At 50.7% G+C, this 138,481-nt stretch overlaps 7 protein-coding genes and 1 long non-coding RNA gene across 15 annotated transcripts; 5 read left to right on the top strand and 3 right to left on the bottom strand.

Moving 5' to 3' along the window:
- Positions 1–23,849: 23,849 nt before the first annotated feature.
- Positions 23,850–30,691, bottom strand: YPEL4 (yippee like 4). 2 transcript variants are annotated; one of them, XM_019485805.2, is made up of 5 exons: positions 30,639–30,691; positions 29,421–29,746; positions 28,793–28,836; positions 25,408–25,516; positions 23,850–25,118 (listed from the first exon to the last, which is right to left on the bottom strand). In XM_019485805.2, the coding sequence occupies exons 2-5, from the start codon at positions 29,559–29,561 to the stop codon at positions 25,029–25,031; spliced, it is 384 nt and encodes a 127-aa protein (XP_019341350.1). In that variant the 5' UTR covers positions 29,562–29,746; positions 30,639–30,691; the 3' UTR covers positions 23,850–25,028. The 2 variants fall into 2 exon arrangements, with proteins under 2 accessions (XP_019341350.1, XP_006260406.1); XM_006260344.4 differs by lacking the exon at positions 30,639–30,691 and adding an exon at positions 30,077–30,240.
- A 131-nt stretch (positions 30,692–30,822) lies between these two features.
- On the top strand, positions 30,823–33,621 carry CLP1 (cleavage factor polyribonucleotide kinase subunit 1). Of its 2 annotated transcripts, none has more exons than XM_059722434.1 (3): positions 30,823–30,888; positions 31,330–31,953; positions 32,525–33,621. In XM_059722434.1, exons 2-3 carry the CDS (start codon positions 31,348–31,350, stop codon positions 33,194–33,196), a joined length of 1,278 nt encoding a protein of 425 aa, XP_059578417.1. In that variant the 5' UTR covers positions 30,823–30,888; positions 31,330–31,347; the 3' UTR covers positions 33,197–33,621. The 2 variants fall into 2 exon arrangements, with proteins under 2 accessions (XP_059578417.1, XP_006260407.1); XM_006260345.4 differs by having other exon boundaries at positions 30,879–30,943.
- A 6,035-nt stretch (positions 33,622–39,656) lies between these two features.
- On the top strand, positions 39,657–73,715 carry ZDHHC5 (zinc finger DHHC-type palmitoyltransferase 5). 2 transcript variants are annotated; one of them, XM_006260347.4, is made up of 13 exons: positions 39,657–39,816; positions 46,902–48,097; positions 48,216–48,367; positions 62,761–62,882; positions 63,389–63,546; positions 63,990–64,162; positions 64,356–64,458; positions 64,550–64,641; positions 65,070–65,202; positions 65,617–65,740; positions 67,711–67,823; positions 68,303–69,192; positions 70,071–73,715. In XM_006260347.4, the coding sequence occupies exons 3-13, from the start codon at positions 48,264–48,266 to the stop codon at positions 70,234–70,236; spliced, it is 2,178 nt and encodes a 725-aa protein (XP_006260409.1). In that variant the 5' UTR covers positions 39,657–39,816; positions 46,902–48,097; positions 48,216–48,263; the 3' UTR covers positions 70,237–73,715. The 2 variants fall into 2 exon arrangements, with proteins under 2 accessions (XP_006260409.1, XP_006260408.1); XM_006260346.4 differs by having other exon boundaries at positions 46,902–48,367.
- A 9,550-nt stretch (positions 73,716–83,265) lies between these two features.
- On the bottom strand, positions 83,266–86,144 carry MED19 (mediator complex subunit 19). Its single transcript, XM_006260348.4, has 5 exons — positions 85,841–86,144; positions 85,168–85,424; positions 84,937–85,033; positions 84,702–84,796; positions 83,266–83,664 (listed from the first exon to the last, which is right to left on the bottom strand). Exons 1-5 carry the CDS (start codon positions 86,073–86,075, stop codon positions 83,596–83,598), a joined length of 753 nt encoding a protein of 250 aa, XP_006260410.3. The 5' UTR covers positions 86,076–86,144; the 3' UTR covers positions 83,266–83,595.
- A 271-nt stretch (positions 86,145–86,415) lies between these two features.
- On the top strand, positions 86,416–94,185 carry TMX2 (thioredoxin related transmembrane protein 2). Its single transcript, XM_006260349.4, has 8 exons — positions 86,416–86,633; positions 87,466–87,526; positions 88,721–88,834; positions 89,767–89,843; positions 90,901–91,007; positions 91,219–91,284; positions 91,631–91,760; positions 92,657–94,185. The coding sequence occupies exons 1-8, from the start codon at positions 86,445–86,447 to the stop codon at positions 92,816–92,818; spliced, it is 906 nt and encodes a 301-aa protein (XP_006260411.1). The 5' UTR covers positions 86,416–86,444; the 3' UTR covers positions 92,819–94,185.
- Positions 94,186–94,218: 33 nt separating this feature from the next.
- On the top strand, positions 94,219–97,456 carry SELENOH (selenoprotein H). Of its 3 annotated transcripts, none has more exons than XM_019485812.2 (5): positions 94,219–94,326; positions 95,094–95,252; positions 95,569–95,714; positions 96,032–96,160; positions 97,234–97,456. In XM_019485812.2, the coding sequence occupies exons 1-4, from the start codon at positions 94,277–94,279 to the stop codon at positions 96,130–96,132; spliced, it is 456 nt and encodes a 151-aa protein (XP_019341357.2). In that variant the 5' UTR covers positions 94,219–94,276; the 3' UTR covers positions 96,133–96,160; positions 97,234–97,456. The 3 variants fall into 3 exon arrangements, with proteins under 3 accessions (XP_019341357.2, XP_019341358.1, XP_006260412.2); XM_019485813.2 differs by lacking the exon at positions 94,219–94,326 and adding an exon at positions 94,403–94,476; XM_006260350.4 differs by lacking the exon at positions 94,219–94,326 and adding an exon at positions 94,574–94,715.
- A 196-nt stretch (positions 97,457–97,652) lies between these two features.
- On the bottom strand, positions 97,653–108,127 carry BTBD18 (BTB domain containing 18). 3 transcript variants are annotated; one of them, XM_059722433.1, is made up of 5 exons: positions 107,994–108,127; positions 107,579–107,699; positions 103,916–104,086; positions 99,470–101,650; positions 97,653–98,560 (listed from the first exon to the last, which is right to left on the bottom strand). In XM_059722433.1, exons 3-4 carry the CDS (start codon positions 104,043–104,045, stop codon positions 99,492–99,494), a joined length of 2,289 nt encoding a protein of 762 aa, XP_059578416.1. In that variant the 5' UTR covers positions 104,046–104,086; positions 107,579–107,699; positions 107,994–108,127; the 3' UTR covers positions 97,653–98,560; positions 99,470–99,491. The 3 variants fall into 3 exon arrangements, with proteins under 3 accessions (XP_059578416.1, XP_019341353.1, XP_019341351.1); XM_019485808.2 differs by having other exon boundaries at positions 97,653–101,650; XM_019485806.2 differs by having other exon boundaries at positions 97,653–101,650; positions 108,022–108,127.
- A 62-nt stretch (positions 108,128–108,189) lies between these two features.
- LOC132248655 (uncharacterized) lies at positions 108,190–132,940 on the top strand. The gene is made up of 5 exons (XR_009459973.1): positions 108,190–108,300; positions 112,379–114,037; positions 115,725–115,981; positions 120,575–120,785; positions 131,679–132,940. It is a non-coding gene; the product is annotated as an uncharacterized LOC132248655 (long non-coding RNA).
- Positions 132,941–138,481: the final 5,541 nt, after the last annotated feature.

Genomic DNA, 138,481 nt, shown 5'->3' with positions numbered 1-138,481 from the left:
CAAAGGATCTGTCCGCCCCTTCCCGGATGTGCAGAAGCACAGGAGGAACTGGAAATGTCTCCAATCCCAGCCCCCACCACCCAGTCTGGCCCACAGGCTCGTGCTCCCTCTGAGCTACATTGGTGCCTTGCACTCCTGACCCATGGCCCTGCTTATCCAAGCCTGGGCTCCCCCTCAGCCTTGCCACTGACCCTCAGCCCCGACTTACAGCTCCCTGCCCCACCAACCTGTGGCTGCAGATCCACCACCTCCTGCCAGCACAACCAGTACCCAGGTAGTTTTGTGGAGCTCTGTCCCAGGCATTCCCTCTGAAATGCTCCCTTGACCTTCTCCATGCCCAGGTGCACAGGTAACAGACATACCACAGGACTGGAGGGCCTCATACTTCCATGCAGGAAGCCCCAGAGCCCAGGATCCTTGGCTGCCTTTAATCCACAGCTAGGGCTCAGCACATGCACCATTTAAGGCAGGGTGAGGGATGCCCTGTTCTCCCACCCCCACCTTCCCCTACTGACACCACCAGGAATTGGCTCTGGGGAGCTCTGTTTTCATCCCAGGTCCCCCACCCCTCCCTCCCCCCCCACCCCATCTCCTCTGCCCCACCAGAGCCTCATACTCTCGCATTTTCTCAAAGCATTTTGGAAGCCTTGTAGGGAACAGCACAGAAGGGCCATGGGGGCATGGCTGGGGGATGGGTCATAGCTTGGGGCACTGGGCTCAGACTGGCCCTGCCTCCCAGCAGGCTGGCTAGACATAGCAGTGCTGACAGGACAGAGGGACTCATTCTGCCTGGCTAGCTGCTATCCTCTGCCCCTTCATCCTCACTGCCCCACATGTAAGGTGCATCCCTCCAGGCTGAGCTGGGGGCACATCCAGGCCCTTAAGCCCTTCTTCCCCATGGTTGCAGTGCCCACAAGGGGTGCACAGCAGGACCTGGCTCCAGCCTGCCTGCCCTGACAAGGGTACTGCTGGTGTTAATATGGTCTGAGTATGCTGGGAGCAGGTGATGTTGTGATTGTATCATAACCCAGCCTATTTGGACTGGTGCCTCTCCTTCCACAGTAGTTGGTGAGGAGCGGGAAGGCTCAGGCAGGGGCTAACCTGCTGAGTTTGGCAAGTGTGCCTCAGGTTGTTTGGACAAGAGGAATTTGGCTCCAGCAGGAGCTTCGTGTTGCCAGAGCTCATTCTCTTTAAGGATTCTCCACTAGGTTTTATGTTATAACTGGAGACATGGTCTGTTTGTGAACAGTCTGGAAAACGCAGGCACCCTTGAATGCTTGCAGTGGATACTTCCACAGGAACTATGGTCCAAATCAGTCTCCATCTGCTCCCTGTGCTAAAGAACTCACCCTGCACCCAGCAGTGCTGGAGTGGGGAGAGGGCTTTCCACCAGGGCACAGCTAAAGAGGGATCCCTGACTCAAGGTCTAACCTTCAGTACTGTCCTTGCTCCTGACCTGCAAACTGCTGTTACCCAAGCCCTGGGCTCTCCAGCTCTGCTGGTGCCCCTCACTCCTACTCTGCACCCCCTGCCCACCCCTCCACCCCCAATCCAATTCTGGGCTTCCCTATATCTTTGCACACTACGCCAATTCTGGGCTCCCCACAGCTCCCTGCCAGCCCAATTCACAGATCCAGCTTTCTCTGAGCCTAACCCAACCCAAGGTAGTTACTCAAAGTAGGACATGAACGGAGGATGTGAGGGCATACGTGGGCAGCAGGGACTGCCTTCTTTACTGGGTTACACAGAGGCAGTGACTTCACTCTCACTGTAACCACTCTTGCCAGAGATCCTTGCTGAGCTCAGGCAAGAGCACCCCCTCAAGAGACAATGAGGAGTGTGCTAGCTCCCCACTACCCATGGTACCCAGGTATCCCTTCTGTGGGCACTTGCTCCCTCCTGCCCATGGCTTCCATCTCCCTTTGGGCTCATCCCCCAGCTCAGGGCTCCCTTGACTTTTGGAGATCCAAACTAAAGTCCCTTTCCAGCCCAGGGCCCATTGGACTAGCCAGGTCCTATAGCCAAGGAGACATAGAGTAGGGGTATGGCTGGCATCCTGCCATGACTCCCCTTCCCCCTGCACCCATGTCCCGGTGCCCTGTTCCAGGTGGGCCAATACAAGGCAGAGCAGGACTCACATCCATCCTATAGCACAATGTCCCTCTCCTTCTGCCCCCCATAGCCTCCTCTCACCACACAGCTGCAGATCTGGGAGCCTAACAGTCCTTTGCAAGTGTTTCACCAGCTGTGTCTCCACTAGGGGCAGAAGGGGGCTTAGGACATACAGGCAGTCCTTCGACTTATGACACAATTGGTTCTTGAAAACTGTGTCTTAAGTTGAAACATAACTTGAAACCAATTTTCCCATAGGCAACCATATTATAAATGGGGGATTGGTTGCTAAACCAAGGCCCAATACCCTATTTTCACCAAAAATAACTCAGAATTTTGTAGTCAATATCAATTATAGATGAGTAATATAGCTACATTAATGTATTTATATTGTAAATAGCAACCATATTGATTTGGAAGGACTTCTTTGAAGTGACTTTGCTAGACTTTTTGAAGGGGTCTTGGTTGGACTTTTTGAAGGGTTCTTGGCTGGAGTCTTCTCAGGAGCCTTGGCTGCACGTTTTTCTGGAGTCTTGTCTGCTTTCTTAAAGAAAGTGTCCAAGGAAGTTTGGACAAATGTTCTCCAGGGAGATGGATGACACCGCAAACTTTTTCGCTGGTGTGGCATTGAGTCGGATCAAGCGTCGTAAAGTCGAAACTGATGTCAGAAAGTAGAAACAGGGTATCAATTTATGAACGTTGTAAGTCTGAAACATTGTAACTCAAAACTTTGTAAGTCGAGGACTGCCTGTAGTGTCAAGAGAGTCAAATCCTCATGTGGATGCCTGTTGGCAGGTTTAATTGAACTCCCAAGTAGATCCACAAACCTGTCTCGATCAGTCAATGCGTGGCAGAATGTCTGGCACCTCAATTATGCTGGGACCTGAGCACACATGTGAATAAATAAGAACCATGATAAACCCTGGCCATGGCAGGGCACTTTGCATCTCTAGAGCCCAAAACACTTTTTGTAGGGGTGGGTGTTTTACAGCTGGGGAAACTGAGGCACAGTTGGTGGAAATGGCAGGGAGGAGGTGAATTGTACAATATCACCCAGGAAGCCATTGGCAGAACTGGTAGAACTCGCATCTCTGGTCTCTTGGTCCAGTGTCATAGCCACTAGACAACACTGCCTCTTGGGATGGGGTGGGGGATGCTGCCTTTTTTGGTCTGGATTTTACCACCTTTGGTACCAGGAAAAGGTATTACCAGGCATTGCCATGCTAACAGTAACACAGTGGCTTACACATGTGCCAAACCAACCTGGTCCAACCTACTGTGGAAAGAATGCCTAGACCAGCATTCATGGCAGCTGATTTAACTCTGGTTACCTGGCTAGGGCCTACCTGCCACACCACAATACCTCATTCGTGTTCCAAGCCAGGGGGAAAGATTTCACCCATATGGTGGCAGCTGGAGAACTAGTGTTGACAGACGGAAAGGGGCTTTAGTAAATTCCCCTCTCTGGGCAGGACCTCATGCCCTAGCAGAACTGGAACACATTTGTCTCAGTATGACTAAGTTCACACATGAAAGGGGATTGTACTGTTTTGCCTGGAAGAAGATAGCTGGCCTGGGCTAGTCTTTGTGTCTGATTGTACCATATTCTAAGAACAGCTATATAGCAGGATGTAGCAGGCTGCTGGAGCCAGAGGCTACAGCCCAGCTGTGGGAAGTAATGCTAAATACAAACTGCTCAGGAGGACTAGGCCAGCTAAGGGATATAATTACCTGCCATAGGAAGTTGAAAGTTTCCCAGGGAGGGGAAGCCAGGGGTTAGACAGAAAGTGAGAGAGAGTGGCCAGGCCAGCAGCTACAATATTGGATCAGGGGCTCTCAGTGTTTGGGGAGAGTCCCAGGGGGTGTAAGACTGGGAGCAGCAGCACCATGGGAGGCAGCTGAGTCACAGCCAGCCTCAGAGGAAAGATTGCAGTGAGGAAGGAGTAGCAGTAAGCCACTTCTCAGACCTCTGAATTAACTCCTTATGGACTGTGTTTATGCTACTGTTGGAGGATTGACTGATGTAGGAGGGTGCCTGTGGGAAAGGCATGTCCTGAAAATAAAGGACTGTATCATGTTTAAAGGCTTTATGAGCTAAACAATAACCTGGAACCTGCTACAGGCTGTTTCCCAACATACAGATGTTTACAGTATCTCCTAGAATTCCAGCCTAAGGATGGGATGGGGAGGGCAGGTTTGTGGAGTGCCCAGTCAGGACCAAATGTAGTTTGGATCAAGCCTGCGGCATCCAGAGGAAGCAGGCTCTGTCCAGTTGTCTGTCTGCAATTGAGCTGAGCTGACCATGTACCCCAGGGTGATGATTTCTCCAGGAGATGCACCTGAGAGGCAAAGGGTATGTTGGAATTTTAGGTCTCCTCTGCTCTTCTCAATCAGGCAGCGAAGGTTAAATTATACCAAATGATGCTGTATTTCTCAGGCTCTCTCTACCCCTTATCCCCAAACAAGTCCCTTTAGTGAGCCAGGATCAGCAGACAGCTGTGCCTACAGATCCTGGGCCAGTCTTTATACCAAAAGGCTCCAGCCTGCCATGCCCACCCATGTTCACAAGGCCCTTTGCTAAACACACCCAGAGGAAGGCACTCTGCCAGAGGGGAGCCTGGGCTCTTGAGCTTAGGCTGGGTGTGGAAGCCAGGAGATCAGATTCAGTTCCTAGCTCTATGTAACTTCCCGTGCCTTTCTCCCGAGTGCCACGCATTTGGGTTCTTTAAGAATCTCACTGTGGCTTCTTGGGCTGTACAGTCAGGCTAGTGGGAGTGGCCTCAGGTCAGATCCCCAGGGGTCTCATCTGCCACATCTTTGATGATAAGTAGTTTCAATTTGAGAGGACGATGTCTGGTCCTGCCCCCCCTGGTCCTTTCCCTTGGCCGTCCGTGACTGCCTCTTCTTGGGGTTCCACCTCCCCTACACCCCGCCTAATGCCAACTGTGATGTTGGTTGTCAGGGCCGATGTTCGGGCTCTTCCTGACGCTTGGTCTCTTGGGGCTGCGGTTGTTGGCCACTGGTGTAGCTAGTGCCGAGCGCTCTCCGTGGCCCCTCTCTACTCTTTGGTTTACGTGGAGCCGGATTCTACCCAGGCTCCAACATCCATTGATGCGTGGTTGGCCCCCCAAGTTCGGTACCTGTTGCCAGTCATTTGGGTCAGGGTCCCGTCCTTGTTGCATTTGCCATCATTCCAGTTGCTGAGGGCTACTGGCTCTGGTCCACGTTGAGTCTGCTAGCAGCTCCTTGGGCCCACACTGGCCCAGCATTTTCTTCATGCTCTCTTCCTGTGGGAGCCACCAAGCCTTCTCCTCCAGTCGTCCAGCTGCTCTGACCCCTTTGGGCCAGCTGGGGATGCTCTTTCCAGTCCCCCTGGCTTCCTTCTGGCTGGGTCTTTTCTGCCATCTTTGGCTGCCCGCCCGGCCAATCGCCTTTGGCACACTTTTATAAAGCATGCCTAGGCAGACACGGGAGCATTTCCCAGCTTCTCCTGGCTCCGCCACGGGTTTTTCCTTTGATCTTTGCCGCAATTGGCTGTTGGCGCGGCATCCCGCTGCCTCTCTCCTGGTTCTGGTAAGTTTTCCTCATACTCTGCCATTGCGGGACTTCAGGGAAGATATGTCTCGGTCCATAAGTGTCTCACTTTCCCCATCTCACTGGACTTTCCTAAAAAGTGACATTACATGTAGCCATCCCTAGGGCACTCAGACCTGGAAGATGGATATCCTCCCAAGTAAAACCAGGAATGCTCCCCAGCATATGATCAGCCAGTCACCCTCTCCCCTTGGTGGTTGGACCTTGCCTATGGGAAGGACAAAGCAGGGGCCTGCAGTGGCTTCATGTGTTGTCATGTGAGCCCCCAACCATACCTTTGCTTTCTGTAACCTGCTGTAGTTACACTGCTGTTCCTAGGTAGAGATTGGGGCTCTGTGTTGCTTGGCACTGCATGGCATAAGAAGCAGCCTTGGCCCTAAGCACTCACAGCTTGTGCCAGCTTGTGCCTGGAGCAGACCAAAGGGGAAGGGAGCCAGAGCTGGGCCTGAGGGGCTGTGGCCCTGTGGGCTGTGGTGCAGAAGCTTCAGGTGGGATTCCTAATTGTGACACCGATTGCTTATGACTCTTTGGCCAACTCATTTTATGGCTTTGTGCCTCATGTCCCCTCTGTAAACAGGATGATGGCTAGGGCTGTGCAAAGCTTCGATGGTGATTCGATTTGGAGGAGATTTGACCCAATTCAGTGGCCAAATCTCCGAATCCGAATTGAATCAGGGGATCAATTTAAAGGTTCAAATCGATTCAAAGCTCTCCAAAGCTTTGGCAAAGATTCAGAGAGCTTTGATGATTCGGGCAGTCCCCGGTGACTCCAAGCTGGTAAGTACTAGGGGCAGGGAAGAGGGGGCTGGGGGAGGAGGGAGGGGACCGTGGGGGGACCCCTGCCAGCCCCCACAATGCCCCCACTCCCCCAACCCCCTCTGACTCCCGCCCACTTCCCCAGCCCTGCCATGGCTGCCCCTGCCTGCCCCAGCTCATCATTTTAAAGAAAAGCCTCGGTGCTCACCTGGTGCTGCTGGGCAAGGAGCAATCCGCACTGCACTGGTCGAGGGGGCTCATGCATTAGAGGCCTTTGACATTGCTCCAACTCAGCTACTGTGCCATAGCCCATAATGATGGGAGGGTGCAAACTAGGAATCAGGAAATGCAGGTGCTAGTCCAGGGGCAGGCAATTATTTTGGGTGGAGGGCCACTTACCGAGTTTTGGCAAGTTATTGAGGGCTGCATGGGTAGCCCCGCTCCTTGACAGGTGCCCTACCCCCTGGTTGCTATCTTGTGACTGGAAGTCCCACCCTCTATTCCCTGACCTTTGCCACCAGAACTTCCTCCCCTTGCCTCCTGAAGTACTCCTTTCAGCAAGGGGTTTTGCCATTTTGGAACCAGAAAAATACCAAATTATATTCTAAAAATTGAACGTCTACAACATTCATTCATTTGATTTCAAAAAGTATTTTGTCCTGATTTACATGTGATTGTGTAGTGTACATAGAGGTGACTGCACAATAGCATAAAATGAAGTTTTACTCTTGTATATTGTGAGGGGTCATAAGGGGTGGGTATAGGTTTGTGGGGGACTGTAGGTGTGTGGGTATGTGGGGTGTGGAGGAGGGTGTGGGTGTGCCATTGGGGGGGTGGGTAGGTGTGGGTTTGTGGGACGAGGGAGCATGTGGGTGTGTGTGTGGACATGTTGGGTGTAGGTGGTGTGGCAGGACACCGTTTGTGCCTGCCACTTTAAGATCAGAGCCAAGCAGCCAGCAGGTGCTTGATTGTGGCAGCCATTTTAGATCCCTGGCTGCCTATATAAATAGATCAGTTCTCTGCTAGCAGGCCAGGCAGCAACATTGCTGGGCTGTGAGTCTTCTTGGAACATGCTGGAGGTAAGGGAGGAGCTGTAGGGGACGGCTAGGAGGCTCCTGGTCCTGAGCATGACCTAAAACTGTGTCCTGCCAGGAGTGAATGGCCTGGTGGAGCTCTCAGTGGCATGGGAGCCCCCAGGAAATGCCAGGCCAGTTACCACCCCAGTGAATGGTGGGTCACCCGCTAGTAAGGTCCAGAGGGCAGATGCCAGAAAGAGAATGGGGCTAGAGGCTCAGAGACCTGATATAGAATACCCTGAACTGGTCAATGCTGGGGCCAGGACCAGACCGGTCAAAAGGGCCAGGGGCCCACTGCGAGGGACGCCCAGAGCTAGGAGGGCCTGGGGTTTCTGACTGGCTTTGGAGGTGAGGCCAGGGCCTGTATGGCCAAAGGTCTGGGGGGACCACACCCAAGAGGGGAAATAGTTTCAGGGAGCTAGATAGCCTGAATGAAGGTGGGGTAGGCCACCTGAATGGAGGGATCTTAGAGGGGTCCTGATTGGAGAATTCTGGGGCCCAGCATGGGGCCAGTGACTGTAAGAACTATGGATGCCATCTGTGAAGCATGGGCTGTGGTGTAGGGGAGGTGTGGTGCCGCGGATAGCGCCCCCTGGTACCGGGGCAAGAAAATGGCCAGCCTCCTGCCTAATTAAGATCATTAATTAGATAATAATAAGGCATGGCAGGAAAGAAAGTGAGCGGTTGGCCCAAAAACAGGTGGGCAGGCCAAAGGTAAAATCAGCCCCGAGAAGGCCCCCTGTTACAGTGGGCATGGGGATTGTGGGGGGCTGTGTGTGGGGGTGAGGGTCTACGTGTATGACAGTGCAAGGGGGTTGTGGGTGCATGTATATGGTGGGGGGTGTGTACGGGACTCACCCTATGAACATACAAACCACACACTCTGCCCCTCTCTGCACACACACGCACACCTTCCCACTCCTGGCCCCAGGGTACTGGCATGGCCCTGTGCTCCCTCGATGCAGCTGGGAGCCAGGTGGTGCTGGAGCAGTGCTGGGGCAGGAAGACAGGGAAATGGATGGGGGTGGGGTGGGGCTGGGCTGCTTCAACCTGCTGCTGGCTCCCCCTGGGTCCTACTGCCCTTGGCTCCTGTCATCTTTGACAAGCAGCCAGGAGCAAATCAATATTCATTTACTAAATTTTTTAGGGGCCCTGTGGGCCGTACAGAATGGCCTGGTGGGCTGCATCCAGCCTGCAGGCTTTATTTTGCCTGCCCCTGTGTTAATCCCTGCTCCGCTACTGGCGCACTCTGTAAATTTCCATAAGTTACTTGTCCACTCTGCCTCAGTTACTTCTCCTGTCCTTGGCCCAGACATTTCAGTAGGGCTCATCATAAATGTTCTGTGACTTGCTTTTTTTGATGGAAAATTGAGTTTAACTGAATGTGGGTTTTTTGTTTGGCTTTTTTTTTTTTAGAAAAACTCAAAGGGGAGGGGGAAGGAGGCACAGTACTTCTCATGAAAAATGTATCCTCTTTAGTTTTTCCCTCCATTTTCAAGAAACCTTTTTTCAGGATGGCCAGGTCAGGGAGTGCCTGTGGTGTGAGCAGTGCCTCCTGGTGATGTCTCTCAAGGAACAGGCAAGAGAACTAAGGGAGGAGGTGGCAAGGCTCTGAAGCATCATCTGCCGTGAGGCGTTCATCAGTTTAATGCTTGAGGAGACCTCCAGGACTGTGGAGGAACAAATGCTAGACACAGTGCCAGAGAAGAGAGAGGACATAGACTCACAAGAGGGTGGAAGTTGGAGCCTTGTGACTTCTGGCAGCCAGCAGAGAACTTCACCTCCACCTGCAGTCATTCATCTGGAGAATAGGTATCCAATCCTAGCAGCATAGAGGGAAGAGCACACTCCATTGATGGAGGAAGACGGATCAGGCCTCACCAAGGTGGGTAGGATCAAGACGACGACCACCAAGAAGAATTGACAGTGGTGGTGGCTGGAGACTCCCTTCTGCAGGGGACAGAGGGAGGCATCTGCCGGCCTGACCTATTGTCCAGGAGGCCTGTTGCTTGCCTGGAGCCCAGATCCAAGATGTCACAGAGGGGTTACTGAGGATCATCTAGCCCTTTGCCCACTACCCCAAGAACTCATCCATGTGGGCATCAATGATACTGTCAGGGGAGACCCTGAGCATATCAAAAGTGACTACAGGGTTCTGGGTGCAAGGGTGAAGGGGTCTGGGCTCAGGTTGTGTTCGCATTGATCCTTCCAGTCAAGGGAAAGGGCCCAGGCAGAAGCAGGTGCATCCTGCAGATCAATACCTGGCTGTGCAGCTGATGTCACCAGCAGGGATTTGGCTGCTTTGACCATGGGATGTTCTTTCAAGAAGATGGGTTGCTGGGAAGAGATGGGATCCACCTGATAAAGAAAGGGAAGAGTGTCTTCACAGACAAGCTTGCTAACCTAGTGAGGAGGGCTTTAAACTAGGTTTGCCGGGGGATGGAGACCAAAGCCCTGAGGTAAGTGGGGAAGCGGGAGACCTGGAGGAAGAGCAAGCAGGAGGGGGCAAGAGGGGAGGTGCTGTCATACTTCCTGAGAAATCAGGGCAATCAACTAGTTACCTCAGGTTCCTGTACACAAATGCACAGAGCCTGGGGAGTAAGCAGGAAGAACTGGAAGTCCTTGTAGTCACGGCACTATGACATGATTGGAATAACAGAGACTTGGTGGGATAGCTCACATGACTGGAGCATTGTCATGGATGGGTATATACTGTTCAGGAAGAACAGGCAGGAGAAGAGGAGGAGTTTCACTTTATGTAAAAGAGCCATATGATTGCTCAGAGCTCCAGTATGAAACTGGAAATAGGTTTGTTGAAAGTCTCTGGGTTAAGGTTAGAGGGGAAAGCAACAAGGGTGATGTCATGGTGGGGGTCTTCTATAGACCACCAGACCAGGAGGAAGTGGTAGATGAGGCTTTCTTTCTTCAAACATCTAGTGGAAGTTTCCCAATCACAGGCCCTGGTTCTCATTGAGGACTTCAATCATTCTGACATCCACTGGCAGGGCAATACAGCAGTGCATAGGCAATCTAGGACATTTTTGAAGAGTACTGGGGACAACTTCCTGGTTCAAGTGCTGGAGCAGCCAACTAGGGGCCATGCTTTTCTTGACCTGGTGTTCACAAACAGGGAAGAATTGGTGGGGAATATAGTAGCAGATGACAACTTGGGCAGCAGTGACCACGAGATGATTGAGTTCAGGATCGTGAGGAAAGGAAGGATGGAGAGCAGCAGAGTAAGGACCCTGGACTTCGGAAAAGCAGACTTCAACTCACTCAGGGAACTCATGGGCAGGATCCCCTGGGAAACCAGACAGAAGGGGAGAGGAGTCCAGGTGAGCTGGTTGTACTTTAAGGAAGCCTTACTGAGAGTGCAGAAACAAACCATCCCAATGTGCAGGAAAACTAGCAAGTATAGCAGAAAACCACTTTGGCTGAGCAAGGAACTCTTCAGTAAACTAAATCACAAAAAGGCAGCTTATAAGAAGTGGAGACTTGAAGAAATAACTAGGGAAGAATAGAAAAGCATTGCTTGGACATGCAGGGATGAAGTCAGGAAGGCCAAAGTGCCATTGGAGTTGCACCTAGCAAGGGATGTGAAGGGTAACAAGAAGGGTTTCTACAAATGTGTTGGTAGCAAGAGAAGGATCAGGCTTAGTGTGGGTCCCTTACTGAATGGGGGACGCAACCTTGTGACAGAGGATGTAAAAAAGGCTGAACTGCTCAATACCTTCTTTGCCTCTGTCTTCATAGGCAAAGGCAACTCCCAGGCTACTGCACTGGACAGCACAGTTTGGAGTGGAGGTAAGCAGCCCTCAGTGGTGAAAGAACAGGTTAGGGACTACTTAGAAAAGTTGAATGTGTACAAGTCCATGGGGCTAGATGGGATGTACCCAAGGGTGCTGAGGGAGTTGGCTGAGGTGATTTCAGAGCCATTGGCCATCATCTTTGAAAACCCATGGCAATCAGGAGAGGTCCTGGATGACTGGAAAGGGGCAAACATAGTGTCCATATTTAAGGAAGAGAAAAAGGAAGATCCAGAGAACTACAAACCAGTCAGCCTCACCTCAGTCCCTGGAAAAATCCTCAAGGAATCCATTTCTAAGCACTTGGAGGAGAAAAAGTGATTTAGGAACAGTCAACATGGATTCACCAGGGGCAAGTCATGCCTGACCAACCTGATTGCCTTCTATGATGAGATGACTGGCTGTGTGATGCAGGGAGAATGGTGGATGTAGTGTACCTTGATTTTTAGCAAGGCTTTTGATACAATCTCTCACAACATTCTCACCGGCAAGCTAAGGAAGTATGGACTGGATGAATGGACTGTAAGGTGGCTAGAAAACTGTCTGGAGCATCAGGCTCAGAGAGTAGTCATCAATGGCTCAGTGTCTAGTTGGCAGCCGGTATCAAGTGGAATCCCCCAGGTGTCAGTCCTGGACCCAGTTTTGTTCAATGTCTTCATCAATGACCTGGCGGATGGGATGGAGTGCACCCTCAGCAAGTTTGCAGATGACACCAAGCTGAAGGGAGTTGTACATATGCTGGAGGGTAGGGCTAGGATTCAGAGTGACCTAGACAAGTTGGAGGATTGGGCCAAAAGGAATCTCAGGTATGTTGCCAGTAGGTCAAGGGAAGTGATTATTCTTCTCTATTTAGCACTGGTGAAGCCACATCTGGAGTACTGTGTTCCTTTTTGGGCCCCCACTATAAAAAGGATGTGGACAAATTGGAGAGAGTCCAGCAGAGGGCGACAAAAATGGTGAGGGGGCTGGGGGACGTGACTTATGAGGAAAGGCTAGGGGAACTGGGCTTATTTAGTCTAGAGTAGAATTTCCCAAGCACTGGGCTGTGGCCCTGTACCAGGCTGTAGCGGGTTGGCTGCTGGGTTGTGGCTTCCACTGCCGGTAGTCACATGCGGGGTTAAAGCTGGGTGGCGGGGCAGCCCCAGGAGAGAGGCAGCTGGCTCCATGTTCCCTGTCCCGCTCCCGCCACCATGGCCACGCCTGGTGAGGCACTGCTCGTGCAGCAGGTACCAGGGCCTGCGCCAAACCAGGCAGGACTCCCCAGCCCTGCCCACGGCTGGGAGCAGGGGAATGCAGGCAAGGAATTGCCTGGGGCAGAGGATGGGGAGGCAGCTCTGCTGCTTGTTTCTAGGAAAGGCAACAGAGCTCCTTCTTCCCAGGCAGCACCAGCTGGGTCCCATGGCTACTGCCTGCGCAGCCTCCTCCCCTTCAAGGTCCCCAGGTGCCCACAGCTGGAGTATCCCAATCCAATCCAATCCTTGCAACCCCCTCCCCCCCATTAAATTAAAGTACGCAAATTGAAATGAAGTATGTAAATCAAGTACATATATGTAAATTAGATAGTTTGCCGGTCCACAATATTAAAAAGTTGGTCTAGAGAAGAGGAGACTGAGGGTAGACTTAATAGAAATCTTCAAATATGTGAAGTGAGGTTTGAAAAAGGATGGAGCTGGACTGTTCTCAGTGGTGGCAGATGACAAAACAAGGAGCAATGGTCTCAAGTTGTAGCGAAGAAAGTTTTAGGTTAGATACTAGGAAGAACTTTCTCACTAGGAGGGTAATAAAACACTGGAACAGGTTACCCAGAGAGGTGATGGAAGCTCCATCCTTGGAGGTTTTCAAAACCTGGCTAGACAAAGCTTTGGCTGGTATGACGTAGTTGGGGCTGGTCCTGCTTTGAGCAGGGGGTTGGACTAGATGACCTCCTGAGGTCCCCTCAACCCAAATTTTCTATGATGCTCATGGCCTGCCAGGCTTGCCTGCCTCTATTGCGGAGGATAAATTAGGAAAAAATATTTTTTTGAAATAAAATTTAAATATGTTATAGCAGATGTTTGACTTTTAACATATGCTTTGGATTTTTTCAAGTTCCAAGATGGCAAGCCTCTCCCTGCCACAAAGAAGTACTCCTGGGGGCAAGGGGAAGGACTTTCAGTGGAAGAAGTCAGGGATTAGGGGGAGGGCTTCCAGTGCTAAAATGGCCGCCAGGGGGTGGGGCACCTGTCAATGGGTGGGGCTACTGTTGCAGCCCTGGACAGTTCACCAAAACTCATTAAGCAGCCCTCCAATCAAAATAATTCCCCTACCTCTGACCTAGATGCTGACTGGGGAAGCTGAAGGGCAGCTGGAAATATATGGGGCAATGCAGGTATTGAGAGGTGGGTGTCAGGTCCAGGCTGGCACTCAAAAACTGAGCATCGGGTCAAGCAGGGACCTGTCCAGGCTTCTTCTGGAGTCCCTGGGTGGTGGAGAGGAGGTGTTTTGAGATGATCCAAAAAGGGTTTTTCCTCATAATCCCAGCCCGAAGTCAGCTCCTTATTCACAGGAACGTACATAGCAGACAAGTCTGGGGGTCTGTCAGTTCTCAGGCTGGCACATAAAAATGGGACAGGCAGTGCCCTGCCCATACTTCTCCGAGAGAGTCCCCTGGTGGCAGAGACATGTGGTTTGGGGTGATCCAAACAGGATTGTCACAAGGGTTACCATATTTCCAGTTTCAGAAAGGAGGACACCTGTCTGGGGTGGAAGATAATATGATTGGGGGGGAGGCAGTGATATGCCCATGCCCTGCCCCTCACTCCCAAGCCACATCCCCCCCCACCCCAGCTCTGCTGCTGCCCCTCACTCCTGACCCACAGTACCCCACCCCCCAGACCATGCTGGTGCCCTCACTCCCAACCCACAGCTGCCCCCATCCCTGCTGGCATCCCTCACTTCTGACCAACAGCCTCATGTCACTGCCTATGCCCTATGCTCCCAACCCACAGTCCCCACCCCTGCTGATGCCCCTCACTCCCAAGCCACAACCTCCCAGCCCTGCTGGTGCCCCTCACTCCTGATCTGCAGCCCCTTGCACCCCTTTAGCTCTGCTGCCCATGCAGCTCCCTGCTGCCAGAGAAGAACCTCCCCACCTCCCTCCCCCACTGGAGGGGCAGGTACCTCCTTTGCCTCCCTGCCCTGTTGCAGCCCCAGGGCCCAGACAGCTTAGGCACCTGCCCCCCTTGCACACCCATCCACCCACAGGTACACACAGACACTCATACATACAGACACACAGACATGCACGGACACAGAGACAGATAGGCAGACAGTCTCCAGCTCTGCCCCTGCAACCCCACCCTCCACAGACGTAGCTGCCAGGCAGTGCAGAGATGCACCTGATGGCCCTGCCTGCAATCCCCCTCTCCCTGTTCCTCCCAGCCTCAAGCAGCTCCTTGCTGGGGCAAGCCAGGAAGTGCTGGGAAAAAAACATTTATGCTGAGCAGAGGCAGAGAAAAATCCTGGACATTTCTTGATGTTTTAAAAAAACTCCTGGACAGAGTGAAAGGACCCCGAAAAAAAGACATGTCCGGGAAAACCCAGACATATGGTAACCCTTTTTTCACCCATAACCCTAGTCCCAAATAATTTCTTTTGGTGCTATAGACACCATGGGGTACCCTGGTGTTTGCATATGTGGGGGCAGCAGCATCCCTGCGGGGGGAGGTGGTGAGGCAGCAGGTTCCCCGCTCCCTGTGTGAGCACCCCAGCATTCGATCAGGAACCCAGCATCCACAGGCCAGGCTGAGCCCAGGGACCACCCTCACAGGCACAGCAAGGTGCAGCCCAGCCCAGGCGGGCCCAGGACAAGGGCACAGAGGGCACTGGTCTGGGAGCACTAGGACAGGGTGCTGAGGTGGGGGCTGGGCAGGCAATGGAGAGGCAGGTCCCGCTCACCAGGGCTAGTCAATAGAAATGCTGCCTGCACTCTCCATACAAGGGTCCCAAGTTTTCAAGATGGCGGCAGAAGGCACCAGGCCTGGGGGTGGGGCATAGTGCACAGCCAGGAGCAGTGCATGGGGCCCCATGCAGGTAATGGGGCAGTTGGGAGATGGGATCCATCCCATAGGTGGTAGAAGGGGCGCTACTGGGGCTCAGCCCCCACAAACGCAGGACAGCAGGTATGGCCACAGGGCAGCTAGGCTGCAGGCTGCTGTGGGGTGGGGGAGGGAGCAGGAAGGGGGGAGGAGTGCGCGCACACAGATACGTATGCGGCCAAGATTGCAGGCCTAGTGTGTGGCTGTCATGCCTACAGCATGGCACATAAGTTTTAATTTACTTTCTTTGTGAAGGGGAAGCAGCTTGTGCGGGAGACAGATCAAGAACCCCACAATGCGGGATGGAATGGGGCAGGGGCAGGAGTGAATAGGGTCCCAGCCAGGCCAGGTCGTGGTGGGACAATTGGACCCTGGCGGTGCATGCAGGGGTGCGGGGGGGTAGGGCAGTTCCCACCACTGCATGCACCATGGGGGAGCCAAGGGTGGGGGTACATGTCCCCCTGATCTGTGCGTGGGACGAGGGCAAGCTGCTGCTGTGGGCTGAGCTCTGCTCTGCCTCTGCGCCTTGCTGCCGCTGCTTCAAGAGCAGCACGAGTCCAACACCATTTGCGTCCCACTGCTGGCAGCCCACCCTCACTCCATGTGCAGATCTGGGGCGCACACCCCCATGCCTTCCTTGGCTTCTGCCACAGCACGCACTCTGCCACCCGCTCCCCATGCCGGGTGCCCCCTGGACGAGCCACTCGCAGCTCTGTTCCATGCCTGGCTGTGCAGGGTCTGCCCCTGCCCCAGCCTCACTTCCTTCACCACTGGGGGTAAGCGGGGGCAGCAGATTGAGGCCCCAGTGGTGAGGGAGGGAGGGAGTGCAGGAGCAGGGGCTGGGGTGAGTAGGGCCCCGGACAGGCTGGATGGTGTGATAAGTGGAGGCCTGGGGGGGCATGTGCCCCCACTGATCTGTGCACGGGGTGCTGCATGCTGTACTTTGCTCCCTGCTGCATCTACCCTGGGAGTGTCCGACACCATGTGCCTGCTGCCACTGGGCTGAGCCACGCCCTCTACCTCCCTGGTGGCAGGACGCATGTGGTGTGGCACAGATCTCAGGACAGCAGGGCTCGAAGCCCAGTGCACAGTGGCAGCCGGCTCTGCCCCATGCACAGATCTGCACCTCTCCGCCCTAGCATTCCAAGTAGTTCCCGCCCTGGTCCCGCAGCCAGGCAGGCGAGCGAGCAAAAGCAAGGCCAGTCCCTTCCTGAGCTTGAGGCAGCAATAGGGTTGCCAACTCTGTTTAAATCTATTCCGGGAGGCTTCATCACATGATGTAATGACATTAATGACTTTACGTCAGGAAGGCAAACGCACTTTACTATTACATTTTAAGAACCCACTGGACATCTGTATAAATCAGATTAAACATTTAATATTTATTTGAATGAATGCCCTATCATTTATCTCCTGAGTGACTCTCAGCAGATTTATCTCTACTTTCTAGAGACTCCAGGGCAATCCTGGAGGGCTGGCAACCCTAGGCAGCAAGAAAGGAGGGGAGGGGAGGTGAGACGAGTCCTGGCTCCTGGGGGCGGCTGCCTGGAGACAAGTGCATGGCAAGGGCGCCTTGGGCTTGGTCCCCAGGGACAGTCAGATTGGCTGCCTTCCCCAATAGCATTAAGAGACCTCAGGAGGGTTAGAAATGCCCACCTGAGAGCCCTGGCTGATCTGGGGCCAGGGGTTGGGGATGTGGGGAGAGCGTTTGGGATGGGATATGCCACGCCATGCCTGTCACATCCTGTGGGGGCTGTGAGGAGCAAAGGATGAGCTGGGGTAACCTTGAAGCTGCAGGAGCAAAGGCCTCTGGGCTTGAGAAGCCCCTGGGGTCAGGAGCCCCTCAACCTCTGCAGAGCTGGTCATCAGTGCTTCAGGCAGGGAAGCCCAGCCCTGCAGGACCAGAGGAACCACCAGGGTTGGGTCTGGCAGGGCTGAGAAACTCATGGGGAGTAGGGCTGGAGCATGGAAGCTGGCAGGGTGTATCCTCCAACCTGGCTGTGGCACACTCCCAGCCCGGGCGATTTGACGAGGCCTACCTGTGTAGCTGGAATCTCTGGAATCAGCTTGATGATTGATGCTTCTGCTGTGCAGCCTTTATGCAGCATTGTGTGGTTTCTTGGCCCTGACCATGACCAGACCCAGTAGTGTTAGGAGTTGTTGCTACATCTTTCCTCACTGCAGGAGAGATGCTGACTGGTGGTCCATGCCAGATGTGGGTAAGGAGCTAACAGCCGTGAGCCTCCATGTGAAAGTGGCCTGTGTCCATGTGGCTGCAAATAGGTGCAGAGTCAGCAGGTCATACATAGCATTGGCCTATAGAACCAGCACTGCTTGGGTACTTGAAAATGACCTCTGCACGGCTCTAAATGAACCTCACTGGCTTTCAGGGAAGGAGCCATGTCATGCTCCGTTCTGGTCCTAATATGCCAGATCTGGAGTCTTGGCTTGTTCCCTGTGTTTCCATCAGCTGATAGCTGGTGGGAATTGTTACTTCCACCAGCAGCATTTTGGGTGTCCTTGAATGCTCCTCCCTTAGACTTTCCAAACCCATGTCCTCCTTAGTTGTGCATAGGCACCATTTGCTCATGGAGCTGCCACCCAGAGGCAGAAGTGATTGTTTAGCCTTCTCTCTTCTTCTGTTTCAGCTTCTCAGTGCACAGATCTCTTGTAATGGCTTTCAGGCTAAGAATCTCATTAGAAAGATTGGTCGGGGACAATGGCACCAACCGTGAGCAGGTCATTGCAGTAAACTCCATGGAATTCCTTGCAATGTTCTGTTTTATTGCCATGTCCATTGGTCTAGTATCCAAGTGCCTAAAAAGAAAACAAAACAAAACAAAACAAAAAAAATTCTATTAAGATGGAGCTAAGGTTGAAAGTATTTACAGGCAGTCCTCGACAACATTTCAAGTTACAATGTTTTGCACTTACAATGTTTATAATTGACACTCTGTTTCAACTTTCTGATGTTAGTTTTGACTTTACAACACTTGATCCGACACAATGCCACATCAGCGAACAAGTTTGCCTCGCCCATCTCCCTGGAGAACATCTGTCCAAACTTCCTTGGATACTTTCTTTAAGAAAGCAGACACAACTCCAGAAAAACCTGCAGCCAAGACTCCTGAGAAGACTCCAGTCAAGAACCCTTCACAAAGTCCAGTCAGGAGCCTTTCAAAAAGTCCAGCAAAGTCACCTCAAAGAAGTCCTTCCAAATCAATATAATTGCTATTTACAATATAAATACATTAATGTAGCTATATTACTCGTCTATAATTGATTGAGTACAAAATTCTGGGGTATTTTTGGTGAAAATAGGGTATCAAGCCTTGGTTCAGGAACCAATCCCCCATTTATAACATTGTTTCCTATGGGAAAATTGGTTCCGAGTTACAACGTTTCAACTTACGTCTCAGTTTTCAGGAACCTATTGTGTCATAAATCCGAGGACTGTCTGTATTGGTAACACAAGGATCGACCAAACTTATGCACGTCTTTGGATGTTGTCATGATTTCTCAGAATAAGACAAAAGAATTTATGGTAAGGTGAAGCCTTGAAGAAACTTGTATTGCATACAAATTTGTACGTGGAAATATTTGTACATGGAAATATTTAGTTCAGCATGCCAGTAACCTTAACTCTGCCTGACGTGTGATCTGATGCAATAACTCTGTTGCGATAAATGTGTAAATACGTGTTTATCAGCAGAATCTCTTAGGGCACCTTTTATTCTAAAGTAAAATATTGGCTGTTTGTCTTAGTCACAGAAATCATAGAGAAGTAGGGCAGGAAGGGACCTCCAGAGATCATCTCATCCAACCCCCTGCCTGAGACAGGATTATCCCTATCCAAATGATCCCATACAACCATAATCTAAACTCTACATAAGACCAGCATTCCCTCTAAGCTGTGTGGTGTGCATAGCTGTGCAGGCGTGCCTGGCAGCCCAGCATGAGCACGCCTCTGCAGCCACGCACGCAGGAGAATTGGCACACTCTGGTTCAAATCCCAGTGCCTCTGGGAAGGCTTAAAAACACCCTGACACATATAGCAAAAATAGGGATGGGGATTGGGGGGAAGCAACCAGCAAAACCCAGAAGCATAGGAAATACCTATGGTAGAAAATTAGCTTAGCTATGTTTAAAACATCCTGGACTAGTGGCTTTCCATCCTTTTCTTGAACACTTCCAGTGATGGAGAGTCCACAACCTCCCTAGGCAGTCTATTCCACTGTCTCTCTACTTTAACAGTGAAAAAGCTTTCCCAGCTATTCAATCTAAATTTACTTTACTGCAACTTCAAGCCATTGGTAGGTGTCCTCTCTGCAGAAAGAGAGAAAAGGTGCTTTCCTTCTTCTTTCTGGAAGCCCTTCAAATATTTGAAGACATCTTCTCCCCTCTTAAACACCTTTTCCACAAGCTGAACACGCCAAGCTCTGTGGTAATTAGTGTGCTCCAGCAGCTTCCCGCTTGAGAATGGAGGCGAGGGTGTTTTAACTAAAGCTCATTCCACAAACTTTAGACAAAACACCCCCACTGCCATTTTGAAGCACGGGGATGCTGATACACAAGATGTTGCTGTGCTTTAATTAAAGCGGCTCTCAGAGCCACCCTAATTAAAGTGCCCCACCCCCAGGGCACTTGTGCTCAAAAGACCCAAATAACTGAAGAGCTAAATGCACCTTTTTGTGTGTAGTCTCAGAGGACTGGAACATTGTGGTTGATCCAAATAAATATTTCCCCCCCCCCCCCCCCCTTATTTCTCAGTGCAATTGCAGGTCTTTTTGCAATATGTTTTAAATGCTCTCCCTCTGCTTGTGTGAACCACACTCTCTGCCCAGTTCGCATGGGGACTGACACCCACAACTTCTGAATCGGAAAAGATGAGTTTCTGCATTCTGAGTTAAAAAAGCAGCTCTGTTAGTTCAGGAGCTGTAAACCCTTGTCTATGATCTTACCTGTCATAGAAACTCATGCCCAAGTAGGCAGTTACTCACAGCTATATTCCTTGAAAGCAAAGGCCAGACCATCCTTGGCAGTGAGCTGATAGCAGTGAAGCAATAGGGATTTGCGTCAGCCCAGGAACCAGTTCCAGAAACAGGATTGGTAAAAAAACACAAATGTCTTCTAAGAATATGATATGGCTTTGGATTCCATGTAAAAGAACATCCATTTGTCTTTATGTCTGTGTGTTTCAGGGAACAGGAAAAAAATCCTAGAAACTGAAGATGAAGCAGACCTGTAGCTATATTCAGTTTTATTTATGCATACTTGGGGGGGGGGGGGGGTGCGCGCGCACGTGTGTGTAACATCACTTGTGGGTGCAAAGTTCATCCCTATCAGTGGGTTGCTGACCTCCTGATGAGATCTACGGATATCCTGGCAGTGGCAGAGTCCAGGAGCCAAGTTCCACAAAGCCTCTCTTGAGGTGACAGGCAGCTGGTTAGGGGTAGGCAGGTAGTGGCAGGAGGGGCTGTGGTGCAGGTCCTTTTAGGCAAACCCAGCAGGGAGGTCACAGGTAGAAGTTCTAGCAGGACCCTTGGGGCCTGTTCCTCCTGCTCCCAGGAGGAGTGCCCAGGTAGGTCTGTCCTGGATATCATTTTGTCAGGACCCAGGTGACCTCACTCCCCAGGTTTGGATCGCTGGGTACTGAGACTGCCAAAGCAAGTGTCGAGGCCACACTGCAGTCCTTGGGCTGAGGGGGGAAGCTGCTTTCCATTGCTTCAACAGGAGCAATGACATGTCTTTTGGCTTGTGAGATGAGATGCGAGAGCACCCTGCTTGCATGTCCACCATGTCTAGCATGGAGCAGAGCAGCATCTGTGCTGGTTTGAAGCCCAGCTTCGTAGCTCCAGCCACAGGGTCACATTTGAACTTGAACCCTTGCCCATGTGAATGCCAGTGGGCCTGGGGAATGAGCTAGGTATGTGGCCCCAGGGCAGAGTCAGGCCAACCCCCCTGCTGTAAAGTAATGTAGATCTAATGACTCCAACAGGGCAATAGTTGATTTGAGCCAGCTGGGGATTTGGTGCAGGAGCATAAGTAAAATACAGAACTGCTCATGTAACAGCTTGGGGTAGGGGAGGGAGGAAGCAATGCCTATGTTCAGGGAGGACCAGCTTGGCAGCTTCACATCACTTCCTCACAGTGGTTGAGATGGGGGCTGAAACTGGAGGTGTAACTAGCCCAACAGCTCCCTTGTCCCAAATCCCTGCAGAGGGAAGGATTGTTCACTGCAGGAACTGTCTGGATGTTAACTACACTTAGAAAATCAGGTTTGGTCTCCAGGGCTAACATGCCAGCTAGCTGCACTTGGGAAGGACAGGGATCACCTCGTAAATGAAGCCATGTGAAATTTTGGGTGTTTGTGTGTAAGGGATCTGGGATGGTGTGGGTGTTTGTGCACCCATACCATTTTCTTTCTAGGTTTCCTTGTAACTTTAATATTCCAATGTATTTGCAGAAGGTTCCAGCTCCCTGGAAAACTTGTTACAGATCATGCTTAGCAACCTGTGAGAAAGCTGCACAACTTTAAAACAAGCTGTTGGACAGGTTTTTCAAAAACCTTTGGTGAAAAATGCAAACAGAAACTTAGAACAGAAAGAATGAGGGGCTTGTTTTTTAAATTAGTGGAAAACCTTTGATCCCCCCCCCTTTTTTTTAATGTAGAGAATCTTTTTCCACACAACAAACAAACCCAGACAAACAAAGCAGAATATGAAGAACTGAACATAGCAGCAGGGACTTTGCTACTAGGAAATGCTGGCAATCCAGGATGAGTTGTATTAGATGTGCCCAAATGGGGGAAGGAAAAGTTTGTTCTTGAGTCTAAAAATCTTAAAGTTTTTAATGCAGTGCTTTTAGGTTAAGCTATAACCACTTTGGGCACTGTTTTAATATACAAATTATAATACACAGGTAGTTTTTTTAGCTTCTCCAAATGAAACCAGAACTGGTTCTTGCTGTGGAAAAGGGCCTTTATTCTGAGGTTTCCTCTGCAATGTCAGGGCAGGGCCACTAGAGGAGCTAAGAGAGAAGCTGTTGCTGTGTGATCCTGTACCTTGCCAGTTGAGGAGGTTGGTGGGTCCACTGGGGTAGGAAGGGCAGTGTTCATCCTCCATGCCCAGAGGTGAGAGCAGCAGAGTTGAGATCCCATTCTACTTAGAATTAAAAAGAATCTCTCTCTGCTTGTGTTTGCCATCAGATATCTTCAGCTTTGAGGAATGAGTTATTCAGGGGGTGGGAAAAGGGACAGGGGCTTTTCTTTGTAGGGGCATCAGCTCTGCTTCAGGGGCATCTGGCTGGCTGGGGCAGCTGGGCAAGCTATGAGATGCAGGGCCTTTCCTTTCTGGGGGCTGCTGGTCTTGCATCAGAAAGAGGCTGACTGGGGGTTGGGTGTAGACACAAAGCCTCCCCCCACATCCCTGTCCACAGTTGCTAGCTGCAGCCTGGCTCCAGGGCATGGGAACCGGGCATGATGTGGCTGGCTGCGTGCTGTGAGGCTGATGATCCAGGCTGTTTTTTTTCTGCCAGATCTGGTTCCCAAGCTCGTCACAGAAGAGCACCAGCAAACTGATGAAGTCAGACTCCTTCCTCTGACTCATGCCTTCAGGTCTGCCGTACTGGCACAGCCCCATTTTGTCCTGAACCCCACCCCACAAAACCTCCTGCTCCTACCCACAGCCTCCCCATGTGTTACGGAGAGCTGTGGCAGAGCCCATCCCTGCCAGGCCCCTGTCCAAGGCTCTTTTCACATTGTACTACTGTATGAGCCCCTGCCAAGCAATGCAATGTAAAAAGGGCATTGGGTAGGTGGTCCCCACCATGCCCACCCAACACTTCCACAACTACAGGGGTGGGAAGGAGGCAGGAGGACAACCCCTCCCAGTATGGGGGTGGAAGGAATGCTGATGCCAGTGAGGGTTGTTCTCATCAGGGTATCACCCCACGCCAGCAGGGTGCTCATCTCTGTGCCAGCTGTAGTTCTCTTTGGCTTGGTCCTCAGTGTCTTTTAGCACAAGGGCTTAATGCTGCTTGCAGCCCCATCCCCCACACGCCCCCTCTACTCCTCACCCGATAGGATGCAAAGCTAAGGTGGGTGAAGCTGCCACATGGGAAGGACCCTGCTGAGCCATGGCAAACCCAGTGCCATCCAGCTGGGAGGAGCTGTAGCTGACCCACTGGTGCCTTCCAGTTGGGGTGGAGGAGAGTACTGTGGGTTTGTTTTCCCTTGGCATGAAGTGCCCCCAGTGGCCGACTACACACAGAATGAACAAGGCCAGGACTGCTGGAGGTGATAAGTGTTGGGGCAGCACAGGTAAGGGGGAAAAAGATGGAGCCTAAAGGGAGGGACATATGGACAGGAATTGTGCAGGGGATGGGGGAGGCCTCTACCTCTCCCCCTCCCCCCAGCCACAAAGACAGTGTTTTATAAAAAATGCCTTTATTGATCATACAAAAACCTCGTGCGCTGGTGATGGAGCCAAGGCATTGCCCCTGCCCACCTCTCCCCAGCAGGGCATCAGTGGGCAAGGTGGGGGGAGGCAGTCCCCAAGATCAACGGGACATGGTAACCCACAGAGCAGACAGGGTAGAGTGCATGTAGCGCCTGGGGAGGGGAGACACAGATGTGGGAAAAGTGGAATGGATGACACAGGGGATGGGAAAGGGGGGGGGGGGGGGGGCAGCCCTGATCTTTGTGAGTATCCCTGTTCTCTACTACCCTGAACCTACAGGCCGGGAAGACCAGCCCTGGCCTTCATGACATGCCCGTTCCCTCCCCCATATGCCAGGGGGACCAGCCCTGACCTCTGTAACATGCACCTGCTCCCTTTCCCCCTCCCATCCCCATACCATGGGGACCAGCCCTGACCCTCTCCACCAACCCCCATGCTTCATTCCACACCAAACCCCTTGCCATGGGGCTGTGGGTCAGCCTCTTACTTCCTGTACCAGGACTGAGGCCTGTTCAGGGCCTCACACCATTGCTACTAGTGCCCAGCCTCAACTTTTTTGCCCCAGGCCAGAAGGGGACAGGGAGAGCACTGATCCTCTTGGTCTCCTTACCCACAGTCCCATGAGCAGGCCTGGGCAACTTTCTTCTCATCATCATCCACCTGAGTCCTGTGCCAGGGCAGACCATCCTTGTGCTTTCCCTGCTCTCCTGCACCACAGGGCAGCCCCTGGTCAGCAGCGGGGGAAGATGCCCCACAGCCGGAAGGAGACTCGGACCCCATGCCCACATACAGAGTCAGGGGATGCCTCTGCCAGGCTCTGTGCTCCTTGGTGGGATCTGCACCTCAAGGTGCTTAGCAGGTGTTGCTGTCTGCAGGCTCTGAGCCCGCAGGATTGCCACCTCAGGGCCAGCCTTCTAGTCTGTGCCCAGCTCTGATGCCTTGGGGGGAGAAAGGAATTCCTTGTGTGCTAGTCATGTTTGGCAAGCTCTCCCAGCTAGGGTGGATAGGTTGAGGATCCTGTGCCCCCCACTCCCTAAGGGCAATGCTTGTGCAGAGGGCAGGACCACAAGGGTGTCGTGCTGGGATGGGTGGTGTGGCAGCGTGTATGGACAGGGCATGCGGCTGAGGGCATGGCTGCAGCCCACCCCCTCACTCCCAGCCATTGTCCTTCACCATGTGTGACATCTCGATGATGTACTTTCCCTCCTTGTACTTCTGGCTGGTCTCAAAGGCTTGTTCCTGGTGGAAAAGAAAGGGAAGAGTGAGCAGTCCAACTCCTCTCAGCTGCATCACACTACCCACAGACCCTGCCCAGCAGGAGATGTTGTAATGCCAGAGGGATTAGAGCCTGCAGTGCCCAGCCCCGTTTCCTCCACAGCTGGGTGCTGTGGCACCAGAAAGGGGGCAGAGCCCGCAGTGCCCAGCCCCACCCTCCCCAGCAGGGAACACTGAGACATAAGAGGGGTGCTGCCCTGGGCCCCAGAGGTAGAGCAGGGTGCAGGGCACAGCCGGCTGGCTCAGTACTCACATATTTCCACCCCAAGGTGGTCTTGCAGTTCTCACAGAAAATGTCAGCCACAGAGTGGAGCCCGGTGAGCAAGAGGCGCTGTTCTGCTGGCCCACAGCCCACGTTAACCCTGGGCCAGAAGAGAGGAGCAGCATGGGACAGGGTCATGCCAGGCCCCTGCACCCCCCAAGACCCCAGTCCTGCTTGGGGAAAGGGTAAGCAGTAGTGTCAGTGAGAGGGACAGCTGGGGCAGCAGCCTCAGCCATCATCTCTGTAGGGGGGCACAAAAAATAGGCAGGCACCATTGCAGTGGCAGCTGAACATACCATCACAATCCATATTGTGGCAGCTTGGTGCTGCCCCGTGTGTCACAGCTGCCCCAGATGCGGAGCTTCCCTATGCCTCTGGGGGTACCTATGGGAGGCCAGGAGTCAGCCTCCACGTTCTGTCTAGTGGAAGGGGAATCCTGAGAGTTACCCTCAGATCACAGCATGCAGGCCCAGACTCCTCAGCTTTGCCTGAAGCCCTTTTCCCACTGCTTCTGCATGATAGACATGCAGACAGGCTATTAACAGCAAGCTATAATAAGTCTGCCCCATCCAGAACCACATCTCCTTGCCCCGTGCCCCGAACCATCATGAGTTGGGTTTCAAAAAGATCAAGGGATTGGCTCATGCTCAGAAGAAATGCTTTTAAAAATTAATCATTGTCGGGGCCTTTTTAGCAGCTTGCTGATACAGGCGGCCACCTTGTCCAGCTTTTATCCCCAACCACAAAGGCTAGAAACGTACTTAGCAATAAATACATGTGAAATGAGGTTCTTAGAATCCCCCGACTCCTGGAGCTGGGGCTTAAAGAAAAAATACTAAATAGCTGTGAGGCTGGCTATGCTGGAGTGGGACATAAGGGCTCTGAGGATGTACCATGGCTCATAGCCTCCCCCAAACCTTCTGGCAGGGTTAAGGCATCCAGCTATTGCAGGGCCTCCATCTGGGTCCCTGCAGGAAGAGACCATCTCCCCAACCTTGGAACTGTGGCAGGTTCAGGCTGAGCCCTGCCAGAGTCTTTGCCTAGCTAAGGCAGGAGCCTAGTCTGACCAACTAGTGGGAGAGGGGAATACCACAGCCTTTCCTCTTCCTCATGCACTACTCCTGGGCGATAGGCAAATGTGATTAAAGCCAGCCCTGACCCAACGGGCATGGTGCCTCAGAGAGCATGAGGGCTTAGTGTAGACAGCCAAAACAAACGAACCAGAGGGAGAGTACCTAATGGCAGGAGAAGGTGACTCCTACCACCTGTTCTGGCTTGGTGCTGCCATACAGTTGATTTTAGTGGCCATATGGGTCCTGCATCACTGCTAGAAGGTGGGTTATGATGCATAGTAACAAAGTAGCCCTATAAAGACAGCACAGGGCAGAGCCCGACTGGGAGGTGGCCATGATCTGGACTAGTGATGCACCACCTTTTGGCCCCATAAACCAGACGAATGGCTTGAGGCACTTCTGTGGGCTGGATTGTGCCTCAGGGGTCCAGTACTGCTTCCTCATACCCCTCGTGGGCCAGGATTTGTTTTCTGGGGGTGTGGCACTACCCCACAAAGCAAAGTTGTCCCCCAGGGGCGTGGTGCTCCCCCTTCCCAGCCCTCTACACTGGAACTGCCCCCTTGGCTGCATAGCTCCCCCTGCCTGACCCTGCATGCTGGGATTGGGCATCGGATCCAGCACACAGGGTTTGGGGCTTCCCATGGGTCTGGATATTTGGGAGCAAAGGAGTGGTGCCATCACTCTCCTGCTGCCAAATTTCTGGACCTGTGGAGAGTCCCACAGGCCAGATGTCATGGTCCTGAGGGCCATATCTGGCCTGCAAGCCACAAGTTAAACACCCCTGATCTGGACAACCAAGGCAAAGAGAGGTGTGGGCCACCCTTGCCAATGCAAGGCTTAGAGAGTCATGCTTATAACAGGTTCAAAAGGATACCAAGATCTAATTCCCATGACAAAACACCATGTCCTGCTGCCTCAAGTGCTGTCCCCACAAGCAGCATCCCGTTAGGGGATGGTTCCCTCACCCAAAAAAAGACAAAGTTACTGTGGGAATCTCTCTTGAACCAGCCAAAGATGGAGCATTCCCTCCTGCCTGCAGCTAGTGGGCCAAACCCTCCCAACCCTGACCTCTATGAAAGTCCTTTGACAGACTTTGATGCAAGCAAACAGACATCCAGCACTGAGTGTGCCTGGTTCTACTACAGAGGAAGCACCCTGCCAACCATGGCCCTCACACCACCCAGTCCTACTGGCAAGGTCTGCCTGGTGCTCATCTCTCCCTCCTGTGGCATTTTTTACTCCTTTTGATCATGTAGTCTGACTTCATCCAGTCCACAAAACTCCCTGCTTTAATCCTGGCTGGACCAGATCAGGAATTGATTTCTATAAATACCTAATGCCAGATGTAAAGAACCCGCCTTGCCCCTTGGCTGCCTGGAATCATGGCTAATTTCTCTCACTGCTAAGCCTTGGGCCTCACCTCTCACCTGCACATGTCCACTTAACCTGTGCTGCTACTAAGTCTAGGAGATGGTATGGCCTGTGCCTCTGAAGCCTACTGCACTCAAGCCCCTTGGCTCTCATGGTGGCTTTGCTCTGATCCTCTCCCATTCACTAATCCCTGTCCTGAATGGCAGAGGCCAAAGCCAGGCCATGTGTTTCAGCACTGGGGTCAATACAGAGGAAACAATCTCTGTAGATAACATGCACCCCCAGAGTGGAGTGATTCCACTCATCAGCCCAAGGAGGGAGAAAGCAGCTATTTCCCTCGCAAAAACCAGGAATGGTCATAATCTCTATGAAAGTCCTTCACAGGTGGCCCTTTATGACTTCATCCTCTAGTCAGGACCTGCTTGGAAGGGACCAGTCCAAAAACCATGAGGAAACAACCAGCCAGTTCATGTGTGATGTCCCCAGCGACCCCAACACAAGGTCTAGCTGCTCTCTGTTGGGGGACTGCAACCAAGGCATGAGGGTAGGAGTGCTCCAGGAGTCCCGATGAGATGGAGGGGGTGAGAGATAGACTGTGTGTGTACACACATACATCATCATGACAACAGTAGCCATGCTACCATGGCGCTCTCCACCAAGGTGACCCCATCCCAAAAAGAAAGGGGACTTCCTGCCTTAGAACTTACCCTCCAGGGGTGGCAATGACCAGAGGCGTTTTGCTCAGGTATAGCGCCTGGCAGTGCCACATTCTGGTCCCCGCCTGGGGAATTCTGGGTGTAACCAGTAACTAGCTGTAAGGAAAATGAGCCTTGGTTTACTGCCTGCTCTCTTCTGCCTGCCTGAGACTCCATGCCCACACCCCTGCCTCCTGCCATGCTCTCAAAAGGAATGGTGGATCACAGGACACTCACACAGAATTGAACAGGTAGGCACGCCCATGGCTCCCCTGGAAGGACTGTGGAAACAAAGACAGCAGTTATACCCCACCCTCACATAAGTGACCCTGCCTTCCCCTCCACCTGCAAGCACTGCTATGGGAAAGCTCACAGCATTTTGGGTAGTGGCATTGGCAAGGTATTGCTGTAGTGAAGGTCCCAATGCCATGAGTGCTGGAGTGTAGGAAGGCGCAGATTGGGTAGGGCACTGCTATGAGGACGCTCACAGCTTTGAGATCTCACCTGGGAACTGCGGAGGAGAAGATCAAAGTGCCAAGGGTACTGGCAGGGTGCTGCTGCAAGGAAGTTCACAGTGTTGGGGTCCTGCCTGGCCACTGAATGGGCAGTGCTGGCAACTCACAAGATCCTGGCTGGGCACTGGTGTGGAAAAGGTCACAGCACTGGAGACACTGCTGTAGGGAAGCTCATAAACTTTGGGTCTTCAGCTGGGCACTCTCAGGGGAGCACTAGCAGGGCACGGCTGTGGGGAAACTGTCAGTTTTGCAGTCGCGGCTGGGCGCTCCTATGCAGAAGCTCCCAGCACTAAGGAAGGGCCCAGTGGCGGGTGGCAGGGGCCCCTGGCCAGCGGGAGCCGGGGGCATACCTTTGAGATGAGCTCGTCATGCTTGGCCAGGTGTGCCCGGCAATGGACGCAGCTGTAGGTGCGGTGGCACCGGGGCAGGTAGCTGCGGAAGGTCTTGGCGGGCAGGCAGGCGGCAGGTGGCACCGGCTCACAGCTGGGCATGACGGGTTGAAGAGCCACGCCCTGGCGGGGTGGAGGGGTGGGTGCCGTGCAGCCCCCACACAGACGGTCGCAGGTGAAGCAGCGAAGCAGGTTGGCTAGAGCCGTGATTCAGGAAGAGAGGAGTTTGGGGGGGCTGCGCAGCCAGGGCCCCCCCAAGATGAGAACCAGGCCGAAAGGGGGGTCACCTGCAAAGAGATAAGAAGGGCATGAGATGAGCAGCAGCTGCACCCGCCTCTCCCTGTCCTCCCCTCCCGCTGGCCCAGGGGAAGAGCATGGAGCCTGCCAGGCTGCAAGGGCAGACCGGAGCTGGGCCTGCACAGGCCACTCTGGCAGAAGCGTTATCCCCCGGCAGGGCCCGTGGGGCCCCGAGTTCGCCCACCCCCGTCGCCCCTCGGCAACACGGCGGGGCCCTGCCGCAGGCAGCTCCGCCGGGCCGGGGGCCGCAGCGGGACCCGGGAAGGCGACGGGGCGGCCCGGCCCGGAAAAAGCGGGCGGCGCCTGGCACTGCCCCTCACCTTGAGAGCGGGTCCCGGGACCCGGGGCGGCGGCCGTGCCGGGGGGCGGCGGGCGGAGCGGGCCGGGCTCGGGGCTCGCGTGCCGGGGGCTGCGCCGCGCGCGGTCTGGGGCTGGGTGTCGTGCAGCCGCATCACAACACTGCGAGTCACGCGCCCCACCCACGTCAGCGGCCCCAGGCGGGGCGGGGCCAGCGGCAGCCGCCCCGCCCCACCCGCTCCCCGCCCCCGCGGGTGCCCCCGGCCAGGCCCCGCCGCCGCCAGGGAGGGCCGCGCTGCGCCAGGCCGGGCCGAGGGAGTGGGAGGGCGTCAGGCTGCCCCGGGTCTGGACACTGCCCTCTTCGAAGAGGCTTCGGCCCGGCCCGGCCCGGCCCGGCTAAGGAACGCGCCCAGGGCCGCGCGGGCAGCCGTGGCAGGGCGCGGAGGGGCCTGTCCCTTCTCCATCCCGCCGGGCACCGGCAGCCCGAGCAGGCTGGAAACTCCCCGCGAGGATCACAGCCCGGCCCCGGGAAACCCGCGCACGGGGCTGGGGCTGGGGCTGGGGCTGCAGTGGCCCGGGCCCCACCTCCGCCTCCCAGCCCGGCTGCTCCGCTGAGTCATCAGGGAACTACACTTCCCATCAGCACTTGCGCGTAGTCGTCTTTCTACGGCCACTTCCGACACCATGGAACTACATTTCCCAGGAGGACTCATGCGCCTTTCTCCCCAGCTTCTGAGTGGTTCCTGCACGCGGGGACTACAGCCCCCAGCAGGCACCGCGGCCTCCCGCCGTTCACTGCCGAGGTTGACTCCTGCTGCTGCACTTCCGGCGCCAGGTCCGGAAGTGTGCTTGCATTCTGTTCTTTCCGCTGTATCGGGCGGGAGCAGTAGGTGGGTGGCTTTCCGTGGGGCGGCATTTGGCCCCTGTCACTCCCTGTCCTCTTCCGCTGTTTCCGTTGCCTCGTTGTCATGGTAACACTGCGTCCGCCCAACCCGCGCTCGCGGGCCCGGGAGGGGCCTGCCCAGCCCGTGGGTCGCCTGTCCCGGCCCTGAGCGGCCTCATCGTGCCGCGTTTCCTCCCCCCGGTCCTGCCCTGGTGGCGGTGCTGCCGCGCGGCCCGGCCTGGCAGACACTGGCCGGAGAGCGCGGCCTCCCGAATAGGGAGTGGGGGTGGGGCCCTCGGCCCGGCTGGTTCCGAATAGGACTTTGGAGCCGTGGAGAGCCTCGGCCCCAGGCCCTCCTTCCCCTGGCGTGGCATCTCTCTGTGTCTCTGATAGGCCCGCAAGGGGGAAGCGATGGCAGAGGAAACGGGGGATGAGAAGAAGCAGGTGGCCAAATTTGAGCTGGAGCGGGAGACAGAGCTCCGCTTCGAGGTGGAGGCCTCCCAAACTGTTCAGCTAGAGCTGCTGACGGGCATGGCAGAGATCTTTGGCACGGAGCTGACTCGGAACAAGAAGTTCACCTTTGATGCCGGCGCCAAGGTGGCGGTGTTCACCTGGCATGGTTGTACAGTGCAGCTGAGCGGCCGCACAGAAGTGGCCTACATTTCTAAGGACACCCCGATGCTGCTGTACCTCAACACCCACACGGCCCTGGAACAGATGCGCCGGCAGGCGGAGCGCGAGGATGAGCGAGGGCCCCGGGTCATGGTAGTGGGCCCTACAGATGTGGGCAAGTCAACTGTGTGCCGGCTACTGCTGAACTACGCTGTGCGGCTGGGACGCCGACCCACTTTCGTGGAGCTGGACGTGGGCCAAGGCTCGGTCTCTATTCCTGGCACCATGGGTGCACTGTACATTGAGCGGCCTGCAGATGTGGAGGAGGGCTTCTCCCTCCAGGCCCCCCTGGTTTATCACTTTGGATCCACCACGCCTGGCACCAACATCAAACTCTATAACAAGGTGAGCAGAAGCAGACTGGTAGTGGAGAGAATCTAAAGGTTCTTCCTTCCTTTCACTCAAGTTCTGTAGAACCCAAAAGGCATTTTATCCCTGGAGCATCTGGTTCTGAGGCTGGGGGAGACTCTGGAATGGTATACGTTGCAGGTGGGGTGGTTATTCGTGCTTAAATACTTGTCCTACTTTTTGCACAAACAGAGGCATTTTGGAAGGGATGTTCCAACAGGTTGCACACAAGTGACACCAGGAGATGGTTGAGGCATCTTCAGCCTTCTCTGTCTAATAGGACCATGTTAATCTGCACTAGCAAAAACGTTTCAGATTGTTCAGTCTACCCACTAGACAAGCAGACGTTTCCTTGTCCTTGTTAGGTATGCTTGAGTAGCTATTTGTATGTGGCCACAATTTCTTCCTGTGGTGGCTGCCAACAAAGGATATGAACCCAACCCTGAGAAAGGAAGGACAGAGTGGGAAGGATTATTTCAGATATCCACTTCTCTGCCTTCATAGGTCCAGCTGTCCAGCCCTCTCCCTTGATTGGGTTCCAGCTATTGATGTCTCTTTCTCTTCCCAGATCACATCTCGTCTGGCCGATGTCTTTAACCAGCGCTGTGAGGTCAACCGCCGAGCTTCAGTCAGTGGCTGCATCATCAACACGTGCGGCTGGGTGAAGGGCTCTGGGTACCAGGCACTGGTACATGCAGCCTCTGCCTTTGAGGTGGATGTGGTGGTAGTGCTGGACCAGGAGCGTCTCTACAATGAGCTGAAGAGGGATCTTCCTCACTTTGTGCGTACAGTGCTGCTTCCCAAGTCAGGCGGCGTGGTGGAACGCTCCAAGGACTTCAGGCGTGAATGCCGCGATGACCGTATCCGGGAGTACTTCTATGGCTTCCGGGGCTGCTTCTATCCTCATGCCTTTGATGTCAAGTTCTCTGATGTCAAGATATACAAGGTGGGTGCACCCACCATCCCTGACTCGTGCCTGCCCCTTGGCATGTCACAGGAAGACAATCAACTCAAACTGGTCCCAGTGACTCCCGGCCGTGATATGGTACACCATCTACTGAGTGTGAGCACAGCTGATAGCCCCGATGAAAACATCTCTGAGACTAGCGTGGCTGGCTTCATCGTGGTCACTGGTGTGGACTTGGAGCGCCAGGTCTTCACAGTCCTCTCACCAGCACCACGCCCCCTGCCCAAAAACTTCCTGCTCATTATGGACATCCGCTTCATGGACCTCAAATAGGGGCTCCACTGGTGGAGAAAAGTAAACTTCCCCAGTTTGTCTCCTTCATGGATACAATGATTAGGGACTAGAAGGGGAGGAGATACAGTCTTCTACGCAAGCTAAATCAGACTGAACCAGGATGGGAAAAGTGAGATGCTGCCTTCCAAATTAAACTATTGGGAGAAACCAGAGATGGTGGGATGAGAAGGTTCAGGGAATGACTCATAGGTAGATGTGCTTTGGAAAAGGTATGGTTAAATGCAATTGTAGATAAGGTCACTTGTTGTTTACATCCTTCTCTAAGTTTCCACCCTTTTCTTCCTAAAATCTCAGGCCTCTTACACCTTCTATACAGCAGCAGGTTGTTTAGTGACCTCCTGTAGGAGAGGACCTGCATTGTCTTTTATATTTTTTTGTAATTTTAATAAATGTTCTGGTCTTTTGCTGTTTGATAACATATGAATTTTATCCAACCTCTTTCAGCTCAGGTAAGAGAGGGAGGGAATTTCTAGGGCATGTATGAGGGGGCCTCTTGGCTTTGGAGTGAGGAATTTCCAGGCAATAGACACACATGGACTGAGGCCCTTCTGCACAGTGTTGATCGTAACTCCAAATGCCAGTAAATTCACTTCCTTCTGTCCTCTTGAGATGACTGAATATTAAACATGGCTTACCCACACAGCTAAGAGCCATTATGCTATCTTGTGTTCATACAGCTAGCTCCCTTTGTCTTTCAGTCCCCTCCCTAAAGTTAGCTTTCCAGAATGCCTACAACACATGCACTCCTGAGTGAGCAACTGTGGCCACTACTTGAAGTGCTCTGCTGCTGCTTCTGCACCAGCTGTTTTCTCTTAGATTGAATTTTCTCCCATCTGACATAGCCACCACGTCCATGGTTTCTGAGTACCTCACAATCTCTAATGTATCCTCTCAACACTTCTGTGAGGTAGAGCAATGATATTAGCCACATTTTACAGATGGCTATCAAATGATTAGGCCATGGTTACATATAGGGTCTATGGCAGAGTAGGGGATCGAATCCAAAGTCTCCTAATGCTAGATTGGTACCCTAATTAGCAGACCATCATCTGTCTTTTTATTATGTTTGTACAGAGCCTCATGCCCTGGAACCCCGATCAGTGGCAGCATGAGACTGATATAAATAACAAAACAATATTAGTTCTTGTTGCATGTGGAGTAGGGAGGTAAAAGGCTAAATAGTTAATTGGTTAACCCAGTCTTGTCCAACATACGGCCCGTGGCCTGCCAAGCCATTTTATCTGGCCCGCATCTGTGCTGCCGCCTCCACAGAGCACAAAGCCGTGGCGGCAGCGGCAGGGCTGCCGTGGAGCACAGAGCCACAGTGGTGGTGGCAGAGAGCAGCACTGTGGTGCCGCCGCGGAGCACAGAGCCCCAGCGACGGCGGTTTTGCAGAACCGCGGCAGCGGCGGTGGGGCAACCACGGAGCTGCTTACCCCCACAGGGCCCGGTTCATCAGTGAGCTGGGTCCTGCCGCAGCTGCACCAATTGGATGAGCTGGGGATGGGCTCCGCCCCTTGCCCCCAGCATGTGGCCAGGGGAGCTGCAGCATGGCCCGCACCCTGCCCGCATGTGTGATGGACAGAGGCACGAGGTAAGTTCCCACACGGAGTTGGGGGCACCTTGAGGCCATGCCGGGCAGGATGGAGGCACAGGGTAAGTTCCCGTGCGGAGCCGACCCATTTCATTGTCACTTCCTGCAACTGCATTGGTGTCAAAAGTCATGTGACATCACTTCCTGATGTGATGACACTTCCTGTGAGGTCTTTGAATATGGCTCACGGGCCCACTGGGTGATAAAAAGTTTGTGATCTGGCCCCACATTCAAAAAGGTTGGACACACCTAGTTTAACATAAGTGCAGTGATAACTGTTTAGCTTACTGGTTATCCTTTAGCTGGGGGGTGGGGAGGCGGAGAAGGGAAGCTGCCTGGTGCCCCAGCAAGAATCAGCAGGCAGGAGGGAGGTGGGGAGAAGCAAGGGGGACTAATACCCATAGCTTAAAAGGAAAGTGGCAAGCAACTCAATGACTCATCAGTTAAGCAATTCAGCGGTGCTTCAGGAGGGCAGTGTTGTCCGGCTGGGCTTGCCTCCTTCCCTCCTCCCCCTAGTCAAAGGGCCCCTGGAGAAGGTTCCTAGCAGCAGCTGTCTGAGCTGCTGTGTTATTGCTTAATTGTTTACTCCAGTATAATTAGAGGAGGTTAAACAAATATTTTTAAAACAATTACTTGCATCCTTAGTGTAGAGCCTGGAGTTGGAAAATGTAATGCAGGAGTCTGCATAGCGGAAGAGTGGGGATCTGATGTTAAGATCTGTGGGAGTCGCAGGAAGAAAAGGTTCTGAATTTTAAGCTGAGGGCTTCCAGTCTGTCTTTGTCATGCGCCCTCTTACTGGGACCTAGAGGTGTTGTTGATCAAAACCAGTTAACTTCTTACAGTGACTATCTATTTCAGCCATTGTAAAAGAGAGTGCTATGGGGAAGAAGGCATGAAACCAGGTTTCCCAGCTGAACTGATTACAGCACACAGCTCAGCTTGTCCATCACATACATGAATTCATGCTTTGACTTCTTCTGAAGATCAAAAGATTCTTCAAGAGCTCCAGATAAGGACCAGTTGCTTAGATTACCCAATCCCTAAAGCTATGTAGACCTCTTTTTTCACCCAGGAACAAGACCTGCTGAAAAAGTCTGTATAGGAAGCAGTTGTTATGCTGTGAGAACTAGAGAGACAGACTAGTCTCGCAGCATTTACAGGAGAACCTCCTGGTCTGGGCCTCTGAGCCTGTGTGCGAGTCAGAAGAAAACCACCTAAAACTAAGACTAAGATACTTACCTGGTATCACAAACACCAACCAGTTAGCTAGCTTTTATATTCCTGTCCATTGTGTTAACAGAATCATAGAAAAGTTAGACCTGAAGGGACCTCAGGTCATAACTAGTCCTGCTAAAGGCAGGATCACCCCTGACTAAACCATCACAGTCAAGTGTCTGTTGAACTTGTTCTTAAAAATCTCCAAGGATGGAGATTTCACACCTCTCTTGGGCAGTCTACCCCAATGCTTAATCGCCATCAGAGCAAGAAAGTTCTTCCTGATGTCCAGCCTAAATTTTGCCTGCTGCAATTTGAGACCATTATTGCTACTCCTGGCCCCTACAACCCAAGAAAAAAGTCTGTCACCATTCTTTTTACAGCTACCTTTCAGGTACTTGACGACTGTTATCAAGTCCTCACCTTAGTCTTCTCTTCTCCAGATTAAGTAATCTTGAGTTCTTTAAGCCTCTCCTTGTAAGTCATGTTTCCCAGGCCTCTAATCATTCTTGTTGCTTTCTACTGGACTCCTAATTTGTCCACATCTTTCTTGAAGTGCATGGTCCAAAATTGGATACAGTACTCGAGAGAAGTTCTGAAGGGAGTGGAAGGTTCACTTCCTTTCCTTTGCAAGTGACACTCCTGTTAATGCAGCCCAGTAGGCTGTTGGTCTCCAACCTTTTTTAGGAGATCACCTTTGGCATTTAAAAGCAACCCAAGATCTACCATGTGCTACCACCCCACCCAGCTGGTAGATCTGTGGGGATGGAAAGTGGGGGGCAGATGGAGGCAGAGGGAGAAAAAAATTGAGGGGGTGCACCTCCCCAGCAGGTAAGTCCCATCTGGCTCTGGAGCCCCACTCAACTTGCCCTTCTCCTGCAGCACTGTCCCTCACTGCGGGGGTCTCAATCTAGCCCCCACCTCTTCCCTCCCCCATGGACTGATCTGCTGGGCTGGGGCATATGAGTGCATGCACACAGGCACTCAGCCCCCCACCCCAGCCTTGGATAGACTCTAAGAGGCTCCAAGATCTATTGCAAGAGGCTCCAAGATCTATCGGTAAATCGAGATCCACTGGTTGGTGACCACTGCAGTAGGCCATTGGCCTTGATTGCTGATTTACAGATCGACAGTTGATTGACATTGACAGCCTTTAAGGAAACAGATGGCCCTATGGCAAGAATACTCTAATGGGACTTAACGGTCTTGACTTTAATCCTTGCCTGTTTCCTGTGTGACCACGGGCAATCTACTTAGCTTCTATGCCCTCAGTTCTGCATCTGTAAAAAGAAAATAATGATTTTTCTTAGTTCTGCATAATGAAGCTTTCTGTGGCAGGCACCATCTTTGCTTATGTGTACATGCAACACCAGGACATCCTCTCCACAGTTAGGATCTATAGGTGTTACTGTAATGTAAGAAGAGCTTAAGGCCTAAATCCTTCTTATTCATCCAGACTTTTGTAAGTGTGCTCACAGCCATCATGTTACCATACTAGATGCTCCTCCCTCTACTTCTAGATCTTTTTCTGAGGGCACTCCCTCAGGTATCATAACTTTACCTATGCCAGGACTGAAATCCACAATGTTTCCACACCTAGGCAAGGCCCTGGGCCATGGTCAGTTGCGTATCCACCCTACTCACTGAATTCAGCAGCAGCTGTACTTTCCTTCAGGAGTGTGTGGTCTGCTGCGTGTACAGTGCCCCAAGGCACCACTTGGTCCACCAAGGGATGTGCCACTTTGAGGCCCAGTGACTTGATACCGAGGCAGAACGGCAGTGGAAGAGGAAGGAGAAGGAGACCAACCCTGCAAATCCCACTCCCCCGCGCAAAACATGACCCCATTGCTGAAAAATGCGCGCATCTAGAATCGGGCTCCTCAGTCACCTGAGGACCTATCAAGCCTGACGGATCATCATCTTCAACTTCGAGGGACCGCCACCGCCAGTAACCCAAGAACACCCTGAGTCACTTTTAGTGGTAGAAACAGAGCACTGAGAGAAAATGGATTTTAAAATAATTATCATGTTTATCTTACCTGAAGGCAAACTGCCCTGCCCTCTAATAGGAGCCCAGGAAGAACTTGCTTCCCCAACCCCCACAGCAAGCAGTTGCTCTTAGTTTGATGGGGGGGTTTTTCAAAAGTATTTATTTAAATAAATAAATATAAACTCCACCTCCACTCTGCCAAGTGGCCCTTGTGGTTTACTTGGCAGCTTCAAGCACACTAAAAATCCATTACACAGTTTGCACTGCACCTATCCCTATACCAGTACCCCCACCCACTGCTCTCCTCACAGGGGCTAATCCTGAAAAAGTCTATGCCAGACCGCTCTCCACCAGATGAGGCCTGCCATTTCTTTCCGGTCGTCCTCTTCTTTCTGTAGTACCAGTACATTTCACTTAGTCCCATTTTAATACAGTCCTTGGCTGCGGGGTCCAAGTGCCTGTTTGTGAGCAGGTTCCTGGTTTTCCACAGTGCAGACCTGAACAGCTTTCTTTTCACTGAGAGTTCATCATTAAACTGCGGTATTCTGAATCCCCTCCATCCACTGGCGTCTTTCTATGCTAGCATTTTCCCTTTACAACCCTGACAGGTTTGTGGAGGAGTGAGTCATCCTTTTTACCCCTCCTCACCTGTTTTTTCCTCCTTTTAGGCCTCTATATTGAAACGAACCAACATCATTATGCAACACACACCCCAATAAGTAGGCCAACACGCAGCATTCAGACTTTCTTACACTGGTACTGTTGCAGCTCACCCCACAGCCATCTCCTGCTGCAGCCTTAGAGGCAATCGGTCCATGCTGCAGGGCGCTCCCTGCTACTGAGCCATCACCCTGTCCTGACACAGCTGCTTCGCAGTCGCGCTGTGTCCCCGGAGCTCGGGGTTGGCGACCTTTAGGGCTGAGGGCTGCTGCTGTGGGCTGCCAGTCCCCTCCGGGGCACCTTCCTCCGCAGTGCCCCAGCCCTCCCCACTCCAAGGCTGCCCTCTCTCGTGCCCCGCTGCTGCAGCTCCCGCTTGCCCTCGCCCGTGCTGGGCAGCGGGGGAAGCGCAGGGAGGCCGGGGGGTAGCACCTGCGGGCTGCTGCAGAAGTGACGGGGCAGGGAAGCGCCTCCGCCACTGCACGCTGGCACGTGGGGGGCTCCGGGGCCCGGTGCCTGCCTAGGAGCTTGTGTAACTCCATCCTCAGGTGCAGCAGAACCGAGAGCTTCATCGCCGAGCCAGCAGGACGCGCAAACAAGTAGGTGGACGCTAGGACCCGGAACCCTGCCTGAACAACCCGACTTCCGGGCGGGGGAGACCTTTAAAGCGGGTCTACCTGAGCAGCCAATACCAGCACACTTTTGTCATAGGAGTTCGGGGCGTGAGGGCTGATTGGTTACGCTTGCTATCAATCAGTTTTGAGCAATACCAAATGCGGCCTTCTGGCATAGGGGGGAAGACTTCAGATCTCCTCCACGTTTGGTCGCTGGGCGCATGCTCAGAGAGCGTCTCTTTCCCCCTCCCCCCTGCCCGTCTCTGACTTGGCGCAGGCGCAGACCTGAGGAATGGCGAAGCTGGGGAAACGTCCACCCCCTGCACCCGGCCCATAGCAGCCAATCAGCGCTCACGGGGGCGGTGCAGGCGCGGGCGCAGGCGCGGGGCGGCGTGCGCGGCCGCCACCAACCGGCGGCAGAGCAGAGCGGAGAGTGGTGCGGCGCGAGCCCGACCCCGAGCGCGCGGGTGGGGGCGCGCGGCTTCTTTGCTGCCTGGGCCGCGTGGTCGCACCGGGCCGGGGCCAGCGGGTAAGTGCGACCGGGCACGCCTCACCTCCGCCGGGGCCGCCCCACCCCCGGGACAGCGCTCGGGCCGGGGCCGGGAGCGGCCTGCGGAGAGCGAGGCCGGCGCCTGGCCCCCCACGGCGCCCGGTGACAGCCCTGGCCCGACCCGGCCCGGCCCGGCTGCTTGCTCCTGCACTGGGGACGGCCCCGCCCCGCCCCGCGGAGCCGCCGGCCAACAGGTCGCAGCGGCCGGGCCGGGCCGGGCCGGCCGCCGCTCGGGGTGTCTGTCGCCCCCGCGCCGTGGCTGGGCCGTTGGGGCCGGTGCCCGCGCGCGTGCCGGGCGCTGGGCAGAGCCGGGGGCGGGTGGGCACCGCTTTGCTGAAGTAAAGGTGCGGTGTTGCCAGCGCCTCGGCCCGGCCCGGCCCTGCCCCCCTCCCTGCCCGGCCACGCTGGACCAGCCCCAGCACTGAGCAAGGGGGCAGGCAGGCCTCTCTCTTCCCTGGTTCCTGAGAAATGATCTGCTCAAAAGAGAGCCCGGGCCTCTCTGCTTCTGATACGGCCTGGTGGGTCCCTTCTCCCCCTTCTCCAGGCCCTTCCCAGAGCCTCGGGCTCTTCCTTTGGCTCTAAATGCTGGCCTGTGCCCGCTCCTGCTGCCTGGGCTCAATCCAGTAGCTCTCCACGGGCCTCTCTCCATATTTGTTGTGGCTACATACAGATATTTTGTTGGGACATGTTTGAGATCACTTTTACCCGTGAGCTATGAAACTGTTAAAATTATAACCCCAATGCAGGCTGGCATATAACCCCACATGACTAGTTTCCAGTGTTATGTTATATCCTCTTGAGATAATGCCCCCACATTAAATTAAGGCCGACATTTAAGTCTGTCAAACTTTACCTGTTCTGCCTTTTCACTCTGCTCACAGATCAAGGGAAAGCAGACTTTGAATGCATGCATAGCTTACGTGGATCCTGCTTTCAGGAAATGGTTTCTTGTAACGTTGTCTTATGCAGTTTGAAATTTCTCTAAGCAGTCTTATTTTAGATGGCGTTTTTCTGGTTGGTGTCATCCCATTGTGAGTCTTTCTGGATCAGCAAATGTAACTAAGACTTTGTCTAGATTCAGACTTAAAGGAGCGATGTTCAAAGAAGCTTGATCTAAATGACACTATCAGACTCTAGTCAAGGCCAAGTAACTGTAGTTTTAGGAGGAGGCTCTGATTCATCCTAGTTTCTCCTAAAATGCATTGGATTTTTCTTGACTAGCCTGAGATGGTGTTAATTAGTTTGAGCTTTCTAGCTTGGTGTAACATCACACCTTTTAAAGCCTAGACTAGATTAGGCTGATTTATGGCAGGCTGTGGAATGTGTCCATTGCTTCTGCTCCTGACCAGTACTTCTGGTGGTAGTGAGTCTTTATTGATAGGACACAAAATATGGAGTTCGTTCCCGTCTTTGTGAACCAAGCTGCAGCATGGGTAAGACATCCCTGTGCTTCACCTGTAACATAGGGAGAATCCTTTGTAAAGCATTTTTAGACCTGTGGATGGAAAGTAGGGTATTAGTGTTTAGTAACAGTACAAATTACGGCAGCAGATACCACTCCTGTTAGCTTTGGAGTCAGACTTTGGTCGCTTTGTTTGTGTTTCCACTTTTCTCCAAAAATAAAGCTAAGTACATAACACTATATCCAGGCAAAATGTGGGTGTCACAATTGGGACTAGAAGTAAGGAAATACAAAAGTTAGTCCTCCACAGCATCATTAACTTGTCTGCCCTGATATGAGCTCATATTTTCTAAAGAATCATTTCTTAAAAGGGAAAAAGTAGAAGAAAATTGCCTTATTCAGGAGCCAACAGCCTTTTACAAGTTGCGGCCAGAACAACCTGACTCTGGTGCAATTCTGTTTGGGTGGCTTTTGCAGCATGTTGATAGCAGGGGAGCTTTCCTCATGCCCACTCTGGAGTTATGCAGCTGGGAGCAGCCCCCACACTACCGCTGCTTCTCCCAGGGCCCTGATCCCATGTTGTAGGCCAGGTACATTTTCCAGCCAGTGTGGCATTGCACCAGGAGCAGATATCTGCAAACTGTGTCTGTGTTGCTGCCGTTTCCCCCCTTCCCCCTGCCCGTTGCAGTGTAGGCACAGTCGGAACCTGCGTGGTCAGCACAGTTCCCAACCAGTTGGAAGCTCATCCATGCCACAGCAGGAGGGAGGCATGGGGGAGAAGTGGTGGCACCAGGTATGCAGTTTGCTGATCCTTGGCCCCAAGACAGCTCTCTGGTCTAGAAACTGCACCTCTGCTGCAGCTGGGAGCCAGGGGCTGGGTGAAGTGATGCAACACCAAAACCACCCAGCCTGAGCTGGACCAGAACCAGGAGGGCAGAAAGAAACAGTAACAGTGTGGGCACAGCTTGAAGCTGTGGATCCTTCGTGTGGGTATAGGCGAATTCTTGAGCTCTGTGGACTGGATCCAGCTTATGGACTGTATGTTGTCGACCCCCTAGCCTGCTCTGTGGCGTGGGGCTCTTTATGTGTCATTCCATGCAGCAGGGCCTTGATTAGGTATCTGTGTGGTATTACAATATAAATAAATATTTAAATGTGAAATATTTAATGTGAGCAACACACCCAGGTTAATCTTGCTAGGTGGATCTAAATGTTTGTACTTCCTCACTTCATTACTTAGTTCTACAGCCCCCAAATTACATTAATGTGGAATTAATTTTACACTTAGCTTTATTTTTTTATTGTAATATGTAGTTTGCCTCAGCATACACACTTTGTCCTTAATGGAAAGGTTTCCTGTTTTGAGTCTTTCAGCATCAAGGCACTGAATTGTGAATGACTTGACTAGGCAAGGGTGTCTTGGCCCAACCTCCTTTTAGATTTCATCAGTCTCACTCTGAACTAGAAGGCAGATATGGCTGTAGAGGGAAGTGATGTTCTCCTTTTGATGGTGTGAAAAATAAGGTATCTAGTCAAGATGAGTTGTGTGTCACCAGCCACTAGGTGGGCCCATTTAAGAATATTTTCCTAAACCAAACATGGTCTTAAATTTAGAGAGGATAGAAGAGGTTCAGTTGTGTAAGGCTTTATCCACAAACCAAAAAAGGGAGCATCTTAGTTTTTGGATTGGCCAGAAGATACATTTCAGAAATATGAGGGAAAAGAAGAGCTATTTAGGCATTATGTGGGGTGCAGAGGTACATGTGCTGTCTTTTCCAAGTAATGGAGTGGGGTTGGGCTTCTGACCCTCCTGAAGTGATAAGATGCAGGATAATTGTTCAGACAATAGTGATGAGGAAGAGCTAGATTTTGAGGAGACCTGGGACTTGCAACAGAGTAAAGTGAGGGGAAGACTGAAATCTGAGGTTCTGTCTTTGTTGCACAGTTCTGCTAGCATATGTGCCTTGGCTAGAGTTGTGAGGGTGTTACACTGTATAGATGTACTGGCAAATCCCTATCATGGATATAGCTCTGTTGGCAGAGGAAGGCTTTCACTGCTTTGGAGGGGTGGTAAACCTGGTACAGAAAAACTTCTGATGCCTATAGCTGAAGGGGCAACAGCCCTGTAATGTAAATTAAGCCTGGGAATAGAGAGGAGGTGATGAAGGAAGGAGTAAGAGAGGGACTGGGAGGATCTGTAAGGAGCAAGTGGGTGTGAGAAGAGGAAACTAGGACAGGAGTGTAGGCAGGGTAAGATTAGACTGGGTTTTTTAGGTGAGGGAAAGGAGCTTCACTGAAAATGGAGGATATACAACAGCAGGATGGATGGTGGCAGCAGACTTTGGAGTGTCGTGGGACAAGGTGACATAAATGAGATGGTCAAAGGCTCTGATAGAGCAGATGTCAAGGAAAGGGCGGATCCTAAGGAGTTAGAAAGAGGGAGGAGACCAAGATGGCAATGTGGGTGAGTCTGACGTACAAGGGCAGTCATGGATTGCCACTAGGGATGGAAAAGGGAGGCAGCAGAGCAGACCAGGGGAGAATATTAGGAGCTGAAGAGACAGGAGAGTAGGTGCAGAAATGGGAGGCTGATTAGGATCCTCTCGAGGTAGTGGCGAGTCCATGAGAGCAAGAAATAGAGCTGTGGCAGCCACCAGCAGAGGGGGAGAGGGGAGTACAAGGAGCCACCAGGACAAACACTGAAAATGTCTCAGCAGTGTGGGAGATTCAGGAAATCCTGAGGCAGGGAAAATGGAGTCATCAGTGGAGAAAGGCCCTTGTCTTGGAGAGGAAGGAAAGGTGGCTATAGACCTTAGTGGGAGCAATTTGGCAGAGTGCAAAGAGTGGGATTAGGCTTGAGGAGTAAGATCTAGGGGACAAGAGCAGAGAGCACTGAATGTTCAGTTATTAAGAGTGCCAGGCAGGGCACAGGTAGCTGGGTATAAAGGAACCAGATGGCTAAAGATAAAGCAGGGAGAAGGGGCAGGTTAATCAGCTACTGGTAGACCAGGTGGCAGAAGGGTGTTGGAACAAGAAATTATGTGTCAGTGTAGTCATTATAGAGTTGGTTCAAATCAGTGGGGTTTCAGGGGATGGGTTTATGGACTCTTCAGCTTTGCATCTCCATTTGATGCCATCTGATACTGCTGTCAGTTACGAGGAAGGTCACTCAAAGATAGGCGGTTAAATAAGCTGCCATCTGACAACTGAATGTTATAGGAGCCCACCAAACTCCTCCAAACTGCACTATAGGACCCTGACCATGCTCTAACCTTTACTCTCGTGTCTAAGGAAAGCTGAAGTGTCTTGGTGACTGGAAGAATTCCAACTCTCTAATGGTCAGATGGTCCAGCTGTCTAACAACAGTCAAATCTGAGGAGCTTGCAGGCTACATTCCTCCTTGCCTTGTCTGTCTGTATTTGAAGCAGCCTGGGCCCTGGCCAGTCCTTGAGCATGCCATGTCACCTGGTACAGGAGGTAGAGTACTCAGCTTGTAACCCAGTGTGCACAGTTAAGTTTGGGTTTAAGAGCAGTATGGGCAAAGTCAGCTGAGGCCTGAGTTGCTATACAATCTTGTGCTCATTGTCTGGGTGGGAAGCCAAAAGATTTTGCTGAATGCAGGTTGAAGCCTGGGTGGCCTTGGGATATATCTGTCTTGATAAAGCAGAACACTGAAGCAAGGGCTTGAGGGTGGAGACCTGCTCTGAGGATCTTGAAAATGGGAACTCCTCCAGTTGGACAGAATGCCATCCTTGCTTATGTGAGATTTTCAAAGATAGAGCCTTATTTCTGTAGAATGGCTTTTCAGACGAATGGGCCATTCATCACAGAAAAGTGCATTAGCTGACTGCTTTTACAGACCTAGTGGCATAGCTACCAAGATTGACATTGATGTTGGTAAACTTTAGAGTTAATGCACTTCTGAGATGATTCGGTTCAGCCTAAAATCACTGTCTCTTACATTTTCTCCTGCAGTAAGTGCAACATCTGTTCCTAGTGCTGTCTGCTGTAATGCAGTTGCAGTGGTTAACTTTGTAAATAACTTTTCTGTAGATACAACCTGAAGAAGAATGAACCACATTTGAAATCTTGTCTAAGTCTATCCCAACCATGCAGTTGATCCAGTAAAAAGTGTCACCCTTGGAAATCCTCTCCTGTACATTCTTTTCTATATTTTAGGATTTCTCTAAGTTGTGGGGAAATTGCTTACCTCTCCTGCAGCTTAGAACTTCCCTTGGGAAGCATGTGAGTGAAATTGAGGAGCTGCTTCTGCTTAAAAAGTGCTTAAGAGCAGCAAAGAAAATGACTGGTTTGTCAGTTTCATGCCTGGTGCTTGGGAGAGGGAGGAACAGCAGGGGAGTGAAACTGGAGGTGTCTGGTAGCAGCCTGGAAAGGTGTCTGGCAGCTGCCCTACACAAATCCCTTTTTGGTTAAACATCTCTTCAACAGTGTAGGCTAGAAATATAATTTTTAAAACCTTCAGTTTAGATTTGGCTTCAGCCAAACCTTCCCTTCACTGGTAGAGTTTTTGTCAGCCCTGGTAGCCAATATCTTGACTTAATTGACTTCCTGCTTATTACAATTACCTGCAAGAATGAAGTGCATCTTTAATGCTGTACTGCACTTTTCTTCCTATCTCCTGAAAAGTTGGTCTGACACATTTAATCAGCACTGAAATTCACCTAAGTACAGAGTGTGTGAGAAGCAAAAGATTATGAAATTAGAATAGTAAAATAATAACTCTGTTCTTTGATACATAATGCAATGGGGGCTTCATGATAAAACACTGAGGCAGTGGAGTGGAGAAGTGCTACAAATAAAGTTGAAACTGAGCAGAGTTGCTATAACTACAATAATCAATGAAACATAATCTGTCCCCAGGTTGTTTCTGCACTGTGGTGGCCTCACCAGCTCTTGGGTTCTTGTTCAGGTTGCTATGTTCTGATTTTGTTTTCAGAGAGATGTTTGTTTTTTCTGTTTACTTCATGTAAATCTGACACACCTACTTAAGGTAAATCATAAGTCATACCACCTTCATATAAACTAAGCAGACTAACAAGGACTATCCATCCCCCTTAGCAGTATCTCCAGATAAGTCATTTTCCTGCAGTTGTAATAACTTTCTACAAAGATGTGAATATAGGGGGAAAAGCCAGAGGCTCCTGAATTCTAATCTCAGTTCTGGCGCTGACTTTTTCTCTGATTTTTATGAAAACTGAGTAACCTGCATATACCTCTGTTTTATTTACAATAAACTGGGCACTGCTCTTACCTGATAGTGGTGAATTAGCGAATCTTTTAAAAGATATGGGAGGTGAAAAGGAATACAAAAGGCCCAAACGTTAAGTAGTTATTAGGGGATGAGAACCTTCTTCACAACGATGATATTATCCCAGTTTGGAAATGTTGAAGTTGCGGCTCAAGGATGTTTGGGTGTTCTGCCCAAGGCTACACAACACATCTGTCAGAACTGGGCTTAGAATTCAACATCTGTTGACCCCTCCTCCAACCCTGTTCTAAAATCACTACTAGACCACATTTCCCTCTTGAAAATAACATGTATACAAAACCTTTAAGATAAAAGGTGCTTTATTTTTCTTAACTGTTTTAAATAGCCATTTGGTCTCTCATCTCTTAATTCAATTTTTTTTGTGTTTTCTAGGTGAAAGTGTGAAGCTCCAGATGTCAATTTTTAATTATTTTATCTAGATTTGTTTTTGTTTGTTTTAACAATATGGATTAATGAGGAACTATTTTATTTTGTGGGGGAGAGGAAGAAATGGATTGACCTGGAAGAGACTGAGACCCTTGGGCCATGGATGAAAAAAGTCTGGTCAGCATTGTTTTAATCATCAGTTGCCTTCCGGAGTTTTAAGAGTTCTCTGAAATCTCTCCTTTCAAGTCTGCCCTCCTTCACCCCACTTAGGCACTTTCTAGAGACAGTTGCTACAGAAGGGATTGGAAATTCAAGTTTATTCTTAAAAGCCAAAAGGAAACGAGACCTACTGGGTGTTTTGGGTGTCAAGCACGAGGGAACGAATAGAAGGAGGACAAAAAAACACAAGCCAATGGACCTTGGCCTCCAACCCCCCTTATAAAGAAAAGGATTTACAGCTCAACCTCACACCAGCTGTTGCCTGGCTTTAGCCGTCAGGAGAGGAAATAAATAAAATTAAACAACCACCGCTAGACAGACAGTCCCAGATCCTGGTGAAATTGGAAAGAATGTTTCTGCAACTGTCTTTGTATTAAAGGGCAAGAGGAAACGAAGTGGTGTTAGGAAGACTGGCAGAAGCAGAACCTCCTCCCAGAGAGTGGTGACCAGAAGGGACCACTGGACTCCAGGAGCAGCTTAGAAAGGAAAAACAGAAGAGACTTCCTCTGCGTTTTGGTGCGGATTTTTCTCAGAGGAATCCAAGACAGGCTGGATACCTTCACAAGGGCATGAAAGACTCGCCCAGCTCAGCTTTCCTCCACGTGCCACAGAGTTCTGCATGTTTCAGTTGCCACCTTCCCTAGCCTTTGTTTTACTCTTGCCTTCAGGGTGAAACCAGTCCTCACCACCAGCTGCTCAGCGAACTACTCCTTGCACTATAGTGGCCTGGCTCAGGACAGATGTGGGCAGCCAAGGACATCCCTGTCTCAACAGTGTTTTAAATTGGAGTTCAGCCCCCACCCTTTAAAAAAAAAAAAAAAAAATCTCCTTCTCTATCCCCCCAAACTCTCTTGCGGGGCACAGTGTATTTTTTTTGGCTGTTGTCTTGGATCTCTACCTTTTGGAGTTTCTGTGGCTCTTTCTGGATGGTCTTGTGTCTTCTACTCCATTGAGAAATCTCTAAGTGTATTTCAGGAAGTTGGGTAACTGCTTGCCCCCTCTTCCCCTAACTTTTTCCCCTCCCACCTTCCTTGTGAGCCCCCCATCTCCCTTCCCTTCTGAAGATCCCTTCCCCCCTTTTCATATCCATTCTGATTCCAGTTGGGCCTGGGCTATGCTGCAGGGCAGATTCTCCACCAGAGCTCCAACATGCCAGCAGCATCTGGAAAGAGGTTCAAACCCAGCAAATACGTCCCAGTCTCTGCTGCTGCCATCTTCCTAGTGGGAGCCACCAGCCTCTTCTTTGCCTTCACGTGAGTCTCATATGAAATGGAAGCAGTAGCTTGGGTGGGGGTGGAAATGGGAGGGAGAAAAACTGACACATGTCAACAAAGCGGCCCAGGGTTATGTGGGCTGCATTATGGCTAGGAAGAGGTGGAATCCGGGTAGGATGGAGGGTGGGATGTCATGTCTTAGTACAGGAGATAATACTTTGCCAGGGACCTGCTGAGGAAAGTTGCTGTGTTCTGGAGTATGAATTCTGGATTCCAGGCCTCAGTCACATCAGGGTGTCCCTAAAACCTGTTGCCACCTCCCTGTGACCCAGCACCTCAGTATCCATATCCCTTTTGTTTGGTTTTCCCAGTCATTGTGAAGGCAAGCCAAAGAAAATGGAGCACACTGAGCAAGGTGCCTTGCATTCCTTCATCCCCCATTCTTTGCAGATCTGGTGTCCTGTCTTCAGTCAAGTTTTTCTTAGAACGATATCTTTTATAGGACCAGCTGGTCTTGGGATAAAGTTCGACCTGATGAATAATGTTTTTTATTAAAAAAAAAAAAAAACAAACCTTGTCCAATTCTGTCTCAGCTACACAGTTGGTCCAATAAAAGATATCATCCTGAGAAATTCTTGCCTCTTGCATAATTTCTGGACCATTATGGCTATAGCATCACTCTTATATTCCTGTCTTTGGACATTTGGGGTAACTCGCAAATCTTGCTGGCCATTCTGTCTCAGACCATTGCCCTATGTGAGCAGTAGCTACATGGGGCTTCTCTATGTGGTGAATGGTCAGGGATAATCAGAGCCCCAAGAAGCTTGTTGGATCATGGAAAGGTAGTGGAGCCAGCATATCGTACTTAAAGAATTACAGTCTTGACTTGCTAAGGGACGGTCCAGACAGGAACAACCTTTGATCACTGCACTGTCCTTCCCTGTTTGACTCGCTCTTACTGCAGTTAATATCACTCTTGCCCTTGGCTGGTATGAAGGGTTTAGTGTCTCTAGAGAGAGACCAGTTTACCCATTGTTTGAGGAATAGCCATGTCTAGGGCCAGGCCACCAAGGCTGATGTCAGATCCAGTGCAGAGCAAGAGTCAGGCCTAGGTTGTGGGTATATGTTGGCGTGTAATTGTGCTGGTTCATATAAGGGAAACTAGGTCATAATTATGCCACATGGTAATGTTTCTTTGGGACTATGCCCCCTCCCCCCACTCATTCTTAGTTCAAAGAGGCCATGCACTATGTCTGGATTCAATTTGTCAAGGGTAAAAACCTCATTAAGCTAAGAGCTGAACAATCTAGATCTGACAGCAGGCAGGCAGAAGTAGGATCCCCAGGCAGCTGGAAAGGATGAGTGTTGTAGGAGCTGTTGCTATGCCTGTCTCATCTCCCACTTTTGGAAGTAGGTCTTGATTCAGAGGTGTGTGTGTGTGGCCTGAGCTGGTTATACCTGGTGCTATGCTGAGTAGTTTGCCTGCACTTTAGCATCTTGACTTGTCATATCTCACGTGATGCATATAGGCTGCAGTCTTGGCTGTACTGACTGTTGGGGATCCAAACCACAGTGAATGAGACAGAGACAGCTTCTGTAACCCTGCTCGGTAAAACAGCAAGATGCATGTGACTTCTGAGCACTTCAAGCTCAAGGGGGCAAGAGGGAAAAGCGTGTGTGGTGACTAATATATGTGCTGCAGATGCTTATGGCTAAAGTGCTAAGATGTTACCTCTTTGCTGAAGCCCTTCTGTTTAAGCCACCTTTTGGCTTTTCCTTTCAGTGTCTGAAGGGAATCCAGGAGTATTGGAACCCCTATTGCAGTATTGGAAATGCCAATTACTTTGGTGAAATGAAATCTTCCTTATTTTGGGGCTTGGTTCCACTAGTGAGCAAGAGGAAAGGTGCTCACCTGCCCACACTTTTCAGCAGGGGGTTACTTAGTTCTGGAGCTGCTACTGGGTGGCCAGCTGACCCCATTTGTGCTTTTAATCTTGTTGAGACTTGAGAATTTTTCCTTTTTTCCTTTGAAATTGGGGTGGGGGTTGGGTAGTTGAAAGTTGCAAGCATGGAGCAAAGATTAATCTGCTGCTTGGGATAGCTGGGCTCAGAAACCTCAAATATAGACTAGCCAAGGCTGACAGAAGGGAGATCCTTTTGGTGTCTACTGAACTTCAGCTTCTCTGCTCTTCCTTGCCTAGAAGGGAGGCTTCACCTTTTTTTTTTCTTCTTATCAGGGATGTCTCCTCTCTCCTCAACTGCTGGCTGCTCTTGTGTTAAGCATCTGCTAAGCAGAACAAATAGGGTGCAGTAGACTTCTTGCAGCTGGGGGTGGAGGAGCAACTAAGAAACGTGTTTAGAAAGTGACTTGCTGTTGCTGAGTGCGGGAGTTTTTCCTGGATGGGTTTTATTGCTTGAACCAAGTGTTGGACTGGAGGAGCCATGAATATTGACTGATGTTAAGGGTAATAGGAGGGGGTTAGTTCTGTAGGCAGCACCTTAGCGTGGTAAAATGGCAAGTGGTTGGTGGGGAAGTGGAGAGAGTAGGGTAGGACATTGCTTCCTTTTCTGTCACTCCATCAGAAAAAACTGCCAAGCTGAAAGAGCAGGTGACAGGAGGTCCTCTCTAGCACATGCAAAAGAGGCAGGAGTTGGGGAGTTTTGAGAGATGACCTGCTTAAATTGGTGGGGAAAGTGCTTATTCAGTTGTTCCCTACTATGACTGGCTGCCTTCTGAATCCCCAACACCAAGGCATGGAGCATCTGCTTACCAGAGAGACTTCTGTATCAATTTCAACCAAGGCAGTGATTACAAAGTGTCAGTGCTCTGCTTTTTGGGGCTACATGATCTCTTCTTGTCAAGTAACTGATTGGTTCTGGCCTTGTGGTATAGCAGCATGTGCAGAAAATTGGTGTTTGTAGCCACAATTTGCCCTTCAGTCCCTGACTGGCATCTCCACATGTTCCTGGGGAATAGCAACTCCCCACTTCCTGCAACCATTGTTATGGGCACAATGCCATAATGGGATGGTAGAAGCCGACCCAAGGAAATTCATTTTGGCTATTGGTCCTGAACCTGTCTGGACACTTGTGATCAATTGCATCAGCAGGAAGAGCTCTTCCCTTGCCCTCTTTCTCCCCTCTCATTTCTTCCCTCTCCCCCCTAGGCTTCTTATCGGAAAGATATACACTAGAAAGCCTTAGTGTGTGATCGGGCCACCTGCATTGATGAGCAGGTTTGTTGAGAATGGAAATGCTTGGGCAGAGCCAGTTAATTGTAGGTCAGCTGAAGTTGTTTAATTTTATGTTGTAAAGTAGGTTAAAACAGAAGATTCCATGTGGTGATAAGGGTGCAACTTACAGGATGAGCAGGGCAGTTGCACAAGACCAGCTTCTCCAGGTGCTTTTGCTTTTTCAGTCTTTCTGAACTCATGTCCCTCAAGCATGTCCTTCATGAATTCTTGGGGTGGAATAAATGCAGTGCCCCCCTAAAGCCCATGTGCTGTGTTTGTTTTGGGAATAGCTGCCCTTGCACAGAGCAGAGGTTGAGAATGAGTTTACTCCTTCTGCACCTGGACATCCATCCTGTCAGAGCTATAATCCAGGGCCCTCCAGCCCCCATCACCCTTGTGATGGCCACATTGAGCACAGGGCATAGGAGGTAGACTGGTGTTTGCATTTTCTTACGTGTTGATCAGGGACCCTTCTCCATTGCATCTTTCCAGCATGTTGTCCTGCTGCCCATTGGGCCATCCTGATTTTGGACTGAAAAATCCCATTTTAATTTAAGGACCAGATTAGAAGAAGCCACATGATCCTTCAACTAATAGGTGCAAATTCTTCCTATGTTGGGGGAGAGGCTGAGCAAGCAGTATTGGCTTGAGTGAAAATAAATGGAGAAACAGAGCTTATTCTACCCTGCCCCCCACAGCTCAGTTGTATTGAAAGGAGGAACAAGCTGAAAACTGCATCTCCTGGATGCTCCCTAGCAGTTGAGGCGCCCTTATTGGGTCATTTTGCCCATTTCTGTGTTCCTTTTCTTTGTACCCCCTTAACCCTGCACTTAACAGGTTGGTCCTATTCTCCAGAGCTTGTTTCAGTCCTGTTTTCAGTGTCCTTCCCTTCCGAGGATAATTTGGACTTCTACTGAACCTCACCTTTCGCAGATATCTTCTTGACTAAATTTAGTTTGGTCCTTTTGTACATTCATGACAACTCAGTCATCCTTACTGGCCTCTCCAGAATCCTGAGGTAGTTACAGCTCAGTATGTTTGTTGCTCCCTTCCCCAGCCAAGCTGCCATTTCATTTGTTTTGGTCTTGCCAATTAAGTATCCATTATTTGCCAGCCCTTATTTACCTCCATCCTTGTCTTTTGGGGCATCTTACAGAGAGAGAACCACCATCCATGGGTTCCACGCAAGAGTTTCCAATCTACTGGGTAGTTCTTGTAGATTGCAATTCTCTTCTGGGGAGGAGGGGTCTGGTTATCTTAGGAAATAAAAACATGATAGTCATTGGCACTGAGGGTCAGAATTTTCTTTCAGTCATGGGCATGGTTATTGGTATGTGAGTTTCCTTGGGGCACCACCCCAATTTCTCTCAGATTAGCATTAGTGGAAGCTCATCGACTTTCAGTACTTTGGGTCCTTATTTGAAATGAAGTTGGGCTAGCTGTCACTGGTTTTCATGTTACCTGTCCTTATGCTGAGTCTGTCACTGCAGTACATGATTGTCTTGCATGTTTGGTAAAGTGAGAGCATGTTTCTATGTCTTGGCTTGGCTTTCATAGAATCATAGAAAAGTAGGGCTGGAAGGGACCTCCAGAAGCCATCTAGTTCAGTGGTTTTCAAACTGTGTTCCTCAGAACCCTGGAATTGTGTGATAGGTTATCAGGGGTTCTGCAAAAAGATTGGGGTAATGGTGGTGTGTGCCAGGAGGCAGTGTGTTGCCATTGTCAGGTCAGGCCTCCTGGCTAGGGGTAGAGGCTCCATGGCAGAAGTGATATGAAGGGGTTCCGTGACTTCAGGAAGTTTGAAGACAACTGAACTGGTCCAACTTCTATCCAAACCATCCCATACAATTCCTTGACCCTGTGTATGGTATTAGTCTGACTCGGGAGTGGAGGGAAAAAGACCTTCTAGCCAGGAAACCTATGGGTTTTAGTCCTAGCAGGAGCCTTCGCGCACCCCAGTCAAAATCCTTAGTGTTGGCTGCAGTCAACACCCAATGCTGCTGAGGAAAGTGAACACCACCACTACCCCACCCCAGGATGTGTGCAGCAACAGAAGCAGGGAAAAATTCCTTCCTGGCCCCATACAGCACCAGCCAAGCCCAGAAGCATAGGAAACACTCACAGTAGAGCACAGGCATGGCTACTCTTATTTTCACTTATCCACCCTCTTCTCAAACATCTCCAACAATGATAGAAATTCCATAGCTTCCCTAGACAGTCTGTTCCACTGACCCACTGGTCTACCAGTGAAGTTTTTCTTGGTATCTGATGTAAACTTACTTTGCTGCAGCTTCAAGCCATTGATCTGCATCCTGTTCTTTGCAGCTAGAATAGACGAGGCATTCTCCTTGCCTTTCAATTATTTGCAGTTTTGTCACCTTTTATGTGCCTTTTCCATAAGCTGAACATGCCTATATCCTTTAACCTCTCCTCATATGGCTTGCCTTTCAAGCCCTTTATCACTGTCATTGTCTGTCCTTTCTAACTCTTCTCCGTGTCCTTTTTAAAATGTAGAGACCACAACTGTACACAGTATTCTTTGCTTTGCTTTTGCTGGGGCTTTGCTGGGGGAGATTTGGGTGCAGTTATTCTGGGTGGGGTGGATTGTGGCAGGGTTGTGTGTTTTGTTGTGAAGGTGCTGAGGCTTGTGATGGCTCTGACATCTCCTGTAAGTTTCTCAGTCTAGGCCACTTGCTGAGATCTCTGTCTCCTACAGTCACATGAATATCACAGACCATTAGTACTGATTTTTTTTTTTCTCCTTTGTCACTGTCAGCTGAGAGGACCATCAAAATCTAACTTCCCCCTCACCCTAGATTTTTCTCACCTGTCAGGGGAAGAATGGGGAACTTGTTCTGCAGTAGTGAAAAAAGCAGGGAATGTTGAGGAGGGGTCAGAGTACTATAGTTTGCTTGTAACTTGGTTTAGAGTGAGGGGAAAGAAGAAGTATCAGGACTTTTAGTGGGCCAGTTTCAGCCTGCCAGACCAGAGGCTGAAATCCTAGAAATGATGAGAAGCTTTCTCTGGCCACATGTTGTTGAAGGCACTGGACAGAAACTGGAAAGGCAGCAATCCCCTCCCCATCAGGGTTGCTGGGGGAGACGCATTCACCTGGCTGAACGTCTCCTCTGTTTGGTATGTAGTGAAAGGTCAAAGTTCAGCCTCAGAGGCGGAAAGTAAGAGTTGTTTCTTGCAGGGGGAAGTGAAATGGCTACTAGCAGGTAAAGAAGAGCAGAAGGTTTGTGGGAAATGGTATTGAACCTGTATCCTGCTCTGTAGGGGGAAGGAGTAGCATGCTACATCAAAGACCACAGCTTCCCCAACGTGAGTAGGAAAGAAACCTTCTATGCCTCTGCACCCACGGTGTGACTCAGCACAGCAGGCTAAGACTGTTTCCAAGAGCTCTGTAGCATACAGTGAGAAACGTGCCTCAACAGGTCCTCTGGAAACAAACTGCTTTTGAAACTATATTTAGACAGTAAACCTAGAGGGGTTCCCTGGGTTTCATCTGGCCTGAAGAACCCCTTTTGCATGGTTCGAAGGAAGCAAAGGAGCTTGGGAACTTTCCACAATAGGTGTTTTGTGTCTTACCATGAAGTGTGGGGAAACAGCCTTGTGGTATCTGGTTGCAACAGTGAAAGGCAAGAATGTGCTCTCCTTCCTAATGTCAGATAAAAAGGTTCTGCCAGCACTTAGCCTTTGTTGTGGCAGCTGCCAGTGGTACCCACCTATGGCTTTCTTGCTTCCTGTGCCATGACTCCACACTCCAGGCACTGGTGCCTGAGAGGAGTTGTACTTGGGAGGCTGGAGCATGGAGCTTAGCATTATTTCTTCAATATGCAAAATTTGGTAAGCTTGGAGGATGTTAGTGTGACATCTACACATCAGAGTGCACTGATGCCAAACTGCACCCCTCAGCTTTTCAGAAGAATGGCTACCAGGCTTTAGGGCACCAAAAACTGATCATGAGAGTCCTGGTGCTAGCATGCTGCACATTTGACTGTAAGAAAGCTGGGGGTGCATGTTCTGGTGTTAGTACCCATGCCCCAGGGCCCTGCTTTCACCTGGCAGCTGAGGACTAAATATTGCTAACACTAGTGCACTGTTGTCATCAGTGTGCTGGGGGTGGGGCAGCTCTTGCTCGGCTTGAAAGCCGAGAGGTCACTGCGTTTGGGAATGCCAGCCCAGAAACTAGCGTCTCAATGCGTGGATCCTCTTTGTCTCTGGGAGAGGCTTTTCGCTGTGTGGAATCTGCATTCGTCTGAGCCCTGGCTCAGCTGCCCAGTTCTTCCTCTGAAATCTCAGGCTGGAAGGGCTTTGAATCCCTGGCCTGTCATTCAGAGGATAAAGTTCACTCTGTGCAGAATGGTCTTTGGCAGCTTGCCTGCCCACTTGTGAGTGTCTAACTAGGCCTGATAAGGGTGGAACTTACAGGACAAGTGGGGCAGTTGCACAAGACCAGCTTCTCCAGTCACTTTTGCTTTTTCAGTCTTTCTAAACTCGAGTCCCTCAAGCATGTCCTTTATGAATTCTTGGTGTGGAATAAATGCAGTGCCCCCCTAAAGCCCATGTACTGTGTTTGTTTTGGTAATGCCAGCCCCTGTGCAGAGCAGGGGGTGAGAATGAGTTTACTCCCTTGGCACCTGGACACCCATCCCCTCAGAGCTATAATCCACGGCTGTCCATCTGGCAGCCCACAAGGTACATGCATCCCACAAGGGGTTAACATGCAATCCCACTACTGCCCCTGTTGCTCTGGCTGCAGCAGCAACTGGTGTCTCAGGACTCCTTCCTCCCCTGGTTTCTGCTGCATACTCCAGCATCAGGAGGTGGGACAGCATGGCGCAGCACAGCCCATGGTTTCCAGGGGGCTGGTAGCCTGGAGCACCCATTAAGCACAGCGCCACAGGGAAGCCCATGGGGCGCTGAAGGAGAGGTGAGGAGAGTGCCCATGCATGGTGCAATGCAGTTGTAGAGAGAGAAGCACTCGCAGGGTGTGTGGCCCCCGCTGGTACAGACTGGGCTTTCAGGTCAGTCATGTTTGGCTCTGTTATATGTTGTCTCCCCATCTACTGGTGTGAGAATCCTGTTCTGCAGGGCCTATTCCTACTCAGTAGTGTCTGCATCCTAGCACTGCTGTAGGAGGAGGGTGGAGAGCTAACTCTGGTGAATGAGGGCTATTGTGCAGACAGATCTCAGGCACAGGACTTCCTGAAGCCATCCATTGCCTCTTCCAGATCTACCTGCATAAAATTGTTAGGGACGAGAAAGTCCTAACTCCTCAGCTGCCAGGAGCTGAGTGGATCTGACGTTTTGGTTTTGCCAAGAGTAGGAGAAAGCACAGAGCCGAGTGGTTGCCACAGCTACTGACCTTGAAAACCTGATTTTTACTGCTGAGCGAGTATAGCTACTGTTGGACTCTTGCCCAACTGCCTATCTCCAGCTGCACCATCTGATGCACCATGAGGGCTTTCACAGTTTCATCGTGCTTCAATAATCCTGAAACTAGCAAACTGATGACTGCCTGAAATGTGGCAATTTGCAGCATGTGATGGAGCAAGGCCTTCTTCCCTGGTTCCTTAGTGCTAGAGAACGGAGATGCCCTCTCCTCCACAAAACACTGGAGAGATTTTCTTCCAGTTTTCATTTTGGGAAATGGATAAGCATCATCCCCTAGCTGTAAAGCTCTCAAACAGCAGTTTTGAAAGTGCCCTGCTTCTCTCCCTTCTGGGCTGACAGCTCTGAAGTAGACCTTGAGTAGCTGGAAATGGAGAAACCAAGTTGTCTGTTCACTGCTGTGGGTTTGATGCTATGGAACCTCCTTCACCTTCAGTCATGCTGGGGTCAGCAGTCTTGTGGCAGCACATCTGAGTTCATGTCCTGAGCTGCTCTAGCCAACAGAGCAGAGAAAGAGGCTAGGGGATCTGTTGCACAGATCACTGGTCCAGTCCAAGAAGAGTTGAGCCTTGTCTGAGTATTAAGAATATTAAGGAGGGGATCTCTTGTAGCTTTCTTACAAGACTTACTGTGTGGTAATGAGGCAGGCTTGGTACTTTTGTTACTTCATGTTACACCTTCCCCCTAAGGAGAGTCTCTTGTATTGAACACATTCAGCAAGGAGGCTTTCAGTTGAACAAACTGAGCATTTATTCTGCAATGACTTTCAACAGTTGCAGATGCTTTGGGGACCACATGGCTCAGTTGCCCAATGGAACTCCCCCTTACCATTACTTATTCCTTGCTTGCTTAGACCCTGGCATCAAGTTGTCACACATACTCCTACAGACTCCATAGTGGCTGCCTGTGAAGTGGCAGCAGTGGTCTTTAAAACCCTACAAAGGAGAGTGTCTCTTGGGTTCTTTACTGAAGCTTGATATGCTAACATCTGAGGATTTGGGATTTTGTCAGTGTGCTTGACCAGTTAGCAGGCCTGGTGTTGGACCGTCCTTGCCTTAATGGGCTTCTCGGCTAAACCAAACAGATGATGCTGCCCCAGGTACAATCTCAGGACTGGGTGGAGAACAGTTGAATGTACCAGGTGAATTGAAGATCCCATCTTAACAACACATTATTGGATGGGTTAGCACAAGAATGTTTCAGAGGAATGTGGCCATATAATGCGAAGAGAGTTGACTATGTGAAGGGCAGCTTGGGGGTTGGGGAGGGAGACCATTTGGCCAAGTTGTTGTGGTCAGGGCTGAGGTTCTGGTATTGGTATAACTAAAACCCGGGCAGGTTCAGGGTAGCTTAAACTGTTAACTGTCTGGAGCAAGAATTGACTACTACTGTGTGTGTGTGGTGTGCCTGCCACACCAAGGCTGCATGTTTGGCTGACCAGTGGGCACTGCTGTATCAAACATTATTGATAAGTGATGGCAATGGAGGCTGCCTGGGAGCTTGGAGCAGCTGGAGATAAGAGAAGTCTGATGCTGAAAGTCAAGGTCAAAGAAAATCTGTTTCAGGCAGGAGTTGTGAAACCTCAGCTTCTTTCAGTGTCTTTTGGGTGCCAGAGTCCTAGTGATCCTTGTGGTGGGCTGTTCTTGGCTTCATTTGCTTGTTGACTAGGAAGGGACCTTGTTTATTTATCAGAAGAGGTGTTTGTTGGCCCCTTTAGGACCATAAAGGACATGGCAGGCATTAGTGAATTTAACCTTGTGACCCCCTGTACAGTAGGGATAGGGAAACCCCAGAAGGGTAATGTCTTGCCCAAGACCCCATCTCAGTTAGTCTATGGCAGACTAGGGTGGACTTGGGATGCTCAATCCTAGTCCTGCCCATGCTTTGCTGTGGTACCTGCCACCATTTTAGCTCAGCTTTGGGGATCTCAGACCACAGTGTTGAAGCAGGCCTGCAGCTGGTGATTTGCATAGGCAAAGAGCTGGGAGGATTGTCTACTTGCTTAGTGAATGAGTCACCCAACAGTATGAAAGTGAGAGCTTGGCAGCTGGGTATTTGGGAGGGGCACTGTCCTGGATGCAGGTTCATTCCTATGAGGAGAGAGCGAGGAGAATGAAGTGGTTTAATTATCAGGCCAGGACATGAGCTGGCCTGCTCCAATGCTACCGCTGGGCGAGACCTGCAGCACCTGCCTGCCTGCTCGTGTTCTGGCCACCTCTCCCTGCTCTGGACCTCCCTTTCCTTCCCTCACTTCCTTTTTATGCTTTCTTTTCTAGAAGCTGCGTGCCAGGACAAGTGTATACAGGGGCTCCTCCCTACTGTTCCCTAGACGAGAACAGATTATTTACCTCCCTGTTGCTTGCCACATGTGGCCCCTTTTTTGGTCACTCACCTAAGGGCCATGCTCCATCTGGCAACTCCTTCAGCCCCGCGAGGTGCTCCAGCAGCAGAACGAAGCCCTCTACACATAGGTACAGCATTAGCAGTAGTAAGGCTGGGCTTCCCCAAAAGCCAAAGAGTAATAGGGACACTTTGGCTAGGGCCTCTTCAAACCCTAGCCCCTTTCCTGAGCTTGTTTGCAGGAAGAAGTTAAGTGCTGGTGGCTTTTGGAAGCAAGTGTCAGCCCAGTAAGGCCTTGGACAGAGGTCCTCTGCACCAGCCGTGACTGCTTTGCCACTATACCAGCACCTCTGATCACCCTCTCCCTTGCAGCCCTTCTTGCTGCCCTTTCCTCCTGGCCTCATAAGGCAACTGCTTATCTTCCTGTAGCCCACTCCTGCGTTTTCCCCTCCTCATCCACCTCTGGTTTTGGTAGCAGGCTTGAAGCTGGGAGCCATAGTCTGAATAATGTGCATCTGCTTTCCCCTCCCCTGGACTCCTGTTGAGCTGAGAGAGGGAGGCTGGGTTAAACTGGGCTTTTCTTTGCTAACGGGTTTTGGGATGCTGAGCTCCAGCCCAGTCTGGCTTGTGCCTCTGTGCTGCTCCCCCAAGCTCTGAGGCTGCTGTGGATTACTCCATTCACACCACGTCATACTGTTCAGCCAGCTACACATGCTCCTCCCCAGTTCTGTGCTCTCACTGCTTAAATCCCTCTGTGTTTATCCCAGGCTGCTCCTACTTGCGGGGAGAAGGGACAGATGCTGCCCTAGATCCACAGGATTAAGCACCGAGCAGCAAAGCAGATTAGGGTATTACACTGGCGCCTTCAAGGGGGAAGCCCACTGTCTCTGGAGCCCAAACTCTTCCTGGGGAGGGGCTGGAGGGACGGTGATTACCTTTGCAACCTGTGCCTTTCCTGGCACCTCTACTGCTTGGAGCCTCCTGGGTACTTGGATGGCCAGCCAGGATTGTGTGTGGGGAGGTCTCTGTACAGCATTTGGGACCCCTGGCAGCCCTCTCTGCTGCACAGCCCATATTTACCTTCCTTCCATCTTCTTTACTGTGCCAGGGGTGGAGAGTGACCTGCAGGATCCATTTAAGGCAGGGTGCTCAATCTCTGGTTTGCGAGTCAAATGTGGCTTACGGAGCCCTGCAGCCCAGGTGCCAAGGCTCCATGTGGGTCAGGAAATTTGGTGGCAGAGGAGCAGTGGCAGTTAATACTGCTACCCCTCCTAGCTGCCAAATTCCCAAGACCTGTGTGGCTGGATTGGGGCCAGGTCATGCCCCTTCTCTGCTCCACTCATTGGAGCTAGGCCAAGCCCCCTTCCCCAGCACAGCTGTATTGGGGCCAGGCTACCTCCTACCCCTCCTGCACAGCTAGATTGAGTCCTGCCATGTGTACCCTGGGCACTAAATCAGGACCACCAGCCAGATCCAGCCCACATACAGACTGGGCTCTGCCCATCTGGCCTGCCAAGCAAAAAGATTGAGCTCAGTCTGATTTGAGGGATTTCTTCTGTGCTGTTATCTACAATCCTGTTCTGCATTTCTTCAGTCCTGGGCCTCCCCTGTAGCTTTGCTACTGCACCTGCACCCTACCATGCAGGACCTTTGTTTTCCCAGGTCAGTTCTAAGTCCCACCCTGCAGTGCTGCTTTTCTGCAGAGCTGTCTTTGTTTTGAAAAAACTCACTGGTTTGGGCTAGGCTAATTCGAGCAGGTCCTGCATCTTGAAGTCAATTAGCCAAGAGTGTAATTGCCTTACCATTAGCGTCTTGTGGACCTCTGCTGAAGCAGGCTTTGCAGTAGTGTGGTCCATAATCCTCATTGCCACTTGAGGGTCTTAGATCCAGCATCCTCAGATGAGCTGCGTCTTCACAAGTATGAGTGTCATGGTAATGGCCCACTGCCTTATTGTGCCAGAACAAGGACTTGCCAGACTCCCGCTCTGACTCCATCCCTGTAATCAAAGGCTATTTTATTTCCCAGGGGACACCTGTGCCCCCTTGCGGAGCAGTGGGCAGTAATGTGCTTAAAGCATCACATTCTCTGAGTAGATTCCATAGCACCAGTCTAAATAGCTACCATGGCTTGTTAGGCAGGGGGCTGGCTTTCAGCCTGGTGTGTAGAGAAGGCCCTTGTTCCCTGTAATGTACTCTCCTGGTGTGTTTTGTCAGAGCCACATCTCTTGCTTGCAGGCTTCACTTGTATAGAGCTGCTGGTCCAACTGGCTTATCCTGTTTCCCTGCCTGGCCATTGCCTCTACCTGGGAGAGTTGGGTTTATTCTGCTCTAGAGGTGTCTGAGATGTAGCACAGTGGAAGGGCAGGGCCAAGCTGTTATTACCAGCAGGATGGTGCCATCTTTTCACTGACCTTGTCCTCTACCATGGCTGGCTAGGAGGAGGTTTCCCTCTGCTCTGGGACTCAGGGTTGGGGAGGTGATTATTCTTAGCTCTCAAATTTCAGTGGATTTTCCAAGATGGGCAGATGAGCCCAGCACAGTGCTCCTCACATATACCCACTACCAGTTGTCTTCCTTAGCTGTTCTCCCAGTCACCCTTGTAGAGTAGTTCAGTGTGGAAGACTCATACTGCATTTCAAAGCCAGCTCCTTGGAGTTGCGGGGAAAGTGTATGGGAGCAAAAGCAAGAGCAGGCAGTCAGGGAGCAGGGGTAAGATTCTGATTATGCACCTTAGGAGCCTTCTGCATCCTGGAATGTATTGCAGTCCCAGCAAGTACTGATTCTGCTTCAGAAGACTGGTGCCTTCTCTGTCTGAGGAGTGGGCCCAGTTGGCAGTGTGTATCAGCATCCTTGTTTGTTAGAGGAACCCACGATGCCTCTGACCTTGGCAGTGTAATCTTCAAGTGTGCCCTTTGCCAGGTTTCACTATTGAAAAAAGGGGGTGGAGGGAGCAGCCTTTGTTGGGAGAGGAAGGGTTAATGTTGTGCATAGTGAATTCCCTAGCTCCCATGCTATGTGGCTTCTGAGTCCCCCTGGCAATGTGAGAATACCTTGCACTGACATCTGGCAGCAGTGACAGTGGGAAATACGACCCACTTGCCAGGAGCTGGAACGCTGCAGCATACAGCAGGGACAGCTTGTCCAGCACGTCCACACCCTCCTTTTTATCTCTACTCTTGCTGCTGGACACAGTTCTAGAGAAAGAAACAGCAGCAGGGCAAAGGGGATTTGCCTTTGGCCAGAATGTGGAGGGCAGGCTGCTCCAACCCAAGCCCTTCCCTGCTTTGCACTCAAACAGGGTTGCTGGAAGTTCCTCCTTAGATCAGCCAGTTCCCTTACCAGGAGGATGCCTTTAAGACCAGGTTGGGAAGGGGCACGGGCTGAAGTGCAGGATGGCAATGAAGGCAGTGGAGTGAGCGGAGGAGGTTTTGCACTGTCCCACTGGTGTGTCTGTGTGTGCAGGTGCCCAGGGCTCAGTCTGTACATCTCCCCAATCATCCCCATCTACAATGTCATCGTCTTCCTCTTTGTGCTGGCCAACTTCAGCATGGCCACCTTCATGGACCCAGGCATCTTCCCACGAGGTGAGAACTGCTGCCTCCCATGGACTGGCCAAGGGGAAACAAACTTTTTTCTCTCTGGTGGGACCAGGAGCCAATTTCTCAACCGTTCAACTTTAGGGTACAAGCTGATTGCAGCAGGGCTCAAGGGCCCCATTCCCCTGCCAATATGATGTTGCATTGGGTGTGAGACCTTTTGGGGGCTTTACCTGCTTGTGGCAGGTGCAGTTTTGGCCATTGCCAGAGCAGGCATTCTTGATATTATCCCATAACCAGAGTAGTTATAAATCTTCTGGTCCCTGAGCATCACCCACGCAAGGTGTATGCCCTAGGAGAGCCTGTTTGCAATATTCAGGCTTGGTAGATCAGAACACCGACTGAGCTGTGGCATTGGAACAGCACCTGGGTAGTTCCTAGGTTGGGCTTCTTGGAAGCTCCCCAAGTCCTGCGGGGAGGGAACAGGTGAGCTTCCTCTGGAACTCACCAACCCATCTGACTTGTTGCTGTGCTGGTGGCTTGCCCTTCCTCAGCTGAGGAAGATGAGGACAAAGAGGATGACTTCCGAGCCCCACTCTACAAGACGGTGGAGATCAAGGGCATCCAGGTGCGCATGAAATGGTGTGCGACGTGTCGCTTCTACCGGCCTCCACGCTGCTCTCACTGCAGTGTCTGTGACAACTGTGTAGAGGTAAGAGATCATCAGCAGGGAAGGATAGACACCATGGTGGTTTGAACTGATTTCTCTCTGCCTGTCCCTCCCTCCCTCCACCTCACCTCACACCCCAAGCTTTTGGAGTGCCAGAAGGTGGAGGGGTTCTGTGCTTCTGTGCTGCATTTGCCCTGCAGCACAGGTAGGATGTGCATCTTGCACTCTGCCTCATTAGTCATGGGGCAAGACCCCCTAAAAGATAAAGGAATTCTGACTTCTGCTTTTGTTGTAGGGAGGTCTTCACTGATCACTCTGGGGGTTTGGGAAGCTCAGACACAAGTGGAGGGGTGGGGTTGTGTATTTCTGTCCTCAGGACAGTGGGGTGCCATGGTATGGCAGATCTGTGCTGGAGTTTGGGTAGAGCCCATAGCCCCTGTGCAACCTGAAGCTTCTTTCTGTGTTTGTTTTCTTTTGGCCAACAGGAGTTTGACCATCACTGCCCCTGGGTGAACAACTGCATTGGGCGGCGCAATTATCGCTATTTCTTCCTCTTCCTGTTGTCACTCACCACACACATCATGGGTGTGTTTGGCTTTGGCCTTCTCTACGTCCTCTACCAGGTGGAAGAGCTCTCTGGAGTGCGTATGGCTGTCACGTATCCTCCATGTGGATGAACCTTAGAAGGCAGCTTGGGCTGCAGGAATGGGTCCTTTCCCAGGGGCACTAGAGTGCCAGATGGTAGGAATTCAGAGTAAGCAAGGGAGAGCATCAGTGCTGAGAAACAGGAGAATGGAGGGTATGTACTTTAGAGCAACACAGTAGTCGTTTCCTTGACTTTCTGCTGGCAGTATGGCTGTGATGTGTGTGGCCGGCTTGTTCTTCATTCCTGTGGCTGGCCTTACAGGGTTCCACGTGGTGTTGGTGGCAAGGGGCCGCACAACCAATGAACAGGTACGTGTACAGTTAGAGGTCAGAGTAGCATCCCCTCAACGGCTCTTTCTGTGTTTGTCCTGGGTCTTCCTGACAGATTGTGTCCCTGCAGGTTACAGGTAAATTCCGGGGAGGAGTGAACCCTTTCACTAATGGTTGCTGTAAAAATGTCAGTCGTGTCCTCTGCAGCTCACCGGCTCCCAGGTAAGTTGGCCCTTCCCTTTGTAGGGAGATCTTTGCTTGCCCTTGGTCTTGCTCTGGGAATGCCAGGCCATTTCAAGATATGTGGTCTCCTGCGTGATGGCTGCTCCTCCTGGGCCAGGCTTTAACTCCGAACCTGCCCCCAGCCCCGTTGCTCATCCCCCTACATGCATTCCAGACATCTGCCTGCTGTTGTGTGAAGCTTGGATGTCCCCTGTATAGTAACCTGGTAAATTGTGGGAAAGGAGATGGGGAACAACATATTACATACCACATACTGCTAACTGCATCCCCCTCACCTGCCCTTGTGGCAGTGTAGGTCTGTCCATAATGTCACAGGTTGGGAGCAGTTGATGTTCCAGAGACACTGTCCCAGTTCAGCTACTAAGAATGTTCAATCTAACACTCATTTCTTCCCTGGGCTTTGCCAGGTATCTCGGGCGACCAAAGGCAGAGCCGACAGTGCTGGTGAAACCACCCTTCCTCAGGCCTGAGTTGTCAGATGGACAGATTGCTGTCAAGATAATGGACAATGGTATCCAGACTGAACTGAAGAGAACGAAGGTGAGAGGGGTAGGGATACCACCCTGATGGGGCCTCCCTCATACCAAGGGGTACAAACCTGCCATGTGAGTAAGAACCAAGTGAGCCTTTAACATGATCCCCTTCTTTCCTTCTGTGTTGTTTCACTCTGTATCTGATCTCCTTTGATGACTGAAGTCATGTCCCTCTCATGCAGCAGCTGCTGCTGCATAAAGCTCCCACCCTACATCTCTCTCTGTCCCCCTGCCCCGAGTAGTTTGAAGAGTCTGTTCCCTTCCAGCCCAGAATCTGACACATGCTGCCTGCCAGCACTTGGCACATAGCTCCTGGGTAGCTCCACTGCTACCAGCCTAACTTCTGTGCCCAGGGGTGGGTGCATCAGGGACTTCGCATTCTCCTCCCTTCTGATTGCTCCTCTGCACTTTGTCTCTGCAGTCCAAAGGAAGCCTCGAGGTGACGGAGAGCCAGTCTGCAGATGCTGAGCCGCCACCCCCACCCAAGCCAGACCTCGGCCGCTACACGGTCCTGAGGACGCACTTAACCCTGGCCACCAATGAGGGTAAGGAAGGCATGCCAAGGAAAGGAGTTCTCGAACAGCTGCAGGAAGGCGAGCCCATGTTACAGGCCGAGGGTCAGAAGCACCAGTAGAGCTGCGTGCACAGAGTCAGGGGCTGCAGGGCAGGACTGATGTGCACTGGCAGAGCTATGCATAGGGGATGGTTGGGGCAGCTTGGTTTGTGCCACATTGCTGGTTTACAGGACTTGGCAGTGGGGTTAATGTCACTTCTAGGATAGCCTCCAGCCCCTGTGAAGTGCAGGGGGTGACAGACAAAGCAGAGCTGGTGTTTGCAATAGGGAGGTTGTTCCCATGGCTCCTAGGTCTCTGGAAAGGCTTATGTTGCTTCCTTCATGAGTGACAAGTAGGGAGATCTAAGTATTTCTTTGGCCACAGGGCACCATGGCAACCTTGTTCCTATGTCAGTAGGAACAGGGATGCTAGTGCCGAGTTCTCCTGAGTGGGGTTGGTGTCCCAACCCAAAGGCAATGTGTAGAGAATAGGGTAGAACCCATTACCAGGAATACAGTCTCCTAGGCTCCATGTAGCTGACTGGCTCACTGTTCCTGCCCCAAGGAGGTTTCTAGCTGAATGGACCCAAGAGTGTGTCTGCAGTGGAGCATCACAAGGTTCCAAGGTCTGGGCCAGACTGGGGAAAGCAAAGGGCAGCCCTGGGGAAAGAAAAAGGTGTGACTAGACTGCTGGATGAGGAGAAGTCCTCCCAGGTTTATTGGAGCGAGAAGGAGCAGTTTGAGAAGAGGCTTTGAAGGGGATCCAGTGAGTTTCAGGCAGTGTTGGAACCTGGGAGGTAAAAAAGTTTTTGCTTTCTTCTGTAGCAGGGGTATGGCCTCTTCCTTGGATCTCTTAAGCTCATTTTAGTGACCCTTGCAGCAGCAGGACATTGGTTGCCATTGTCCCCCTGCTTTACCTGTGGCAGGTTAGGGTGCTACACCTTGTGGTTGTGTGAAGGGGTTGCCTGTAGCTTTAGTAATAGGCTAGACAGGGAATCTGAATGGGATGGTTTGGATAGGGGTGATCCTACCTCAGGCAGGGGGTTGGACTAGATCAGTGGTTCTAAACCTTTTTTATACCAGGACCCATTTGTAAACATTGGCCAGTTCTGACCCAGTAAATAGTTTAAGTAACAAGGGGAAACATGCAGTTTCCCACGTTTTTCTCCTTTACAGGAGAAACCTGTCGTTTTCCACATTTTTCCGTAATTGCTCACAACCCTTCCATATATTCTTGTGACCCACTTTTGGGTCGTGACCCATAGGTTGAGAAATGCTGGACTAGATGACCTCTGGAGGTCCCTTCCAGTCCTACTTTTTCTGTGATTCTCTGAGGTTTGGATTCTATGAAGAAGCTGCTGAAGTTCCCCTTTGTAGCATCAGGGGCAGCTGTTGGGAAAAGGCTGCCCAAACACATAGTATTCTTCTCTCCACATGTCCCCTGCCTGTTAGGAGGTGATCCCTGGAACTGTACACTCTGAGTGGGCACAGCTCTCGCATCAGATAAGGATACAGGGCAGGACTGTTCTTCCCCTATGGCATATGAGGCGTCAGCCATGAGTTTAGTTGCCTTAAGCAGCAGGGTCCCCTATGTGTTGCATGGCCCAGTGCATAGCTGTTCTGCCCCGCAGCACCTCTCTTCCCCATGCCAGGACCCCTAGAGCAGCCTCATACCTTAGCACTGGGCAGGCTGTACATGGGCAGGAAACTGCTGGACTCGAGAGGTCTTGCTGTTGCTAAATGTCCTTCCTGCTCCATTTCATCCATTCCCAGTGATCCCCATGCACCATCCCAATCAAGCCCTCCCCTTCCTCAGTGTCTACACTCACCCCCGGCTCAGAACTGGTTCTCACAGATCATCAAGTTGAATTTCTTCCTCTGTATGGCCTTGGGAGAAACACCATGGTGAGTCTGTGTGTGAGTGTCTCCTGCCTTTTTATTCTCCCCCTTTCCATCTCCCAGACAGCAGCTTGATAGGCAAGGACAGCCCTCCAACTCCAACCATGTACAAGTACCGACCTGGCTACAGCAGCAGCAGCACCTCAGCTGCCTTGCCCCATTCCACCAGCGCCAAGGTAATGCTGCCTGTAGAGGCAGGCTTGGGGGTGAGGTTTGCACTCTTTTCAGAGGTGTGGGGTGGGGGAGTCAGTGGAAGGGTATTGTACTGTGAATTTATGTCTTGGAGTGTGGTGGTTAGGTCCTGTCCAACACCACCAATGTTCATTGCCACTGGGAGGGCAGTGGTTGGTCTGAGAATGGTGGGCTTTTGTCTCCCACTGTGACCTACCTCATATTGGTCAGATGAGGCTGTGACAGGGTCAGGGCTCTTCAAAATGGGGAATGTTACCCCAGGCTTTTGATGCTGGCCTCGCAGAGTAGGACAAGGGTGGGAAGTGGGACCCCTTGGAAGGGGAGACACTTTGCTGAGCTCACTGGCCCTGTCTCGGGGTGCACAAGACCAGCCCCACAGGATGGTCTGAGGGGTATGACAACCTAGGAAGAGCCCCCACTTGGTGCTGGGAACTCACTGAGTGGTTGCCTGCCTTCCTTCCAGCTGAGCCGAGGGGACAGCCTGAAAGAGTCCACATCCATCGCTGAGAGCAGCCGGAACCCTAGTTATCGGTCGGAGCCAAGCCTCGAGCCGGAGAGCTTCCGTTCGCCCACCTTTGGCAAGAGCTTCCACTTCGACCCACTGTCGAGCGGCTCTCGCTCCTCCAGCCTCAAGTCAGCCCAGGGCACGGGTTTCGAGATGGGCCACCTGCAGTCGATCCGCTCTGAGGGCACCACTTCCACATCCTACAAGAGCCTAGTGAATCAGACGCGCAATGGGAGCTTGTCCTATGACAGCTTGCTCACCCCCTCTGACAGCCCTGACTTCGAGTCTGTGCAGGCTGGGCCAGAGCCAGACCCCCCTGTGGGCTACACATCACCCTTCCTTTCAGCCCGCATCACCCAGCAGCGTGAGGCTGACCTGCACAGCCGCTTCCCCAGCACCGGCTCACCCAAGCACCACCCCCCTCGTGAGCACTCTCCTATCCGCTATGACAATCTCTCACGCCACATTGTGGCCTCCATACAGGAGCGGGAGAAGCTTCTGCAGCAGACACCCAGCCCACCACCTCTGGCTCGGGAGGAAGACACAGGGCAGGTGGACTCAGGCATCCAGTCCACACCAGGCTCTAGCAATGCCCCACGTACCAGTTCCTCTTCGGACGATTCGAAGCGTTCGCCTCTAGCAAAGAACCCACTCACTCGCCCGGTGCCACCCCGTTTTGGCAAGCCCGAGCCTCTGCATGCACTCAGGGTGCGCTCACTAGGCTCACCAGACCAGCCTGCTGCCCTCCACCTGGGCAAATCTGTGTCTTACAGCAGCCAAAAAGCATCGTCTCAGGCCAGCGTCCCAGAGACGGAGGAGGTGGCCTTGCAGCCATTACTGGCACCAAAGTAAGTACAAACTCTGCCAGCCTCGTGCTTTTAAGTGTTCCTTGACTCAGCTGAGGACATGCTTGGGCTACTGCCCCACCACTGCCATGCCCAGGACCTCAGAGTGAGCTGATGGCACACCAGAGGGAGAGGCCAGGGGTGATAACTCGCCTGCTCTCGTCTACCCTTTCGTCCTTATCTCTCCTACTTTGGCTCTACCCATCCCTGCCAGAGAACATGGTTTGAGTATAGCCCTTCCCTCTCCACTCCCATACCTTCCCACATCCAGTCCAATGCCATTAATCAACCCCTCCCTCTGTGTGACCTAGCTGTCCCCAGGCAGTTTAGGGAGTGAGAGAGAGTTTCCTCCACCTCCCTGGTGAATGCAGGTTTGGTGGGATGGTAGTGGGAAAGATGCACCTCCTGCAGGCAGAGGTGGGGGTGAGACCTTCCTACCTCTCCTCAGGGAGTGTTGTGGGGAGTATTGGGAAGACACTGCCTGGGGTGTGAAAGACCTACATCCCCACTCACCCAACCCCATTGTGTTGGACAGACTCCTCCCTGGGGTGTGTATGTCCCTTTCCTTCCATCACACCCTTTCCCCTACAAAGTGCAGGGGGTGTTGGACAGACTCCTCCCCAGAGCAAGGGGCAAGACCTTCCTCTGCTCAGGAAACTGGGGGCTGTAGCCATCTCTGAGCTTTCTTGCTAAATCAGGGTCTTTACTAAGGGCATAGTGTGAGTCTGGGATACCCAGAGGAGGAGGGCTGTGCAGGGAGCTCTGAGGTAGAGTATCCTCACCTCTCCCTTGGGCATACATATTCTGTCCTTCCTTTTCCACACCTCCAGCACCAAAGTGTGTGGTCACTTCCTGACACCCTTGTGTCCTTCCTTCCCCAGAGATGAGGTGCAGATGCGAACAGCTTACAGCAAGTCCAACGGGCAGCCCAAGAGCCTGGGCCCAGCCTCCCCCACCCCTGGCCAACCGCCTCTGAGCAGCCCCACACGTGGAGGAGTCAAGAAGGTGTCTGGAGTGGGCGGGACCACCTATGAGATTTCTGTATGAAGGGCAGTGCACTCTTCCCACTGTCACCTCCTCCCTGGCTGATGCCCAAAGGCCCAGGCACAGCAGCCAGGCGCCCCTGTGCTCTCAATGCATGGACGCTTTTTAGAATCCGACTGGGAGAGAAAGCCGCGAGGACAGTGACCGTTTTTAACTACAATCCCTGGGATCTGGGGCGAGGCCCTGGGCACCCCCTCAACATCACAGTAGTGCCGGGCCCAGCTTGGCTACTCGCCACAGCTGGCCACCTTCTCTGAACCAACCAAGAAACTGCAAACATAGCACACACTGCCGAGAGAAGGGGACACCACACCAGCAGCGCCTCCAGCTGGGAGAAAGGCAGGGCAGGCAGCCTGCAGCCCTGCCCCTAACGGGCCTGACACTCGCAGACCTAGTGCAATTGCTCGCCTCGTGTGGTAGGGCAGATCGTTTTTAAACCAGAATAATTTTTTTTATGATTATTGTTACGGATTCTATTTTTTTTCTCTTCTAAGTTACCAGTTGTGTGTATATATAAATAACTATATATAAAAATATAAATATAAAAGAAATTATATATCTACCCAGAGAGAAGGGGGAATGGCCCCACATGCCCCCTTCTTGACAAGTGATCCCAGGACAGAGAAAGAGGGAGGGAGCATGGCCTGACACGTGTGAGTTACAAGCTTCCAGTAGGACAGGTGCTTGCATTAATCAGCCCAAGCGGATCAAGGCATCTATGGTATCTCTGGATAGGGAGGGGATGATGGCACATGTGGCTCTTCTATGGGAAGAGCGGGGGATATTTTATAGTTGGGGACAGACTCCAGGTCTTGGCTTGCAGTTGCCCAGGCCTAACCATTGTTCACAGTTGTCTGGGGCCTGCCCTTCCTCTACCAGCTACAAGGAGGGTCAAAAGTCCAGCTTGTTCTGCATGCTCTGCCCCTCCCCTTCCTGTTCCTCAGCCCAGGATTGCTTCCAGAAGTTTTTTGTCTGGAGGGAGCAAAGGAAATGGGAAAGAGCTGGAAGGCACCTCTGTCATCCACATTTGCTTGGGGTTCAGGAGTTGCAACCTCTTCTGGTTTTGTGTGTGTGTGTGTGTGTGTGTGTGTGTGTGTGTGTGTGTGTGTGCACGCGCATGTGTGGGGAGGGTGGGGAGGGGATGACTCCATGTCTCCCTCAAGAGGGACTCAGTTGAGGGCAGGGGCAGTTTTAATTGCGTTCAGTTTCCCATTTTTATAGCCTCCAGTATTCAGACTTCTTGTTCAGATGGGACACAACCTGTCTCAACACTGGCATCCAGCAAAGGGAAGAGAGGGGTGTGCTAGCTTTTACTACCTCCCTCTGCGCCCCTTCAAACCAAACAGGTGAACTTGCACAGTGCTTAGGGATTTATCACTTGGACTCAGACAGGCAGTGGGGGGGGGGGTCAGGGTAGATTTATTGCTGGGGTCCCCTGTATAGAACCTGAACCTGTATCTAACCCATCCACCCCTGATGTTTTTAGCTGCTCTTCTCTCTTTTTAATTTAATTTTAATTTTATTTTATTTTGATGGTTCCGTTATGGTTTCTCACTATGTCACAATTGCTTTTATTTCCAAACTGGGGAAGAGAGAGAATGGGGGAGGGAAAATATCTGTAAAGCAATATTTTTTTCATGTCATATGCCAAAAATTGTAGAGGTTCACCAAACCCCGCTCCTTCTCCCCCCATAAAAGTCTCACACAAACCAGACAAAAATGCAGTGACATTTCCAGGCACTACTTGACTCTTTCTTTATGGCAATATCTCATGTGGCCTCCCACAGAGCCACACTTTTGTTTTTTATCATGATTAGCTAGTTTAAAACAAGGAATAAAAGAGTATCTAATGAGCCACCCCTTCAGGCTTCTGCGCTTGTTTCTTTGTCCCCAGATGGAGGGAATAGAGGGAGGAGGGGGTGTCTACATCAGCTTCTGTGTTTCCTATGACACCATCCAAAAAAACTGCAACAACTTGTCCTAAGTCCTCAAGTGCCAGAAGGTTAAAATAATTGAAGACGGGGCTCCTCTGCCAAGAGCAGTCTGACCAAGAACAGATCCTTGCAGTTCATTTTAAGCTATGCCAGCATGGGGGTGAAAGCCAGCTTGCTGAAATGGCCTGGTGGATAGCATCTTCCTCTATAGTCAGGTCCTTCTACCTGATGGCAGGTGAGCAATGAGAAGGCAAAGTGACTTTGGGAGCTACCAGCTAGGTAACCTTCTCAAGTAAAGGGAACCCTGTGAGGGCAGCTAGAGCTGGGATGCTTGGCAAGTAGCTGTGCCTGAGCTCCTCATGGAGTTGAAGGCCTGGGTTTAATGGTAATGATTTAGCCTCCCACTTCCCAGCTCCACATTTTCTTGTTTCATCACAGGAATGAAGCAAAGCTTTACCCTTCCCCTCCTGGAGGCCACTTAGTCTAATCACAGCTAGATCTTTAAACGTGCCTGGCATATCCAGTGAGTTCTCCTGCGACCAAATGCATGTGCCTTGGGTTTGGTCCCTGGTAGCAAGTCCCTGGGAAGTAGCACAAAATTCCTGTGCGGAGAGCCAGGCACATGACTGTGTGCATGCTGGGAGGACTTAGATGCCATCCAGAAGCTTCTGTTTTGGAGGCCAAGATCAAAGGCTGCCTGTCTCCAGGACCCAGTCCCAACCCTCTGGGCCCTTCAGCATTCCAGAAGGCTATAGATCAATGTCCTTGAAACTCTTCCTCCTATCAAGCTTGTCAGTTCAGCTTGACTAGCTGCAGAGCCACTTCTTCCTGCCAATGAAACTCCTGAGCCTTAGCCTCTGTCCTAGAGGGCATATCAACCTGGCTCTTGCTGATAGATTTAAAAAAAAAAAAAAGCCTTAGCATTCCTAGTCTTCTGTGGCCTCCAACTCTTGGGAGTTCAAACCAGTCACAGGTGCTGATCTGTTAGCAGAAGGTGTTATGAGGCTTGTGTTAACCTGGTCCTGGCCAGGTCTCTGATTCCTGCCAGAAAGGCAGTACCACAAATGCAAGTTGGGCTCTTCCTGGGATTGCCATGGTACCATGAGCATTCAGAAACCAAATGCCTCTTCTTTTTTTTTTTAAAGCCAGTTGAAAGCTGTGATAGTAAGAGACACAAACATGCAACCATGATATTTTTATCAGCCAAAGTGACTAGTTGTTTTGGGGGTGCAACCAAAAAGGGCCATTTCAGAAAGGCTGAGCATTAGCCCTACAAAAATCAGGCCCCTTTAAACATGTCTCAGGGTGGACTCCCAAAACGATTATACCAACATTCTCCAAAGTTACAAGTATTAAAAAGGGAATATTTAATTTCAACACTATAATAGTTTCACTTCTAAACTTTGACTGGCTGTTTTGTTTAATATACATGTATTGCCTTTAATTTTGGTATCTCAGTGTATTTTCTTCCAAGGGATAATGTTATGGTAAATTGGGGAAATACCAATATGTGTATCCATTGGCAATAAAATATTTTGGTAAAGTAGAGATCTATGGTTTTTTGAGAATATTGTACAAAGGAGGGTTGAAAGGAAAAAAATGTATGCTTCTTCTGATCAAATTTATGGAAGTGTAAGAGTTATCTGAAGATGGATAAGCGTGAGTTGATGTCTATGATCTGTGTTTTCAGAACAGTTTTGTGCGTATGTTTGAAACCTTTGGCCTTGAGGATTTGCTTTGGATCAGTGTTGACAAAATCATGTAGTGATCTTGTAGGCAGTGTAAAATTTAGGTCTAATAATTTTGTTGCTTTTAAACACTTGTACATTTGTCTTTTTTTTTCAAATTATTGGACAAGTCTGTGTACATTGTCAGTTAGCGACTTCAACAGGCTTGGAAACAAAGAGCTTTTATGACATTTCCAAATTTTTTTTCAAAAAGCATTTCCAATATGCATGAGTGAAGGAAGAATTTGACATTTATCTTTTTAAATGGGTTGAATAATGGATCAATAAATGAAAGTGCTGCTCTGGGAGGAGTTGCTAATGGCTTCTGAGGCTAATGCTTTCTGTACCTGCTGCCATCCAGCTGAGTTACTGTCCACTTGAAATGGGAAAATGCTGAATGAGGTAGCCATTTCATTGTCATCTTGAAAACTAGAATTTAGTTCTCCAGCCATTGCCTTTCCACTAAGTTACCATTAAGCACATAGTTCAAAGGGAGTAACCAATAATGGTTTGATTTTTCCTGTTTCCATATGTAGCTCTATCAAGGTGTACTGGCATTGTTAGCCCAAGTACAGAGCCTAAGATGGTACCCAGCAAAGTGGATTTCTGGAGTGGTGTCTTGAACATCCTCTGTTGCCATAAACAAAATAATCTTTGAGTTACGACAGTTAAAAGGATGAGCTTTGGATCTAACCACTGAGATCCTGGCCCTCTCTTCCCTGTGCTATCACAAACCAACTGTGAGTGTTAAGCCCTTTTCATTCTTTCTTTACTGTGTCTTAGAAATGGATTCATGCTCATTCCTTTTGGGCCAAAGAGGAACATACAGTAAGAGATCAGTTGCTTGTGTTCCACTTTCTTTACCTCAGGCAAGGCTGGAGGAGAACTTTCTCTCGCATGATTTTTCTCTGGCTTCATGGACTCAAAATCCATATCTAATTTTTATGAAAACTTAATTTTTTTGACAGTCTTGCTTTTAAACTCAGCCCCTTCCATGAGCCATGGTCAGCCTACTGTGGTCTCCAGTTGGGTTATGTAATGTGACTGCCTTGTGGAAGAGATGAATGTGTTAAACACTGCAAAAAGGTAAAATAAAGGGTGCTCCATTGACAGCATGTTCTCCTAATCTACTTGGTTGAAAGTTTGGAATGTGTTTTCATTGTCAGGCTTGCCACTCAGAATTTGAAAGCATGAAGTTACTTTCCTTTGGAATTAAAAGGGGTTAGACCAGTGATTCTTAAGCAGGGTGCCTCAAGATCTCTTTAACCGTGCCACCACTTGGCCTCTGCATGAGGAAGTAAATACTCTCTCTTTACCTGTCTGGCAACCTGCACCTACTCCTGCAGCTGTTTCTTGGGAACTGCTGCCACTGCTTCCCTCCTGCCCGCACTCCCAGTAGTCCCTGTGTTGGCTGCCTCCACACTCCCAGCAGCACACTCTGCTGCAGGCAGGTAGGTGGACAAAGGGCCAGAGTTGTTTTGCAGCTTGACCTGTCTTCTCCACTTCTTCCATGCTCCCAGGGTTGGGTGGGGGCAGAGGAGGGATTGCCAGTGTGTAAAACCCTACCTGAATTGCCTGGAGGAGCAGCCTCAGCAGTGGGAGTTTCCCATGCATCCTTGGGTACAGACCAGGTATGGGGAGGGGGGAAGACTGTGGAAAGAGCAGGGTACAACAGCGTGAGGTCCTGCCCCCAGTGCCCTTAAATGGCACAGGCTAGATCAGCAGTTCTTACCTCTTTAGCCTCAAGGCCCCTTCCAATTTTTTTCTGAATTCTAGCCCAGTGATTCTCAGTTGGGGTGCCACAGTATTCAGAAAAGTTATGAAGGGAGCCTTGAGGCTAAAAAGCATCAGAAAATCAGCTCTGCAAAGACAGGCTGTATGCAACCTTCCCAATAGAGAAGCTGTCATCTACACAGGAAACTACTCAAAGTGGTAGACGATACCGAACTTTGGGGTAAAGCATTCACACCTAAGGACAGGAGGGTGATCCAAGCTGACCTTGACAGGCTCAGGAAATGGGTGGATGAGAACCTGATGGTGTTTAACACCGAAAAATGCAAGGTCCTCTACCTTGGGAGGAAAAACCTGCAGCATACTTATAGGCTCGGCACTGCTACGTTGGCTAGCACTATGAATGAAAGGGACTTGGGGGACATGATTGACCACAAAATGAACATGAACTTTCAATATGATGCGGCTGCTAGTAAAGCGAGCAAAACGCTGGCTTACATCTGTAGATGCTTCTCAAGCAAATCCTAGGATGTCATTCTCCCCTTGTACTCAGCCTTGGTGAGGCCACAGCTAGAATACTGCATCTAGTTTTGGGCTCCACAATTCAAAAAGGATGTGGAGAAGCTTGAGAGAGTCTAGAGGAGAGCTACGCGCATGATCAGAGGTCAGGAAAACAGATCTTATGATGAGAGGCTGAGAGCTATGGGACTCTTCAGCCTGGAAAAGCACAGGCTCAGGGGTGATCTGATGGCCACCTATAAGTTTATAAGGGGTGTTCACCAGGATCTGGGGGAACATTTGTTCACCAAAGCACCCCAAGGGATGACAAGGTTGAATGGTCATAAACTCCTCCAGGACCGTTTCAGGCTGGACATGAAGAACTTCTTTCCTGTCCGAGTCCCCGAGGTCTGGAATAGCCTGCCATTGGAGGTGGTTCAACCACCTACTTTGAATGCCTTCAAGAGAAATTTGGATGTTTATCTTGCTGGGATCCTATGACCCCAGCTGACTTCCTGCCCCTGGGGCAGGGTGCTGGTCTCGATGATCTTCCGAGGTCCCTTCCAGCCCTAATGTCTATGAAGTCTATGAATTCTTCGTAACATGGTTTCCAAACATACAGTGGCCTGTCTGAGTGAAAAGATTAGTTTTAACTATAAAAAGAATCTTACCTTTGTACGAAGTAGCCAGCTACTTGCCCAACCAACTACACTTAATGTTAACGACCATAAAGAGGCATTGGAAGTATTGGGTGAATAAATCTCCATAGCAAAAGGGAATGACATTGAACCTTCTGGTCTTGCCTCATCCAAAGCATATTCTTGAGATGGAGGTTAAGCTACATTTCAGCTGCAATTGGACTAAGACATTTTACATTGAATGTTTAGAAATGAGGTAATGTAAAAAAACAAAACCCTGTGCCTACTTGAAGCGAGTTCTGACTGCAGAAACATCCTCTGTTTTAGTTCCAAGCAAATCTGGAAGTGGTTTTAGGAAATCACATTTTTGTTAAAAGGGTACAGCTTTGCATAGGGAGGAATTGTCCTAAAATGATTGCAGTCTTATTTCTGATGTGATCATAAAGTTCCTGTGTCATTTGGCAAGTTACCTGGCATAAAGATGCACAAATAGTCTATTTGACTTCAGTGAGCTGAGGACATTGGTCCCGTGCAAGCATACTGCTGTAAGAGGAGCCACTGACGTAGCATTGTACTTTGAAAGCTACTTATAATCTTATAGCATCTGTCTGCACAAAATGACACTTTGGAAGGATATAAAAGATTTTGTCCTAATAGTAGGTGGCTGCAGTCATTCAAATCTCCTTTATTCATAGCTTTAGTCTAATGCCTCTAGACCAGGGGTGGGCAAAATGCAGCCTGTGAGCTGGATCTGGCCCGCCAGGCCATTCTATCTGGCCCGTGGGGCCTCTAAAAAATTTAGACCAATAATAGACTTAAACTTCAGGAAGGCCTTCGATACGGTATCCCACACCATACTGGTGAACAAGTTAAGAGGCTGTGACTTGGATGACCACATAGTTTGGTGGGTGGTGAATTGGCTAGAGGGTCGTACCCAGAGAGTGGTAGTGGATGGGTCGGTATCGACCTGGAAGGGTGTGGGCAGCGGGGTCCCGCAGGGTTTGGTCCTTGGACTGATACTCTTCAATGTCTTCATCAGCGACTTGGACAAGGGAGTGAAGTGTACTCTGTCCAAGTTTGCGGATGACACAAAACCGTGGGGAGAAGTGGACACACCAGAGGGCAGGGAACAACTAAAGGCAGACCTGGACAGGTTGGACATATGGGCAGAAAACAACAGAATGCAGTTCAACAAGGAGAAAGGCAAAGTGCTGCACCTAGGGAGGAAAAATGTCCAGCATACCTACTGCCTAAGGAATGACCTGCTTGGTGGTACAGAAGCGGAAAGGGATCTTGGAGTCCTAGTGGACTCCAAGATGAACATGAGTAGTCAGTGTGATGAAGTCATCAGAAAAGCTAATGGCACTTTATCATGCATCAGCAGATGCATGACGAACAGAACCAAGGAGGTGATAATTCCCCTCTATCAGGCACTGATCAGACTGCAGTTGGAATACTGCGTGCAATTTTGGGCGCCGCATTTCAAGAGGGATGTGGATAACCTGGAGAGGGTCCAGAGAAGGGCTACTCATATGGTTAAGGGCTTGCAGGCCAAGCCCTATGAGGAGAGACTGGGGCACCTAGACCTCTTCAGCCTCCGTAAGAGAAGGTTGAGAGGTGACCTTGTGGCTGCCTGTAAGTTCATTGCGGGGGTACAGAAGGGAATTGGTGAGGTTTTACTCACCAAGGCGCCCCTGGGGGTTACAAGAAATAATGGCTATAAGCTAGCAGAGAGCAGATTTAGACTAGACATTAGGAAGAACTTCTTCACAGTTAGTGGCCAGGGTCTGGAATGGGCTCCCAAGGGAGGTGGTGCTCTCCCCTACCCTGGGGGTCTTCAAGAGGAGGTTAGATGAGCATCTAGCTGGGGTCATCTAGACCCAGCACTCTTTCCTGCCTATGCAGGGGGTCGGACTCGATGATCTATTGAGGTCCCTTCCGACCCTAACATCTATGAATATTTATCTGCCCTTGGCTGCCTGTCATGTGGCCCTCGATTTGCCAAAAATCAGTAAGCAGCCCTCCACCTGAAATAATTGCCTGCCCCTGCTCTAGACCAAGGGTCAGCAACCTGTCAGGAGTGATGGGCTAAATTAACACAGCTAGTTCTAAAGGTGGGCTGCTGGCACCACTGTTCCCCTTCTTGCCAACGAAGTACTGAGACTGATGCTATAGGTTGCCAAACCCTGCTCTAGGAAAATCTTCTGGAGATGCATTGCCATGGGAGAACTTGAGATCTTAGAACTGCCATCAGGAGGGGCCAGGGTGTACCCATCCTGGAGAGAAGAAAGTGGGAGCCCCAACCCATGTAGGGACCAGTCTACAAGAATCAAAATGATGTCAGGTAGATCTTGTCAGGATTTTGGAATTCCCAAATCAACCCTGATACCATCAGATGAGTATTTCACGTAGATGATAGGGGAGGGGCCGGTTCTTGTGTAGAGAAGTGATGTAGGTGGAGGACTAGAACTTAATTCACCCTGACAGCCACTTGACCTGAGGGAGAAAAAGCCGGACTGGGGATATACCCTGCCAACTGGCAAACCCCGCCCCCCCAAGTATTGCCCCCATGAAAGGGCTGGTGAAGCAGGTTGTTCTCTGGCAGATCACTTTGTACTGGTACTGTCTGACGTGCCTCTGAACATAGCTTCTGTTTGGCTGTGCTTATTTCCCTACCAAGTAGTGAGGTTTCCACATGTTTCTCCTGGTAGCTGGATCCCTAGCAAATCTTTGGAGCAGCAGATCACCGAGTCTTCAGAGCTACCAAGATGACAAAGCTAGATCCTCTTCCATTTAGTTATGGCCATGGTCTGTTCCCTCAACCTGAGGGGCCTCTGCAAACCATGGCATCCTGAGCCAGGATCAGTGTCTGTTGCCATATTTCCTTCAAGAAATAACTTGTGAGGCTTTCAGTCCTGGCCAGAATGTAATTGCAGTCACAGGAACTGAATTAAGATACACAGACAGGGGCTTTCTCTTCAGTCTAGTTCTTGTGCACTGTCTCATCTGGTTTGGGAAACATTGTTCAGCAAAAGCCATTAATAGCTCTCAGCAGTAATCTGCCCCCACACCCCTCGATTCCTTCGAAATGGTCAGAAACAAGGAATCCAGCTTCTGTCCTGTGGCATCTCTCTCCAGGGCACTTTGCTTTCTACTGTGACATTTCCCAAAGGGTTACCCTTAAGGAGAGACATTAAGACCCCTCTTGCAGGCTATTTCCATGAAGTAACAGAAGATATCCCTGCCTGACCCGGTCAATGCATTGTCATCTGATTCCTATTGGCTCTCAGCCCTAATGTAAAGGGGCTATGAATGCAATCCTTGCAAAGCTTCTGGAAGCTCCATGAGGGGCTTCAAAAGATCTCTCATCTCTGGTCAAAAGATCCGTCATCTCTGGTAAAAGGCTCTCTTGAAGCCTGAAGACTGTCCAGTGGGTAGTATCAGCCATGCAGTGAAGGCTCTATCCACTCAATGATTGGACTTATGTTAGTCACCTGGCTAACTACTAAAACCAACCCCACAGAGCAATCACACACTGGGAGCAGTCCATCAGTAGGGCTTAACCATATAAGAAAAGGCAGAAAACCCTGAAGTTAACTTTAGAGATGAAAAAAATAGACCCACTTAACTTCTTCCTCTATAGCTGCTCTCTTTGGGTCAGCAAGTGCGCATGTCATGTCTGACAAGCCTCTGGGCCATACGCTCTATTCAGAGATGCAGCCCTGGTCACTGTCGTCACAACTTTATTTGCAGCTGTGATGAGGCAGCCTGGATCACACAAAGAATTGTTTCCTTGTCAACGGGGAAGGATTTGCGTGGGCAATATCTTTTATTGGCCCAAGTACATTGTGGGGATAGACTTAGACAAGCTTCCAAAGGAAGGGTACTGCAACATCTGAAAGCTTGCCTAACTTTATCCCCATCAGGCAGTTGGTCCAATAAAAGATCATTCACAAAATCTCACATATTTCCTAGACCATCATGGGCACAACAATCCTTGTCAATTCTCATTTGTAGCAGGAATTTATCAGGACCTCAACTTCCCTTTTTGCCTTTGTTCTTCCTTCACAGTGGCAGTATAAATTGTTGCCTCCAAGACTAGGATAGTTAGAATGTACAAGCAGATTCATAAGCTGAAGGTCAGGTTCAGGTTTACTGTATGTACAACAGCTGCTTATAAGAGTAAAAGCCAATTGCATTGTTTCTATAGCATATTAAAGCCAATGGCCATGACCAACTATTTTCCAAGCAAATACTGTGACTGAGCTGTGGGGAAGCCAGGAGTGAAAGTTAACTTTGGTAAAAGCAAAACTGCTGCAGCTGAAGGAAATACAAATAACAAGGAAGGAATGGGGCTAGAATGATAGTGAGCAAGGCTCGTAGCTCAGGAAAAGGAACACAACTGCTTCTTCCTTCACCCAGGGAGGAGAATGCAGGCTCAATGTGACTTGCCCAAGGCCACTATGAGTGACAGTGACACATTCAGGCTCTGATCCCATGCACTTGCACACCCTCTGCCCAGGAAAGAAAGTGGGTGGCTGCAGCTCCAGCTGGTTTAGAAGGTAGACATACTCTCTGGTGGTGACTGCCCTGTACCATTGTCCAAAGTATCAAGAACAGGAATCACTAGGTGACTAGATGAGCTGTGCAAGGTACTATATGAGCTAGTGGGGGCAGAGATGCCAGCAAAGCAGGCCTGCAACTGCACATCAAGGATGCTGTGAGGGAAGTGCCTTAGGACTCCAGGATGGAAGCTCTGCTGAGTAGCATCAAGGCTGGCTTTCTGTCCACCTCACTAACCCTACCTGTAGGTACCTGCTACAGCCTATTGCTCCTCAGCTGAGGCCTGCACTATCCCCCACAGCCTTACTTGAGTCAGGCATGGATTAGGACCTTTGGAGCAACCCAGATAGGAGGGGACTGGGGGACATAGGGAAAGAGGCAGAGGAAGCGGTTTCAATACAGGAGACATTCGAGGCTGAGTACCACCATCTTTCAGCTCCTTCTTGGCCAGGCCAGAGCAGCACTCAACCTCTAAGGCCTGGTGTCAGGACTCCTGGGTCTTATACAAGACTTCAGCTCCAGCTCACAGGAGTGACTTGTAGCAAGTCCCTAGTGCAAGTCCTCTGGGCCAGCACAGCCTTCCTTCACACCCACAAGAACATCAGTCTTTAGCCCCATGCTGATGCAGAGCGAGCAGTGAGTGTTCTCAGCCTCTGTGCTGTGTGGATTCCCAGGGCGAAGCCTTTCCCACTGCATGTTCTGACCAGGGGGCTCAAGGACCACAACAGAGGCAGAATTCTCTAGCTGCTCTCCAGTGCCTGAACAGCTGTGTCCTCACTTCAGCCTGGGTGCAGGCTGCAGCCCATTCCCAGAGAAACCTGAGACAGGCAGGGTGGCCTGCAGGAATGGGATGCAAGGGTGCTCACAGGCCCCAATTTTCAGCTTGACCTCTGACACCATCCCTATCCTCCTCTCTACTGATCCAAATACAGCAAAGGGTCAGCCCCAAAGCTGACCTGGTCTTCTGTCCTCCCAAGGAGGGCTCTGATCCCTGAATAAGTCCCATGTAATGAGATGCTGTGCATGTGGCATGGGAACAAGATGGAGGCTCCTTGCTCACTCCTCTTCAGGCGTAAGGATGGCCCTTGCCCGAAGGGAGCTACTCCTGTACAGGGTAGAAAGTCTTTCTCCCTGGCTTCTCTCTCCAAAAATAGCTGGGGGGAAGGACCAGGAACAGTAAAAGCTGGGGAAATGTAGAGTAGTTGTGGAAACAGCAGGCACTAATGCTGCCAGCCACACACCCAGAGATGGAAAGCTCAAGCCAGGAGAGCTGCAGCAAGTTATGCTTGTGGCTGCTATTGGGCTTTTCCTGCCACCCATCCCCTTCAGTACTGAAGGTACACAGCCACAAGGGAGGCACACAAAGATATGGTTCAGGAGAGCCAGACCCTCAAAACCACTCTCCAATTCAGAGAAACAGCTGAATGGCTGAGTGTAGCAGGGAACAAAGGGAGTCCAGAGGCAGACAGGTGGCTGGAAGCTGCATGCTTCAGCAATGGGGCAGGTGCATTGCCAGCTGAGACAGGAGCAACCCACTCCAGCATAGGCTTCCTTTCCCTCGAGCAGCAGCAGCACAAGACTCAGGTCTGAGGTACAGCGTGCCTCAGCCTTGCAGCTCAGGCTCTCCTGAGGAAACCTGTGGGGAAATAGCCTGCCAAGGAAGGATGTTGCTCTGTCCCACCACAGACAGGCTCTGCTTTGTGCACTTACCCACACGAAAGATGGGCGGGGCTGGGGAGAAGAGTAGGAGAAATGCATGAGGGACACAGAAGGCCTTGCAGGAGAGAGACCACCACCCCTGCTGTCCCCAGTGCTCCACTGCAGGGTTCCCTAGCAGTCTCAGCCAGGCAGGTGTGTTGCCTGACCCTGCTGACATCTCCTAGTCCTGCAGATCAGATAACAGCAGCATGGCTCAGACCACTGTCAGACATGGCCCTCAGCCTCTTCCCAAGCAGAGATTTAATTAAAACAGGAATAAAAAGGAGAAAGCACCTGACTTAGTCAGGAGTATTTAAAAAAAAAAGGAAAAAGTTGGGCCTGGCTCTGGGTCAGGGCAGCAGGTTGTGTACCATCTCCATTTCAGTCCATGTTCCCAGCCGGCTTGTGTCTGGACAGTCTGTGCCCCCAGGCAAGGCAGCCCAAGTGCCCTCCAATAAGCCGCTTTGGGAGAAGAGTTCAGTCAGTGTTGCCTCCAGGACTGTTCTCCCAGTCACCCACATCTGCAGCAGGCATCTTCCCAGAGCCACTTTAGCACTGGGGTCGTGCTTGCCCTCACCGGAGGCTGCTGCTGCTGCTGGCTTGCGAGCTCCCCACTCCTGGGTGCTCTGGGCTGTGACGGTTCTAGGAAGAACAGACAAGACACAGACACCCTTCCCTGAGAATCCACAGTGAGACTGTACAGGTTACCAGTGGACTATGATAGCTTAGCCCTGAAGCTGGAGGAAGATTTTTTTCCTTTAAAAACAAACAGTCATAATTTCATAGTTGGTAGGGTCAGAAGGGACCCAAGCAGTCTTCTCATTAAAAACTGGGATTATAACTCCAGTTCTCCCCATGAAGTTCACTTTCATGGAAAACATTTGAGGGTTGGGGAGGGAGATGTTTAAAAATGCTGCTACAGGGCCCTATAGGAGACCATGGAAGTACAGCCCATGTTCCTATCCTCCTATAAGACCTCTGGTAACACTACAATTTCCAGGATGCACTACTGCTTCCTCACAGCAGGAGACCAGGGTGCATGGAAAATAAAGAATAAAATGGAAATATGAGGCAGCCAGAACTACCAATTCTTCTCTCCACCACTGCCCACAGCTGTATTTTCTAATTCAGTTTGTTGGGTTTTTGTGCTTCCATTTGTGCAGAGGAATGAGGAAGGGGAAGGAGCTTATTTTCAGCCAGATCCAGATGGGAAACACTGTTTCTTGCTGGAGCCTCCTCAGCCTTTAAGTCAGACCCCTACAAAGGGGCTTTATGCCAGGACGGAGACTCCCGAGCAAAACAGGTCACAGGGAAGGGGCTAGACTAACTGTCCCCAACATTTTTAGGCTCAAGGCACCCTTCCACAACTGCAAATTGAGCAACACCTCTTTCCAAAAGCCAACGTGTTTATTTTAGTGGCTTGCAAAGAAAGAGGAGCAGCTGGCAGTGAGTGTCGGGGCAGGAGCAAAAGAAGGCAGAGAAGTAGTTAGAAGAGCTCATACTCATCTCCTCTCTCCCAGTGGCACCCTGTGAAAGGTTGTCACAACATCCTGGTTGAGAATCACTAGGCTAGACAGATTTGCAGCTCTGTCCCACCCCAGCACGGCAAGCACAGCTGGGCACGGACATGTGGAGTGGAGCCAGTGCACCCCCAGCCCCTCTCTTAGTTTGCCACTCACCTTTTTTTTCTTCTTCTCTTTCTTCTTCCTCTTCCGCTCTGGATCCTCCTCCTTTTTCTTCTTCTTCTTCTTGTGGTCAGAGTCTGAAGGGGTTTCTGCAAGAAGAGCCACAGTTTGAGGTTTGACAGGCTAGTTACCTGTCCAGGCAGGGCCTGACCTTTTCAGAAGACAACTGGGGTGGATGGGCTGCTGCTTTCTCACACAGGCAGGTGGGGTTGTGAGCTGCAGCCCTTACCTGGGGGCACAGGATCCTGAGTGCGGCTTTGCTTGTGTTTGTGTTTGTTTTTCTTCTTGGGTGGCTGGATGTGCATCAGGCGGCACTGCTCTGGCAACTGAGGAGACACCAGGACCGGGTCAGCTCGGGGAGTTCCCGCTCCCACGGGGCGGGGCAAGACAAGCCCACATCGCTCTCCCAGCCCTGCTCCCCGGCCACATGCCCACCCCTGCCCAGGGTAGGGCGGCTCACCGGGCCAGCGTGCAGGCGGAAGCCCGTGAGCATGGTGCCAGTAAGGGGGGTGAAGGAGCTGCTGCAGATGGGTGGCTTCTCGATGAGGGAGCGCAGGCTGCTGTTGTCGTGGGAGCCAGGCAGGTCGATCATACCCGGCAGGTCGGGCAGGAAGTTGCTCAGCTTCTCCTTCACCTTCTTGCCACAGAACTTGTTGTAGGCGTGCTCCAGGTTGTAGTGCGTGATCAGGTTGGTGCTGCCCGTCAGCTCCGTGTTGCCTGTGGGCCGAGGGTGCCCGTCGCAGCCGAGGCGAGGCCTGACCGGCCCATGCCACCCACCACAGGCAGGCGGCGGCCGCCGCCGGGGGGAACCGGCAACAGACCCGAGTCCGTAGGAACCGCCCCCTCCCAAGGAAGGACCCCAGTGCCGCGGCGGCCTTTCATCGGGTAAGAGGCTGTTTCCCCACCCACACGCCCTCCTCCTCGGTCACTGGCTGTCAGTCACAAAAAATACAGAACGCCCGCCCTCTCCCTCACGCAAGGAGCGCCCCGCCCCGTGGACGAAACCGCCGCTAGATGCGGTGATAGGCCGGCCGGCCTGCCCAGCCAACCATCGGAGCACCCGGATTGGCTGCTGCGCCTCAGCCCGCCTGACGGCCCCGGATTGGCTACCTGCCGCGAGCCCCGCCCTCTACCTGGGAGCTCGCGCATCAGATAGAAGGGGCCACTGGAGGCCGCGGTCTTGCGAGAGTGGTCTTCTCCGCTTTGCGGCGCCGCGGCGGTGGGGGGAGGCGCGCTCCCGGGCCCTGCTGGCTTCCCCGGCCCGAAGCCCAGCGCGGCGGCCGCAGCGGGAGGCTGCGGCTCAGCTCCGCCGAAGAGCGCCGAGAAATTCTCCATCATCCCAGCCTGCCCTGCGCGGTCTCCTCCCATTGGCCTAGCGGCTTGGGGTTCTGCCCATTGGAGTGGTGGGAGGCCCCGTACCCCTCCCTGACTGGATAAAAACTGCCCAAGCTCCGCCTCGCGCCTGCTCGCTGGATGAGCCTGCGCCCTGCCCATCGCGTGGGGCGTGTCGCTGCGCTCGGCTCCACCCCCTGCTGGGGTCCTACTGGTGCTTCTCCGGCGCGTTTTGATGGCGCCACCCGTGGCCCAGCACCCGATTCGCCCCCTGACAGCGAAGTCCCGCCGCCCCGAGCCCGCGCTACCCAATAGGAGGAGGGATGGCAGGTGACTGGCGGCGGCGCTGGCCAATGCGTGGCTCAGTGCCCCGCCCCGCCCCCCGGCGCCCCAGCGGAGGTGAAGATGGCGGTGGTGGCGCCGCTGCTGGCGCTGTTGTGCTCCGTGCCTGGCCTGTGCCGCTGGCTGGCTCGGCCCTACTATCTGCTCTCGGCGCTGCTCTCCACCGCCTTCCTGCTGGCTCGCAAGGTGCCGCCGCTATGCCAGGGGCTGCCCACGCAGCGCGAGGACGGCAACGCCTGCGACTTCGACTGGGTGCGTGCGGGGCGCGGGCAGGCCCCGCTCAGCCCGGGCCGTGCCGTGCCGTGCCGCGCCTCGCGGCGGGGTGTCCGCCTTGCCCCGGAGCAGACCGGGGCTGCGGGCGGCTGCGTGCCACAATGGGGCAGGTGCCGGCGGGCTGAGACCTGCACGCCAGATAAGGCCGGAGCCAGGTGTGATCGCTGCCTCCAGTGGACGCCGGTGGCATGTGCTGCTGGCACCAGGTCGTGTGCGTGTCAGCCTGTGCTGGGTCCCTCCAGGCGGAGCTTGTCCCGGTTGATGCTTGCGGCTGGCCCCCTTTTCCGTGCAGGGCGGTCTGCCCAGGACCCCTGGGTTGCATTGGTTCAGCCTGATGCCCCTCCTTCCTCCTCTCCCTTCACCTGGGATGGTTCAGCCTAGGAAAGCGATTCCCAATCTGTGGTACAGGTACCACCAGTGGTATGCAGCCAACCTGTCCATGGCACCTGTTACCAGATTTATTATCATTGCTTTGTAGGACAGAAATCTGCCGGTGGTACTGAAATTTGCTGGGGGTACTTAAGGTTGTATCATTTTAAATTGGTGGCATGCAATCTGTCAGTTTGGGAACTGCTGGCCTAGATGCCTACAGTCCTGTGCTGTACTGGTTCACACCAGAACTCCCCTCCATCCTGTGCGAGTGCTCTCTGCATGTCGTATATCCTGTGCTGTGTTAGTTTGGCCCAGTACACCACCTCCGTGCCCTCCACAGGTGCCCCCAGGCCTGTGCTCTGTTGGTTCATCCCTGCATTTGCCCCCAGCCCCCTGCTGCCATGTCCCAGCCCCATGCTCACTCCACAGTCTCTTTCAGCGGGAGGTGGAGATCCTGATGTTCCTCAGTGCCATTGTGATGATGAAGAACCGCAGATCCAGTGAGTGTCTCCTGTTTCCCTCCTTGCAGCTCCTCTTCCTGGGGCAGGAGCCTCCTTGGCATGGGGCTGACTCCCTGTGCTGCCCTTGGGGTGGGCGATTTCCTCTGGATGCCTGTGGGATGGCTGGGTCTCCACTTCATGCCCCCAGGACTGGTCTGTGGAACTGCTTGGGGAAGGAGGGCGGGCAGGCCCAGAGCATGTGGTCAGAGGGCACAGGAGAAGTTGTGGAGGAATTGTGTGGGGGGGGGGGGTCAGTTTGTGGTAGGGATGTGAAAGGTTAAATGATTAATTGTTTAACCAATAAGCCCAGTGATAACTAATTGGCTTACTGGTTATTGTTTAGCACAGGGCCGGGTACAATCTGGCAGGGAAGGGAAGCTTCCACTGCCCCAGCAGGAAGGGCAGGTGAGGGGAACTAGTATCCTTAGCCCATGAGGCTAACCAGAAAAACAGCAGGTAGTCTAATAACTCAACTCGTCAATTAAGCAATTACCTCTTCCTTCACAGGGGACTTCATGTGGGTTATTCATAGATTCGTAGATGTTAGGATCGGAAGGGACCTCAGTAGATCATCGAGTCCGACCCCCTGCATAAGCAGGAAAGAGTGCTGGGTCTAGATGACCCCAGCTAGATACTCATCTAACCTCCTCTTGAAGACCCCCAGGGTAGGGGACAGCACCACCTCCCTTGGGAGCCCGTTGTCTAGCTGTGGGCACAGCTCCCAGCAGCAGTTGTGTTACAATTGTTATGTTATCGATTAACCCAGGGGCAGGCAATTATCTTGGGCGTAGGGCTGCTTGCTGAGTTTGGGCAAGCTATTGATGGCTGCATGACAGGAAGCTGGGGCAGATAAATATTAATTTTCTAAATTTTTTAGGGACCCCATGGGCCAGATAGAATGGCCTGGCAGGCCGCATTTTGCCCACCCCTGTGTTAACCATTTAACCAATATAATTAGAGAAGGTTAAATGGATAGGGTTTTTTGTTTGTTTTGTTTTAAAGGATGTTTATATCCCTAAACTATGGGGTGAGGTTTAGGGAGGTGATGGGACAATAAATATTGGGTCTGAATGGAAAGGAACTTGGCTAATGGGTGCAATACTACTGTTTCTCCTTCAAGCTTCTTGGCTTTCTGGTATCCAGGGATGAGTGCCTGGCCCTCCTGCTGACCCCTGCCTTTCTGTCTCCCCCCAGTCACCATCGAGCAGCACATAGGGAACATCTTCATGTTCAGCAAAGTGGCCAATGCAATCCTCTTCTTCCGGCTGGACATCCGCATGGGGCTGCTGTACCTCACGCTGTGCATAGGTGAGACCCAGGTCCCATTGGGGCTTCTGAAATGCCTTCTTTGAGAGAAGTCTGAACTGTGGCCTCTGGACAAAGTCCCTCTGCCTGTCAGCCCATTCCTTGGTTGTTGCTGTGGTGGCTGGTTCAGTAGGGCTGGGCTGTCCCAGGGATGCAGATGGGATGGGGAGTTAAAATGTCTGGGTCCAGCTCCCGGCCATTATGGGGCTGTCCTGCCTCTCCTCTCTGCAGGGGCAGAGAGGGCATGTGACAGCATTGCTTTAGGTTTAAGTGTCATCCGTGATCCATCTTTGGACCAAACATCATCCTCTTGATGAAGTCTTCCCGCTTTTATTCTGTCTGCATTGGAGCAGTGGCTGCCCCAGAGGGCATCCACTCCTTCCATATCAGCCCTTTGCCCCTATCAGTGGACTTGCTTGCTAATATTGTCTGAATTATAGTGGCACCAACTGGCTCCAGCCCAAGATAGTGCCTATTGCACCAGGCACTGCACATGCAGCATAACCGCTGCCAGCCTGCCCATTATGCAGAATTCAGGACGTAGGGTGGCAGCTCTTTCTGGTGCATAGCAAAGTGGCTAGGACTTGGGACCTCTTTTCTTCTGTTCCTTGCTGTGCCACTGTCCCTGCTTGGTGAGCTTGGGCACAGCTCCTCCACCATCTGTGCCTCAGTTTCCCTATCATGAAATGTGTTTTGATTCCAGTTGATGTTAAGTGCCAGGTGGAGGTGCTGCCACTTGGCTCAAAAGCAGGATGCTTTTAAACCAGCCTCACCAGGGTTGGCTGCTGCCACTTCCCCAATTCGTGCTCCAGTATGACAGGTCCAGCACCCTCCAGCTTTGAACAGTGCAAAGACTGAGCAAATTGCTCCTGGGGTGGAGGCTTGTACAGAGTTGGCCCATTCATGATGTGTATGCCATGTGTATGCCTTTCTAGTGTTTCTGATGACCTGCAAGCCCCCCCTCTACATGGGCCCTGAGTACATCAAGTATTTCAGTGACAAAACCATTGATGTGAGTATTTCCTGCTTCCCTGCCTCCCCCTGTTCTCCAAGCCATGAAGTGCGTATAGGCTGGGTTGGCTTGCAGTAGATCTGTACTGCTGTTTAGAGGGTCACCGTTATCTACCCCTACCACATAAGTTGTTCGTCTCTGTTTACATTGCTTTGTCATATACACGCCAAGCACAAAAGGAGAGACGGGTAGTGGGCAGCATGCCAGTGGAGCTCTTCTAGGAATTGCCTGTCCACCACCTGTCTCTCCTGTGCTTGGCTATGATGATAGGCAGTAAAGCTAGGAAGTAACACACAGAACATCTGGAAGCTGGGTGCTAGCAGACAAGATCCTGCAATACTGTGGTGAATGCTTTGGGGGATGGGAGCCATGCTTAGGAGAGCTTCTAGGGGTCAACAGGCCTGCTGCCAAGGATGAGTTTAAGGGTGTTTAACTGTAGGGTGCATTGGCAACACATAGGGGGTGCACACAGGTGCACAAGGACCCCCTATCTAGGCGGTGCAGCCCCTGTGAAAGGCGCTGCCAACACTGCCGGTGCCACCTGTGGGCAGTTGCTGCTTTCTCCTCCCCTCCCATCGACACTGCCAGTGGCATCTGCAGATGGTCCCTGATCGCCGCTGGCTGCCACTGATGCTGCCAGTGCTGCCTGTGGGTGGTTGCCGACCATGGTCGGCGCTTGCCCACCCCCTTGCCGCTGACAGTGCCACAGCTGCCTGCGGGAGCTCACCGCCTACTGCTACCACACTCCCACTGCTGACAGTGCCACCATTGCCTGCAGAAACTCACCATACGCGGGCCACACCCCCTGCCCCGACCTCCAAGGGCACGTGGTGTTCATGGTAGGCTAGAAGGGTAGGAATAGCAGGGGCAGGGCTGAGTAACAGGGCAGACATGCCCTTAGAGACCAGCTTTGAGCCTGTGATTGCCCCCTTTTCAGCCTATGCAGCAGGCTGCGCTATAACACAAGGGAGGGAGACCCACCAGGGTGCTGGCCTGGTAGAGTTGGGGCCAGACCTGGAGCATTGGTCTCCAACTGATCTGTTGCTGCATCTTATAGGAGGAGCTGGAGCGGGACAAGCGGGTGACATGGGTTGTGGAGTTCTTTGCCAACTGGTCTAGTGAGTGCCAGTCGTTTGCACCCATCTTTGCTGACCTCTCTCTCAAGTGAGTGACGTCCAACTGGGGATTTGGTGAGTTGGGGCTGGTGGGGGGGGTGGAGGGGGGAATGGGAAGGATCCCAGTTGCACCCTCTGCCAAGCTGGACTCTGGGAATGGGAAGTGGAGCTGCCTTAGCCAGAGCTGGGGCTCATGGCAAAGGAATCGGCTCGTTTGGCATCTTCCTGCACTAACCACAACTTTCCTCTCCCTCACCCAGATACAATTGCACAGGGCTGCACTTTGGGAAGGTGGATGTGGGCCGCTACACGGATGTGAGCACCAGGTGAGCATGTTCAGGCTGTGCTAGGCATGGGGATCAAGAGGTGCAGTGCTGAGGCTGCCCATTCCCTGCAGCACTAGAGTGACTTCAGGATCTGAAAATTCTGCCTTGGCTGCAGGGGACCCTTGTCCTCTAATCCTACATGGGGAAAGGGTCTGAAATCTGAGCCCTTCCTCTTGTCTCTGCCCCATTACCAGGGGGGTTTCTGGTTGGGAAGGGCAGGTAGGCTCAGCATGCCTCTGCCTATCTGCAGTAGGGAGCCAATATTCTTCTAGAGATCCAGGGATCATGTAGGGGACATGAGTGGCTGGCGGGGGAGTCGCACTGTTTGTGTCCTCTGTCTCTGCAGGTATAAAGTGAGCACCTCACCCCTCACCAAGCAGCTGCCCACCCTGATCCTCTTCCAGGCTGGGAAGGAAGTAATGCGTCGGCCACAGATTGATAAGAAAGGCCGGGCTGTCTCCTGGACCTTCTCTGAGGTGGGGTGTGCGTGTGCATGAGGTGTAGGCTGGGGTCTGGGGGTGCCTGCACTATCAAGCAAGGGGATGCTCTCATGGTTGAGTCATAGGGGGCTGTATGCACCAGGTGTCCTGTTGTTGCCCCTAGGATTCCTTTTACTAGAGCCCCCCAAGGATTGACATGAACCTTCGTCCAGTTTGGTGTCAAGTAAACTTTAATAATAGTAACCTGTAGGCTTTATTAGAAGTTTCCTCCCTGTAATGTGACATGGCAACTGGTTTCTTCAGACGTTACAACAGCAACTTTTGGTGGTACCGGCCTCAGATCCTCTGCTTTGTGTGTGGGATACTTTAGTTTCTGGAATCCCCATTGTTCGAACAAGAATTCCAACAAGGGTGCTCTTGTCTCCTGAGGGTGGCAACACAAAACGCACACCATCTTTGTCTACTACTTTTTCTCACCTCACTGTCCAGTTGTCAAGTTCCTTACCTCATCTTTTTAGATAAGGTACTCCAATCCTATTCCATTTTTGGCTTCCTTTCCTTCTAGGGCAGTGGTCTCCAACCTTCTTATGGTGTAGATCACTCTTCGGAACTAAATGTTGCCCAGGATATACTGCCCCTCCCACCCTCTGCCCCCCACACCTTTGGACCATGGAGTGTCCCAGACCCAGCCAGGTCCTCCAAGGACTTTTTGCTAGTGGCATTATTGCCTGCATTCATATTCCTTCAGGCTATGAAGACCCTACTTTTAAATGGCCCTTGCAGGTTTTGCTTGTTCCCTAGCCTTCTCCTAGTAACAGGGCAGGTGCTCCCTGTTGCAGGGCACTTCTACCCACTGGCTGTTTGGGGTCCTCCTGTTGAAGGGTGCATGAAGGCTGTGGCAGTGCTGATGCTTTGATGTCTCTGTGCTGCAGGAGAATGTGATCCGGGAGTTCAACCTCAATGAGTTGTACCAGAAGGCCAAGAAGCTGTCTAAGCAGCCACGAGATGACGTGCCTGAGGAGGCTGCAGAGCAGTCAGAGCTGCTGGTTGCTGGTGTGGAGCTCCCTAATGGTGAAAACAAGAAGGACAAGTAGAGCCTTTCCTACCCTTTCCAGATAACCCCCTCCTTTCCCCTTTGTGCTGCAGCAGTGCCCAGCAAGGCCCAGCTGGGGGCTGGTGCCCCACCATAACTAGTGGAAGCTGTGTGAAGATGGGTCATACCACCCCACCACCCTCACCCCCCTACACACGCACCCTGTGACATGTGGGACTAGTCACATTTCTGCATCTCTACTCTTTCCTTTCCTGGGACAGGGTGCCCCCATGGGAATGGCAGAAAGGGAAGGAGGGTCACTGAGCCCCAGGAACTGGTGATGGCTAGTAGCCAGCTTCAAGGGGTGAGAAATGATGGCTCTGCTAGGGGTGAGCACTGCCCATGCTTAATCAAGTCATGTCATTATGGTCCAGAAGGGAGATTCTACCTTGACATCTAAAGCAATTTGGCTTGGGGGTAAAGGGCTGATTTTCCCCCTATACTCCCATGCTCCAGATTGGACTGAATGAGCTGGGTAGGGAATCTGGGAATGGAGCAGGGGCTGGGTTTGACCTGGTACGGATTGAGGGAAGAAGATGCCTTTCTGGTCTACCCTGTGTTTAGTCCGATATGCCCTGGCCAAAGATCTGCGCTCTCAATTTGGATCACGGTTGTGGGGTAAAGATTGTTTCAGATGTACCCTGGTTACTTTGGCTTAGTAGGTCTCAGCCTCTCCTCCCCCCCCTGCAGGGTTTTGCACTAGGGGGTTGGGGTTGGCCTGTTACCTAGAGGGAGTCCTATCAGAGTATATTCTCCCCCTTCCCCCCTCTTCCTCTTCTAAGCCATAGGCTCTTGGTTTCATGTGGCACTGCTTGGGAGAGCTGTCTATGTTGCTTATTGGGGAAAGCAAGGCTCTGGGCATTGTAGTGGGGCAGAGCAGTACGTAGGTGACCAGCTTGCTCATCCAAGCCAAGGAATGATGGGAACTGGGCTTTGCTGCTCTGGAAGACTCCTGAGGGAGGATTGCCTGCCTCCTGACCCAGGGGTTTCTGCCCGTCTTCCCTTCCTCTGGAAGAGGAGGGCAGAGCTCACCACTGTTTCCCTGCTCTTGTCCCTGTGTCTAACAGTTTTTGGTTTAAATACTTCAAGTCCCCATGGCTCAGTTCCTTGGACATAAGAGTTGGCCACAGGGGCAGTTGTGAGGGTGCCTGCGAGCAGCCAGTGGCTTAGCAGGATGCTGCCTGAGGGGCTCTGTCTTCAGGAGAGCAGGTGGCGCAGCCCCTGAGTTGTGCATGGCAGCAGAGCCCTCCTCACCCAAGCCAGCAGGTGGGAGGGGAGGAGTAGGGGATGCAGGACAAACGCTCCTTATGCTTCTAGAAATCATCTCGTCCATTGGCAGTTACTCTGTAATAAACCTGACAACAACCACCCTTTGTGTTGTGCAGTGTCTGGGCTCGCAGAGGAGAAGGGGCGACCGGAGGCACTGGCCGTTTCAGCTGGGTGCTGGGACCAGAGTGGAATGCGCGCCTCCTACGGGCAGGGCCTGGGGGAAGGCCTGGCTTCTCGCGGGTACTGCTGCGGCCCCTGAGCAGTGGGGAGGCGGAGGGGGTGGGGGACACCACAGCCCGAGGCCCTATCGCTTCCCTTGGAGAAGAGGCCACGCCCCCTGCCTAGCTCGGGTGCCAATTAGCTCCAGAGAAGCCTCGTTCGAAATGTTAGGTAATCACTTGGGGCCGGAACCATTCCACAAAACGGGGGGTGGGGGCGCAGTGCGTTTTTGACTTGCAGCGGGGGTGGGCCAGGGCCAGGCTTGATGGAAGGTTTTTCCCGTCTTCTGCGTTCCCACTGTCTTCGCTCCCCACTTCTTTGGGAAATGGTTGAACCCAGAGCGTTGCCCCGCCCCCTCCCGTGCTGGCGCCACGTGCCTCCCGAAGTGGCGGCGCGGGCGGCGGTGGCAGGTGGGTTCGTGCTGCGCGGCAGCTGCGGCGGCCTTGGGCCCGGGCCCTGCCCAGGGGACGAGACGCGGCGGGGCCGTGCTCAGGCAGGAGGCGCCGCCGCATCTCGCGCAGGCGGCCGGATCAGACCGGAGCGTTCCTCCCCGGCCCCTGGCCCGGGCGGGCTCTGTCACTGTCCTTGTCTCGTGCCCGGGGTTATCCCTGTCCGGCTGGTTCCCTCTGTCCCTTGAAATCCCTGCGCTCTGGGTGGGGGTGCGCGGGCTCTGCCCCCGGGTCCCCTCCGGCCCGGTCCGCGCCCGAGCAGCCTTCTGGGACCTCGGCGAGCGCGAGATCGGTCCCCGCGGGCGGCTGAGAACCTGCCCCACTTGCTCTCCTGGGCAGGATGGCTCCCAAGGGGCAGAAGAGGAAGGCAGAGGCCCCCGTGGCAAAGGCTGAGAAATCGGGGGCTTCGCAGGCCAAGGACAACCTCGATAAGTTGCCAAAGAAGCAGCGGGGTGCAGGCAGCGCGGGGGCTGGGCCCCGTGTGGTCATTGAGCACTGGTGAGTCCCTGCGGCTGGGTGCTGCTCAGTCCTTATGGCAGGCGCCAGAGCTGCCCCCTAAGGAGGGATGGGTGGCAGTGGTTGTCTTCATTGGAGAAGGAGAGAAGCGTGTCCTGGAGCAGGGTGCGGTTTGGGGGGGCCGAGCCAGACTGTGGTGCCTGGGACACGCTGGATGGAAGGTACAGCCTGAGGGTGGCTGGTTACAGCAGGATCCCAAGCCTGTCGGCCCTCATCACTTCACACGTGTTCCTTGCTACTGCTGCTGTCTCCCTATCCTTCTCTGCCCGTGGGTTAACCCCCTCTTCTCTTCCTGCAGTCAAAGCTGACGAGTGTATGGGCGCAATGCCAGTGCTCTGAGCGAGGCGCTGCGCCATGCTGTTGACAACCTGGCAGTGGAAATCAACCCTGAGAAACCACGTAGGAATAGCTTCGAGGTGTCCCTGGTGAAGGAGGATGGAAGCAGTAAGTGCCGCCTTCATGGGGAGGTGGGGTAAAGGTCCTGTTCAGGTGGGGCCAGTGCCTTGATGGACACTTGATGAGCTTCCTAGAAGCAGTGTTTTGCCAGGGTTTCAGTGCTCTGGGAAGGAGGGTGGAGGCAGGCTGGGCAGTTTGGAGGTAGGCCCCTGTTGGACTGAGCTCAGTGAGGCAAGGACCATCCCTGCTCCTCCTCCAGGGTCTGCAGTGCTGTGAACACTAAGACCAGCCATGGGCTATTGCAGTACAACCCAGTGAGCAGTACCCTCTGTAACCCCAAGCCTTTTTTGCTTTGCGCATTTTAGTGGTGGAGTTATGGAGTGGCATTAAGAAGGGGCCGCCTCGCAAGCTCAAATTTCCTGAGCCGGAGAAGGTGGTTGAAGCACTGAAGAGCAGCTTGGCATAAAGCAGAATCAATGGGACAGGAGACTGAGGTGAGTTGTTCCTAGTGGGGTTTTCACAGAGATCATGTCTAGGGCAAAAGGAAGGACTGCACCTCCTCAGTCAGGGGCAGAGCTGTAAGGAAACCCCCCTACCTTAGAGTTACTGTGGCATTTAAAAACCACTATGAGGGGGAACCCTGCAGACTGGTGCAGATCTGTTCTGTTAATGGATAAATTCATGACTTCCTAATACTGAACCAAGCAGGGCTCTTTCCTCCTTGCCAGAATGGAAGATCTCAAAGGCCATTCTGTCTCCCCTTGGCTCTGCTGCAAGGCCCTGTCACTGGGGTTTGGTTTCCAAGTGTTGGCTGTGTGAGAATCAAGTCCCACTGGCAGTCTCCTGGCTGCATTGGTTCTGCATGGTAATACTTTGTCACAGCCATTAGCCGTCTCAGCAGGCATCAGGTCTGGTTCCCATGCACCCTTTTGCTGTTTTGCCTATAAGGCAGACCTTTGTTTAAAGGGATGTGATGGGCTGAATGGTCCAGCAGGCTGCAGGCACATAGCTAGGCCAGATGCCTCAGACTAGACAGAGCCAGTACCACCAAGGTGGGTGGGGGAAGTAGTACCAAGATAGGGCTGGCTTAACTATTTTTTGTGAGGACGGGTTTCCTCTTGCCTGCCAAATGCTGTTGGAGGGAAAGCAGCAGCTGGAGAATGTGATTGAGTTCTGGATCGATAGCTTGGCTGCATAGCAGAAACCTGAATGTACACAGCATATTCCTTCTCTCCAGCCCTCAGGTTAGGGCCTGCTATCTACAGGACTCAAAACAACCCCAAACAAAAAAAAACCCCTTGTGACTAAGCACCTCCAGTGCAGATGGGTGCTGTGGGGAAGCAAAATGCAGAGAGGATAACTGTCCTGATGCCACTAATGACTCCTGTAGTTTTAGGTCACTGTTGTTGCATCCTGGCCCAGTGACCTAACCACTCATCTTAACAGTAGTCTGTGGACCTGAGTAACATGACAGCCTTCTTGGTGGAAATGTAGGGTGGGTAGTTAGATGTAACACCCCTTGTTCCTCTGTCAGGATCAACACCCTCTTTTCCTCTTCCCCTTGCAGCCAGGCTGAGAACCAGTCTACTCCTTGTGAGAATCAGAGCATTTATGAAGAGGTGTGATGAAGTGGGGGCACAAGCCAGACCCAGTCACATTTCTGATGCTGCAGCTCTACGCACAGGGAGCCAATGGCCACAGCATGCCACTCCGTTTCCCTCCTTACAAGAAACCAGCAATGACGATTTGTTGTAGTTCAGAATTTTGTAATAAAGTTTATAGAAATGCCAGTGAGAACTTAATTTCGGCATGGGAAAGTCAGCTGTGTCTAACATCCTGCCTTGGGGGAAGGGAGTAGGGATAACTGCTAGACACCCTTTCCCCTCTCAGGAAGTGTCTTCTGATCTCATACAGCACAGCCTGCCACTAGGGGGAGCTGACTGCCTGCTCTGCTGCATCTCAAGGAACAGGATGTGAACACATCAGTGCAAACAAGTCCAACACTTTATTTCAAACTGCAACCTATAACACTTATTCCAGCTTCTTGCTGTTACCTGTTCTCTATTGTCACGGGGAATTCCTGGAGCAAAGTGACAAAGCCCTCCACTAAGAAAGGCAAAGGGAACATCAGGACACACCCAGGTGATTTCACTTTTGTTACGAGAAATCAAGAATTGCAGTAGATTGCAGTTCAGAGAAAAGGGTCCAGATTACATAAGAGGACAAAGCTAGCAGTTCAGACAGCACTCTGTCCTGTGAGGGGTGGAGAACAGGGAAGGAAAAGATAAGGGACTGCCAGTTGAGTAAATGAACAACCTGCTGCTTACCTCAAGTGCTGGGGCAGGTACACAGGAATAGGGAGTTGAATGAAGGACTGTTGCTAGTACTATTGCTCTGCAAATTTGTCATTGAGGTGTCTGTTTGAAATGAGTTTACTTTTAAGACTTGGTATGTCCACCCTGCAATGATTGTAGCTCACAGAAACTAATCTCAGCTGCCTACAAAGTGGCAGAGCCTGAAGTGGGGGGCAGGGGTAGGATTCATGAACAGGAAATAGGGGACTTGAATCATAATCATGGCCCAGCTTTACAAACACATTGCTTGAATGTCCTATCATGTTTAAAAGCATCTGCAGATGTTGCTTTTTGGTTTCTCTCAGAGGGCTGAAAAGGTTTGAGGGCTCCTCTCGGGCAGAAAGTTGAGGAATTCCACATTTTGGCTGAAGCTCCCATCTTTGGCCTAGATGCAAAGAACCAACAAACATGCACACAATATGCAAGCAAAAAGCCCTCTTGGTTCATTCTAGAAGTCTCAGACAAGATTTGGAGCCCATGCTTGTTAAACTAGCTAATGCAGACATTTCTTCACAAGCCAACAGTCACAGCAGTGTAGGCCTGAAACAGGATAAGAGCATTAGGGACAGACTGGACAAGGGCCCCTGCAACAGAGGTGCAGACAGTTAAGAGAGTTGAGACATGAATGGAGATGAGTCAAATGCACAATGGAAGATAAACTTCAGCAAGGCCAGGACTACCCAGTGCCAGGCAGAAGCACTGGGAGGATGTTGCTGGATGTCCTCAATACTGAAAATTTATATCAGCTCCTTTGAAAAAAATTACAACACTCAAGAAGGCAAACTTCCTGACCCTTTTCCCTTCCTTTGATGTTTCCATGCCCTTTAAGTCCCCCTGGAGGCTATTCTTTCTCTTCTCAGCACACAAGCAGCTCTATCTTGCACGTAAGTTAGCTCAATGGGTCTCATAACAAAAAAACCCCCAAAAAACTTATAACCTGTGCACCTGTCTAGGTTGCTGCCATAGCAAGCTCTTCAAAAAGGAACTGCTTAAGACCAAGCAGGGTAGGGCAGTTTCCACCCCACCATTCCTCTCTATCCCAATGCCATGGCAAGTTTCCTTTAAATGCAGCAGCCATTAGAGCTCTATTAACTTCGAAGATGGTAAAGTAGGTCACGCTGTGGCCACACCATTCTCAGCCCAGTTGCACCACCCCCAGGGAACTGCAGGGTGTTTCTGGTTCAAGCCAAATCCCAGCTGCAAAAGCAGACACTGCATCTTGGCCTTGCCTCACTACTGGATCTACCCATCATGCCATCTGGAGGCTTGTTTCCCCCTCCCCTCCCTCCAGGAGTCTTTTAGCACCAAGGGACGTCCTTCAGCAACCAGGGCCTGCAGATTCCCAGCCTCTAAACACCTGGATTTACTCATTTATTTAACAGCACCCTCCAATGGTTAAGTATTAGCTGGGGCAACAGCATCTCAGGCATCAGCAGAGGGTCCCCTCACCAGAAATCAGGCCCTTCCACTGCTAGTTCAAAACATCCACCTCATCATCCGACTCTGAAGAAGGATCAGGTTTGACACACAGGACACTGATGGGAGTTGGTCCTTCTTCGACCCCTGTCACATCAATTATTTCATCCACCTTATCTCCTTCTGGGCTGTCTGAGGGTGGTGTCAGGTGGGAGTCCCAGTGGCTATGCTCTTTCAGGTTGCTTTGCTGTAGCACCAGTGGCACCTGAACATCAGGTATAGTCTCCATCCCAGCAGTTTCTGCATAGACTGACCAGGTGGTGCAGGGCTCCCATCTGTCCCCCCCACCATCTTCCACTGGAACAGGGGACCCCAAGTCTGACCGGGTTTCCTTCCTCCCAACCAATGGTGAATGGCATTGAAGATTGTGGGGACTGGAAAGTCCAGCAGACATGGGGCTGGGGCAGTAGCTACTTGGCAGAGCTTCATTAGGATCTGCAGGGAAGGGTGGGACAAGCTGGCCACACACAGGGTATCCCACAGCATCTCCAGCTGCAGAGCTGAGAAAGGGGCTACCCCTACCCTGCTCCCCTCCTGGCATGAGTACTTCACTTGCCTCATTCCATTCTGGCCAAAGCTGCATGTCCAGGGGTTGCCATTCCCTTCCTGCTGCTACATCAGCATCCACTAAAGCTGCATCTAACTGGCATGATGGGCCTGCAGAAGGCTGCCCATCGTCCACCTCTCCCAGCTTAGCAAGGCATGGACCTTCCGTGGTACTGCTGTTGCCTGCCAGCATCGAGTCCAGCATCTGCTCCAGATCCCCTAAGGGAGCCAAGTTCCCAAATTCATCACCCTCACTCAGCTGGTCTAATACAGTTCCTTCCAGCTCACAGGGGTTTCCACAGACTGCTTGCTCACCCATGGACATCTCTCCTAATGCCTGTTCCACTGAAGCCTCCTCAGGGAAGGGTGCGGTCTCTAGCCTTCCTGGCAGCTGCGCTGCAGAGCCAGCTGAGCATGTCCCTTGCAGCTCCAAGCAACTTAAGTTGTGTGATTCAGAGGCTGAGGAGGATGCCACAAAGGACACGTCCTCTGTAGCAGGTTCTGCATCCATCTCTCCTGTGGTCTTGGGGGCTCCCTGGGCAGCTGGCTCCTGTACCACTTCCCAGCAGCTACCATTGACAGCCTTCCTCAACTTCACACGCCGGACATGCCCCTCAGAAGCTGTGTCTGAACTGGAGGCTGATGTGCTTGGACTGCGCTTCTTGATACTGGCTTTCAGAGGTGCAGGGGAGCTTTGGCTCCCACATAAGAGGCTGGCCTGGTCTGGTTGACCTGTCTCATCCCCCCTTGGCTTCTTCTGCCGCCAAAGGCGCTTGATGGATGTGGGGGCCTTAGTGAGGCTCTTGGCGCTGGGTGCCTCTGTGGTACCAATGCTGGCAGGAGGCGGCAGTTTCAGGCGGCTGAGCTTTATTTTCCTTGGCAAGGGTGAGCCCTCTGTGAGGTTCCCTCCCCCGGATGAGTTCTGCTCCACCTGCTTAGAGCTCTTCTTGCCCTGTGACCCTTCCCCTTTCCTCAACACCCTCCCCCCACAAAGGCTCCTGGCTAAGCAGCTCTGGGGTCTTGTATCTTCAGTCTCTGTGGGCAGTGCAGAAGTAACAGAGCTGTCCTGCATCCCCAACTGAGCCCCCTTGCTAGGGGCTGCTGCTGTGGCTGCCCCTTGCTGTACACGTTCCCTTGGGCTGGCAGGCACTTCACTGTTGCTTGAGGGCTTTGCTATAATGTCCTGCTTGCCAGCCACCATGGGGCTGGGAGTCCGGGGGGCAGTGGGAGTTGGGGCAGGGCATGGCTTGCAGGCCTGCAACATGACCCTGGCAGAGATGGGAGCTGAGCTGGGCGACTGTAGGCACTCCCGGTTCAAGCGCCGGCCCAGGGCTTGCTTCACAAGCTTCCCACCCTCCAGCTTCAGTGACTCCAATTCTGACACTTGGAGCTGCCGGGCAGCAGCCAGGACATCCTGTGCCTCTTCCCGAGACACCTCCATCTCTGATGTGTACAAAAAATCCACCAGCTTCCTCAAAGTCCCAATCTTCAGTCCCCGGAGCTCCAGCACTACCTTGCGGCCCTTGGGCGGCATTTCGCGCTCCAGGCGCTCTGTGAAGAAGGGGCTGCAGGCCGATAGGATGCAGCAATGAGCTGGGATGGCCTCGCCTGCAAACAAAGGAGCGACAATCAGTACCATGCATTAGTCCAACTCTACCACTAAATTAGCCATTACTGCTCTCCTTCAACTCCTCTTGTCATTGAGTACTTTCACTGGGGGTGGCAACAGCCCCTCTAGGCTGCCTAGGGAGGGTGGGAATAAACAGAAACCCAATTTATCTTAATTCTGGCATCCTTGAAAATCACACTGCATCCAACCCACACCTTGGGTATGCTACATGTCATCACTATTGCCAAACCCAAAAGTATAAAAGTCATGGGTGAGAACCCCTCTATCTATATAACCGTGCATTTAGCAGGACATTTTTTTTTGCTCCTGTTGGTTTCTGAATAGTCAGAACAGTCTCACTTCAGGCTTCTAAAGTTTCCTCCACCCAAGAAGAGCTTGAAGCTCCCTTTGGATTTTAAGTGAAATCTGAGAGTTTCTTGAAATCTCCTGACTCCAGCAGCTGGGGCTTTAAGAAAAAGCAACAAATATCACAGGAGTTACAGTAAGATCAGAAGAGTTGGCAGTACTCAGTTACGGTTCTTTAAGCAGCCCTAACTCAACTGTCTTAGAAGATCTCTCCAAAGGAAAGACATCTACAATCTTTCCCACTCCTCTAACAGACACATGCATATTTTCAACTGTATTATCAGTCAAGTAAAGCTCATTGACAAACCACCCTCAATAAAAAAAAAGCTGTTTGTTCCCATTTTTAAACAAGCAAAAAATAACATATTTTTGTCCCTGTCTCCTGTGTCTCAGTCCCTGATTGATTAGACTACACCCCACAGTGCTTACACAGGTGGGCTATGCAGACAGCCACCATTAGCTACTGAAGAGACTACAAAGGTAAGGGGACTTTGGGCACAAACCAGCTATAGAGCAGGTCCCAGAACCCTGATGAGTAGGGATTTTCCTGAGGTACATATACATTTCCCTTAGTGCAGCCCTGACCCAGCCTTGAACATTCCCACCCCTAAGCAGCACTGCTTATACCAGACTTAGGCAAGCACTAGCTCAGAAGGCTGTGGAGGCAGTCATTTTGGCTGCATCCCTGTTTGGCTCTTTAGTCAAGGAAGGCAGCAGCAAGGAAGCTGGTGCTTGGGCCAAAATTCCCCTGCCGCAGTACAGACTACTCCCAGTGAAGATAGGGCTGGGTGGAGAGAGAGGAAAAGTGCAGGGGAAGGTGCAAAACTCCTAGATTTTTAAGCATTCAAGACTGCCTTAACAGAGGAAATGTCCAGATTGCATTTACATTTCCCCTTCCAAGAAAGAGCGCAAGGAAGATGATCTGGCACATGGAAGCAAATGTTTACATCAGTGCAAGACTGACAGACAATATTTGTGTAAACCAGCTGGCCTGCAAGACTTAAAAGCTCTCTTTATACCCACAGATGAATAACATACAGTATGAACAAGCTAGAGAAATGTTCCTCAAACATGTGCCCACTTCACCATTGGTAACTTGAGCCACATGTTGACTCACCTTCTGTATGAGTCCTCTGCACAAGTTTGCTACTGAAATAATTCCACAAGGCGCTGCGTTCTACAAAGGGTACTCCACCCCACATTTCTCAGCATTTACTTTTGGCATTAGACAGCCAGCTTTAAAATCAAAATAATTAAAACTTTACAAAGCAGTGGGGAACCTGCTTACAGCTGAATAGGAAGCCCTTGCTTCCAATCTTCCACCACCACCATTAAGTTTCAGCAGAGCAAAAAACCACTTGCAAAATACAAATGGGAATCATCCTCATGCAGAACAAATCAGGAACCATCCAAGATCAGCTGGATTAATGAGTCAGAAAGTTTCAAAGACAAAAAAATGCTTGAGTTGGACAAAACTCACATGAAGAGGGGTCACAATGTTCCAAGCAAAGAGGATGCACAGCTAATTTCCAGTTGCCTGCTAACAGACAGTAACCCAGCACCACATAGGGGAGCTGCTACTTGTGGAACCTCTGTGGAGCCACTTCCACTTTTCTAATTACAATCCCTGAACAATCAGAGCCAACTGACTGGCAAGCCCACATCAGTATCACCATTCCCAATGATGCAGGCCCCCACAGACAGCACAGCAGTACAACACATGCTTAGTGGTGCCCACACATTAAAACAAAACAAAACCCCATTAGTAAAAACGTGCAGCTAAAATCCTATGGAAAGGTCTATCGACTCACATGACCACCACTGCGGACACTGCAACCGTGGACCTCGGTACTAGCCTACCACCCTTGTTTAAGCCCACCTGGGTCAATGCTGATTACCTTCTGCCTGCAGGATGACGTCGCAGAACACATCTGCCCTCTGCTGGCGATGGAGCTGCAGGAAAGCCATGCGGAGGAAACGGGAGTTCCGGTATAGGATCTTGGAGCCAGCAGCTGCAGGAGAGCACATGTCCGTGCCCCCTTCCCTTCAGAGCCGGATGCCAACCCCTCCTGCAAAAAGAAGGCAGATTTGGGAATGTGGTCTGCTTTCTTTAGGACAGCACCACTTGATAGATGTAACTGACAGAGCTATCTTGCTGCTTCTAGTCTATGCCAGCTTCTGCCTAGGCACCACTCATCCCCCAATCCCGACCTGCTGCACCCCTGGTACAGTGAAAATCAAGTCATTCGTAAGTACGTTCAGCTATTGTATATGCACACGCTCTTTCCTCTGAGACAACATTATGGATAATTTTAGCCAGTAGGGGACACGGAGTACAGGGCCTCTGGAAGAAACATTATAATGAATGGCGATGTAGTTTTCCTTCCCCAGATAGTTCTGCATGCTGCCTGTCACTGCTAGTTAGGGGCTCTAACCAGGCTAGTTTAGAGGGCTGGGGACTAGACTGCTCACAGACTGTGACAGAGCCTCTCACCCAATTGTAGGAAGCAGATGTTTTAGAGAATGGGTGTTCAACCCCTGGCCACAGGCCAGGTCCAGCCCCTGCCATCTCACCACCCGACCCATGGGGCTCCCCACGGGTATGTGGGGAGCCCCATGGGCTGCAGCCATGTGTGTTAGATCTGGTGCACAAAGCTTGATGCCAGCACGTGGAGCCAGGCAGAAGCAGTGCAGGGCCCTGATCCTGGTATGTGGGGCCCACTAGGAGTAGCATGAGTTCTGGGGTCCTGATCCCAGCACAAGGCACTGAGCAGAGGTGTCACAGGGCCCTGGAGCCCAATTCCCATCTGTGAGGCTGGGTGGGGGCAGCACAGGGACCCAAGCCCTAATCCTGGCACATGGGGCCTGGTGGGGGCAGCATACAGTCTAGACCCTCATCCTGGCATGCAGGGCCAAATGGGGACGGTGCAGTCCAGATCCAGGTGCGTAGGCCCGATTCTGGGATGTGGGATCTGATCTGGTTTGAAGACGAGCCCTGCAACATTCATTTGGCCTATGGGGACAAAAGGCTGAGCACCGATAGAATGGTTTGTCTATGTTATCTAGGACTTTTCCACCTGGGAAATGCCCTGTCAGCTATACCAACACAGCTCCAACACCTCTCATGGACTCTGAGCTTCTGTGCCTGCAAACCTTTCTTGTACAGCTAGCTACACTGGAACAAAATACCAGCAAGTGCTCCTGCTGTGGACCCAACCAATACCAACAAAAGCACAGAGTTGCTGGCCTTAATTGGATCAGCTGTAGGTGTTTTTGCTGCACAGCCATCAGTCTTAAGTCCCAACCTCACCTCATTCCCTACCTGATATAGTATACCCATGCATCAGAAATCTGTTTTGTCGGCCCTAACTTATTCTGGTGTAGAAGCAAGTTGTGAAGTCGTCGTTTGGCTGGTGGATCTGTTTTACCTTATAGCACGTCCCAAGCAACATATACCAACCAAAAGCAGACTACTTTTACATCAGAGCAAGGCTTTTGCCTACATACATGTAAGTTGTACTGCCTTAATTCTACTGGTGTAGTCAAATCCCCTTACAGGCAGTTATGCTGACATTGGTGTGCTTATACCAGGATTGCTATTCCTGTATGACAAGGGTGGCCAACCTGTGGCACATGCCACAAGTAACACAGACAGTCAGTGTTTGACACACAGCAGATCAGAAAGGGGACAGGCAGCAAAGTGGCAGATAGGGCAGGAAGCAGAAAGCAAATCAACACATCAGGCAAGGGAAGGGGATCAGAGTGGCAGCTGGGGAGGATTTGGGGCTAATTTGTGATACATCTGCAAAAAGGCCCTCAATACTATATGAGAAGGCAATAAATTGTATTGATATATAATATGGCATGTGTATCCCAGTACAAGCATGAGGATATGGATACATGAAAAAAATATCTTGGAATAAAAGGGAATTTACCCACCCGCATACAGTTTACTTATAATAAATGAAAGATAACTCAAGAGCTTAGCCCTCCAAGAAAAAAAAGAATGAGGGTACTGCAGGTTATTTATTATTCATTTACTGTAAGGTACAGGATGCCCATGGTCAGTTATTATAGAACAGATGATTCGCAGTAAATTCTTGCCCCAGGCTCATACCATGCATCCACACCCATAACTGACAGTTATCCTCGAACAAAATTGGTGCGCAGACGGGGCTTCAGATCCAGTCCACACTAACAAGGGTTTGCTATTACAGCTATGCCAGAAAAAAACCTTAAGTGGAAATACAGCTTGTACCCACAAAGGGAGTTCTTTGCTGATAGTTAAACCAGCTCCCTGAATGACATAAGCCAGTGGTGCCTGACCGTTTTTGGGATGCAGACTGGATGAGCAATGCAAGGTCAGACTGTCAGCTGGATCTGGTCTGTAGGCCCAATACTTCATGCAGTGTCAGCCCAGTTGGAGCCCAGTTCAGCCACGTGGAAACAGCCCAACCAGGGCCAATGCAGCTAGCCACACCCCAGACAGCTGCATTGGGCAGCTGAGCACCACGTGGCTGCACCATGTTGAGCACCATGTGGCTGCATCAGGCTTCAGCTTGATCCAACCATGTGGGAATGGGGCTGTCCCTCTGCATGGGGCTGATCCAGCCACATGCGTCTTGGAAATTTGGCCATGGGGAAGCAGTAGGGAGTGTTAATACCCCCACCACCAAATTTTTGGACCCACGTGCCAAATTACATGGCTCTGCAAGGGAGACCTGGCCTGCAGGCTGAGCAACCCTTACATAAGCTATTCAATCCAAAAGGATTTATAAGGTTCCCTCCCCCCCAGTCCTCCCAGCAAACCAATTTAACTATGCTACAAAACTTTTTAGGGTAGGTCAAGTCAGAGTATGTTAGACTAGTATAACTTTATCAGTTTAAATGCTTCATGGTATACCAGACAATGTTTTTGCATACATACAAGGCCTTATGAACTTACACGGACCTCTTTCATCACAGTATCTGAACATATTTCTCCTCATAGCACCTCTAAGGTGGGGCAGTTACCGTATAGCTGGGAAATTGTGGCAAGCTCACACAGAAAGTCTGTGGCACCAGAACATGGGTCTCCCAAAACCCAGACTAGTGCCCTAAGCACTGTATCAGCCTTCCCCTCGTGGCTTTATGCATGCAGCTAGATTTCATATATTTTTAGGGTCAGAAGGGACCTTGTATAATCAAGTCTGACCCCCTGCCCTAGGCAGGAAAGAGCGCTGGGGCTACATAACCACAGCCAGGTGCCTAATATTTTCTTTAACACCTCCAAGGTGGGGGAAAGCACCACCTCCCTTGGAAGCCGATTCCATATTTTGGCAACCCTCACCGTAAAGAATTTCTTCCTGATATCTTCCTGATAGCTAGTCAATTAGGAATCAGGAAAACCTTGAATGTATACAAAAATGTAATTAGCAGTTGGCTCATCATTATCACCAATCATTGCTTTGTGGGGACAGGTAGCCTATAAACCTCATCTGGAACCCAAAGCCACAGAAGAGTATATGTGTATGTGTGGAGGAAGGGGGCAGGGAGTGAGGGAGAAGCAGGTTGTGGCATACCTGTTATTTCAGTTTATGGGGCGCGCAGAGGGATGCTCAACACAAGCCGAAGGCTGCCAAGCACAAGGCCCCTGGAAAAGCACCGGAGTATGGTGCTATGGAGGTAGAGAGGGGCTGGGTGCTGCCAAGACAAAGAGAAGACACCTCACTCCAATGTAAGAAGCTAAGGGACTGCGACCTTCTTTTGGGCATGGGCTCCCCCCACCTCCCAGAGAACTGCTCAGAGAGGGGCAATACCCCACACCCATTGCCAAGCCAGCAGACCCCATTATTACAGAAAGATCCCTGCTCCCCCTCCCCTTCATCCTACCACAACCTCCCATAAAAGGAGCTCCATTCCCCACTCACACCCTGCCCCAAATGGGGCCCACTTCCCAGAGCCCCGCGGGGGGGGTTCATCTTCCCCAACACAAACCCGGCGGGGAGGGGACTCCATTTCCCACCCACTGTAAGCAGACCCAAAGACTCTGCTGTGCCCCCGCCCTGCAGCACCCGCCACAGCGCGCGAGACCCGCCACCACACGCGGTCCGCGCCCGTGCAGGCGCCCGAGCGCTGCTGGGCGGGGCCTGCCTCCCCGCCCGGGCCAGCAACAGCCTCACCATTGGCCAGGCCTCTGGCCAATCAGCGCGGGGGATGGGTTTGGCGGGAGCAGCTCGTAAGGAGCCGTTGCAGCCGCCTGTTGCGAGGTGGGGATTCTTCTCTTGCTCGTAGTGGTCTTCAGGTTAGTTCAGTTCCGCATCACAAGTCCAGCACTTTCACACCTCCTGGTGTTTTCAAACCTCGCCGTTTGGGAGGGAAAAAAAAGTTTGAAAATCCAGATCTGACTCACAGGTTTGGACTTGATTTGGCTTGGAACACGGTTTGGGTTTTTTTTAAGAAAAGTATGAAAACCCAGATCCCAGGCCCAGCCTCCCTGGTAAGCCTGAGCTGCCACGTGTGCCTGTTTAAAACTGAGACAAAGAAAATGGCCTCCCTAACTGACTGATCAAATTTAACAGGTTTAAAATTTGCTTAAGAAATTGTTTCAAGTGCAGCTTATGTGCAAGCGTCGCAGAGCTGGAAGAGAATAGAGGACTATGCGCACGGTAGCCCCATGGGTACACAGTTGGTTGACGTATGTTGATGGTTGGTACATATGTTGGCACAGGCTAAAGCACGCAGGAAGTCCCACTGCCGGTGTTGGCCTGGGGAGAAGGGGTAATGTATCCCGTTGTTTTTAGCCCTTCCTTGTTTTTAAGTCAACGTTATTATATTTGTGAGGGCAGGGGAGCTCTCATAAATTCTGGGGTTTGTGGACCCTGGACTTGGCCAATCAGTGCTTTCCCTGGTCACCACTCCTGGCAAACAGCCCAGTGAATAGGGTGGCCATTAGAGGATGTTCCGGTTTTCTGCTGTTCTGTCCTCTATCGATACGAAACCTGATGCTTTTATGTCCTCTTTTTCTCTCGAAGAGAAAAATAGAGAACATAAAGGTGTCTGGTTTTGATACCAATAGAGGACAGGACAACTGGACTGTCCTCTATGATGGCCACCCTACCAGTGAAGCACAACGGGGAGTCCTTGCCTTGTCTTAGAGCCATGAACGATGCATGTCCCCAGCGGCTGGGGGGGCATGGCAGCACTGGTGGTAGCAGGAGCGCAGTGGCGGTGGCGAGAGTGTTGCAGCGGTTAGCGGGGAGCTCCTGCAGATGCCACCAGCACTGTCAACTGGGGGGGGTGAGTGCCAACCAGCAGTCAGTGACCACCCACAGATGCCACCAGCAGTGGTGGTGTCAGCAACGGGGGTGGCGGCGGGTGACTGCTCTCCTTTTCGTAGGGTTGCACCGCCATGCTCAGGGGGTGCATGTGCACCCCCTACACGTCGCCACTGCTGAGAACCCAGTCGCTGAGCCTGGCCAGTCAGTGTGCACTTCAGCTCCTGCTGCCATGTTGCCATGAAGCATGACTGGGAGGGACAACTACTTCCTCCCTGAGTCCCAGCACTAGCTCAAACCTTCAGCTCTTCCTCTGGACTGATTACAGAGTCCTGGTCTTCCACACCCACTGGACAGTTTGTACTGGGGGACTGTAATAAAGGTTGGACAGTCCCTGGGGTGGGGGGAACCAGATTACAATCTATGCTGTAGCTGAATATGTCCCTATCTCTGAGAGGGCCTGATCCCTCTCTGGGGGTGGGAATGGTGAAAGAGAGAGAGAAAGAGGAGCCCCAAACTACCAGAGTGCAGGCAGAGTCAGGGGGAGACTGTGCACTGCACAGGCTGAAAGCCCAGTGCAGCTATGGAGGCCGTAACACAAATGGCTCTGCTAGACAAGTTTGACTGTATGAATGTGGGCAGCTCGCCTTGCTGGATCAGGTTTGAGCAGTTCCAAATGGTTTCCAGTTTACCAGAAAGAAGAGAGGGATACCAGGTAAATGCCCTCATCTTTGCCACTGGAGAGGCTGCAGATGATGTTGTATGCGCCCCATCCCCTCCCCCACACTGAGGAGGAGGAGAAGACAGACTATAAAAAATTGCAAGAGGTTTTTGATACCCATTTCATAGGGAAAAGAAAAGCTATACATGAATAGGCCAAATTTAATATGAGATACCAGGGGAAACAGCTGAATCTTTTATTAGTGCAGTTCACGCTGTTGCTGATCACTGCAATTATGGAATTTTGAAAAAGAACTCATAAGAGATAACACTGTTGTAGGCATTAGAGATGCCAGTTTGTCAGCACTGCTGCAGTTAGATCCAGAACTCACTCTAGCAAAAGCCATAACAAAAGTTAATATGCAAGTGACAATAAACAGCAGTATGATTCACAGACTCACAGTATACCTAAAACTTCATCAGATAATACTGATACAGTAAAAAAGACAAGATGTAAGAGAGGAGGGGACCCTTACATCTAAGATACAACATAAAACTAGAGCAAAGATGGGGCAAAAAGTCAAGAAGCTTTTGCAGAGAAAGCAGAGAAAGGTGTGGCACATGTAGCCACACCTTTGGCAACAATGTCCAGTAATCAGTACAGAATGCAGGAGATGCCACAAGAAAGGGAGTGCAGGGGGAAGTGGCGTCAGATAACAATGAGCCTATACTACTAAGAACTAAATCTTTGAGAAGAATCAACAAAGTGGTACACTAATATAGATCTCAATGGTTGAATCCTTACGTTCAAAATAGATGCTGGAGCTACAGTTACTGCCATTCCTGCAAAAGATCATGATCCATCCTGGGATGGATATCTGCAAAGGCCAGATAAAATTCTCAGAGGGGCACGTAATACTGCATTAGAAGTGTGGGGCCAGTTAAAGGGGAAATTGGAAAAAAAGAAGAAAAGTGTTGTCAAAACCTACCTATATGGTACAAGTGTTAACTGTTCTCTTACTGGGATCGCCAGCAATACAAGGGCTATGCCAAGTGAAGAAAATAGACTTGATTAATAGCAAAATGCAAACCATACAAGAGATGTATCCTCAGGTCTTCACAAGATTGGGGAAGCTGTCCGGGGAGTATAAAATTAAATTGGTGCCAGCGCCAACTCGTTTTGCTCTAACAGCTCCTTGGCACATTCCCATTCCTTTGCAACAGAGAGTCAAGGAAGAATTAAAGGGGATGGAAGCAATGAATATGATTTCCCAAATAGATGAACCTACGGACTGGTGTTCAGGAACAGTTGTAGTACTGAAACCCAGTGGAAAAAATTGCATTTGTGTGGACCTTACTCAACAAAAATGTATGCAGAGAAAGACTTGCTTCTTACATGTAGAACAGACATTAGCTCAGTTCTTAAAGGCTAAAGTGTTCTCAGTATTGGATGCTATGGCAGGGTTTTGGCAAATTTCTCTAGCTAAAGAATCTAGACTACTAACTACATTCTTATCCCACTTGGGAGATATTGTTTCAACCAAATTCCTTTTCACGTATCATCAGCACCAAAGCATTTTCAAGACAAATCTGTCAGATTGTGACAGGGCTTCCCAGAATCCTTTACCATGCAGATGACATGTTAGTATATGGCAAAAATAAACAGGAACACAGTAAACACCTGCATGCTGTTTTGCGATGCTTCCAATAATCTGGTCTCATTTTGAAGGAGTAATGTGAATTTGAGAAGGAACAATTAAAATTAGTTGAGCATATTAACAAAAAATAGAATTCAGCCAGAGCCAGACAAAATAAAGGCATTGCGCGCCTTATCTGAACCCCAGGATATTCCTGCTATAAGATAATAGCTGAGTATGGCCAACCAGTTTGGAATTTTTTTGCCAAATATAGCACAGCTAACAAAACCTTTATGAGATATCTTCTAAATGGATGCAATATGGGAGTCTGGAGGAATGTAAAACAAGGGGCAATCAGCACAGTCACAGACCTAGTAGTATCACCACCTGTTTTAGCACAGTGTTCAGTAAATTACTCCATAGTAGTCACGGCAGATGCATCTTCACATGGTTTAGGAGCAGTACTCATTCAAACACAGCCAGAAGGACACTGGAGGCCTTATATCAAGGTGTCTTACAGGCACCGAGCAATGCTATGCACAAGTTGAAAAAGATGCCTCGGCAGTTACTTGAATCTCTGAACCATTCAGCTCATTCTTGTTTGGTCTGAATTTTTAAAAAGAAGCAGATATTTGGTGACACTGTGCTGGCATTGCTGGGATTTATAGCCTTGGATGACCTTCCACCCAGACTTCAGAGATTTTGACTATGACTGACGCAGTTTTCTTTCATTATTGACCATTTACCAGGGAAATGAACAACAGAAGGATGACACATACCAGAAACTAGTTAATTTTTCTCAAAACAGATGGGGCCACAGGACACAACCTGCAAAAGACCTACGACTATACTGGCAGAACTGAAATGACCTCCAAATGGCCAGTGGTCTGCTCCTTAATGAAAGATGAACTGTAACCCCTCAGGAGCTTCAGGAAGAAATGCTTTTGAAGATTCACGAAGGACACCAGGGTATAAACAAATGCAGGACAAGAGCACAACAATCTATTCGGTGGCCTGCCCTGAGGAAGCAAATTCAGATTTTAGTAGAAGGTTAGGAGGAATGCATGCAACAAAGAAAAAATACTATCTCCAGAGCCATTACTTTCTACAAAAATGCCAGATAGATCTTGGCAGCAGGTTTCATAGTTTCATAGTTGGTAGGGTTGGAAGGGGCCTGAGCAGATCATCAAGTCCAACGACCTGCCATGGGCAGGAAAGAATGCTGGAGTCAAACGACCCTGGCAAGGTGTCTATCTAGCCTCCTTTTGAAGACCCCCAGGGTAGGAGCAAGCACCACTTCCCTTGGAAGTTGGTTCTAGATCCTAGCCGCCCTGACTGTGAAGTAGTGCCTCCTGATATCTAGCCTGAATCTACTCTCCATCAACTTATGGCCATTATTCCTTGTTACTCCCAGCAGTGCTCAGGGGAACAGGGATTCTCCCATTGCCTGCTGGTCTCCCTTGGACAGTTTATAGATGGCCACCAGATCCCCTCTCAGCCTTCTCTTGTGGAGGCTGAACAGGTTCAGGTCTTGTAGCTGCATGTCATAGGGCCGTCCCTGCTGCCCCCTGATCATGCAAGTGGCCCTCCTCTGGACCCTCTCTATGTTGTCCACATCCCTCCTGAAATGCAGTGCCCAGAACTGGATGCAGTACTCCAACCGCGGCCTGACCAATGTCATATAGAGGGGGAGGATCACCTCCTTGGACCTGCTTGTGATGCATCTGTAGATGCATGACAAGGTGCAGTTAGCCTTGCTGACTGCATCCTCACATTGGCAGCCCATGTTCATCTTGGAGTTGATAATGACGACTCTGTGCTGACAAGAAGGGAGTTCCCCAGCCTGTAGGTATGGTGCTGGTTCTTTCTCCCTAGGTGCAGTACCCTGCACTTGTTAGTATTGAATCCCATCTTATTCTCAGCTGCCCACCCCTGTAACCTGTCCAGATCCAATTGCAGCCTGTCCCTCCCTTCTGGCGTGCCTACTTCTCCCCACATCTTAGTGTCATCTGCAAAGTTGAACAAGGTGCTTTTCATCCCGTCATCCAAGTCGCTGATGAAGATGTTGAACAGTGCAGGCCCAAGGACCGAGTCCTGGGGGACCCCACTGCCCACATCCCTCCAGGTCGAAAATGACCCGTCCACCACCACTCTCTGGGTGCGACCCTCCAGCCAACTGGCGACCCATCTGACTGTGTAGGCATCAACATCACAATCTCCTAATTTTTTAACAAGAATGGGGTGAGAGACAGTGTCGAAGGCCTTCCTAAAGTCCAGAAAGACTACATCCACTGCTACACCTGCATCTAAGGATTTTGTGACCTCGTCATAGAAGGCCACCAGGTTGGTCTGACAGGACCTACCTCTAATGAACCCATGTTGGTTGCCCCTAAGCATACACTCCCCTGCTTGCCCCTTGCAGATGTGCACCTGGATAATTTTCTCAAAGAGCTTCCCCAGGACCAAGGTAAGATTAATAGGCCTATAATTTCTTGGGTCCTCCGTCCTCCCTTTTTTGAAAATGGGGACCACATTGGCCCTTTTCCAGTCCTCTGGCACCTCACCAGAGCACCACGAGTGCTCGTAAAGCTATGCCAGGGGTCCCACAATGACCTCTGCTAATTCCCTCAGCACTCTGGGGTGGAGGTCGTCAGGACCAGCTGATTTGAACACGTCCAGTTCTACCAGAAGTTCCCTGGCTAGGTCCTCGCTGACCCTGGGCCTGGCTGTGCCTCCCCTTGGACCATCGGCGATCCCGGTGGGGGGGGATGACCTGGTCCCTGCTCAGAAAAATGGAGGCAAAGAAATTGTTAAATAGGTTAGCTTTGTCGTCTGGTGAAACCATCAGATTTCCAAGCATGTCCTGCAGAGGCCCCACGTTACCCGGAACCTTCTTTTTACCCCCTATGTATTTAAAAAAGGATTTCTTGTTATCCTTGATCCGGGTTGCTAGTCCCAGTTCCATCTCCGCCTTGGCCTTCCTAACAGCCCTCCTACAATCCCGAGCAATGGAGGTATAGTCCTCCCTGGTGATGGCCCCTCCCTTCCATTGGGTGTACGCCTCCTTAGCTTTGAGACATTTCTGGATGTTTTTGGTGAGCCATGGGGGCTTTTGAGCACTCTTGCCCCGTTTGATCCGTGTTGGGATTGCCACCCTTTGGGCTTGGAGGATCATCTCCTTCAGGAACAACCACTCTTCTTGGACTCCCAACTCCCCACCCCTCCGGGACCTCAGTGCATCCCCGACTAGTCTCCTTAGCTCAATGAAATCCACCCTCCAGAAGTCCTGGGCTGCTGCCTTGCTGCAGGCAGGCCTTTGCCACCTTGCGCTGGATGGTGAATTCCAGTAGGCAATGATTGCTATTGCCCAGGTGGTCGAGCACCCGCAGTCCCCTCACCAGGTTGTCGCTTGCGGCAAGGACCAGGTCTAACAAGGCATTTCCCTTGGTGGGACTGTGCACCTCCTGGGTTAGATGGAGGTCCTGTAACACGGCTAGGAACCTACGTGAGCAGTCAGACCTAGCTGACTGCTCTTCCCAGCAAACGTCCAGATAGTTTAGGTCACCCATGATGACTACATCCTTTGACTTAACTGCCTGTACGAGCTGACCTGAGAATTCCCAGTCTAGCTCTTCTCCCTGGTTGGGTGGTCTGTAGTAGACCCCCACTGTTAAGTCTCTTTCCCCCTGACCCCCTTGTATTCTGACCCAGAGCACTTCAGCCTGCCCCTCATCTGACCCAGTGCTGCTCGTTGAGGATGTGAATTGTTCTTTGACATAGAGCACCACACCCCCACCTTTCCTCCCTGTTCTATCCCTCCTGTACAGCCTATAGCCCTTGATGTTCACCGCCCAGTCGTGCGTTGAATCCCACCACATTTTGGTGAGCCCCACTATGTCTGGGTTGGCATTAGCTAGCAGGAGGGCAAATTCTTCCTGCTTGTTCCCCATACTATGAGCATTAGTATATAGGCATTTAAGGCCTCCTGAAAATGTATGCAACACCCCCCTAATCCCAGGACTATCCGGGTCTCTAACCTGGGTATTTCTTGTACTCGTTGTCAGTCTTGGCTGGGCTGTTCTTGTGGGTGGCACTTGGTTTGGTGTTCCAAGGCTCCCTCCGACCTTATCTTCCCCTTCCCCCAACGAGCCTAGTTTAAAGCCCGACGGAGAAGATCAGCCAACCTGAAAGAGAGCGCATGCTTACCTTTGGGGGAGAAGTGAAGCCCATCCCACCCAAGCACGTCTCTTGTCTTGAAGTATGGGTCATGGTCCAAGAAGCCGAAGCCTGCCTCAAGACACCATTCTCAAAGGCTCAAGTTGACCTCTCTGATGCAGGTCTCATGGCGTCATCCACGTCCGCTCACTGGAAGGACAGATGAGAAGACCACCTGTGCCCCTGTCTCCTTCAGGTAGGAATAGATTTATTTTTCTGGAAAGGACACAGCTGTTATTGAAATAGATTATTTCTACAGATACATTGACTTGACTTGACTTACACAGACTTCATCAGCACAGCTCATCCACAAACTGAAGTCTATATTTGCAAGGCCCAACACTTCTTAGGTTCTCATATTGGACAATGGACCTCAGTTTACCTCTGAGCTCTTCCTAAAGTTTATAGAGAACCTGGATTTTCAGCATCACATTAGCAGTCCTCACTATCCTCAGAGAAATGGAAAAGCTGAGAGAGCAGTATAGACCCTGAAACAGCATCTATTTAAATTCAGACATACCATTCTGGCACTCCTAACATATCAATCTACACCATAGTTTCTCAACCTGTGGTACTCCTGGGGGTACATAAGACACAACTCTCTCTCTCTCTCTCTCTCTCGCCCTTTTTTTCCTCTCTCGCCCTCTTTTCCTCTCCATCTCGCCCCTTCCTCCTCTCAAAACTATGACAAAAAATTTGGTGCAATTTAAAAAGATTAAATTCCCCAGTAATAATTTGGTGTGCCGTGCTTTGTGCAGCACTGGGTTCAGCCCTCCTAGCTTTGGCCAACATCACCTCCAGCCCAGGTACATACTTCAGTTGTGCACCCCTGGTGTAAAAGGTGGCAACCCTACCCACACCAGTTCAGACATCTGTCATATCACAGGCTTATACACACAGCCCTTTTTCTAACATATGGTATACATTAGTCTGTAAATATAAAATCCCCATGAAAATTGAGTGTTGGGGTACTTATTAAAATTTTCAGAAGTTAGGGGGTCCTTGCTACTTAAAAGGTTGAGAAACACTGATCTACACCACTGATTCTCTCTGGCTGAACTGCTCATGGGATGATGATTTAGGACACCATTACCTATGGCACCAATACAGCTTAACCCGAGACGGCCCAATCTAGAGGAATTTAAGAAAAAGATGCTGAACTAAAACTTTAGCAACAAAGAAATGTCAACATTTGACACAGCAAAACCATGACCAAAGCTGCTGCCAGGGGACATTTTGGCTTAAAAGCTCCTCTGTGAAATCCTATGAAATCTGAACTTTCCTTTCTATCCAGGAGAACCTTTACAATCTTTTCTCCAATGCCTAATGAAGGGTGTCTGTGCCTGAAAGCTTGCAATTAAAGAATTTTTTTTCAAGATTTGCAAAAATCTTGTTGGTCTAATAAAAGACGTTATCGCTACTATGAGTCCTGATTGCCCAAATGTATGGAACTGTCCAAAATGCAGCAAACACCCCTAGGTCCTATTTAATGGAGACTCCAAAATGCCTTCTCAGAAGAAATAGGATTCATTGTCAGTATTTTTTTTATTATATAATTTGTATCCGAGGACAAATTAGCCAAAACTAATTCCAAATTCAAATGTCCAGCACCATAAGTGGCCCTACTACCAGCAAACATCCTCCATCCACACCTGGGGCTTCAGATGTTTCCAAAACCTTTGGCGGGCATCCTACTTGCAGGCCCAAGCCCAGAGGCTTGGGGTTCGGATGCCCCCGAGTTTTGCTTGCCCTTAGCCATAAGGCTCTCAGAGCAAGCAAGGGAGGAGACTCCCATTTCCATTAAACTGGGTTTAAATCTGCTGTACCTCAGCGTGTCCTGAACCATGCCAGAAAAGCAGTATATTCCACCTCAAAGAAGGTTCAGTTAGAGGCAGGAGCTCTACAGAGTTTAGATCGGGGTAGGCAATTATTTTGCCTGGAGGGCCACTTAATGAGTTCTGATGAGCTGTCAAAGGGCAGCGCACACAAAACAGCATCTTCTAAAAGACTGTAACACATTATAGATTAAAAAAAACCAAATCATATACTAAAAATCAAACATGTACTGTAACATTTTATTTCCAAAAAATATTTTTGTTCCAATTTCATTTTTTTTGAGTAGCATATATAGATAGAGGCAGTTGCGTAATAGCTAAAAATGAAGTCTAACCCTTGTGTGGGGGGTAAGGGGCTGCCCCCGCGCTAGGTCCCCGGAGCCAGCCAGGGGTGGGGGGAGGAGCAGGGGGCAGGTGCTCCGCCCAAGTGGCCGCGCCTGCCCCTGTAGTGCTCCGCACGGGGCCGAGCCCCGCCTGCTCGCGCCTGTGTCCGCTGGATGGTCCCAGCCCGGCCCAGTGCGCATAACTTCAGCAGGGCTGCTTACGGTGTGGCAGCAGACGCCTGGTGCCGTTTGACTGCCCTTAGCTCCAGCAGCTCCTCCTCCTGCCCCTGCTGCGCAGCTCTGAGTGGGAGGTGGGAACCTGCAACCAGGCAGCTTCTGCTCCAGCGCGCAGTGTTCCAGCTCCCCACGAATTCCCACCCACTCCACCTGCCCTTCTCCTCCAAGAGCGGGGCAGGAAGAGGTGGAGGGGCCACTGGGGGGAGTCGAGCAGCTGCAGCCGCATTTGGAGCAGGCTGTATTAGGGGGACTGTAATAAAGATGGGACGGTCCCTGAAAGGGAGTCAAATTACAACCTGTGTACTATGCCTGCATGTATCTCTTGTCTTCCTCACACCACATTTTCCATTTTTTTTTAAGTCTACTCAGGTGTGTATTACAGCAGGGCAGGGTTGATTCATGCTCAGACTGTCCTGTGGCTGGGAACAGCTGAGGATAAAAGTACAGTGACATTCCAGCCCTGCTGTTTCTTTCTCTTGGCTTATTTCCTATACCAATGGCTGCAAAATCCAGCAGTGCTATGCTAACCCCTTGTTCACCTCTAAGGCACCAATTCTAATGCAGTGACAAACTGAGGTTAATTGGTTGGCCTGAGCTGGTAGATTGGAGACAGGCTTCTCATGATTTGGGTATTCATTACTGCTAGCCTCAGGTTGCTTTCAGGAGGACTTTGGCTCCTAAATAGTTTTACATGATTTTGAACAGAGAACTAGGTCCTAACTCACTCATTCAACCCATGTCTATACTAGAAGCATTTCCTTAGTATTGAACAGACAGTTCTTGGGTAAATATGATATCTTTTATTAGACCAACTAAATAGTTTGAAAAAAAATGTTCTTTGCAAGCTTTCGTGCACAAACACCCTTCTTCAGGGCCAGCATAGGGAGAGTGCTGTCGTTTTGTGTTCTGGATGGAGTAGAAGCCAATATGCAAAATGCAGGTCTGTGAAAATGCAAATACATGGCAGTGAGGAACAGAGGCATGGGAGACAACAGGTGAGACAGGAAGATTGGGGGGGAGGAGAATGTTGCCCTGGTGCTACAATGTAGCTGGTAAAATGCTGACAGGTTACCTGGGGTTATCAGATGGCAGCCAGGTTATAATGTGCCATAAATCCAATGTCTATAATTAGTCCATGTTTTTTTGTATCCAGTAGATTTATGCAGTGAAGTTTGTAGGCTTGTCTACAAAAGGTGTTTTGTAAATTCCCTTTGAGGATTAGAACTGAGAGACTGGAGAGAGAGTGGTTGTCTTGTGAGAAGTGTGCATCCACAGGTAATTGGGTATTTTTGTCTGATAGATTTTCGGTGTGCATTCATTCTGGTATGCAGTTGTAAGATCCAGGAATGGTGATGGTTCTGTTGTGGGGTGTAGTTATTGTGGGAGTAGTGGAGATGTGTTGGCAGGTTTTACATTTCTTGTCCCGTCATGGTCTGGATCCATTCAGTGTGCTTTGGGCCATAAAAAGTTTGCTTCTGGTGATGAGATTGGCAAGTGTTTGTTTAAAGGCTACGATGGGTGGTTCTGGGAAGATCTCTTTAAGAATTGGGTCGTTTTCTATTATGGGTGGACATTATTTAGGATTTTCCATATAGGTTCCAGGGAAGGATAGTATGTCATAACTAATGGTGTGTGACTTGCGGGGATTTTCTTTTTGTACTGCAGCTTCATGTGGTATCTAGGCATTGGAATTAATTAGTACTCATTAGCATTGGAATTCCAACATACTGATACAATACATGTTAAAAATGTTACCATAAAGTGTATCTTCATTTGGGGAAAAAGGATATTCTTAAGTTAACTAACACAGGGTAAACATCTACTAAAGATGAAGCAATTTATACTTTTCACAAGATTTAACAGATTAAAGGAAGCTATAGGCTCCCTCATGATCTACACCAGCGGGGCCAACCTTTTTTGCAGGCATGCCACTAGCTGTGCACCTTCACTATGATCTCCCTCCCCCACCTGACCTACTGCTCTTTCTGTTCCCTACCCAATCTGCTGCTCTGCTTTCTCCCTCTACACCCTGTCTGCCAGTGCTTTCCCTTGCCCCCTCCGTGATTTGCTGCTTGCTACACATAGAAGCTACCTGTGCCACTTGTGGCATATGTGCTACAGGTTAGCCACCCATGATCTACACGTTCACCTACTTGCGCATGTGAAAACTGTAATTCCTTTGTCTTTGTGAGGATTTTACTTCATGCTAGCTTACTCAAAGTAAGAACACATCCTTTTTTCTAGTGAAGAAGTATCCAGCCTAACTTTTTAAGCAGCAAGGCAGTGTATAATCAGGTTCCAAATCTGCATTGCAAGGATATTCATATAGTGCCCATTAAATTCCCAAAGTCCTGTCTAGATTCTTTCAGAATATGAAACCAATTTCTTTTCCAGCTGCCCCAAAGCAGAAGTCTGACCATGAAGCAGGAGCTTAGCCAGTATCCCCAGGACACTCCAACTACCCAGACCCTTTGTTTTCCTTATCACAAATCGGCAGTTATGACAGAAAGGAGAGTGGAAGAAAGAAAAGGAAAAAAAAAAGAAGACAGAAAACTCAGGAGGAAGAGGAAGACAAACTAGAACCCAGGAGAGGCATAAGAAAAAGGTAAGTGTCTGAGCTTGGAAATAAAGAATCATAATGAATGCAGTGATGATGCAGGGGTGGGGTTAAACATACGGTTAAGGACTGAGGCTATGAAAGGTGACACAGAGGAATCAATAGGGAATAAGGAGAAAATGTGTACAGCACATCTCTTTTTTGTTAAAAAAATTTGGGTACATTTATCTAAGAGCCTCTCAACTCTAGGCCCTTTTGCTAGAAATAGAATAAAACAGGGAAAAATTGGGTTTTTTTTTCAAAAACTGTTACAAAGGCCTTGTTTACTCAACAGGCTTGTACAGATTCAGCTAAAGTAATTTACTTAGTCTGTAACTGATTTAGAAGTGGCTTACATCTATTTATCTTAAGTCAATTTCTTTCTGGGTGTGTCTACACGTGCAATAAATGCACCTGAATTTTCTGCAAAGAATATTTAGGCTCATTAAACTGCCCCCCAGGTGCATGTCTACATGTGCACCCCTGCCAGGAGCAAATTTGCTCCAATGGGAGCAGTTTAATCCATGGCTGCTCTTGCCCCCCTGCCCTGTTCTGCCTGGACTCAGAGGAGCTGGGAGGTGAGGGGTTGAGCTGTCCAGAAGCAGGGCGGAGCTCCCAGCCATGTGGAGCTCAGGATTGCAGCCCAGCTCAGCAGCGCTGGCTTGGGGCAATGCTCTATGCTTGAACATGGGAGTAAGCAGTGCTGGGACTTGGAGGGGAGGGGAGGAGACGTAGTGGGGAAGCAGCTCCAGGACCAGGGGGAGATGATGGGGGAAGCAGTGCTGGGGAACAGGGTGGGGAAGGACACGAGAGGTAAGCAGACCTGGGACTGGGGGGTGGGGATTGCGTGGGGGAAGCAGCACCAGTTGCAATTGACTCCTTTAGGAAGTAAAAAAATTCAAGTAAAAAGAAAAAGGCAGAAAGGGGATGTGAATATGAAGTTTTGGATCACAGCGTTGGTGCAATCTATGCAACCTACATTTACACTTAGTTTTTTATGATTTTATAAAACATCCATTGTAAAAATGTGTGCATCAATCACTCTGAGTCGATGAACAACAATGATAATAATAAGCCCAGCCTAATACAAATAACCAATGTGAATAAAAGATTGAGTGTTAAAAAGAGTGTGTGTTAAAAAGAAATGGAACTTGAAGCGACACTGTACATTTGAAATCTACTAAGTATAAAAAAAATGTTAAAAGCAGTGTCTTGTCACTGAATTTTACTATCTTCTTGTGGCTTTACAATTGTATTTTCATGTTTGACATGCTTTTCTTCTGCTGTTTGAAAAATGAACACAAAAGGGGAAAATGACTGACTTTCAGCCTGCCTTTGCTTTGGATCATGCCCTGTGTAACTGCGCCAGGGAAGTAACACAGTTAGGGAAGTAACTGCACCAGGCAGTAAAACACATTGCAGTCAAAGTTCTTTTATGTGCACAAAGCAAGCATGTTGAAAAAATAGAGAAAACTATGTTTTGTCCCATATTTTGCTGTGATAGAATCATAGAAAATTAGGGTTGGAAGGGACCTCAGGAGGTCATCTAGTTTAACTCCCTGCTCAAAACAGAACCATTCCCAACTATATCATCTCACCCAAGGCTTTGTCTAACCGGGTTTTAAAAAATCCCAAAGATGGAAATTACACCACCTCTCTGGGTAGCCTGTTCCAGTGCTTTACTATCTTCCTCATGAGAAAGTTTTTCCTAATATCTTACCTAAACTTCCCTTGCTGTAGCTTGAGACCATTGCTCTTTGTTCTGTCATCTGATGCCATTGAGAACAGTCTAGCTCCATCCTCTTTGGAACCACCTTTAAGGTAGCTGAAGGCTGCTATTAAATGCACCGTCAGTCTTTTCTCTCGACCAAATAAGCCCAGTGCCCTCAGTCTCTACTCAGAAGTCATGTGCCACAGCCCCCTAACCATTTTCATTGCTACCTGCTGGACTCTCTCCAATTAGTCCACATCATTTTATGTAGTGGGGGCCCAAAACTGGACACAGTATTCCAGATGTGGCCTCACTAGTGCCACATAGAAGGAAAGAATGACTTCCCTCGCTCTGCTGGCAATACTCTTATAACGCAGACCAATATGCTGTTAGCCTTCTTTGCAACAACTCATACTAACTTTATTGTTCACTGTAACCACCTGTGTACCAGTGCATGGGATTCTTCTATCCTAAGTGCAGGACTTTGCACTTGTCCTTATTGAACCTCATGAGATTTTTTTTGGCCCAATCCTCCAATTTGTCTAGCTCATTCTGAATCCTAGCCCTACCCTCCAGCATATCTACAACTCCCCCCAGCTTGGTGTCATCTGCAGACTTGCTGAGGGTGCACTCCATCCCATCTTCCAGATTGTTAATGAAGACATTGAACAAAACCACCCCAGGACCGATCCGTGGGGCAGTCCACTTGACACTGGCTGCTAACTAGACATCGAGCCATTGACTAATAACTTCTGAGCCTGATGATGCAGCCAGTTTTCTGTCCACCTTAGAGACCATTCATCCAACCTGTACTTCCTTATCTTGCTTGCAAAAATGTTGTCGGAGACCGTATCAAAAGCCATGCTAAAGTCAAGGTATATCATAGAATCATAGAAGTAGGGTCGGAAGGGACCTTGTAGATCTTCAAGTCCAACCCCCTGCCTGGACAGGAAGAAAACTGGGCTCACATGACCCCAGCCAGGTAGGCATCAAGCTGCTTCTTAAAGACCCCCAGGGTCTCTTCCCTTGGAAGTTGGTTCCAGATCCTAGCCACCCTAACTGTGAAGTAGTTCTTACGGATGTCTAATCTAAACCTACTCTCCAACAACTTGTGGCTGTTATTCCTTGTTATCCCTGGGGGTGCTAGGGGAAACAAGGTCTCCCCCAAACCCTTCTGGTCCCCTCTAGTGAGTTTATAGACAGTCACAAGGTCCCCCCTCAGCCTTCTCTTGTGAAGGCTGAACAGGTTCAGGTCCCGTAGCCTCTCATTGTAGGGTCTGCCCTGCTGTCCCTGGCTCATGCGGGTGGCCCTCCTCTGGACCCTCTCAGTGTTGTCCACATCCATCTTGAAGTGGGATGCCCAGAACTGGACACAGTACTCCAGCTGTGGCCTGACCAGTGTCACGTAGAGGGGGAGGATCACCTCCTTGGCCCTACTTGAGATGCACCTGTGGATGCATGATAAGGTCCGGTTAGCCCTGCCGACCGTGACCTCGCATTGTTGGCCCATGTTCATCTTGGAGTTGTCACAACCCAAGCGTGTGATTTTGTGTGCGCGCGCTTCGGCACTGCTAAATTATTTCCGGCCACGAGGAGCTTTCTTTGCAAGGTGCATTTCTCAGTTGCAAAGAGAAAACCCCGTTGCAAAGGAGTTCCCGCCACCCACATGCAAATTTGTGTCCCACTATTGGGCAGTTCTAAATTATTCCCACGTGGCGGCTAGCGATTGGCTTGCTAGCCGTATAAGAGGCTTGAGCGGTGTCCGCCCAAGTTGGAGGACTCCACAACCATCTGGAGGAGGAGGACTTCACGTCTCGTGAAGAACTCTAAGCACTGCAGAGCCAAACGGACCCAGCGTGTACCTTAAGAAGGCTATAGGGATCTGATCAACCTCTGGCCTCTCCCCGTTGCCGAACGATCCCTCGACGAACCCCTTCCCTGCGCGCAAGTTCCACGAAGCCTAGCAAACTTCGTGTGAGTGTATCCAGAGCTCTTCTCCGAGTTGTTTTCTTCGGTTGACATGACGGGCTCGCAGTTTTAGAGCCTTCAGCCGGATTGGGCTAGAGTTCACGAGATTAGAACTCTTGTCCGCTCTTCTTTCCTATCTGTAACTGCAACTCAAGCAAGTTTTCCTGCCTGCACCGCGACCATCTACGGTGTAAGTAAAATAATATTTAATCAACCGCTACGCGTCCGTGCCTAATTCTAGTCCGCCGGCCTGCATTCCCTGACCCACGTGCCAGGGCTGCTGGCCACAGCCCGCCGCGCGCCCCTGAGGGCCTCGGACCGCTCCCGGCCCGCACAGGAGTCAATGATGACTCCAAGATCCCTTTCTGCCTCCGTGCTCTCAAGAAGGGAGTTTCCCATCTTATAAGTGTGCTGCTAGTTACTACTGCCCAAGTGCAGCACCCTGCACTTGTCAGTATTGAAACGCATCCTGTTTTTGTTAGCCCACCCCTGCAACCTATCCAGGTCTTTCTGCAGTCTTTCCCTCCCTGCTAATGTGCCCACCTCCCCCCAAATTTTGGTATCATCAGCAAATTTGAACAGGTTGCTTTTCACCCTGTCGTCCAAATCGCTGATAAAGAAATTGAACAGTGCGGGCCCAACAACCGAGCCCTGGGGGACTCCGCTGCCCACTTCCCCCCAGGTTGAATATGACCCGTCCACCACCACCCTTTGAGTACAACCCTTCAGCCAATTTGCAATCCATCTGACTATGTAGGCATCGATGCCACAGTCGCCTAGTTTTTTAATGAGGATGGGGTGGGAGACAGTGTCAAAGGCCTTGCTGAAGTCCACAAAGTCCACATCCACAGCGACACCTGCATCCAATGCTTTTGTGACCTGATAGTAAAAGGCAATCAGGTTGGTCTGACATGACCTGCCCCTAATGAAACCGTGCTGATTGCCCTTGAGCATCCTCCCCGTTGCCGGCCCATCACAGATGTGCTCCTTGATGATCTTCTCAAAGAGTTTCCCCAGGATTGAGGTAAGACTGATGGGCCTATAGTTGCCCAGGTCGTCCTCCCTCCTCCCTTTTTTAAAGATGGGGACCACATTAGCTATCTTCCAGTCATCTGGCACCTGGCCCGAGCACCACGAGCGCTCGTAAAGCCGTGCCAAGGGCCCTGCAATAACCCCTGCTAGCTCCCTCAACACCCTGGGGTAGAGAGCATCTGGACCTGCTGATTTGAACATGTCCAGCCTCTCCAGAAGCACTCTAACCTGGTCCTCATCAACCTTAGGTCTGGAGGCGTTCCCCTCGAGTCCGTCTTGAATCACAGTGGGGGAGTCCCGGTCCCTGCACAAGAAAACGGAGGTGAAGAATTTGTTAAAGAGGTCTGCCTTCTCCTCTGGTGTAACCACCAGATTGCCCAGCGTATCTTGCGGGGACCCCACATTTCCCGGCACCTTCTTCATCCTCCCTATATATTTGAAAAAGGACTATTTATTATCTTTGATCTTGGGCGCTAGTCCTAGCTCTGTGTCCGCCTTAGCTTTCCTAACAGCCCCCCTACAGGCCCAAGCAGTGGAGGTATACTTATCTTTGGAGATAGCCCCCCCCTTCCACCAGGTGTACGCTGCCTTTTTGGCAACCAGGCATTCCCGGACGTCCTTGGTGAGCCAGGGGGGCTTTTGGGCACTCTTGCCCCCCTTGCTTCTTGTTGGGATCATCACCCCTTGGGCCCTGAGTATTGTCTTCTTAAGGAACGACCACTCATCTTGGGCACTGAGTTCCCCTGCCCTCGAGAACCCCAGCGCCTCTCCCACCAATCTCCTCAACTCATTGAAGTTAGCCCTCTTGAAGTCTAGGGCTACCACCTTGCTGCAGGCCCTTGTCACCCTGTGCTGGTCATGAATTCCAGCAAGCGATGATCGCTATCACCCAGGTCAAGGACCTGGAGCCCCCTTACCAGATCATCGCCTGTGGCCAGGACCAGGTCCAACAGGGCAACAGGGCTGACTGCTCCATCCAGCAGATGTCCGGGTAGTTTAGATCACCCATGACAACTACATCCTTTGCCTTAAGTGCCTTTGCAAGCTGGCCTGAAAATTCCCGGTGCAGCTCCTCCTCTTGGCTGGGGGATCTGTAGTAGACCCCCACCATTAAATCCCTTTCCCCATGACCCCCTTGTATCTTGACCCAGAGCACTTCAGCTTGCCCCTCCTCCGACCCCATTTTGCTGGCAGAGGATGTGTATTGCTCTTTGACATAGAGTGCCACACCCTCTCCCTTCCTTCCTTCTCTATCCCGCCTGTACAGCCTATAGCCCCTAATGCTAACTGCCCAGTCATGGGATGAATCTCACCACATTTCTGTAATCCCTACTATGTCTGGGTTTGAACTGGCTACTCTGAGGGCGAGTTCCTCCTGTTTGTTCCCCAAAATACGAGCATTGGTATACAGGCATTTAAGGCCTTGCATAGCTGCACGTGCCACCCCCTGATTACGAAAACTATCTGGACCCCTGTTTCTTACCTGGGCACTCCTTGCATGTGTCACCTGTCTTGCTCAGGTGGTGTCTTCACGTCTTCCTGTGGCCCCCTCCCCCGGCAAGGCTAGTTTAAAGCTCGCTGTACGAGATCAGCCATCCTGGAAGTAAAGGCATGCTTGCCTTTAGGAGAGAGGTGAAGCCCATCCCGCCCCAGCAAGTCCCCCGCCCGAAAGCATGGGTCATTATCTAGGAACCCAAGGCCCACCTGGTGGCGCCAACTCCGTAAGCGCCAGTTGACCTTGCCAATGCAGGCCTCATGTTGCCGTCCCCGCCTACTCACCAGAAGAAGAGAGGAGAATACTACCTGCGCCCCCTTCTCCTTAAGCTTGGCCCCCAGAGCCTCGAAGTCCTTCATAATGCGGTTAGGGTTGCCCCTGGCCATGTCATTCGTTCCCATGTGGATGACAACCATGGGGTACTGGTCTGCAGGTTGGATGTAGGCCAGGATCCTCTCTGTGATGTCCCGAACCCGAGCTCCAGGCATGACGCAGACCTCCTGCGTCATGGGATCAGGCCGGCAGATGGGACCTTCCAGCCCTCGTAGGATGGAGTCTCCAATGACGAGGACCCGGCGTTTCTTCCTGCTGGTGTTCGATCTCTGCCCATTCCATGTCTCATGGGGAGTGGCATCATCCCCATCGGAGGCATTTGCTCTGTCTTCCTCCATCACAGCTGCCAGGGCCTCAAACCTGTTCCCCAGTCCACTGCTCTTCCCACATCCATAGAGCCAGTCATCTCATCACAGAAAGCAATCAGATTGGTCAGGCATGACTTGCCCTTTGTGAATCCACGTTTTTCTCCTCCAAGTGCTTCGCCTCCAATGGAGGTCTTAAGGACCTGCTCCATGATTTTTCCTCAGACTGAGGTGAGGCTGAAGGGTCTGTAGTTCCCTGGATCCTCCTTCTTCCCTTTCTTAAAGATGGGTACTATATTGGCCCTTTTCCAATCGTTCAGGACCTCTCCTGATCACCATGAGTTTTCAAAGATGATGGCCAGTGGCTCTGCTATCACATTGGCCAACTCCCTCAGCACTTTCCAGTGCATCCCATCTGGCTCCATGGACTTGTACATGTCCTGCTTTTCTAAATAGTTCCTAACATGTTCTTTTGCCACTGTTGGCTGCTCACCTTCTCCCAAAATTGCTTCCTAGTGCAGTAGTCTGGGAGCTGACCTTGCCTGTGAAGACTGAGGTAAAAAAGGCATTGAGTACTTCAGCCTTTTCCATATCATCTGTCACTAGGTTGCCTCCACTATTTAGTAAAGGACCCACACTTTCCCTGATCTTCCTCGTGTTGGTGACATACTTGTAGAAACCCTTCTTGTTACTGTGCATGTCCCTTGCTAGTTGCAACTTGTCGAAGAATACAAAGCTTGGCTGGCAACACCATTTGTTCAGCCATGCATTAATCTGCAGGATCTGTCTGCTCCTGCCTGGGCCCTTCCCCTTGACTAGAAGGATCAAGAAGAATATGACCTGAGCTCTCATCCCCTTCACCCTTGCACCCAGAGCCCTGTAATCACTTTTGATCAGCTCAGGGTCTCCCCCTGGCAGTATGATTGGTGCCCACATGGATGAGCAGCATGCTGTAGTAGTCAGAGGGCCAGATGAGTCATGGTAATCTTTATGTGACATATTGGATCCTGGCTTTGGACAAGCAGCAGACCTCCCAAGACAACAAGTCAGACTGGCAGGTGGGTGCCTCCGTCCCCTACAGAAGATAGTCTCCAACTACTACTACCTGTCGCTTCTTCTTGGTGGAATTGGTCTCGATCATTCCAACCTTGAGGATGCCTGGTATGGCCTCCTCTACCAGCAGAACATGCTCCTCCTCTGTTGTAGGGCTCCACATCTTTTTGTGAGTGAGTGAAAGAAGATCCCAACCTGGCAGGGGCTGCAGTGTAGCAGTACACTAAGTTACCTGTGGGTTCTAGCACCATGCACCTGGATACAGCCATAAACTGACACTTTTCTAGTTGGTGTTTCCTCCAGATTGGAGGAGAGAACCCAGCATCGGCTCTTTTGAACCGGTCCACCAAGAGTGGGGAAAAAGGAAGACTGGAAACAAGGAGGTTCCATAGATTTATAGATTCATAGATGTTAGGGTCGGAAGGGACCTCAATAGATTGAGTCCGACCCCCTGCATAAGCAGGAAAGAGTGCTGGGTCTAGATGACCCCAGCTAGATGCTCATCTAACCTCCTCTTGAAGACCCCCAGGGTAGGAGAGAGCACCACCTCCCTTGGGAGCCCGTTCCAGACCCTGGCCACTCGAACTGTGAAGAAGTTCTTACTAATGTCCAATCTAAACCTGCTCTCTGCTAGCTTGTGGCCATTATTTCTTGTAACCCCCGGGGGCGCCTTGGTGAATAAATACTCACCAATTCCCTTCTGTGCCCCCATGATGAACTTATAGGCAGCCACAAGGTCGCCTCTCAACCTTCTCTTGCGGAGGCTGAAAAGATCCAGTTTCTCTAGTCTCTCCTCGTAGGGCTTGGTCTGTAGGCCCTTAACCATATGAGTGGCCCTTCTCTGGACCCTCTCCAGGTTATCCGCATCCCTCTTGAATTGCGGCGCCCAGAATTGCACGCAGTACTCCAACTGCGGTCTGACCAGCGCCCGATAGAGGGGAAGTATCACCTCCTTGGACCTATTCGTCCGGGGCAGCTGGGACCAGAAACAGCTGTTCCTACGGAGCCAAGAGCGTTGCCAGTAGCTGGGAGTGGGAAGTGAGTGGTCAGCACTGCACCAACTGCCTGTGAGACAGCCCGACCCAGCAGCAGCCAGAAGGGCTGCAACAGGAGCCTGGAGAAACTGGCTCCATAACTCAGAGAGGCAGGAACAAGGAGGAAGCAATGGGGATGATCCCTGAAGCCCTTGCTGAAAGAGTCCTCATTTATTTTTGTTTCTTTTACTCTATTGTTGTGGAGTTTTTTTGGTTCCCCACCCCCACTTTGCCGTGCTGCTGAAAGTGCAGGCTAGTCCTTGCAGCCTCTCAGGAAGAGAAAGGGCCAGTAGGGGCACATATGGTGTCCCAGTGAGGCAAGCATGTATTTTTTTTTTCATTGCATTGACTGCTGAGGTAATGGAAATTGCGTCCTAGTTGACATGTTACTGGACTGTAACCCATCTCAAGGGACACAGGATGAAGTCTGCCAAATCTGCCTGTCAATGAGGATGGTGGGATAAGCTAAGGGCCAGACATTTGTGTTTTGTAAAGGAATTTGATTTCAAACCAAAATAGCTCAAGGGCCTTGTGCTTGGACTATTGTAAAGAGAGTCAACAGAAGGGATCAGTTAACCCTGCACAGACTCTGAACAGGGAACGTTGTATCTGGACAACTGACAGTATCAACACGGTGGCAAGGGAAGGGGATTTAGGGGAAGGAGGAGCCCCCAGAAAAATCCTTTGGAGTATCCAGGGATCACAACCCTCCGTAGACTCTTCCTCCCTATTTTTCCGTCAAGTCCTGGTAGGCAAGTGAGTGAGAGCGTAGTTTAAAGGCAATACGGACAAGGATATCCAGGGATTACCCTACCGACAGCACAGACAAGCAAGGCACATAAGAGACACGGACCCCAGCCCTATCTGGTGAGGCCCCAACACTGTTCTCCAGACAAACTGCTGCTGGTGGAAATGAAGATTTATGCTTGCTGCCAAAGATCAAAAGCTTCCAGCTTCCACTTTCCTGGGAGTCCATGTCCTTTTATTTCTCTAGCACTGCCTCTGGCAGTTCTTCCTCCACAGTCCTAGAGGTCTCCTTCAGCATCAAATCAATTAAGTCCTCATGGCACAGTATGCTTTGGAGTCTTGCCACTTCCTCCTGTAGCCAGGGCTGTCGGGGGGGGGGGTGCAAATCAGGGTGACTGCCCCAGGCCCCGCAGAGCCGGTCTGGCTTCATGTCCGGCCGCTCGCCCCCCACCCCACCCCTCGCTGCTGCCACAGCTGGGCCCTACACAGGCTGATTTTCCCCAGGCCCCACACCCTGCTACGGTTGGTTGTCTCTGCCTGTAGCTCTCTTGCCTACTCCCTGAGGGAAACCACCAGGATGTTCACATTGCAGCACTCCCCCACCTGGCTGTCACTAGAAGGAACCTGCAAGCCACAGTCTTCACAGTGCCAAATCAGAACCTGGGTGGAAGCCTTAACAGTGAGCAATCCTGCCTGGACAGACACCTCACAAGTGCTGATGACTATGAAACTCAAGCTAAACTGGGGCCTACTCATAAAAATTAAAATACAAAATACTGATGCTAATTGCATAGTGCAAGAGGATGTAAGTTTGCTGGTAGGCTATCTGAGAAGAAATAGTGAGGTATCACTTCCAGCTTATCTGACTATATTCATAATGATTTTAAGCAGGCTCCTAGTTGTCTGGCATGTAACTGTGTGACATGTCTATCCCTGATTAATTAACATGGTAAATATTTCTTTTGCAATTAACTTGTGTTTATGTGCAGGAAGAGTCATTCTCCATATGTGATAGATATCTCCTCCTGATTTACTTTTGTTTTGCTGTTTCCTACTGATTTACTTTTGTTTTGCCTAGCGGTTCCCTTGATTTTCCCAAGGACACTTCTCAAAAACCTTGTTTTCCCTGATTGTTAACCAGTTTCTTGATGTGTTCCAAACTTAGTAGTAATTCATTCAAATGGAAACTTTCTGATAACCAGTAATGAGTGGTTTGATTAACAGGATTTTCCTACCAGTTATGCTTGTGACTCTCTCTTGATTTGCACAACTACAAGAATGCTTTGAAGATGCTGAGCTGAAGGGTAGAAGAGGGGAATGAAACTACTAACAGACATGCTTCAAGAGTAAGGAATCTCTCTGACATGAACTGCTACTGTGCCAAGCTGTCTCAAGAAGCTGAAAAAGAAACAGACTGCCTCTGTCGCCTGTTTGGTGAGAAATTATCCCCTTATAGCTAAATACTGGACTTTGCTTTGGTTTGGGCTCATTTAACCTTGAATACTTTTAGTAAAAAAGCCTATCTGTCATTTATCGAAAGAGATGTCATATCAATCCTTTAATATTAGTCTGGGATCCCATTTTATTACTTAACAGGTGCAAGCAGAGGAAGAGTTGACAGTAGCAGTGGTTCTGGCATGGTGACATCCTCCAGCCATTTCTTTGGGTCTCTTAATCCAGTGGTTGCCAACCTTTTTTGTTCTGAAGACCAGCATTGGAGTGGGACCGGGCACACGGAGCTGGCTGCCTCCCTCCTGGGGCTGCCCTAGTGCCTAGCACATGACTGCCACTCACCTGGAAGCTGCTCACCCAGGTGGACAGATGGGGGGTCTGCACGGTGGGTTCCTGCCACAACCCAGTAGCCAACTCTTCAAGGTCTGGTACTGGGCAACAGCCCAGTGGTTGGGAATCTCTGTCTTAATTCACTGCCTTTCTCTTCCTGTCCTTCTTCTAAGTAGACCTTCCCTAACAAACTTGTCTTTAAGCTGGCCTCTTCCCTGCATCTTGGCCCAGAAAGGTTCCTTTTTCTCTGTTTCCTCTTACTAAGCTTACAGCAAAAGAAGGTGCTTCTGTAATGGGGGTCCAATGATAATCAAAAAAGAAATCACAGTCCGTCTGATTTATGGGTGGATGTGCAGATCTGAAACCTGGAATTAGGATGGCATTAACTATGTAAATTATTTTTGGGCCTATTGAGCTGAGACAGAAGAAAAAGTCAAGTAAGAAAAACTTAGTAAATTGTAAGTTTAATTGATTATGAGCACCTGACACAGGGCAGCTTCTTGGGAACAGGAGGCAATACCATGCAGTAGATAAATAGGAAGGCTTGTTTTGTTTTCCATGTTCAGCCAGACATTTGATTCACCTGAACATCATGTTTCCACTCAAGAAGCAGTACCAAACCCCACCCCCCAAACAACTAATAGTAGTAATAATATGGTGCAGAAATTCTCAAATCCCTGGTGGAATAGGGATAATCTGCTTCCTAGGACAAACCATTATGATTGGTTCTTGAGCTCCAAACTGGCTGGGTGCCTGATGCTTGTTTTGACAGGTTACTTGTCAATTCATAACAAAATAGATACAGTAGTTATGACTACCTGTTTCAACACCTAATCTAAAAAAGATTAAAAGCATGGGCTCATCTCACTGTACATTCCCTGTAGCATTTTGACACAGTTTTTGGGAGTTGTGGGCTCTGTGGACTCATTAGCTGATAAAGATATGCTGGCATTCACACATGATGAATAGTCTCTCAGGACTAGAAGCAGAGGATATCACTACTTAAGTGGGTGCCATCTCTCATATTTCGTCTCATTTATGTAATTGCTCATCCTCATTTTCCTTCTGGTCAGAGAGCAGAAAGGTAAAATATTGGAGGCTAGGCTTCTCATTACACTAACTCAGCCAGAGCTACAGGGCCACATTCTGGCAGATGCATTCTTCCAGTAGAACAATTCACAAATACTCTTTTTTATCTTTAGCTATTTCATGGCAGTGCTGGGCCATGAGGGTAGATGTGGCACTCCCTAGGGGCCACCCTAATCCTACCCCTACTCCAGGTCCTCTATATAAGCCTTCTTCCTATCTCAACTTCCATGCCTTAAAGTTATTTTGGTACTGACTGGGATGCTGTCCCTGAGTCCTAGAGAGATCTCACTGGTGTCTAACTTACTTAACTAAATTATCTTGGTCCTTGGGCCCTCTGCCCACTAATGGAACCTCCTCTGTTCTCTGTGGAGCTTTCTTGTGCCCAGGAGGGCCTGGTTAGCACTACTTCAAGTCTGTGGTCACCACCCATGGCCCTGTTGGCCCAAATTAAGCCTTAAGGGCTTTAATTGTGACCTCCAGTGTCCCCCCATAGCCACACCTATGCATCATGGCTCTTTCTCTCAACTCGCTCACCAGCCTGTATAGGCTTCAGCACTCTTGGCCTTTGCCCACTGGTTACCCTGACTGTAGACTTCTAGCCTAGGCCTACTTGCTCTAACCCAGCTTCTCAGCCTCTCTCTCTGGTCACAATAAGCTCAGGGATCCTTTTGGCCCTCTCAACCTCAGCCCACCACTGCCTCTCTCTCTTGCTCTCCTTTTTGTATTAGTTCAGGGCCACACATGTCTCTCTGCATTAGGTACCCAGGTTTTTAGTTACCCAGGTTTATATCCCCTGAGCTCCTCTTCCAGTCAGGTGTTCCCCTAACTGCAGCAACTGTGTCCTCTTACCTCAAGGGCAGCCTATTGCTATTTCACTGAACTGCAGTTTTTCTCCTACCTACTTGGGGCTCTGCCCTACTGTCCTATTGCTATGCAGCTAGTTGCACAGTAAGCACTTGCAACCATATAGGTCCCTGGCTGCCTACACTCTTGCCGCTAGCCCATATTCAACTGTGTTCATCTGCCTGTGGACATATCTGTTGCAGTTTCTGTCTTAAAGTAACAGGAGCCTCTGGCTCCCTGTTACAACCACGAGCATGGAGGTGGCACTGTATATTGTATAGATATTCTGCAGGATACAGCAATACTAATCTGGACCATGGAGATCTACATATTATACAATGTAGATGTATGGGCTATGAAGCCAGTCAGCTTCTGCAGGGAATCAGGCACACAGAGACAACAGAAGTAAATCTCATGTGACTGTGCTTAGCAGCTGGAGGCAAGAGAAAGAATGTGTGTGCGTGTGAAGTGGTCAGGGAACCGGAGAATCCCTCAGTAGAATCCCCTCTAGGCAAGCAGGCAGTTTTGAATAAGAATCATTATGTTCTGTGCCACAAGTTGGAAAGTGACTCAGAGCAAAACTTTTCAAATGTCAGTTTCACATATCCAGTTCCAAATGACAGCAGCCTTTACTGTACATCTTGGGTGCAGCACACATAATGGCCTCTGGCTTAGAGGGGGGCTTGACATTTCCTGTAGAATGCACCAAGAACCCTCAACATCGTGGTTTGGATTGTAGTGCTAGCAGAATTTGCAGGCATTACCAGGTATTACCTGACAGGGGTTGCAATGTGAACACTTCTGCTATGTCCCCCAAAGCAGACAAACATCAGCACACAAATGTATGAAGTCATGCAGGAGCTTCCTCACCAGCACCCAACCCCTTGATGCTACACCCAAAGAGACACGACTACAGAGGTGGAACAAGAGGCTGAAGAAAATACTTGACAGCAAAAAAAATTACATTCCAGTGGCTGAGTCCTTGCCACCAGGGGCTGAAAAACCGTGGCAAAAGTGGTGATGTCTTAACTGCCTATGTACTGGAGCTCTAAAGAACTAATGAAGTGGGGCTATACCATTGGTTCCACAAGCTGTGACTGTGGCACAGAGCCTCAGACTATACAACACCTGCTGCAATGCCTGCTACTTGAAGATGCGTGTACAATGAAAGATCTCAAGATGTACAATAAACAAGCACAAGCATGTGCAACAAAATGGTCAAAAATAGTGTAGAAACATGAGAAGAAGACCAAGAGCCCTTGCTAGCAGCAGTAGCTAGGGCAGGGGTGGGCAATTATTTTGGGCAGATGGCTGCTTACTGAGTTTCAGCAAGCCATCAAGGGCCACATGACAGGCAGCCCAGGTCAGCTTAATATTAATTTCCTAAATTTTTTAGGGGCCCCACGGGCCACATGGAATGGCCTGGCGGGCTGCATCTGGCCCCCAGGCCTCATTTTGCCCACCTCTGAGCTAGGGTGTGAACCCATATAGTTCCTCAGCAAGATAAACTATAATTGCAAATGACTTCTATTGCCAGAATGACAGCATCTACATGAGGACTTTTTCCTGACATAACAATGCTGGCAAAAGAATCATATCCCCAGCAAGCATACAGATGCCAGCAAAATGTTTAAGTGTAAACTAGGGCCCAGCCTTTGCTGGAACAATTAACATTGGGCATGTCTACACATGCTATTAAAGCGAAGCAATAAACTCTGGCACTTATTGCACCAGAGTTTATTGCTCCTGGGCGCCACGTTAATGTGTGCGGCCAGGACTGTGGAATGTTGAGTCGGGTCGGAGCAGCCCTAGCTGGCAGAGGGTCCAGGGGGTCTGCCTGCCAGCCCAGGGCTGCTCCAACCTGGCTCAACTTGCTGTGGAGGGGCTGGCTGGGGCATGAGGGTGCTCCCATGCAGGGCTAGCCAGCAGGCAGTCCCCACACTAAAACACCCTTGTGCTCCAGCCAGCTGCATCAGCCTCTACGTGTGTGGGGCTGCAGAGTAAAAACTTTGCAGCAGGATAGTACTTGTATTTACAAGTACTACTCTGGGGCATTAATTAGTTTCCTGCAGCCTAATAGTTCTGTGAGATGTTTACTGCAGAGTTAACTAGACTACTCTGCAGTAAATGTCTTGTGTAGATGCACCCATTATTATGCAGCCTGACAGACACTGACTAATCTGTAGACAAAACACTCCCTCTTGTATATTTGTTTTTTAATTATCTTTGTCTTTGATTCTTTCAGCAACACTGTCTTTATTTTTTGCTACTAAACTCATCAATACTACTGTTGGGGAACAAAGAAAATTGTTCAGAAGGATGTTCCTTGGCCTCTCCATTCTTGGCATATATCTTTTTTTTATTTTCATGACTCCTCAGTTGCACTGGGGAAGAGGAGGGCTTGAAATGGAGGGTATATGGATAAGGAAGGAGAAATGAATGAAAACAGTGATATATAGAAGGAGAAAAAGGGAAGAGATTTCTGTGAGGCTGCAGTCAGTTGAACATTTGAGATAATAATGTGTAAAAAGTCATAGAAACCTGATGGTCTGAATAAGCAGCTGCTGCAACTTGAAGGGTGTGACCTTTGTTAGATTTCAAAGATTAGGTGTAGAGCAAGGTGACAGGTTTATGAGATTTGAAGAGAAACCAGAGTATAACCAAAGCAATGTGCAATAGGAAATGGCACAGGTAATTCAATAGGTGGCACTCTTCCTGCTGAGTCAGCAGTACCCCTTACACCTCAGCTCAGGTCAAGGGCTTCTGAATATGGTTTTCCATTAGCTCTAATGTCCTATTAGCCTCTTAGAGTGGCAGTGTTGGCCTGGGATTAGAACGGAAAAACTGGAGGATCAAGCAACCTGGTTTCTTTTTCTTAATCTAGACTTGAATTACTCTGTGATGCTGAACAAGTAATTTCGCCTCTCTCTGCTAGTTTCTCTTTCTGTAATAGACAAATAATGTATCACACCCCTTTTCACGCTTAAATCATGCTGAGGTTATCAGACAGAAGATGCAGCAAAGGGCAAAGTTGTAGTTATTTATTGATACAGTCCATCTTTTTTAGTCACCCTTGCTCTCTAGATTTTTCTTACTTTCTGTCCTAAACTGTTGTGTACTGTAGCACTACTATGTCCTATAGACAGTTGTCTTGCTCCATTTTGGAGGCATATGCATATCTGAGGTAGAGGAAGTAAGTGTTGTTTGTAAATAATGTTTAAAATGTTCTGGAATGAAAGGAGGTTTATATGTAAGATGTTATTGTTACTAAGTATTAGGGTTGGTAGTTGTCTGCCGTGATGTTTTTAGTGAAGGAAAAGCCCTATATGAAGCTGTAGAACCCAAAAGTGGAGAGGGTCTAGGATTCTTTCTGTCTCTGAAAATAAGCTTGTAGCACTGGGAATCCCAGCTGATGACAGAGTAGTGTTGAATCATAATCAGGACAAGCAACCCCCAACACACCTACAGGCTTGGTGGCACCAAACTGACTAGCACCATGAATGAAAGGGACCTGGGGGTAATAACAGACCACAGTATGAATATAAGCCAGCAGTGCGATGCTGTAACCAGTAGGGCAAATAATACTCTGGCATGCAACAATAGATACATCTCCAGCAAAACCAAAGAAATAATGCTTCCACTCTACTCAGCACTGGTGAGACCGCAGCTGGAGTACTGCGTCTCTGGTGAGACTGCAGCTGGGCGCCACAGTTTAACATGGAAGTGGACAAGCTTGAGAGAGTCCAAAGAAGAGCCACCCATATGATCAGAGTCTTAAAAGGCAAGCTGTCCCAGGGGTACAAGCACAGGAGCTACGCAACCCCAGAGAGGAAGCCCTGAGAATAAAGAAAACTTACTTACTGTAGGGCTCCAGACAACAGACGAACGCTCTTGACAAGAAAAACTTGCGTGGTTCGTCAGCCGCACCTATATACAGCTGGGGCTGGCAGGTGACATCACAGATGATCACCAGCCAGTCAGGATAAAAGCTGGCACCATCTGGGAGTTGCGGAGAGCGGGAGAGGCAGCGGAGGCTGCAGATGATCTCAGCCACGGAGGCACGCCAGCTGCGATCAGCACCGGCAAGATAGAGGAAACTCTGACCGGGCAGGGACATCTCAGTGTAACCTCCAGCTGTGGAAAAGCCCCACGCCGGCCACGGGCAGCACCGGCTTGTGGGAAAGGATCCCGCTCCAAGAGGAGCAGAAAAAAGCACAGGAAACAGCAGACACTCCCCACACCAGATGCTTGCAGACAGGGTCGTGGGAGAAGAATTAACCCAGAGCAAGGTGACACTCCACTGAAGGATCTGG

Source organism: Alligator mississippiensis, chromosome 2 (assembly GCF_030867095.1).
Source record: "Alligator mississippiensis isolate rAllMis1 chromosome 2, rAllMis1, whole genome shotgun sequence".
In the NCBI taxonomy this organism is placed as follows: Eukaryota; Metazoa; Chordata; order Crocodylia; family Alligatoridae; genus Alligator; species Alligator mississippiensis.
This window is presented reverse-complemented; position numbering and strand designations above follow the sequence as displayed.

Excerpts from the sequence above, each read along its gene's own strand:
- YPEL4 (XM_019485805.2), bottom strand. The coding sequence starts at position 29,561 with ATGCCCAGCTGTGAGCCGGTGCCACCTGCCGCCTGCCTGCCCGCCAAG. Across the intron at positions 28,837-29,420 it reads ATGACGAGCTCATCTCAAAG|TCCTTCCAGGGGAGCCATGG; the intron begins GTATGCCCCCGG and ends TTGTTTCCACAG. Across the intron at positions 25,517-28,792 it reads GCCTACCTGTTCAATTCTGT|GGTTAACGTGGGCTGTGGGC; the intron begins GTGAGTGTCCTG and ends CTTCTGGCCCAG.
- CLP1 (XM_059722434.1), top strand. The coding sequence starts at position 31,348 with ATGGCAGAGGAAACGGGGGATGAGAAGAAGCAGGTGGCCAAATTTGAG. Across the intron at positions 31,954-32,524 it reads ACATCAAACTCTATAACAAG|ATCACATCTCGTCTGGCCGA; the intron begins GTGAGCAGAAGC and ends TTCTCTTCCCAG.
- ZDHHC5 (XM_006260347.4), top strand. The coding sequence starts at position 48,264 with ATGCCAGCAGCATCTGGAAAGAGGTTCAAACCCAGCAAATACGTCCCA. Across the intron at positions 64,459-64,549 it reads GCCGCACAACCAATGAACAG|GTTACAGGTAAATTCCGGGG; the intron begins GTACGTGTACAG and ends GTGTCCCTGCAG. Across the intron at positions 69,193-70,070 it reads CAGCCATTACTGGCACCAAA|AGATGAGGTGCAGATGCGAA; the intron begins GTAAGTACAAAC and ends TTCCTTCCCCAG.
- MED19 (XM_006260348.4), bottom strand. The coding sequence starts at position 86,075 with ATGGGAGGAGACCGCGCAGGGCAGGCTGGGATGATGGAGAATTTCTCG. Across the intron at positions 85,425-85,840 it reads TCTGATGCGCGAGCTCCCAG|GCAACACGGAGCTGACGGGC; the intron begins GTAGAGGGCGGG and ends CTCGGCCCACAG. Across the intron at positions 83,665-84,701 it reads AAGAGAAGAAGAAAAAAAAG|AACCGTCACAGCCCAGAGCA; the intron begins GTGAGTGGCAAA and ends TGTTCTTCCTAG.
- TMX2 (XM_006260349.4), top strand. The coding sequence starts at position 86,445 with ATGGCGGTGGTGGCGCCGCTGCTGGCGCTGTTGTGCTCCGTGCCTGGC. Across the intron at positions 88,835-89,766 it reads GTACCTCACGCTGTGCATAG|TGTTTCTGATGACCTGCAAG; the intron begins GTGAGACCCAGG and ends ATGCCTTTCTAG. Across the intron at positions 89,844-90,900 it reads TCAGTGACAAAACCATTGAT|GAGGAGCTGGAGCGGGACAA; the intron begins GTGAGTATTTCC and ends TGCATCTTATAG.
- BTBD18 (XM_019485808.2), bottom strand. The coding sequence starts at position 104,045 with ATGTGCTCTCCTGCAGCTGCTGGCTCCAAGATCCTATACCGGAACTCC. Across the intron at positions 101,651-103,915 it reads CGTCATCCTGCAGGCAGAAG|GCGAGGCCATCCCAGCTCAT; the intron begins GTAATCAGCATT and ends CTTTGTTTGCAG.